This window comes from Nuphar pumila, chromosome 15 (genome assembly GCF_984573655.1).
Source record: "Nuphar pumila chromosome 15, dmNupPumi1.hap1.1, whole genome shotgun sequence".
NCBI classification, from domain to species: Eukaryota; Viridiplantae; Streptophyta; class Magnoliopsida; order Nymphaeales; family Nymphaeaceae; genus Nuphar; species Nuphar pumila.
Window position 1 is genome coordinate 89,323,358 of NC_143263.1, and position 131,151 is coordinate 89,454,508.

General features: G+C 38.4%; 2 protein-coding genes across 2 annotated transcripts; one reads left to right on the forward strand and one right to left on the reverse strand.

Annotated features, from left to right (window-relative positions):
* The first annotated feature begins 4,711 nt into the window (after window positions 1–4,711).
* On the forward strand, window positions 4,712–66,810 carry LOC149815948 (Acyl-CoA N-acyltransferases (NAT) superfamily protein). The gene is made up of 6 exons (XM_089988966.1): window positions 4,712–4,841; window positions 4,973–5,063; window positions 37,492–37,624; window positions 65,522–65,591; window positions 66,267–66,327; window positions 66,443–66,810. Exons 1-6 carry the CDS (start codon window positions 4,764–4,766, stop codon window positions 66,532–66,534), a joined length of 525 nt encoding a protein of 174 aa, XP_089845092.1. The 5' UTR covers window positions 4,712–4,763; the 3' UTR covers window positions 66,535–66,810.
* Window positions 66,811–67,731: 921 nt separating this feature from the next.
* Window positions 67,732–109,262, reverse strand: GA1 (Terpenoid cyclases/Protein prenyltransferases superfamily protein). The gene is made up of 15 exons (XM_089990656.1): window positions 109,074–109,262; window positions 107,840–107,932; window positions 105,971–106,071; window positions 103,751–104,030; window positions 100,551–100,734; window positions 99,373–99,587; window positions 98,775–98,895; window positions 97,310–97,422; window positions 93,186–93,412; window positions 90,463–90,578; window positions 88,308–88,406; window positions 87,174–87,392; window positions 74,053–74,173; window positions 69,706–69,912; window positions 67,732–68,286 (listed from the first exon to the last, which is right to left on the reverse strand). Exons 1-15 carry the CDS (start codon window positions 109,180–109,182, stop codon window positions 68,059–68,061), a joined length of 2,433 nt encoding a protein of 810 aa, XP_089846782.1. The 5' UTR covers window positions 109,183–109,262; the 3' UTR covers window positions 67,732–68,058.
* Between the last annotated feature and the right edge of the window lie 21,889 nt (window positions 109,263–131,151).

Below are 131,151 nucleotides of genomic sequence, written 5' to 3' on the forward strand. Positions count from 1 at the left end.
ACCCAGTATGGCCCATAATACTTAGACTAGAGCTTGTGATGCTCTTGCCCCAATAATGTCTTTTGGCCATGGGGCCTCTGTTTCAGCCAAACTCTGTCACTCACTTCAAAGTCACAGTCTGATCAGCTCTTATCATACAATTATTTCATCTTTTGTTGAGCCTTGGCTATGTTCAACTTTAGAACCACCATAAACTTATCACGTAATCAGAGATCATGATCTACCTCAAGAGAAGTTGCACTCTCATGCTTATATGCAATAATTGAAGGGGGATAGAAGCCATATAAGGCCTCAACAGGTGTCATCTTTATGGATGTATGGTAGCTGGTGTTATGGACATACTCTATCGAAGGATGAAACTGGAGCCAATGGTTTGGGTGGTCTCCCCCAAAACAATGAAGATAAGTTTCTATAGTCTTGTTAACAATCTTCGTTTGTCCATCCATTTGTGGGTGATGGGTTATACTGTATTTTAGTTTGGTCCCACTCAACTTGAAGTATGTGGTCCAAAATTAACTCAAGAATGTTGAATCCTTATCATTGACAATGCCTCAGGGCATTCCATGCAATTTCACTACATGGTTCAGAAACTGTTTTGCCACAAGTTCAGCAAAATACTCCCTAGGCAAGACAATGAAATGTGCTTACTTGGAGAATTGATCAACTACAATCATGGTGACCTATTTTTGCTCACAATGTGGGAGAGCTTCAACAAAATTAATGAAAATAACTTGCCAATCCCGCTCTGAAATAGGCAATGACTGCAGCAAGCCAGGCGACTACATTGCATCATACTTGTTGACCTGACAAGTTGAACACTTTCTTATATAATCATCGATATATTCCTTCATGCCTGGCCAATAAAAGAGAGATTTCACTCTATGGTAGGTCTTGGACACATCTTCATGTCCAGCACTAGTTAAATTATGTATCTCAAAAAGAAGATCCGGAATCACATCATTATTGGTAGGAAGATAGATTCGTCCCTTGTAGAATAGGATCCCACCTCTAACTATGTAGTTAGGGTAACTTCTCGGATATCTACCCAACTCACACACCACTTTTTCAATATCATCATGGCCCTTTTCGGTGTTATGAGCCTTGCTCCAAACATTATAATTCACAGTGGCGAGTGTGTGCAAAATTAATGCCTCTTCAAATCACTAAGAAAATGCATCAATAACTCGATTTTCCACCTCCTTCTTATACTGAATCTCAAAATTGTGTGCCATCAACTTGGAAACCCACCTCTACTGACTAATCGTGGTAATCCTTTACTCTAAGAGGTATTTCAAACTTTGATGAACAATCCAAAGTACAAAACAATATCCAAGAAGGTAGGAGTGCTACTTCTCTACCATAAGCACTGTAGCAAATATTTTCTTGTCATAGGTAGACAAGGCATGACTCCGGTTTGGCAAAACCTTCCTCATATGCAATATTAGGTGTCCTTCTTGGGAAAGGACAACCTCTACACCATTGTCACAAGCATCTGTTTCAACCATGAATACCTTAAAAAAATTGGGCAAGGCTAGCACAGGTGCATGACACATGACATCCTTCAACCGCTTAAAGGCACGAGTAGCTTTCTCGGTCCACTAAACTTGTCCATTTCAAGAAAGTTGTCAATGGATGAGCAATAATACTATAATCTTGAACAAACCTGTTGTAAAACCGGTCAAATCCAAGAATCCACACAGGGATATCATTGTAACAACTATAAATTTTTTGAATTTATGAATAAACTATTTTGACATAATTAATGAAATTAATTATCACTAATTGTTATTATCAAATGATTTATCAGTAATATTCTGGTACTTGTTAAAGTTATTGGATCGTTGGATCTCGAATAGTTAATAATATTTATTATTATTTGGGAAATTTTAGAGCAAAAATTGATTATTGAAGGAACTACTAAATTATTTAACTAGGGATCTAGATATTGAGTTTGGATCAAATTCAATTTGAAGTAATGGTAAAACTATATTTTTTAAAAGACTATTTTATGACTTTCAGACACATGGTTGCATATGTGTCAAAATTTTTGAAAAGAACAAAAGTGATTTCATCAAATTTGGAGTTCATATGAGCTCAAAGCATGCCAGACAATACCAAAGGCAAAAGCATAATTTTATTGATCTATTTCCAGAGTTTTAAATATTGGGTTGCATTTGTATCAAAATTGTAAGAAGAATGGTTTTGATTTCATAAAAATCAGTGTTATAACACATTCAAAGTGCTCCCGAAAAGTTTAGGGGCATAGTGATAATTTTTACCAAATTTCAGGGACAAATATGACGTGAGGGTCATAATTGTCCAACCCTTGTTGACCAAGCTAGGTCGACTATAAAATGGCTTTATTAAAAATCTCACCCTTAACTAAGATTGATTATAAAAATTAAATTAATAAAAGGTTAGTAGAAAAAGGTAACTAAACTAAAATAAAAAATTCACTAAACTAGCCTAAGCAACTAAACTAAAACCACACCAAACTAAAAACTAACCTAGTTAGGTGCTGGTTGGACCTTGGAGGACTGGACTTGAGTTTTTACCCAAAGTTTAGACCCACATAAGCACTACCATGGGACAACCATGGTTTTTGGCCGATGGTATTATGGTTGGAGCAATGCCATCGATGAAGCCTTATAAAAAAAATTACTAAAAAAAATGAGTTATAAATCATGGGTGTTGTATATTCACTTATCTAATTAGATAAAGTATTGATTAATTAAGACTCAACCTCAGCTCTTTCTATATAAGAAAGTCTAGGAGAGCTTATTTGAGTATTGAATAAGAATTGAAGTTTTCTCAACTCTCTCTAGTTGTCACCCTCTCTCTATCTCTCTCCAACGTCTCTTTCTATCTCTTCTATCTTTCTAGTTTCTCTCTCTATTCTCCCTCTTTTTTGATGACCTTTGATCCTCCCTAAAACCTACAACATATCAATCACATAAGGGCTGGACGTCTATCCACCTTCACTCGAGCTTCCCAATGCCCAAACTATGCGTTTTGCTTTTTCGATGCGCCATGTGGTCTCTTTGTATTGCAAATCACGTGTTCGAGTACTAAAACATGAAAAACTCTATCCCTACATGCTACAGACCTCTTAGGTACCTCTACAAGCTTTCCTTAGCCTTAAATTAGCTTTCGTTGGTTTCTTAGAACTTGAAACCCAAAAACCGCATCATGTCAGGTTTTTGAAATGCTCGAATTCCCTAAACTGATAACCCATAACCGTTAACAATCTTTTCCTGTATTTAGGTCATATCTCAGGCTCTCATGTACGTCCCTAGGTGTTCTTAGAACCTCTGGACCAGATCCTTTCAGTTATGGACTGAAACTACACCCGAATCACTTACAGGGTCTAAACCGCTATGGTTGTTTAACCTTGTTTTTGCTATTTTTCGCAATTCGTAACTACGAGAAACCTCAAACCTTTTCCCCACCGTGTCTAGCAGAGTTTGCACTCCCAAAATGTGTACCTAAGGTCCCACGATCTAAAAATCTCAAGTTTGATCCTCTTGAGTCTATCAGACTCAAATTGCAATAACTGTACATTAGAAATTCAGATCTGTCTTCAAGACTTTCTTTCAAACCATCAACTTTAAAAGTTTTGGAGGTTCTAATATCATGCAAGAAGCAAGGGTGTGTGGCACAACATACGCAGGAGGCTGAATATATAGCACGCAGCCACTTTTGGTGTTTGGATAAATCACTTTCTAAATGATTTTAAATTAGATATTGCAAGATATCCAATTTAAATTTAGTGTGATAACAAAGATGTTATACATTTAATTCATACAAGAACAAATAGCTTTAAGAGTAAGGATATTGAAGTTAAATAGCAATATATAGATGATTTATTTATAAAAATGAAATAGCAATTGAATATGTTGTTTTAAGTGACTTCACTAAACATGTGAGTCAAATGAGACCCAAGTATATTTAAGTGGTGAATATATAAGTCCACAAAGAATGTATGAACAAAGTACTACTCAAAACTGTATGCAAACACATAAGTCATTGAATAAAGCTTGGCAATACAAATTGTCCCTTATAGCCAAGTGACAAGTAAAATACAGATAAATATAAGCTACATCAAAATATACATTAGAGAGTGTCCAAAGGGTGCAACCCTCGGGGTGGAGGGACATTTCTCCATTGGTCATGACTCTCAGCCCCAGTCTTGACACTAAGCCCCCTTTTAGTATGATAAAATGACCTTTGAGGCCGGATTCAGCAGCAGTGTAAACTGTGAACAATGTTAAGTATTATACGAGACGCAATGTTAATTAGTGATACAGTGATATACAGAAATCTGAAAACGTTGAAAGGCTGTGATTTAAAGCCTACTGTCAGTGGCCATTTGCGCCAAAAACCCCATGTTTGCATCTTTGCATCCTCACATATTGCTTCCGCACTTACAAAATCTACATTGATCTAGACCACCCGATCCCCTGCTCTGACATCTTTTTTGTATTCTTATTTCTTCTAATTCTAAAACAATGTGTTTTTTTTATAAATAAGCTAGCTCAATCTTGACTCGTTCAACTCAGGTTAACTCCGTACAAAAAATGATCAAAGCTTGAACACTTCAAACTCGGCTCATTCACCTCGATAGACAACCCTGGTCTGGAAGGGTGCAAGCAAAAGACTATATAAATGCCCGGGCCCGAACCCCCGACGCCAAATTTTCACAAGGCAAGAGAGAGAGAGAGAGAGAGAGAGAGAGAGAGAGAGAGAGAGAGAGAGAGAGAGAGATGACGACTATTCGAAGGTTTTGCTGTGACGATCTGCTCCATTTCGCTAATGTCAATCTTGACCACCTAACCGAGACGGTGACTCTCTCTCTCTATGTATATAAGGATTAGATCCTTCCAACTTCATCCAATTTCCAGGAATTTACAGAACTCTCTCTCTCGCTTAACATTTGAAGTTCATTTGTTGCTTTTGTCGATGGCGATGGCAGTTCAATATGTCGTTCTACATGACGTACCTGGCGCGATGGCCCGATTATTTCCACGTAGCCGTCTCCCCTGCTGGCAAACTCATGGGCTACAGTAAGACACTGCTCCCTCCCCATTCATTATTATATTGTTATACGAGCTTTCATTTCTTCCTCATCGGTTCCCTATTTCTCTCCTTCAATGTTTGATGTTGTTTTTACTTGCTTGTTGAATATTGATGAAATTGGGGAAAGCAAAACCGCAAAAAATTATCGGAAATGTTCGTTTTTATGAGCTTCTAACGACTTCGATATGAATCTCACGAAGAAGGTACTACCGTTTTCAACAACCTTAGAAGCCAGATTGTGCTTCCTTGATGAGAATTCTAAGTACCCAATCAATGCCGAATAGGTCCTAGACTATGATTCCTCGTGAGGAGTCGTAGGATTGCATGCCTGCTTTTTGGGGAGGCTTCATTGTGGGTCTTTGATCTAAAATCATTCTCGGGTTTCTTGGGGACGAGACAATTCCATCTTTGTCTTAACTCTTATGTTTGTCGTGCTAAAGCCGACTACCTACTGTTTGAATGCTTGAAGGTTTTCGAATCATGGTAACCGCTTTTGAAGTTCTTCATTAGCCAAGGGGTATAGGCCCTGTGTTTAACTGTTGATGCTCAACTTTGGAAGTTTCTTAGTCTCATTCATTGAAATAGACCAACTGTTTCAGGAATCTCCGAAGTATAGTTTATGTCTTTCCTATTGTGCTTGCAATTTTAAGGTGAATGTTGGTTCATATATATATATATATATATATAGGGAAAATATATGGTGGTTCTGTAACATGATACCATAAGGTGGTACGCACTCTTGTTTGCATAGATCTAGCCACCAAATGATGAATCTAACCGTACATATGTGTTTAGCATGATTTATTTACTACATTAGAAGGTTTTATCATGTGTAATACATCATAAGATTTCATTTTTGAGACCGTAAAAATCTACAGCTCACAATTCATGAAAATAAGGGTGGTTTAAAAATAGTATAAAACATCATATTTGAGTCAACTTTAACACATGAAAGTAATAAATAGCACATGCTAAACATGATCCAATGATTAGAATTTGTGTTTGGAGCCTAGATCTATGTAAATCAAGTGTGTACCACTATAGAAGCGCCCATATATATATTTGTAATCTGAAAAGAAGTTGGTTGGGAAAAATTAGAGGCCGTAGACAACTTCATCGTCCTTTGGATTGTCATCAATATATCTACCTCCTTCCATCTTGTTTGGTTTCAATTATGGATTCATTGGTGTTCTTCCAAGGCTCATTGATTGGTTCCCAAGATTGGCCACCTCCTCTTACTAATAAGGGCTGTGTTGATTCAAAGTCCTACCATGTGGTACTGCTAGTAGGGACGCTATTTGAGTTCAAACTTGTCCTGAAACTTCGTTCACATATGCAACCTTATTTAACTGTACATGAATTTGGGTTGGGCTGGAAATTCAGATTATTGTTACCTTTTAAAATTGTACCATGCTGCAGATTTGATTGCTTTCAACCACTAGTGGGTGGTGGTAGTTGTCCCATATGATCTTTTGTGCTGGATGTAGAAGTAGGATTCAGCTAGACTTCCTATATATCGGTAGCTGGAATTATTAGAAGACCTGTTTCTTAAAATTCTGTTCACTATTTTCAATCATTAGCGGTTGTATAAGAGATACCAACACTGTTTTATGTACGTGTTCATCATTGCCATTTCTAAATTCCATCATGCTGGTTGGACTGCTTTTGACAATGGTCAGATGTAGAAGTAGGTTGCAGCTACTCATGTTACTGTAGATGCTTGTGATACTCCTTATGTTCTGGAGAGCTGGTATTATTAAAAGTTTAAAACACCTATTTCTTGAAATTGTATTCATTATTTTTCTTTCATTAATGGTGGCAGAGGAGATACCTGTGTGGTTTATTCTTGAATACATTGCTGCAATATTTGAAGAGCATTTAGATTTTTCATATTTTTTAGACCTTGCTGCTTCTCATAGCCCAAAAGTTTGAATTAGTCGAGAGATTTCCTTTGAAATACTACAATAGAGTTCTAAACCTGAGACTTTTATCTCCAACTTCCCACTTTTTCTCACCGTCTTTTACGTATGACAGAATGGAACCAAACCACACACACCCCCTTCTTGTTTCATTTTTAAGAATGGGTGAATTTGAAACCCTGAAAGTTCTGCTTCCTGATAATGTACCAATACATGGTGCAAATTTGTGTTGCATGTTAAATAATAATAAAAAGATAAGGAGATTTTGGGAGTACTGTCATGTGAATATGTATGGCAGTCCATGAGCCAGTGATGGTCATAATAGATAAGGTACTAGTGTAGATCAAGGTCTTTAGTTAGGTTGCTTCCTCAGGGAGGATCTGTATTGAAGGGAGTCTATAAAGAGCAGTGACATTGTCCACCATTTGAGATTTCATTACCAGTTCCAGAAAATCTATTCAGAATTTTGTGTTTGTTTCATTCGATCTTTTCACCAGAACTAAAATTCTTAGAATCCTTAGGATTCATAAAATTCTAATTTAATTTGGAAGTTAGGCTGCTAATATTTCTTGTTCTAAGAGGGATATGAAGAATTCTGTAATCTTGTTGAACCAGCTTCTCTTTGTTTGTATACATAATGTAGTTTTATCTTTCCAAAATCACGTGTGAAGTTGGTCAATATTCACATAGGTTAGTCATTTGCCTAGAGTACTTTTAAGAATCATAAAGTAAAGAGCTAAAGTGGGTTGTATGACTAATCTTGATGCATTTCACATTATAGGATGTGATAAAAAAATAGGCTGTGCCATGGGGATGCTCCACTTTGCTCCAATGTTGTGTCGCCTTGTGCACTATTCTTAATGGAGACTACCCAGGAATAGCATATTCCCTTGTCCTTTAGCACTTTGCACATAGCAACATAAATTTGTTGGTCATTATTTCCTTACATTTAGTACAAAACATGTGACCAAGAAAAGCAGCACCACTTTTTAGAAATCAAAGTCCTGAATTCATGATACTATCTTGACTGCATAATTAGATTGTAATTAAATTAACCATATCCAAATCTGTAGTCCTGAATTTAAAATATGATCTTATTTACCTATTTTGTATTTTTTTTAATTCTTTTTCTTTTAAAATTAGTCAATAATTATATTACATTTCAATTTCAACTTAGTTTCATTATTTGACATTCCTAATTATAATGATCTAGGATTGATGCTTTATACAGACATCTACGAGTGTCTATGGCTGTGTTCTGGTGTCCTAATTTTTGTAAGTTATCGTATCATAGGAAGCATATCCATATTCTCTCCTGTTCATCCTTCTCCATGTGACATAGATTTATGGTCAATTCTAACAATTGGGGAACTTAACCAATGAAGGAACTTGTTTCCTAATTCTTAATTAAGAAACTATGACAAATCTTACTATATACTAAATAATAAACTTCTTAATTGAGTAGCGTGACTAAAATCCAATACTTACTAAAGTAGGGTATAACTAAAATCTGACCTCCATAAAGATAGACAATGGCAATTCCGGCTTTAGTGAGTGATTCATACAGTGGTTTAGAATATGAATATATACTGAATGTCATTTCTCCATGAATCAAGAGTTGCCCCAGTCTGATGTTGGCATCAAAAGTCATATCTGTTTGAAGTTTGCCTTCTACTTTTGACCACACCTTGTCTTGGTGTTTCATGAAGACTAGGTTAATTGTTCTACACCAAAACATGAGTATGCAATGTGCAATAACTCTTGTATGGTCCCTTACTAGGATTTCTTGTTCAGGACCATGCTGGTTTCACAATTAAGTAAATGAAATCGTTGAAGGGTGGTTTTGTTTAACTTGTGGACATTGGATCTAATATACAAGGCCACCAATAATAATCCTCTATATTTGCGATGCTTTCAGATGTGTAACGCCCCAAAAATCCAGGACTTGTAACTTTTAGAATAGTTTAGAAAGCTTTGAAATCATACAATAATCAGAGTTTAAATAATACTTCAGCGGAAAATGATATTTTTAAAACCACAAGTCAATGGACCTTGAGCGCATTACAGCGTAAACTTTCCTTTGTCAAATCCCGCACAACCATTGAAATCAAATGGTTTAGAAATGGAGTTTCAATAATTGAGAATTCGTTTGTTGAAACCAAGAAGAAGCTTACTAAAACAGTTTTATTAACTCACGGTTTAATAAAAGAGAAATTTTGAAACACACTTTATACCAAATTTACCAACATGTCCTCAGGAGCGAAACGTCAGGGAAAGAGCTCTATCTTGACCTCATCACGCCATCGTGCCATCGCAGACTGTATTACCTATCCATTACCTGCCCATAAAATGGGTCAGTTTCGCTAAAAACTGGTAGGTGCACAGACATGACAATATTGAACATAATTAAGCAGAATAATTTAATATGTCAAGTAAACAGACAATTATATAGCAATTTAATTTCAACAGATTCACAGAGCAACTATCATGAGCACAATGCTAAAATTATTACAAGCATTTTACTGGCACAAGTAGGCTAACTATTACAAGCAAAGCACTGCACAAGAAAGTTAACTAGCAAAATACAATGCTTCATCAACCACACACACAATTCTATAAGTATTGAACCTGTTGTACCCTATAACTTTCATACGTGCATAATTGAACACATTGTGTGATCGGATTTAAATTATGTTTCGATATTAACTGGCCAAGCGGGTACGCACAAGGGACGACTCTAGAAACATCCTAGACTGATCCGGGGGTTTATTATGCTATGTATTTTATGATAACCTGGATAACTGATTGAGTCCACACCTAAGGGGACGGTCGGTGACCAAAAGAGAAATCCCCAAAGCAGCATAAACAATGGATGCATCCCAAACATGGAGAGCTACCACCTAGGATAATTATGGTAGTCCCATTCTCCTAACTCCGATGACTGGGGAAGCCGAGTCTTTTGCTCGTAACTGCCATTAATGGTCTGTCCATCGAAGTTTTGTACCTTCCTGTCCTCTCTCCTGTCAGGAGTCAGCGATTCGAATGAGTACATCAGGGGTAGTTAACTGAAGACCCATTCTACATACTCTGGTCTTTCGACCAACTCGAGTATCTTGCCGGTGAAGGCGAAAACATCATTTATTTAGGTGATTACAACATTTTGTTATTTGCACTCATTGAGGTTGCCACAACCTACTCATCCAATCATCACAACGTAAGAAGACGTACTTGTCAAAAAGTATGGTCGTACTTGTCAAAAGTACGACTACGATGAAAGGAAAATGGTTCCACAAAAGAAACCCCAACAGATATCATCTGCAAAAGAATTAATACAACCCAGCCTGGTAAGATAAGTCTTGAATTCACTTCAACAACATTTTTCATATTTCATGATGCAAGGTCATCTCGGATCTCTCGTCCGATCAACAAAGTACTTAACATGTTGTGCATGTCTAAAAGTACGCTATACTGAACCAGGGAGGTGTGTGGGCTTCTCAAAAGGAACACCCAACACACAACTTCATAATGATCCAAAGAATAAAGGAGTGCTCATTTGACACGATTCATCCTTAAAAGCCATAATGCCACATTAAGTCATTCACGCAAGGCACAACACTATCAATCCTGCATCCAAAATTTATCTTAGTATCGATATGTGACACTAGATTGATAAATAAAGAATGGGTCCTTCAACAGAACCCCACTCATTCATATGCTCATGCCTCTGATCGGGGTTATTCGAATTGGGTTGCAACTCGAATCGGGGTTATAAAATATTTCTCCTAAGTGTGCGGACTTGGGAGGACTCAAATGCAACTTCGAAATCCTGCGAGGATTAAAACTTAACTTTGCAAAAGCTGTGCCATTTGAAGAGCACTAGGTTCGCAGGAGGAAACCCTCTTTTAAAGAACTGCAATGCACAAGTACAACTTTTAGTGTTTTGAAAACAACTGAATCATGATAGGCACAAGACTTCATTTATGTAAGTACATATTTACCATAAATGTGAGCATATGCAGGTTATAACATGATGACAAGCAACTCTCGACTTGCGATGCCGCACATCAAGCGAAAAACACATAAGTAACACACGAGGTGCCAAACCATACCTTGACCACTTAGATAGGCAAACACATAAGGTCATAAGTAATACACGAGACACGAAGTCGTACCTCACTCAAAGGAAACGTGCAGGCAAAAATGGATGCAAGCAAACAAGGGCATATGTATTTCAAGAAATACGAAACCACACCTCAACTCATAAGCAACTATGAAAAATAATGATCGAAGAATGAAATTGTACATCGACCCATAGGAACGTACATGCAAGTATATATGCAAGCAATTAAGGGCATAAGTATTGCAAGAAGTACGAAACCACCTTCAACCACATAAGCAAATACGCAAATTAATACTCAAAGAGTAAAATCATACCTCGACTCATAAATATGCAGTCAAGAAAATATGCAATGCAGAAACAATATAAATCTAAGCATACCTAGCATAGACATCTTAATTATTTCAACTTAAATAGGTTCATTTATTGCCCTTTGTGCGACTTTACCCTACCTCGGAATGTTGTGTAGCTGCGTACGCCTATGCGTGAGGATAATACGAGGGTCCGGCCGCGGAGCACGAACGGGACCTATTGCGTAAATCTGCAAGAGTGTGAGAGTTATAATGACGTAGTTGACAAAAAGAACAGAAGGGCAATGGTAAGACCTGCCCTGTCGGCGGAATCAAAAGAGTGGTAGGGGTATCGGCCCCTGACTGACCAAACAACGCATGACAGGGGCCTCGGCCCCTGTCTGACAGGACAGCGGATGGCAGGGGCCTCAGCCCCCGCCAGACAAAGCAGTGAAAGGCAGGGGCCGAGGCCCCTGCTGGCCAAATCAACGAATGACAGGGGTCTCGACCCCTGCCAGCCAAAACAACAAACGGCAGGGGTCTCGGCCCCTGCCTGCCAAAACATCAAACAGCAGGGGTCTCGGCCCCTGCCTAGCGAAATAAATAAATGGCAGGGGCCTTGGCTTCTGCTTGACAAAACAGCCAATGGCGGGGGCCTCGGCCCCTACCACACGAAAACAACAAATGGCAGGGACTTGGGTCCCTGCTTGACAATACTGGACGACAGGGGACTCGGCCCCTGCAAAACAATGAATGGCAGGGGCTTCAGTCCCTGCCAGACAAAACAGAAACTGGCAGGGGCCTCGGCCCCTCCCTGACGAAACGAAATAATGGCCTTGACGAAACAACAACAAAACAAGGGGAAAGGTGCGGCAAGGGGGAATAAGAGGGCACGACACAGGCGGTATGTCGTATGTCGGCCACTCGGCAAGCCCTCAAGGAGAGGGAAAAAAAGAGGAGGGGGTGCCGCAGTGGTGACTGGCCCCTTGATGGCTCTCCGACAACCTCAAGAGAGTGGGGGAGACGAAAGGGAGGGACGACGATGGGGAGGTCGTCAGCTCTGGTCGCCGAAGAAACGAGAGATGGGAGAGGCGGAGGAGGAGACTGAGGAGATAGAGGGCGTACCTGGAAGGGGGGCGCCGTCGGCAGGCAGACGAGAGAAGAAGGAGCGAAGGCGAGGTGGCTGGCGGCTTTGCTCGCCGGCGACAGCAGTCGCAGGGGGGGGACGAGGGGAGACGACGGGGTTGTAGGCGAGGCTGTCGCCCATAGGGAACGAGAAGGGGGCGGGGCATCGATCCTCTCCTCCCGCAACGCTCTTAAAGAGCTCGGGGAGGGGCGACAAATGGGGAAACCCCGATGGGTTTCCCTTATCGGGTCGAAGGCACGGTGGGGTGCGGCGCACGGGAGAAAGACCTCCTGTGTCGGGTTATGAAACCCTAATGATGACGGGCCCGGGTCGGGTTCGGACCCGACCCGGCCGGGTCCGATTTTTTTTTTTAACGTGGGTTTTACAACATGACCATCATTTTGGTAAAAGCGCGTAGGGCAAAAAAGATTTTGTAAATACAACAAAAATCTATATTGCATAAGTGCCTATATCATTGCAATGACGTAGGCTGATTGCACTAAAGGACTGTGTGTAATATCATGTATTTTTTCATGATTTTTAAAATTGAAAAAATATAAATTTTGAATTATATATTTATTTAAAATTGATAAAATCGTGGGAAAATATATCAAAATATTGGTGACATCAGCTTGGTCTGGGCGTAGCCTAGAGCCCACTGACAGGACCTAGTTGAGCTAATTATAATTTGAGAATTTTGGGTTTTTAACTTTTAAATTTAAGCAAAATTTGAGCGAAAATCAAGTTAAATTCAGGCAAAATTTGAAAGCGAAAATCAAGTATGACCACCGTTAGATCCGCCTCAAAATATAGATCGCGTTGGTGACTTGTTTTTTCTGAAATCGAATTACGATTGGCCTGAAAAATGCATTTGTAAAAAATGATCGACCTCTATTTTTGACATTGGATCAAACTGGATCCACTCCGTTTGATCCAAGTTAATATGGATCTGGACCGTCTAGGATCCATATTGACTAGGTTCTGGTCCAGGTAGGATCCATGTAGATTTAGATATGGATTTGGATCTTAGATCAACATCTAGATCCGAAATCCATCCATGACTATTTTAAAACCTTAAAATCAACTTTTAAATACAATAGGATGAGGTAGAGTTCTACCTCGGGTAGAACTCTACATCATAGAGCCTTCTAGAGGGGTGCGACACCCTCTAGAATATTCTTTAGAATATTAATTAAAAATAAATAATAAAAATTAATTACAAGATAAATATCTAGAAGAGTTAGAGTTCTACTAATGTAGAACTCCACTCTCTAAGGATAGGTCTAGAGGGGGTGTCACCCCCCTTCTAGACCTATTCAAAGCATATAAAAGAGGCTAGGATCTCCCTCTCTCTAGAACTCGTGTTCTAGAGAGAGAGAGAGAAGTGTGAAACAAAAATCATGTGAGGGCTTAGAGAAAAAAAAAGAAAGGAGATAAAAGAAAGAAAAAAAGAAAGAAAGAAAGAAAGAAAAGAAGAAAAAGAAGAAAAAGAAGAAAAAGAAGAAAAAGAAGAAAAAGAAGAAAAATATTTTTTCTCGAAGCATCCATCGACTTTTCTATCTTTTTCACGCTACAAATCAAGGTATAGGTTTCTCTCTCAATTCGCACGGGACGGAACATGAATAAACTGATTTATGTATAAGTATTAGAGGGAAAAGGGGAAATCTGCCTTTAATATATATATATATATATAGGTTGATTTCTTTATGACTGTCGATTTTCCCTTCTGCATCTAAATATGAAAATATGCATGTCAAATATATATGTTGATTTTCTTGGCCCTGTATCTAAAGATATGCATATAGTTTCAAGCTTGCCGATTTTAATATCCATGCATCCGATTATGTAATGGTTGTTTTCAGATTTGTTGATTTCTAAATACTCATAAATCTGAATTCATATTTGTCGATTTTCTCATATTCATGCAAATCTGAATATATATATATATATATATTCCAGGTTTGTCAATTCTTACAAATCTGAATATGTTTTGTGATTTAGATTTGTAGATCACGTATTTGAATATTTTTTTTATGATTTAGATGTGTCGATCATGCATCTGAATATATATTATGGTTCAGATTTGTTGCATTCCTTTTTCCAGGCATATATATATATATATATATATATATATTCAGGTCTATCAACCCTTTTGATTATTGAATCTGAATATTTTGTTTGATTTAAATTTTGCCGAGTTGCATATGCATGCATCTGAATATCTTTTTACTGTTTCAGCCTTAACGAGTTTAGCATGCATGCATCTGATTATCTTTTACTATTTCAGACTTAACAAGTTTACTATACGTGCATCTGAATATTGTTTCTTTGGTTTAGATTTGCCGAGTACATGTACATATTGTTTTGGTTCAGATCTGCCGAGTATATTTACATATTGTTTTGGTTCAGATCTGCTGAGTACATATTGTCTTGGTTCAGATTTGCCGAATCACATGCTTATATTGTATTGGTTTAGATCTGCCAAATCACATGCATATACTGTTTTGGTTCATATCTGCCAAGATATATATATTTATATTATTTTGAATCAGATCTGCCGAGATGCATGCTCATGCATCTGCATACATTTTTATGTTCAGTTTTATCGAGTTTAGCACTGATATATATGCAGACCAGCATGTATAGTTGTGCACACAGGTCTGGCCAAACCATGTACATGATTACGATAATGTAGATCAGCCAGTGTGTTGTCCATGTGAGTACACAGGTCTGGCCGACCCATGTACATAATTACGATTATATACATGGATCAACTAGCATGCTGCCCACTTGGTATAGGTCTGGCCGACTCATATACATGTTTGTGAGCATGTACACGGATCAGCTAGTAAGGCTGATACATGTTTGATTGTGGTCTGGCCGACCCATATACATGGATCAGCCAACATGATTCTGATCATGTACATGAATCAACCCCAGCTATTGGTTTGATTATCGGACCAGCTGTGTATGGTTTTGTGATGACAGATACACGTATATGATTGTGATTGGATTATGTATTTTTTGAATTAATACATAAGCTTGATTTGACCAGTTTGCAATTGTGCATATCATACACATGAATATGAAATTAATTTGATGATTGCATGACCGTGATCATTTGCATGTTTGGTTGATTATGCATGAAATTAATCATGAATGGTGTGTTAGTGGTCAGATGTGAACCACTGCGGGCTATGTAGGCTAGGAATATGTGTTGCTCCAATTGTTTTTTATTTTATTTATGCATTGCAAAATTTATTTTTAAAAATTGCTGGTTTTTCAAATTTAATTGCACCCTTAATTTGTAAAGGTCAAGGCTTACAATTTGTTGGTTTTGCATGTTAATTTGCAAAATGGTTATTGTGTAAAAAACTTGAAATTTATTTGAAAATATAAAATAGACCAAATAATGTAATTAATCTCTTCTTTGATGTCCCTTTTACAGTGTGAGAATCTTGAATGGCGGTCATGGGCGACCATGAGGATAATAAAACTCCATGTGCGATTGTGCCCCTGAACCCGATATAGTGGTTCACCTTCGGACCACGGTTATAGGGAAATTCAGCCACTTTACCTGGGGGTGTTGTTGACTCGGCTGTAGTTATTGATATACCAAGGAAGTGACGTTAGTGAATGTTGATTTCCCTAATGTCCCAACATTAGATGTTGATTTCTAATATTCTGATTGATGATGTTGATTCCTGATATCAGTCGAGAAACAAGTGTGAAACTCAGTAATAAAATACAAATTGTGTGTTAAGCTATAACTGGGAACCCATCTTGAACTTCGGGAATTTGTGCCCATTTTGAGTATCTGCGAGTTTAAGAAAAACTGAATTAAATTTGTGTTCATTTAATAAGGACATACATGCAAAAACAACTCTGATAAATAACTTAATAAGTTATTCATGCATGTGCATTGAATCATGTATATTTTACTGTTCAGCATGCATTTATGCATATTTGACTTTGCATAATATTTGTTTCTGCATGACATTTGGTTGAATGCTTGAATGGTAACATGATTGTGGTAAGTTATTGTTTGTGATATTCCTTTGAAATTTATGCATGAATTTGTTTATGCTATTTTCTTACTGTTTGGGTTTTTAGAGGAATTCATACAAGGACTTCGATGCTTACCCGTTTTCTTAAGACTGTTTTACAGGCACAAATGCTCAGTGATATCTCAGACTGGCTAGCTGGAGGCTATGAGAGTTAGTGATGGCGTTCTGGGTTCTGACAGGATGACTCAAATTGAGATAGACAATTTTTGTGTCTTTGATATTTGACTTTTGATTAATTAATAAAGTTTGATTTATTACTTCGTTTGATTTAATGCACAGTATGGTTTGTGATTTGGTATATTAAATTTATGATGCTCCGAATCCTTGAGAATGTTCTCCGCAATTGTTTAAAAAAAATTCCACTATTTTCGAGGGTCATTTGGGGTCGTTACAGAGTTGGTATCAGGGCTTAGTTAGATCTGTCAGAACAATCACCTTGAAAGTCACAAACTCGTTCTCCAGAAGCGGTCTCTACATCACTGATAAAGAGCTATCTTGTAAAATTTTGTTTTTTTACTGTCTTGAAATTTGTGAATTTCTATATTTTGACTGTAGGGATGAATATATTTAAATCAATGTGATTTAAATTTCTGTGTTTGTTGTGATTGTGCTTGTTGTTCTCGATCAATTCTAAGGGGCATGTTTGATCAGGGGTACGAAATTACTAATAAATCTTGTTGAATTTGTGTTATAGATGTGTGTTCGTACCCATGCTTCTTCTTTTAGCACTCCAGTTGACTGGCAGGAGTAGAGGGACTTTCTTACAAATGCCCTCAACACGTTGTCGGCGACAGTCATTGCACATGTCCAGGTGCAAATGGCACAACTGATGACATGTGTTCACCCTACATCGATTACTGTGAACACTAGTGTGGTCACGTATGAGAAGTTCCTGAAGTTGGACCCGCCAACTTTTTTAAGAAAGGCTGACCTAGAGGCATCTGAAAGCTGGGTCGAAGAGATAGAGAGGGCATTCCGCGTCCTGCGTGTGCTCGAGGACAGGCAAATTGATTTTGGCATGTACTGGCTGAAGGGCGATGCCAAAAAGTGGTGGGATAACCCTGCTACAGGTGAAGTTTGTTAGAGTTGAGAGTATTCCCTTGGAGACATTCAGGGGAAGTTCTTGGAGGCGTATTTCTCTTCCTATGCCTAGGAGTGCATGCAACAATAGTTTCTCGAGCTCGTACAAAGGAACGTGAGTTTGGTGGACTACACCACCAAATTTCGGGGCCTAGAGCGGTACTGCCCGAACCTATTCGCAGACGACAAGGCGAGGGAAACTAAGTACGTATACAGATTGAAGGATGGTCTTCGGGTTGGCATCATGACTAGCCGACCAACCACATTCACTGATGCGATAGAGTCTTCGTCTATCTTGAACGAGGATTAGGAGAGGTTCAAGGGTGGATCGCAGAAGAAAGGAGATAACGACAATGGCAGTGCACGGAAGAACCTACTTGCGAATAACAAGGTGCGGGGCCAAGAGGCAGAAAACCCAGTAGGGTAACCGACAGGGGACCCAATAGAGGCAACAACCGGAGAATGCTCCTTCGGTTTATAAGCGGTGAAACATGAGCCATCTTTAGGGTTCTTGTTTGCTTTTCAAGGGGGTTTGCTACCAGTGCCAGGGGGTAACCCATTCGTTTATATCTTCGTCTTTTGCTGGACTGCTTGACCTTGTACTGTCTAGCCTAGATAAGACTCTTGACGTGATGTCTCCGATGGTCGTGTCTACTCGATATGGGAAGTGCCTTCCTGCAGTTTGAGTTGTTATCGAGGGGCGTGAGTTGTCGATCGACTTAGTCATACTAGATATGACTTTGTACGATGTCATTCTAGGTATGGACTAGTTGTCCAGACATAATGTGACTCTTCTGTGTCGGGGTAAGAATGTTTTGTTATAGCGCCTCGACTTGTCTCCGCTGGTGTTTCAGACGACTAGGCTTGTGAGTGAGGTGAAGATCGTCTCGGCTATGAAGATCTTGAAGTGCCACAAGCAGTGTTATGTGGTGTTCTTGGCCAGTGTGTTCGCCATGGATAGTCAGGAGACACCTTTGGAGCAGTTGGGCATGGTATACGAGTTTTCAGATGTCTTTTTAGAGGATCTACCAGGTTTGCCACCTCACAGGGAGATCGAGTTGGTGTCTGGCATGGCATCAGTGTCATGTGCACCTTATCGCATGGCACCTGCAGAGCTAGTTGAGTTGAAGAAGCAATTGCAAGAACTTCTTGACAAAGGTTTCATCAGGCCGAGTGTGTCACCCTGGGGTGCACCAGTTCTATTTGTCAAGAAGGATGGATCTATGCGACTCTGCATAGACTACCGCATGCTTAATCAGGTTACCGTGAAGAACAAGTACTCTTTGCCTAGGGTTGATGATTTGTTTGACCAATTGAGCACGACAAAGGCGTTCTCCAAGATCGATCTTCGTTCAGGGTACCATCAATTGCAGATCATGGTAGACGATATTCCGAAGACTGCGTTCAGGTCCAGATACGGGCACTATGAGTTCTTGGTCATGTCTTTTGGACTCACCAATGCCCCTACAACGTTTATGAACTTGATGAATCATGTCTTCAGGTTGTAGTTGGATCAGTTTGTCATCGTGTTCATTGATGACATCCTGATATATTCTGAGAGCGTGGAGCACCGAGAGTACTTGCGGATTTTGTTGCAGACACTAAGGGAACATAAGCTGTATGTTAAGTTCTCTGAGTATGAGTTTTGGCTCGATAGGGTAATGTTCATTGGCTACGTGATATCTGAAAAGGGCATAGAGGTGGATCCAGTCAAGGTAGAGTCAGTGTTGTCTTTGGAGCAGCCCAAGACAGTGTCAGAGGTTAGGAGTTTCTTGAGATTGGCGGGCTACTACTGTCGATTCATACATGACTTCTCGCGTATGGCTGCTCCGATGACTCGACTTTTGCAGAAGGGGGTTAAGTTTGTTTGGTCACCTCGGTGTGAGAAGAACTTTCAGGAGCTGAAGATGAGGTTAACTTCAACCCCTAGTGTTGTCTTTGCCTTCTGGGACAGGAGGGTTCGTAGTGTACAACGATGCTTCGGGGATCGACCTCCAGTGGTTGTGTTTTGATGCAGCACGAAAAGGTCATCGCTTATGCTTATCGGCAACTGAAGGTGCACGAGAAGAACTATCCCATGCATGACTTGGAGTTAACAGTTGTTGTCTTTGCACTGAAGATTTGGCGCCACTACCTGTATGGGGAGTAGTTCGAGGTTCTGTCTGACTACAAGAGCCTCAAGTATATTTTCATATAGCGGGATCTGAACTTGAGACAATGTAAGTTGTTAGAGTTTCTCAAAGACTATGAGTTCACCATCACTTACCACCTAGGTAAGGCGAATGTAGTGGCAGACACGCTTAGCAAGAAGACATCGGTCACGACATTCAGCTTGATTGGTCATGGTTGGGGCTTGCTTGAGGAGTTTGTCAAGTGGCAGCTATTTGCAGACGAAGTTGGATGCATCCTTTGTGTAGGGATGAAGGCGCAACCTGAGATTATATATCGTATTGAGGAGCTTCAGTCGGCCAATTCAGACTTCAAGGGGTTATGCGTGAATGCCTAGAAGTGTTTGAGGAACTTAGTTTTGTCGTAACCGATCACGTATTTGTTTGGATTTCTTCTACGAAGAGTGTTTTCAGGTTTGGGAAGAAGGAAAAGTTGAGCCCTCAGTTTGTTAGACTTTTTGAGATTCTTGAGTGCGTTGGTGATTCAACCTACCGTGTGACGCTTTCTCTTCAGTTTTCTTAGATTCACGTATTTCATGTGTTGATGTTGAGGAAGTATGTGCTTGACCCTTCACACGTGATTCACTATGAGGCGGTCGAGGTACAACTTGACTTGATGACAGAGGAGAGACTAGTGGAGATTGTGGATCGTCAGGAGAGGACACTTCGTAGTAGGACAATCTCATTCGTGAAGGTGCGTTGGCAACATCATGGACTAGACGAGTGCACCTGGAAGCCCGAGGCCAATATGCGTAACCACTACCAACATTTATTCGCTACATTTTTAATTTTGCAAACGAAATTCTTTTAAGGGAGTAGAGATGTAATATCGTGAAATTTTTCATGATTTTTAAATTCGAAAATTTGATTTTTAACCAAGTATTTAATAAAAATGATAAAATCGTGGAAAAATATCTTTAAATATAGGTGACATCAGCTGGGTCTAGGCGTGACCTAGAGCCCACTGACAATACCAAAATGAGACAATTAAAGTTTGAGAAAATTTTTGTTTTAACCTTTAAATTTGAGTAAAAATTGAGCAAAATTCAGGCGAAATTCAAAGGCAAAAATCAGGTATCTATACCGTTAGATGCATCTCGTAATTCTGAGCACGTTGGTGCCCTGTTTTTCTGAAATTGAGTTACGGTTGGCTCGAAAATCACATTTTTCAAAAATGACCCGCCTCTATTTTTGCCTTTCTCTACACTGGATCCACTCCATTTGATCAAAGTTAATATGGATCTGGACCCAGTCCAAGACCCATATCAACTAGGATCTAGTTCTGGTAGGATCCATATGGGTTTTGGATATGGATTTTGATCTTGAATCTGGATCCGAAATCCATATATGGCCAATTTAAAACTTTAAAATCAATTTAAAGTTTAATTTGAGTTGGTAGAGTTCTACCTGGAGTAGGACTCTACTATAGAAAAAATTAATTAAAAGAGGGATTATCTAGAGGGCTCAAGAGGGGACGTCACCTCTAGATAGACTTTCTAGATATGAAGTTAGTTAAAAACAAAAAAAATAGAGGATAACATAGCATAAAAGGGGCAGTTTTTCCCTCTAGAAACTCTTGTTTCTAGAGAGAGGGAGAGAGTTAGAGAGAGAGAGTGGAAGGAACCCCAAATTTGTTGGGGAGAGAGAGAGAAGGAAAAAAGGAAAAGAAAGAAAGGAAGAAAATGAGAAGAATAGAAAAGCGAGGAAGAAATCCAACTTTCTCACTATACTTCCCTCGTTTTTTCCGATCTTTTTGTACATTCAATTAAGGCACAAGTTTCTCTCTAGGTTCTTACGGGAAGAAATAGTTTTAAATCTGGTTCATGTATGAGTTTAGATGGGAAAGAAAAATCTGATTTAAAAATATGTATAAGAATATGTATTAAGTCACGATTTCATATATTTTTGATTTGATGTGAGCATGCTATCGATTTTTCCTTGTTTAAGCATGTGTTAACCTATGTTTAAGCTATCGATTTTTGTTTTTAGCCAAGCATGTTGAATATATACATGTATATGTATCAACCTTGATATTTGATGAATCTTGTTCATGTTTTGAAAAAAAGAATAGATATGCATTGATTGGATCAGTCTTGTTGATATGTTTTTGATGTTGAGAGCATCTTATCAAATTGCCGATGTGTTGCATGAGCAATCTGATCAGACTGCTGTCGTGCACAGGTTGTGCAATCTGATAAGATTGCCGATGTGTTTGAGCAAGCGCAATCTGATCAGATCGGCACCATATGTGGGGTGTAGTCTGATCAGACTTGCTGTGTGTGTAGTCTGATCAGACCTGCCACAAGTGATTTTGTTATGCCTATTAAGACTTGCCCATATATGTTATCTTTATGACTATTATGATATTTGAATATGTGTCATTTTAATGAGTGATATCAAATCTGATTATGTGTTATATCGATGTCTGTCATCAGATTTGATTATGTATTTTTTTGATGACTGTTATCGAATCTGATTTTATGCTATATTGTTCACTCTTATCAGATTTGAATACATGTTATTTTGTGGACTGTTATCAAATCTGATTTCCTATTACTTGATGACTGTTATTAGATTTAAATATATGTAACTATGTTGGTCGTGATAAAATCTTATTGTATGCTGTTTTGTTAGATGTGACCGATATATATATATATATATATATATATATGTGTGTGTGTGTGTGTGTGTGTGTGTTGTTTTGATGACACTTATCCAATCTGGTTATGTTGTAATTTGAGGACTGTCATTGGATTTAACAATATGCTATAGTTGCAGGTTGTTATCAGATCTGATTTTTATGCTAGTTTGTTAGCTGTTATCAAATCTGATGACACGTGGTTTTATTAACTGTTATCAGACCTGATGACACGTGATTTAATTGCCTTTTATCAGATCGGATTACATGTTATCTTGTTGGCTGGTATCTGATATGATTTCATGTTAATTTGTTGACTGTTATCGAATCTGATCGTATGTTATTTTTGTTAAAATACATGTAATCAATATATATATATATATATATATATATATATATATATATATATATATATATATATATTCAATCATACCGATAAGGGTATTCTTTTAATTCTGTCCAATAGGGACATTGTAGTCTTTTTTCATTTTTGTTTTTCTTTTCTTATTTTCCTTTTTATTTCTTTCCTTTTTCTGTTTTCTTTTTCCAAAAAATGCATTTAATGTTATTCACATTGGGGGTCCCAACTAAGAGTCGTTGGCCCCCCAACGGTCACAATTGTGACCGTTGGGAGCCGAACAACACCTTGTTGGGCCTCCCAATGTAGTCTCTCTCTCTTACTTTTCTCCCTCTCTCTCATTCCTTCTTGCTTATAAATAAGTGGGGTATCCCTCTTTGTAAAGCATTGGCTTCTTCAAGCCCTTTCTTTCATTTATAAGAATTTATGTTTGCAAGCCATTGTTGGCTTTTGTGTATGTCCTTTTTTGGACTTGTTCTTTTGCTTTTTATATGTGAATGTCCATTGTAGGGCATTGTTTTTATTTTTGCATATTTCATTACATTGGTATCAGAACCAGGTTTATGCTCTTGATTCTTGATATAGCTAGTTGACTAGTTATATTTTTCATTTTGTATTTCTCTTTCTTGGTTTGTCTTCTTGAGTTTAAAAATGGAAGGAGAACAAAATATTGATTTCTCTTTCAAACTTAATGGTTCTAACTAGATGATGTGGGCCGCCGCCATGGAAAACAACCTCAAGGGTAAAAAGCTTTGGGGATACGTCATGGGCATTATTCCGGAACCGCAACTCCAACTCACCAAGATGGATGGTAATAAAGAAAAAGCTCTTGAAGGAAATGCCCGCATGAAGGCCATTAAAGATCACCAATCTAAAGTGGAAGATTGGGAAAGCAAGCTTGCAAAAATTCTTGCTTGGTTCATGAACAACGTGGAGCTTAAAATTTGTGCCAACATTGCTAAATTTTGGATGACAAATGAAGCATGGTTCTTTATGAAAGGTATGTATACTCAAAAATATCTTGCTCGTCAATTCTTTCTCCAAGAAAAAATCTGGACTATTAAGCAAGGGGAAATGGGTGTAAGAGATTGCTTTAGCACCCTTGAACCCTTATGGGATGCTATCTCTACTAGAACTAAAGTGGGTTTCTAGTGAAAATATGGAACTAAGAAGAGAACAAATGAAAAAAGAACACTTTTTCCAATTTCTACATGGGTTTAGGCCCGAATATGAACAAGTTAGATCTTACCTACTTCATAGATCTAAGCCTCTTCCTTTTGAAGATGCCATATCCGAAATATGCCAAGAAGAAACTCGTATTGGCATGATTAAGGAAGGAGATGAAGTTTTGGCCGTGTCTAAACCCGACAATCATGTGAAAGCCTATAAGCCTCCACACTTTGAGAGGCAAAATAACTATAATGACAACTATAGAAAAGTCATTTGCCATTATTGCCAAGAACCGGGTCATATAAGACCTAATTGTCCTAAGCTAAATGAAGCACTAAAAAGTAAGGTTGCCTTCGTTGAAGAAATTACTCAAAAGAAGGAGGAGACTATCAAAGGGAAGGAGTTTTTCTCTCTTGCTCAACTATCTGAAGCACTTCAAATTCTACTCAAATCGCCATCAACTTCGGGTGCCGCCATAGCTTCTTCTTCTCTTCCAGGTATGTCTTCTTGGATTCTTGATTCTGGAGCTTCCTTTCATATGACCCCTCTTAAAAATGGGCTTTCCGATTTGTGTAATAACTCTAAAAACTCTTATGTTTCAACCGCCGATGGTACATCTTTACAAGTAAAAAGTTTTGGAACTTTAAATTTTTTCAAAGATTTCTTTGTGCCAAACGTAAGAGTGGTACCTCAACTTAATTTAAATCTCCTTTCTGTTTCTCAAATATGTGATCATGGATGTGAAATCTCCTTCTCAACTAAGGATTGCTTTATACAGGATCTCCGGTCCGGGAAGCAGATTGGGCAAGGCCATAGGAGGGGAGATCTCTATTACATGAGCAACTTGAAACTCCCCACTAAGTCTTTTTGTAACCATGTCCAAGATAAAAATATTGAAATTTGGCATCAAAGACTTGGACATCCAAGTTTCTCAAAAATGTACTCCTTTCCTTTTGGAAAGAAATTTTGTAATGAGAAACATTTTGTTTGCAATAATTGTATTTTTGAAAAAATGAAATCCACTCCTTTTCCAAATAAAACTTTTGTGTCCAAAAGACCTTTTGAGTTAGTCCATTTGGATGTTTGGGGCCCTTCTTCGGTCATATCGAAAGGAGAATACTCCTATTATGTTACTTTCATTGATGACTACACTAGATATGTGTGGATCTATTTTTTCAATTTAAAATCCGAAGTCTTTGACTTCTTTAAGAAATTTCATATGATAGTCAAAAATCAATTTTCAAGTAATATCTCTACTCTTAGATCCGATTCGGGTGGAGAGTATCTATCAAATGAATTTTAAAATTATTTGGAAACAAATGAAGTTTGTCATCAAAGATCATGTCCTAGGACTCCCCAACAAAATGGTCTAGCCGAAAGAAAACAGACACATTTTGGAAACCACTAGGACACTTCTTATTTCCAAAGAAATTTCAAAGAATTTTTGGGCCAAAGCCGCTTTAACTTCAACTTACTTGATAAATAGAATGATATCTTCATCCTTACAAAATACATCTCTATATGAAAAATTATTTGAAAGAACACCCGATTTCAATAGATTAAGAATTTTTGGGTGTAAATATTTTGTCCTTACACATAAAAGAGATAAATTATCTCCTAAAGCTATTGAATGTGTTTTCTTAGGATATGGAGAAAATCAAAAGGGTTTTAGATGCTTCGACCTTAAAAATAATAAACTATATGTGTCTAAAGATGTAACCTTTTTAGAAAATGAAAATGGTTTTGAGAAAACTAAAGATATTGACGAAAGCGAATATGCTTTCTTATTTGATCTTCTCTCTTGACTACTCAAGAAGAGGAAATCTCTAATGATTTGTTGAATGATCTAGAGGATATTCCTCTTGACAATGTTATAGATGAAAGTGATAGACCAATCCAAACCTATGTTAGGCGTGGTCAACAAACTCAAATGAGCGCCTTAGAAAAATACTCTCAAGGATCCAACATAGAAGAAATCTCTTTAAGGAGATCCGGTCGGATCTCCAATCCTCCTAATAGGTTTGTTTCCTATGAGTCTCTAACACCAAAGTATAGAGCGTGTCTAATTGCGTTACACTCTTTCCATGAACCTTCACATTGTAATGAAGCCAAAAACATTCCCCAGTGGGTTGAAGCCATGAACTTAGAACTCAGTGCCCTTGAAAAGGCAAAAACTTAGAAAATAACCTATTTACTCACTGGAAATAGATCTATTGGATGTAGGTGGGTCTTCAAAATTAAAGCTAAAAGTGATGGGTCATTAGAACGTTATAAAGCCCGGTTGGTAGCAAAAGGATACACTCAAGAATACGGTATAGACTATGAAGAAACCTTCACTCCCGTAGCTAGGATGACTAGTGTTAGGACTCTTATTGCAGTTGCGTCAGTTAAAAAATGACCTATTTATCAATTAGATGTTAAGAATGCATTCCTAAATGATGAATTAAATAAAGAGGTTTACATGGATCCTCCACCAGGAGTATGTATTGGTGAAAATAAAATTCTCAAACTTAAAAGGCATCATATGGGTTAAAGCAAGCTCCAAAGGCTTGGCATGATAGATTTAGCAATGTAATGATAGGTTTGAATTTTCACTCATGCTATACTGACACTGCCTTGTTTGTGAAAAGTGCAGTGTCTTTAGTAGTCTATGTCACAGGGATTCGGCTAGCAGGGTGCCGTACCCGCGTCGACGCAACTCGATGCGGGTGCGGGTGCTGTCAACCCGACCCTGGGTGCGTTGACCGCACCTAGGGTCATTTCGGTCCATTTTTTTGGATTTTTTTAAAATAATTTTTTGCCCTATGAAAAGGGAGGGGGTGTTGCCCAACCGCTGGAGTATTGGGGTAACCAACCCCCACTCCCCACGATCCCCCACGACCCCCATCTCCCTTCTGTTTCGCCCCTCTCTTACGCACTCTTCTAAACCCCCCATCCTCTTCCTCTCTCACTCGTTACCTGTCTCTCTCACTCGTTATCTTCCTTCCCCTACTTCTCTCCCTCTCGTTTTCCTTTCTTTCTCGCACCATTTGGTGAAAAGGCACACGGCTCACACGAGCACGATGGCGAGGGGACTCCTTTGGATTCTAGCCGAAAGAGGGATTCTACGATTCACAAGTAGGGTTTACTACGATTGTTGTGGGTGTATTTTGTTTCAAGTTTGCAATGGGTTGTAACACACCCCAAATATAATGGATTTTGAAAGAAAAAAAGAGGGGTTTTAATGGCTGCTGAAAACCTCAAATCGGCAGATTTAGGGGTTTTGATTGCTTTGAATCCCAAATCAAAAGAGGAGTTTTAAGGGCTGCCGTAAACCCCAAATCAGCAGATTTGGAGATTTCGGCTGCTATGGACCAAAAAAAAAAACTCGAAGATTGAAATCACGGACTAAGTACTGGCAACAAAACATTTTTTTTCTTCTTGTATGAAATCCATGAATAGAAATCTGCAATTTAGTTATCCTAAATTAAAATTGAAAAAATGTTTGTGATTTGCCTCAACTAATCGGTGTTCTCTTTTGTATCTCAAAGTATAGTTGTGTATGACTGCGGGTTTGCATTTTTATCCATGGTCGAAAATCTGTCTGCAACACCTGCATTACAGCAAAGGATATGTTTTATTAGTTGTTCTCACTTGCTTAGTTCTTATCCCATCATAACTGTGTAATGAATGGTGTTGTACATTTGGATGCAAGTAGGAGTTATATTGGTCGAGATAATATGAGATTTTATGCTACCTAAAATGTGATGAACATGAAATGTCGATGAGTTATCTTTTTAAGTATTAAAACATATGTTGTGATTTGCAATATAGATTGTAACTGATGACACCCCTAATTATTAGAAGGGAAATCTATGCGTGTTTATGGATATTCTATAACATAGGGAATTTGTAGGTATTTTTGGCACACGTGGGTCCATGGGTGTTGTATATTTAATCCCTGTACAACTTATTTTCTTAGATACACTATGGTACTGTGCTATGCTTTACTGGATATTGGTTTTTCCAGATGATTATACCGTGATGGTAACATTCACACCAGAAATCGTGAAATATGTTGTTTGTTCATGTACATTTTTTTTATAGAAAACTATAGTTCTAATTGAATTTGAACATATTGAGTAGTGGATTATATATATATATATATATTTTACATTTTTGCCCCTGCCGCACCCCCGGGTTTTTTGGAAGTGCCGAATCCCCGCACCCGCACCCGCACCCATGTGACATAGTCAGTAGTTATTCTACTACTTTATGTTGATGATATGATCATCACTGAAAGTGATGAGCAATGAATCAATGATATTAAGAAAGTTTTAAAAGAAAATTTTGACATGTCTGACCTTGGTTTCTTAAGATATTTTTTAGGAATTTAAGTAGCGTACTCTCCCCGAGGGTACATTCTCTCTCAGATGAAACTTGCTGTTGACATTTGTTCCAAGTCTGGCATCTCCGATGATAAGAAGACAGAAACCCCTGAAGTTATCAATCCAAAGTTAAGGTTGGAAGATGGAACACTCCTCGAGGATCCTACTCCCTACCGCCAACTTGTTGGGTCTCTGACCTACTTATCCATCACTCGGCCAGACATAGCTCATGCAGTTCACTCAATCTGTCAGTTTCAACATGTACCTATAACTGTGCACATGAGTGCAGTCTTAAGGATAGTCAGATATATCAAAAACACCATAATTAAGAGAGTTTTTATTTCCTCTTCGTCATCACTTGATTTAATTGCTTATACTGATGCTGATTGGGGAGGAAATCCCAATGATAGAGTCTCAACTACCGATTTTTGTGTTTTCTTAGTTGACTATGATTTCTTGGAGATGCAAGAAGCAACACAAAATATCATTGTCCTCAACAGAAGCGGTGTATCGTGCAATGGCTACTACAACTATGGAGCTTGTGTGGCTTAGAAGTCTTCTCAGTGATATGGGCATAATCATCTCTACTCCTTCGAAGATGTGTTGTGACAACAAAAGCGCAATCTATATCGCAAGCAATCACACCTTCCATAAGCATACTAAACACATCGAGATGGACTGCCATTACGTTTGTGATGAATACATAAGAGGAACCATAGCACTGCCTTACGTTACATCCGAGTACCAGTTGACGGACTTCTTCACTAAAGCCCTTGTTGCTCCTCGTTTTATGTTCCTTCTCAACAAGCTTTCGGTTATATCCCTGTAAAGCTTGAGGGAGGGTGTTAAAATACATGTAATCAATATATATATATATATATATATATATATATATATATATATATATATATATATATATTCAATCATACCCGATAAGGGTATTCCTGTAATTCTGTCCAATAGGGACATTATAGTCTTTTTTCATTTTTGTTTTTCTTTTCTTATTTTCCTTTTTCTTTCTTTTATTTTTCTGTTTTCTTTTTCCTAAAAATGCATTTAATGCATTCACATTGGGGGTCCCAACTAAGAGTCGTTGGGCCCCCAACGGTCACAATTGTGACCGTTGGGAGCCCAATGACACCTTGTTGGGCCTCCCAACGTGGTCTCTCTCTCTTACTTTTCTCCCTCTCTCTCGTTCCTTCTTGCCTATAAATAAGTGGGGTATCCCCCTTTGTAAAGCATTGGCTTCTTCAAGCCCTTTCTTGCATTTATAAGAATTTATGTTTGCAAGCCATTGCTGGCTTTTGTGTATGTCATTTTTTGAACTTGTTCTTTTGCTTTTTATATGTGGATGTCCATTGTATGACATTGTTTTTATTTCCGCATGTTTCATTACAATTTTGTTGACTATTATCAGTCTTGGTTACACGTTATTCTTGATGACTGTTACCAGACTTGACAAAGATGTTGTTTTGGTGCTGATTAGCAGATCTGATTGTATGTTATTTTAGAGAATTGGTTTCAGATCTGCCACTGTGCTTTGTGTGTGTAATCCGGATCAGATTTGCCACGTTTTGCTTATGTGCAGTCTGATTAGATTTGTCATGACTTTTACATGTGAAATCTGATCAGATTGGCCACTTTTTGAGCATAAGCAATCTGATTAGATTGTCGATGAACTAAGCATGTGCAATCTGATTAGACTGTCGATGGACTGAGCATGTTCTATCTGATCAGATTGCCGATTATGTTGGATGCTTGCAATCTGATTAGATTGGCAGTGTGTTGGAGGTTGAATCTGAACAGTTTTGCTATGCTCATACCCGCATTCATGTTGAATACAAGGTGATATATCTGATGTGATTTGATTGTGCATGCTTATGCATTCGAATACCATGTTACAAATGTGCATATCATAGGTATGGAATTCTGAATTTTATTTGGATGTTTGCATAGATGTGATCTATGTCATATGGGTGCGGGTGCGGGGGTGCGGCAAAAAAAAAAAAAAAATATATATATATATATATATATAGAAGGGGGTTCGGGGGTTCCCCTCGGTGCGGGTCCCGCTACGTGATCAGCGGGCGGGGGTCAGGGGGGGCCGCCCCTGGTGGGGGGTTATAGGGGGCAGTGCCCCCGCCCCCCCCCCCCCCCCCCCCCCCCCCCCCAAGATTTTTTTTTTAAATTCCGCAGCCCATTTTTGTTAAAATATATGTAATTCATATATATGTATATGTTTATATACATATATATATGTATTATCTAAAATACCCGTTGGGGGTATTTTAGTCATTTCACAAGTACCCGATAAGGGTACTGTTTTTCTTTTTTTTATTTTTTGTAATTTCTTTTTTTTCTTTTTACTTTTTATTTTTTGTATTTTTGCCCACCTAAAAGGGGCCCCACCATGGAGTCGATGGGGCCCCCACCAGTCACATATGTGACCGTTGGGGGCTCCCAACGACTCCATGGTAGCCCCTAGGTGGCTCTTCTTTTAAGGCCATAAGGCCACTCCTCCTCTCCTTCTTTTGTGTATAAATAGGGGTGAACCCCTCTTGTATTCTTCACTCTTGAGAGCTCTCTCTCTTTTCAATAAGAGACATTTATATTTTTATGTTGTGTTGTCTCTTGTGGGTTTGGGTGTTTGCCCTTTTGTTTGTTCATTAGTGGATGTTGTAAGTGCTTAATGCACTTTTTGCTTTTTCGCATATTTCATTACATGGTATCAGAGCCTTGTGTATGCTCTTCTTCTTAATATAGCTAGTTGTGTAGCTATATTTTTTTCTTGTTGTAGCTCTCTTCATTTATCCTCTTGTGAGTGATTAAAATGGAAGGAGAACAAAAGATTGATCTCTCCTTCAAGCTCAATGGCTCCAACTACATGATGTGGGCCACCGCCATGGAGAACAACCTCAAAGGTAAAAAACTTTGGGGATACGTTATGGGCACCATTCCGGAACCACAACTCCAACTAACTAAGATGGATGGTGATCAAGAAAAAGCTCTTGAAGGAAATGCCCGCATGAAGGCCATTGAAGATCACCAATCTAAAGTGGAAGATTGGGAAAGTAAGCATGCCAAGATTCTTGCTTGGTTTATGAACAATGTAGAGCTCAAGATTTGCGCCAACATTGCTAAGTTTCGGATGGCTAATGAAGCATGGTTCTTTATGAAAGACATGTTTACTCAAAAAGACCTTGCTCGTCAATTCTTTCTTCAAGAAAAAATTCGGACTATCAAGCAAGGAGAAATGAGTGTAAGGGATTACTTTAGCACTCTTGGTCCTCTATGGGATGAACTATCTTTACTAGAACCAAAATGGGTTTCTAGTGTGGATGTGGAATTAAGGAGAGAACAAATGGAAAAAGAACACTTTTTTCAATTTTTACATGGGCTTAGGCCCGAATATGAACAAGTTAGATCTTCCCTCCTACATAGATCTAAGCCTCTTCCCTTGGAAGATGTCATAGCCGAAATATGCCAAGAAGAAACTCGTCTTGGCATGATTAAAGGAGGAGATGATGTCTTGGCCGTATCAAAACCCGGCAACCATATGAAAGCTTACAAACCTCCACATTTTGGAAGGCAAAATAACTATAATGGCAACTATAGAAAAGCCATTTGCCATCATTGTCAAGAGTCGGGTCATATAAGACCTAATTGCCCTAAGTTGAATGAAGCACCTAAAAGTAAGGTTGCTTCCGTTGAAGAAGCTACTCAAAAGAAAGAGGAAACCATCAAAGGGAAGGGATCTTTTTCTCTTGCTCAACTATCGGAAGCACTACAAACTCTACTCAAGATACCATCAACCTCGGGTGCCGCCATAGCTTCTTCCTCTCCTCCAGGTATGTCTTCTTGGATCCTTGACTCTGAAGCTTCCTTTCATATGACCCCAGTTGAAAATGAGCTTTCCGATTTGTGTAATAATTATAAAAACTCCTATGTTTCAACTGCCGATGGTACATCTTTACAAGTAAAAAGTTTTGGAACTTTAAACTTTTCAAAAGATTTCTTTGTGCCAAACGTGAGAGTTGTACCTCAACTTAATTTAAACCTCCTCTCTGTTGCTCAAATATGTGATCATGGATGTGAAATCTCCTTCTCAACTAAGGATTGCTCTATACAGGATCTCCGGTCCGGGAAGCAGATTGGGCAAGGCCATAGGAGGGGAGATCTCTATTACATGAGCAACTTGAAACTCCCCACTAAGTCTTTTTGTAACCATGTCCAAGATAAAAATATTGAAATTTGGCATCAAAGACTTGGACATCCAAGTTTCTCAAAAATGTACTCCTTTCCATTTGGAAAGAAATTTTGTAATGAGAAACATTTTGTTTTCTATAATTGCATCTTTGGCAAAATGAAATCCATTCCTTTTCCAAACCGAACTTTTGTGTCCAAAAGACCTTTTGAGTTAGTCCATTCGGACATTTGGGGTCCTTCCCCGGTTATGTCTAAAGGAGGTTACTCCTATTACGTTACTTTCATTGATGACTACACTAGGTATGTATGGATCTACTTTCTCAATTTAAAATCCGAAGTCTTTGACTTCAAAAAATTTCATATGATAGTTAAAAATCAATTTTCAAGTAATATCTCTACTCTTAGATCCGATTCGGGTGGAGAATATTTATCAAATGAATTTCAAAATTATTTAGAAGTAAATGAAATTTGTCATCAAAGATCGTGTCGTAGGACTCTCCAACAAAACGGCTTAGCCGAAAGAAAGCATAGACACATCATGGAAACCACTAGGACACTTCTTATTTCCAAAGAAATTCCGAAGAGTTTTTGGGCCGAAGCGGCCTTAACCTCAACTTAATAAATAGAATGATATCTTCATCCTTACAAAATACATCTCCATATGAAAAACTATTTGAAAGAACACTCGATTTCAATAGATTAAGAATTTTTGGATGTAAATGTTTTGTCCTTACACATAAACGACACAAATTATCTTCTAAAGCTATTGAATGTGTTTTCTTGGGATATGGAGAAAATTAAAAGGGTTTTAGATGTTTTGACTTGAAAAATAACAAACTCTATGTATCCAAAGATGTAACCTTTTTGGAAAATAAAAATGGTTTTGTGAAAACTAAAGATATTGACGAAAGTGAATATGCTTTTTTATTTGATCTTCTATCTCAAGAAGATGAGACTTCTCAAGAAGAGGAAATCTCTAATGATTTGTTGAATGACCTAGAGGATATTCCTCTTGACAATGTTGTAGATGAAAGTGATAGACCAATCCAAACCTATGTTAGGCGTGGTCAACAAACTCAAATGAGCGCCTTAGAAAAATACTCTCAAGGATCCAACATAGAAGAAACCTCTTTAAGGAGATCCGGTCGGATCTCCAATCCTCCTAATAGGTTTGTTTCCTATGAGTCCCTAACTCCAAGGTATAGAGCGTGTCTAATTGCGTTGCACTCATTTCATGAACCATCACACTATAATGAGGCCAAAAACATTCCCCAATGGGTTGAAGCCATGAACTTAGAGCTTAGTGCCCTTGAGAAGGCAAAAACTTGAGAAATAACTTCGTTACCCACTGGAAAGAAATCAATTGGATGTAGATGGGTCTTCAAAATTAAAACTAAGAGTGATGGTTCATAAGAACGTTATAAAGCCCGGTTAGTTGCTAAAGGATATGCTCAAGAATATGGTATAGATTATGAAAAAACTTTCGCACCTGTTGCTAGAATGACTAGTGTTAGGACTCTTATTGCCATTGCGTCTATGAAAAAATGACCTATCTATCAACTAGATGTTAAGAGTGCATTTCTAAATGCCGAATTAAATGAAGAAGTTTACATGGATCCCCCACCAGGAGTATGTATTGGTAAAAATAAAATTATCAAACTTAAAAAGGCATTATATGGTTTAAAACAAGCCCCAAAGGCTTGGCATGATAGATTTAGTAATGTAATGACAAGTTTGAATTTTCGTTCATGTTATACTGACACTGCTTTGTTTGTGAAAAGTGCAGTGTCTTCAGTAGTTATTTTACTACTTTATGTTGATGATATGATCATCACTGGAAGTGATGAGCAAGGAATTTATGATATTAAGAAAGTTTTAAAAGAACATTTTGACATGTCTGATCTTGGTTTCTTAAGATACTTTTTAGGGATTGAAGTGGCGTACTCTCCTCGAGGGTACATTCTCTCTCAGATGAAACTGACTGCTGACATTTGTTCCAAATCTGGTATCTCCGATGATAAGAAGACAGAAACCCCTGAAGTCATCAATGCAAAATTAAGGTTGGAAGATGGAACACCTCTCGACGATCCTACTCCCTACCGGCAACTTGTTGGGTCTCTAACCTACTTATCCATTACTCGGCCAGACATAGCTCATGCTGTCCACTCTGTCAGTCAGTTTCAACATGCACCTACAACCGTGCACATGAGTGCAGTCTTAAGGATCGTCAGATATATCAAAAACACCATAACTAAGGGAGTTTTTCTTTCCTCCTCCTCATCACTTCATTTAATTGCTTATACTGTTGCTGATTGGGGAGGAAATCCCAATGACCGAGTCTCAACTACGGGATTTTGTGTTTTCTTAGGTGACTATGATTTCTTGGAGATGCAAGAAGCATCACAAAGTATCCTTGTCCTCAACGGAAGCAGAATATCGTGCTATGACCACCACAACCATGAAACTTGTATGGCTAAGAAGTCTTCTCAGTGATATGGGCATTGTCATCTCTACTCCTTCGAAGATGTGTTGTGACAACAAAAGTGTAATTTATATTGCAAACAATCACACCTTCCCTGAGCGTACTAAGCATATTGAGATGGACTGCCATTACGTACGTGATGAATACCTGAGAGGAACCATAGCACTACCTTATGTTACATCTGAGTACCAGTTGGCGGACTTCTTCACTAAGGCCCTTGCTGCTCCTCGTTTTTTGTTTCTCCTTAACAAGCTTTCGATTATATCCCCGTAAAGCTTGAGGGAGGGTGTTAAAATATATGTAATTCATATATATGTATATGTTTATATACATATATATATATATATATATGTATTATCTAAAATACCCGATAGGGGTATTTTAGTCATTTCACAAGTACCCGATAGGGGTACTTGTTTTTCTTTTCTTTATTTTTTGTAAATTCTTTTTTTTTTCTTTTTTCTTTTTATTTTTTGTATTTTTGCCCACCTAAAAGGGGCCCCACCATGGAGTCGATGGGGCCCCCAACGACTCCATGGGAGCCCCTAGGTGGCTCTTCTTTTAAGGCCATAAGGCCACTCCTCCTCTCCTTCTTTTGTGTATAAATAGGGGTGAACCCCTCTTGTATTCTTCACTCTTGAGAGCTCTCTCTCTTTTTAATAAGAGACATTTATATTTTTATGTTGTGTTGTCTCTTGTGGGTTTGGGTGTTTGCCCTTTTGTTTGTTCATTAGTGGATGTTGTAAGTGCTTAATGCACTCTTTGCTTTTCCGCATATTTCATTATAATTTTATAGGGTAAATTTAAAAAAAATAAAATCCAAAATGACCCTGGGTGCATTGACCGCACCGGGTGCCACACACGCGTCGCGTCGACGCTGGTGCGGCACCTGTCTGGCCGAATCCCTGTGACATAGGATATGATCATGTGCATATTTGGGTGTTTATGCATGAAATTGACCACAACGGGTCGTGTAGGTCTGGAGCATGTGTTGCTCTACTTGTATTGATTTTATTTATGCATTGCAAAATTTATTTATGAAAATTATTAGTTTTCTTAAATTACTTGAAATTGGTTTTGCATGTTGATTTGCAAAATAGTTCTTTTATAAAGAACCTGAAATTGTTTAAAAAGATAAAAAAGACCAAACAGTATAATTAATCTCTTCTTTGATGTCTTTTCTACAGTGTAGAAATCTTAGATGACGGTTTTGGGAAACCCGTGAGGATACTAAAACTCCGTGTGCGATTGTACTCCTGAATCAGATATGATGGTTCACCCTCCTGGTCACAGTTTTAGGGAGATTCAACCACTTTGCCTAGGGGTGTTGGTGTTGAATCAGTTGTAGTTATTGGTATACCAAGAAAGTAGCGTCACTGGATGTTGATTTCTAATGTTTCGATGGATAGTCTTGATTTTTGATATCGGTCGAGGAACGATTGTGGAACCCAGTAATAAAATATAAATTGTGTATTAAACTACAACTGAAAACTTAACTTGTACTTCTGGAATTTGTGTTCGTTTTGAGTATTCACGGGTTTAAGAAAAAGTGAAAACTAAAATTATGTATATTTAATAGGGACATGCATGCAAAAACAACTCTGATAAATAACTTGATAAGTTATTCATGTATGTGCACTGAATCATGCATTTTTACTGTTCTGCATTGTTGATGCATTCATGCTTATTCTGTTTCGCATAATGATTGTTATTGCATGATATTTGTTTAAATGCTTGAATGGTAAGTTGATTATGGTGAATTGTTATTGTGATATTCCTCTGAAATTATGCATGAATTCGGTTTATGCTATTTTCTTATTGTTTGAATTTTTAGAAAAAATCGTATAGAGGACTTTAGTTCTTACCTGTTTTCAAAAACTGTTTTACTGGTCTGGGTGCTTAGTGATGGGTTGACTTGCTAGCCGGAGACTGCGAGCCTTGTGACTCGTTCTGTGTTCCCTGATAGAGTGGCTCATTATGTCATAGACGATTTTACTGTTGCAGTTATTTGACATTATTCATTGATTAATAAAGTTGATTATTCTTAATTGTTTCATTTGTGGTTTGGTACATTAAATCTGTGAAACCCCGGATCCTTGGGTTTCTTTCCGCAATTGTTTAAAAAAAAAATCACTATTTTTAGTGATGATTAGTTGGTCATTACAGTTCACTTACATCGCTTTTCTATATTTTAGTCCGATTTTCCAATATCTATGATCAGTCAGGATGTGTTACTGACTTAAATCTGGTGATTTTAGCTGATAAGGTTTTCTGGTCAAAATGTTAATTGTTAGGATGTCATGTCATTTTCCAAATGTATCTCATGTAGCTCCTTTATTTCGTTTGCATTAAAGAAAGTTTATGTAATTGTTCCTACTTTCTATTTCTGGAAATCAAATTAACCTTTTTTGTTGTATTTATTGGCAGTTATGGGAAAGGTGGAAGGGCAGGGTGAATCATGGCATGGTCATGTTACTGCTGTAACGGTTGCCCCAGAGTTTCGGAGGCAAAAATTGGCCAAGAAACTAATGAACATGCTGGAAGATATGAGTGACAAGATGTAAGCTATAACAAATTCTAATATGTTTCTTCATGCTCCTTTTTTTTTATTCTGTAAGAAAGAAATATGTTGCTAATGTGTCACACACATGCATGTATATTGCTTGACCTTTCTGTCTTCCATGGTTCTTTTTATTATGAGTTTGATTACATGGTATTGTCAAAGAATAGGAATGGCAGAAAGTCACATGATTATATAAGACTGGAGATGCATCTGATAGGTTTTGCTGATGGATGTCATGTGCATGTCAGAATGTTGGGTATCGTGAAGCTTTTGAGATATCATTATTTGGTTCCATACTCTTTTACATTTGTATTGCTTAGTGTTTATTTAAATTTCTTAAATGTATAACGATGTGATCTATGTTTTTAAGTCTCCTACAATTTGGAAGAGGATGAGTTTATTTAAAATCCTTATATCTATATATATATCTATATATATATATATATATATATATATATATATATATATATATATATATATATATATATATTGCTCCGGTGCTCTGGGAGCACCTACTCCCGCATACTAGAAATCATAGTTGTCGGTTGCATCTTCTCAATCAGACCTTATAGATGTACTTAACATAGCTTATTTGATAAGAATCATGTTTTGGATCATATTTTTTGGACATAAAAATAGGTCTTTTTAAGTCATGAAATTTTAGTTCATTGTGAGCAGTTGATTTTTAAAGATCTTAAAAAATCTACGTGTATGCCATAATCACATGATCCAAAACTTGTTTTCCACTAAATAATGATTGTAGATCATATCTATAGGGTCTGATCAATGAAAAAAACTCAGATTTTGAAAATTTGAAGCTTCTATTAGGTGTGAGTAGGTTCTCTAGGAGCACCCTATCATTACTATATATATATATATATATATATATATATATATATATATATATATATATATGATGTGATCAATCTCTTTTAAGTCATCTTAGATTTGGAGAGGCGAGGCTGTTGCCTGGAAACAAATTTAAGTTTTTATAAGGTGGATCACATTGTCCTTGACTAGTCTCTGAAAGAGGTGATGTAAAAAAAGCTTTCATTTTTACTTATGATGCATATTTTTTCTCTTGGAGGATCTCTTCTAAAGAGATTGCGTTTTATTTGCTCTGTGCTTGTAATGACGTCACCACCCATGATTCTGATTTTTTATAGTTTGGGCACTTTTGTTCTCTCAAGTCTAGTTAAGGCTAGCTAACTTTTATCTTCTTATTCCTGTTGAATCATTTGGTATCCAAATAAGGAATCATGTTCAAGATTTTCATTGAATATTAAGATAGTGATTCTTCAAGCATATTGCTTCAGTGGGGCTGGCATAATTGTATAGATTGCATGCATGAATTAATGGAACTTAAGATTGTAAATCCATGAGGAACCAGTTATAGCCGGCTGAAAAAAGGTAGTGGCTGAGTGTGATCCATTATTCTTTCTCAGGTGAGAGGAAATGTCTGTGCTTTCATATCATTAAATATAAAACCCTAATAGGGTCCTATTGCAATAACGATACAACTAAGTTCTATACTTCTATAACATGAGGACACTACTTGACTTGGACTTAAGTTACGTCTCATTGCAACTAAGACCAAAAGAAAACAAAATACTATAGCCATGCCCAAGGGGGTCAGCACCCTATAGATGACCAACATACCCCTGCTATTGATGAGGGTGTAAAAAGACAAAAATACCCTTCTGGTCTAACAAAGATGTCATCCGCCCTTGTCTTAAAAAGATCATTTACTTCTGAATTAAGTATTGATTCCATCCTTGTCATCTTGTGTTTCCAAGGTCTTTCTGACAATGATCCACCTATATATTTGTGAAGACTATAAGAGGACGTGTGGTTGCATAGTTTGGGAGAAAGGGGCTTTGGATTTTGAAGTGAATTAGATGAAACCTAATTGGATCTTGCCCATTGTTTAACTCCTGTAAACATGCCAACTGGCATATATATGAGCTGGCAAGGACATTAAATGGCTAAATCTTTAAAAAAATGTCAGTGATGGTGCTAAAACATATAAAAAAACATGGAAAAGAAAATATTACTAATAGGAAATATAGACAACTAACTATCCTAATATGGATATAAAACATAGGTAAGATGCACCAATTTCATACTCCCTTTGAGAGTTTTGGAGAGAAACATGCCAAAATGTGGAGTGTGATGAGATTTAGTGAATAGGTTTAGGAGTTTCTTTTTCCGATGTAGAAGAGGTTTAAAAGTTGTTGCCAAGAACTTGTCTATAGCATAACGACAATTGATATCGATTTAATGAAACCTTGGATTCTTGTAATATGGGTAACACTTTCTATCATCATAATACAATGGCATATGTTTAGAAATTGTAGCCCCTGCACCAGTTGAAAACTAGAGGAGCTAAGCAATCCCTAAAGTAATTTTGCTGATGGCGTGATACTCTCTCTGTAGTAGATAGAGCTATCTGTTGTTTTTTGCTATGTCAAGAAAGAAATGGATTGCCCACAGATATGTGGACGCTGATGATAGAAGACTGACTATTAGTTGCACCACCAAAGTTTGAGTTTAGCCAAGTGCAACGTTTTAATGTAGTTAATGAAAATAACAAGGCAATTAATGATAATATCTCAAACAGAGTGAATGATTCTCAAGGCTGCCTCCATCTATGTCACATGGACACTTATCCTGTGTATCCCGTGTTGACATGGAATGAACTCGGACACTTCACGGACATGACAGCACTTCATGGACATAGTCAAACCAGCTTCGCAGACGGTCAACATTTTGTCATTAACTTTATCTATTTTCTTTTATGACCTTTTTCTTTTAAAATTTGTCATCAATTATGTCACATTTCAGTTTCAACTTAGCTTCATTATTTGATGTTCCGAATTATAGTGATGTAGAATTGTTGTTCTATACACTCTCATGCACATACATACATCAATGTGTGTATACGGTTGTCCTTGTGTTCTGATTTTTGAAAATTGTTGTACCGTACCAAGGGTATCCGAATAGTGTCCCACTCCTGCATTTGTATCCATGTAACATAGGCTGCCATGTATATTGATCTAGGAGCACCTTGTGAAACCAACTTACTAAGTGCACTGCATATGTTATTTTCAACTCTTGATATGGTTTACTACTTAAGATCTAAAAACAACCGCCTGCACATTATAGGATTAATAAGGGATTCCTATTCGGTATAAAGAAGCTTCACATTTGCATTTAAATGTGTTCATGACGAAATCCTCGTGAAGAGGTTGGTATGGTTGAGATTCCTTTTTGTTCTTTTGGTAGAAATAAACAGTTGATCATGCTGATAATTAAATAGTATTGTCATAACAGAAACATGCCTTGAATCTACAGATGATATGCCATGCCAACTAATTTGCATAGAAGGTTGAGATTGAAGTTCAACAAAAAGCAACTAAATAGAGATGGAAGTACGAACTATGATGGGGGGAGGGGAGCTTCAGTACATGCCACATATTAAGCATGCACCATAAAGTGGTACTTCAGTTTATATTTTCCATGTTTATACAGTCCACAGGACTAGGTGATGCCTGGCATTGGGCTTGAATCTGTTAAGATGACATGATATGGTTCTGGATCCACCTCTGGTCCAGATCCATATATTATGTTTTGTATTTTGCACATGCTTGTATTTTATGTTTATAATCAGGGATATTATTGTCCATAATCTTTGTAAAGTGCTATATATAAACACAGTTTTCTAGGTCACGATTGATGACCATTCTGTGCAGCCCCTTGCCTCCTCCCATCTACTTTCTGCTGGTAGTGAAGACGTGGCTGGAACTCTGAATTCAAACATGGTATCAGAGCGGGTTGAATCAATCTACGCCCATTGAAGGTTGCTCATTTTCTCTTCCTTTCTTCTATTTCTTATTCTTCCTCTCTCCTCTTCTTTTCTGTTTCACGACAGATCTGCTTTCTCTTTGGATCTGGGTCCCTTCTAATCTACCTCTCATTCTTCTCATTTTTTTTTCTTTTTTCTTTTAAAGGATAGATCTGATCACGTCATATCTGGTGCTGTTTTTCTGTCTAAAGAACAGATCTGACGTGTTGTTTTCTGTCCTAAGAACAAATCACGTCAGATCTGGTTCTGTTCCTATTATCGTCCTTATTCCTTCTAACTACAAGATCGTCTTAAAATCAGATCACGTTAAATCTGATTTGTTTTTCTTCTAAAAAATATCTGATTACCCTTGAACCAGGTCCTTTTCTATAATCATTCAATCTCTCTAATCTCGTCCCTAACTCAGCGCACAACCCGATCCTAAAAACCAATAGTCAAATCATCTTTCATCTTTTATTTCTTATTCCCTATTTCTCCCTTTATATTTCTTATCCCCATATAAACTGTTTGATTCTGCATATTATTACTGTTGACTGAAATTTTCTCTAGCTTGCATATTCTAAACTGTTTGACGTCCATTTTTTTTGTTTTGGAATCACGTCATCAATCATTCTGGTATATTGGGTCTTCATAAAGACCTGTGCTGCAGTTCTGATACATAACCAGTAACCAAATCTGATTCGCAAAAAAAAAAGGTACGCAACACAGGGTCTGAAATTAAAGACATCTGAAAGTTCCTCTTTTTCAATCCATAATTGAAAGATATGGATTCATCCTCTACTCATTCTGGTCTTTCCTCTAGCTTTCTGAGTCAACTTGTCTCTGAAAAACTCAATCATTCAAATTTCTTGACCTGGAAACGGCAAATAATTCCCTTAATACGAAGCCAAGATCTTTCTGGGCACCTAGATGGATCAACTCCAGCCCCGCTTCAATTTATCACGCAGGAAATACAGGATTAAAAAGGGGTTGTCTCATCGGATTCTTCAAAATCCTGACTTCACAGTTTGGATGAAAAGAGACCAAGCACTAGTCGCGTACATCACCTCTACTTTATCCTAGGAAATACTGATTGCAATTCCAGACGATTGTTCAGCCGCTGAATTATGGAATATGTTGGCTCAAACCTATTCTCAAATGTCGGAAGCAAAAATTTTATATCTCAAACGAGAATTTCAGTCATTAAAGAAGGGCACTATGTCTGTTATGGAAGATCTGAACAAGGTAAAATGCATCACAGATCAGTTGGCTCTTGTTGGATGTGCGATCTCAGAGAGAGATAAGGTGCAACAAGTTTTAAGCGGATTGGGAGCAAATTATCATGTTCTTGTCACGTCTCTCACATGCTTGCCTGTTTTACCCAGTTTTGAAGACTTACGGGTTAAACTTTTACATTATGAGATCAGTTTGAAGAACCTTTCTGATGGTGATAGTGAGCAACTTGACTAACAAAATGTTTTCGCTACTGGGCTGGTTTATGGACAAGGTCGTGGTGGAGGAAATAATCATTGCGGAGGTAGAGCTCGAGGACGATATGGTGGACAAAGGGGACGTGGGTTGCTTCCTACCCCAAACATGGCTCCTAATGCTCATGTAGGAAATCCAAGAAATATTCCCACATGTTTTTTCTGTAATAAAAAGGGCCACATTAAAGCTGATTGTTGGAACCAAGGTTTTAAAACCCGTGACTCGTGACTCGGCGGGTCAACTCGGTGACTCGGACCGGGTTTTGTTAACTTTTGATTTTAAAAGAAAAACAATTTATAATTTGTCTCAAACAGGGTTACCGGAAGCGCCTAGCTAAAAGGGGAAGCGCGCTTCGGAAGCGCGAAACGTCGCGCTTCCGAAGCGTGGGGGGAAGTGTCCCCCTTTTTTGGGAAGCGTGCTTCCCTTTAATGGGGGACGCGTTTCCCTTTAATGGGGGGCGCACTTTCCTTTAATGGGAAGCACGCTTCCCATCACGCTTCCCCCTCGCTTCCCCTGTTTTTTTCATTTTTTTGTATTTTTTATTTTTTATTTTTATTTTTTTCGCTTCCCCCTCGCTTCCGAGACGCTTCCTAGGTCGCTTTCGAGACGCTTCCTAGGTTGCTTCCGAGACACTTCCCGAATCGGTCATAAGTGGTCCCACGCTTCCCCGCTTCCTAAAATTTTGAAAATGCCTCGCTTCCCGCTCCCGCTTCCTGTATCGCTTCCCGCTCCCGCTTCCTCAACTGGCAACCATGGTCTCAAACCATGTTTTTCAGTAAACAAGAGATCCTTGGGTTGTGTAAAGGCATGCAATCACTGAAATTGGGAGAGAGATGTGACTCTTTCTTAGGTTGCTTTTGAGCTGATAACAATTGGCATCAACTAAATTAGCTTGGTTTTTGCTTGTATTACTTCCTGGGTTTGTCATTTTCTAGTTAAACCATTCATAGAGAGCAGTAGCATTGAAAAATGCATAGGCTGATCTCTCCCAAACTATCTCACAGGAGTATTCCCAACTTACCAGTTACCCTTGTGTCATGCCCCCTTATACAATATTCTTAATGAAAAATTGAACAACAATGGCATGCCATGTGTCCTTTTTGTTGTCCATGTGACCATATATAAATGTACATCCTTGACAAATGAACAAAGGTCATTAAAAGCAACTAATGCTGTAGCAAAAAACTCTAGGATATCCTGCTAAATAGCCTTCAAATTTCTTTTTTAGACAAAGGACTACAAAGTAAGTTGAAGAATAACTATGGTGTCAGTTGAAAAATATGAAATTAAGTGGCATGACAAAAATTCTCGAAAGAGATGCATCATATAAAATCCTGGTTGTTCACTCCCAAACAGAGCTAAAACTCTTTTCCCTATGAACACTGGCTCCTAATGTTGTTTCTTATGAATTAGCGGGATTTTTGTATTTTGATAGTTCTGTGCATTGTCAAGCAATCAAGAACTTATGTGAAGCTCTGTTGACATTTGTCTTATTGGTAGAAATTTATGAAAACGTTACGAATCCTCTCTTGAGTGACTTCTAGCTATTGGCTACCACAAGGCCAATTACTAGTTTCCAACATATACTTAGTTCCTTAATTTTATGCTTCTGATAATACATAAAGAATATTATAGTTGATTATGCTATGATAGTGATACTTAGTACCTGTTACGAAGTTAACACACACACAGGGAAGATCCAAGAGCACACATACCACAAATCCAATGAGCACATCAGTCCACCAAATCAGCCAACACAAGGACCACTAAGGACACACTCACAAGAGACCCTAAGGGTCTGTCTGATTGCTTGTCCAAGATTGGACAAACCCTTAGAACATAAAAGACAAAACATATGTTCTGTCTGTAACAACCGTACTTCGTCCCATGTTTGTTTAACTCAAATAAAAAATCAAATTTCAAACATCCCAGAACTCGCCCGAGTCAAGGCCGAGTCTTGTCAGACCGAGTTTGCCTTGCCGGGTTGACTCGTTGGAGGGCCGAGCCGAGCCGAGTCAACGAGTTGACTCGGCGAGTTTTAAAACCATGGTTGGAACAACCCTCAGAGCAAAGGCAAGAATTCCATTATTCAGTCAAACATGTAGACTGATGGGAGTAAATCTAGTGGAGATATGCAACAACTTTTATTGGCAGCCCTTTCAAAGATGACGATAGCACAAGATGATCAGGGAGTATGGTATATAGACTTTGGGGCAGCCACCCATGTCACGGGAGATGCAGGTAAACTCTTGAACTTATCTTCTTATTTCGATAACGGCAGTATTGTCACTGGAAATGAAACTCATCATTCCATTTCTCACACTGGGAATGCCATAATACCCTTCTTAAATTCATCCATAAAAGTGTTCGATGTTCTACATGCTCTTAATATAAAAAAGAACATTATTTCTGTCTCCAAACTTGTTGATGATACACATTCTTTTGTCGAATTTACTCCCTCTTTTGTGTATGTCAAGGACCTTCAAACGAGGGAGACGTTCGTTAAAGGGGAGCGATGAGGAAATATGTATATCTTCAAGGAAGATCCTTTTGTTCGTGTTTCTGCTCTGGTCGTCTTAAAGCTTTCGTTGGAGTCCGTCTTGAAGCCTTTGTTGGAGTCCGATGAATCCTCTTCTAAATGTCTTCTTAGTCTGTCTAAATGTAATAAGTCAAATATTTGGCATAGTCGACTTGGTCATTGTAGTTCCTCTTTTATTGAAAAACTTGTAAGAGATAATCTTATCTCCTCATCTAGTTTGAGTCCTACTTTTGGCAATGAGAAATGTTAAGTTGTCAATTGTGCAAGAGTCATGTTATTCCTTTCAATTCAATTAATAAAAGAGCTTCAAGACCTTTTGAGATTATCTACTCTGATGTATGGGGTCCTTCACCTACTTGTTCCCTTTCGGGTAGCTGATACTATGTTGTTTTCATTGATAGTTATTCTCGTTATACCTGGATATACTTCATGAAACATAAATCTGAAGTTCATTAATTGTTCAGAATGTTTCATGCCTTTGTCAAAACTCAATTTTCGTCAAATATTATGAATTTTCAGTGTGATGGGGGAGGTGAATACACTTCAAATGAGTTTATTGCTTTTCTTCGAAACAATGGTATAAGTCACAGAGTTTTCTGCTCGCACACACCGCAACAGAATGGTGTGGCCGAATGGAAACACCGCCACATTGTTGAGAGTACGATGAGTATGTTGCATGACAGTCATATTCCTATTGAGTTATGGACAAAAGCTTTTCACTCGGCGGTTTATATTATAAATCGTTTGTCGATGGTCATTTTAGCCAATAAATCTCCTTATTATACCCTTTTTGGGCAGCACCCAGATTATGATAATTTACGTGTTTTTGGCTGTGTTTGTTATGTGCACATTGACAAATCATTAAGAAATAAGTTTCAAGATAAAGCTCTTAAGTGCAGATTTGTGGGATATGCAGATGATTATAAGGGATATCATTGCTATGAGCCTCTGACCAAGCGTGTTAAGATCTCCAGGAATGTGGTTTTTGATGAGCAGAATTTTGAAGATGGGCATTCTTCACAAAATTCGCGTCATGGTGTTGAGGTTTATTCTCCATGGCTGAATATCGAGTTGTTTGCTAACATTGACAGAGAGTGTTCATATGATTGCAGTGGTGCTCCCATGTCTATTCTTGTTCAGGATGAAACCTCTTGCACAACTCAAATTGAGATTGACAATTCGCCGCCCTAGGAGATTGAGAAGTTTTCAGGACTAGTCTATATGGGAAGAGCAGCAAAAACTACTCCCACCGTTACTGATGTGATTGTTGATGAACCTTAAAATTATTCCTTTGTCAGGAAATCTGAAAGAATTCGACACCCAATTCAGAGATGGGTTAGTTATGATAATTTCACTATGGATTTTCAGTTATTTCTGTCACAGGTTGAAAAGCAAGATGAACCTACTACCTTTTATCAGGCAGTCAAGTCACACAAGTGGATATAAGCAATGAATGAAGAAATAAAAGTGTTACATGAATGTCAAACATGGGAAGTTGTTCTCAGACCCAATGATAGAAATATCGTAGGGTCTAAGTGGGTTTATAAGATCAAGTATAAACCTGATGAGAGCATTGAACGACACAAAGCAAGACTTGTTGCAGGTGGTTTCACTCAAGAATACGGCCAGGATTATGACGAGACTTTTAGTCCTGTGGTCAAGATGGGGACAATTCACATCATATTATCTCTAGCTGTTCACCACAAATGGACATTGAGCTAGATGGATGTAAAAAATGTTTTCCTTCATGGGGCCCTTAAGGAAAAAATTTATATGGAACAACCACCTGGATACGCGGAAGGAGATCCTAAGGCGTATGTCGACAAATTGAAGAGAGCTCTTTATGGTTTAAAACAAGCATCACGGTCCTGGTTTGATAGTTTTTCTCTTAAAGTTCAGAATCTTGGTTTCCGCAGATGCACTCTTGATCACTCACTCTTTATATTCAGGGACAAGCATACAATCACATTCTTATTGATTTACGTAGATGACATAATTATTACGGGCAACTCTTGCAGTCATATCCAGACAGTCAAGGAAGTCAGAATTTTAAAATGAAGGACCTTGGAGAACTGAGATTCTTCCTTGGAATAGAAGTTGATAGGAAAGACAATGTGTTGACCCTGGCACAACATAAATTTACTCTTGACTTGTTAAGTAGAGCGAGAATGAAAGATTGCAAGCCTTTAACTACTCCCAGCGTTTTATAACAGAAGTTAAGTTCCCACGATGGAAACTTATATGATGATCCCACCAGATACCGAAGTATAGTCGAAATGCTCCAGTATCTTACCTTCACTAGACTTGACATTGCCTATTCTGTAAATCAAGTGTCTCAATTTATGCATGAACCTCGAACTGGGCACATGGATGTAGTTAAACGGATATTGAGATACTTAAAGGGTACGGTGGGAGATGAACTTGTTTATAAGAGGAATCTTATAGATAATGGGGCTCATAAATTTTTTATTTATACTGATGCGGACTGGGCAGGAGATCCAGATGAGAGAAGGTCAGTTTCAGGCTATTGTATATTTCTTGGTAGCAACATTGTGTCTTGGAGTAGTAGAAAACAGAAGGTTGTTGCCAGATCTAGTACTGAGGCTGAATATCGTTCTATGGCAACGACCACAGCAGAAGCTACGTGGGTTAGACACTTGCTAACAGAATTGGGAGAATTTATCTCAAGATCATTATTATTGTGTGACAATCAAAGTGCGATAAATATTTCCTTTAATCCCATTCATCATAGTCACACTAAACATATCGAGATAGATCAACATTTTGTCAGACAAAAGGTTGAAGAGAAAGAAATTGAGCCATATTATGTTCGCACTGAAGATCAAGTGGCTGATATGTTTACAAAAGGGCTGACCAGATATAATTTTTGGTTCTTAAAAAACAAGTTGTCCATGATTCAAGATCATGCACAACTTGAGGGAGGCTGTTAAGATGACATGATATGGTTCTGGATCCACGTCTCGTCCAGATCCATATATTATGTTTTGTATTTTGCACATGCTTGTATTTTATGTTTATAATAAGGGATATTATTGTCCATAATCTTTGTAAAGTGCTATATATAAACACAGTTTTCTAGGTCACGATTGATGACCATTCTGCGCAGCCCCTTGCCTCCTCCCATCTACTTTCTGCTGATAGTGAAGACGTGGCTGGAACTCTGAATTCAAACAGAATCATCTAGCTCGCTATGTAACATGAGTACTTCTAGCATCACCTCATACGCTGGATACCTGCACTGGTACTTGGGTACTTCAGTTATGTGCGAACTGAGTTTTGGCTTGACTCAACCTATCTTATCCATTTAATGATCCAATAAATGTGTAGCTAACACTCAGGATCAGGAGTCTAATATTAACTGTATACTTTTTTATTACTAATTGTTAATTAATTATATGTCTTTAACATGTTTTAGACCTTTAGTTCATATTCACAGTCCACAACTTCATGTGTAATGCATTTTGTATGATATATATATATGGGTTTATATTTGGTACAATTAATTATACCTACAATCTAGTTTGAATCTTATGATGTGACTTGTTTTGACAAAGGTTGTAAGTATCGTATTGTTACCTGTATTGGTGTAAGGAAATATGTGGAAATACAAATAACAAGTGATAACACTTGAAGGTCTAATAATGGACAAGAAATCACAAGCACATAAAGTGCAAATACACAAACCCACTAAGAGAAAATCACAAGCACTTAAACTGCAATTACATAAACCTAGAGAGGGGTAATGCCAAAAGGCTAAAAAGAAACAATTTTTATTAAGAGAGTGTGAGAACTCTTGAACAAAAATAAAGGGGAACACCTTATATATACAAAAGAATAATGGACAAAGGGGGCCATTAGGGCTCCCCTATTGTAGACGTTGGGGATGTAAAGAAACGGCTTTGAATACATTAGGTTCAATAATGAACCAATACACATGCACATGGAGTGCGGATATACCCATTAAAGGGGAAAACACAAGCACATAATGTGCTAACACATAAACCCATAAAAGGGGCAAAAATGCTTATAAGGCATAAGTTAATATTATTGAAGAGAAGAAGGGTGTAACACCCATTACAATGGAGCAAAAGCTCCTCCAAGAAGTTATAAATACAAGGGGGAAAGCCCCTATTTATAAGCCTTTGAGGAGCCACATAGGGGGCTCCCAAAGGAGTCGTTGGGAGCCCCCAACGGTCACATTTGTGACCATTGGGGGCTCCCCAACGACTCTTTGGGGAATCCTCCAATGTGGCGCTAACCACAAAAAATAAATTTTAAAAAATAAAAAAAAATAAAAATAAAAGAGAAAATACAATCATATTCCAAAATGGAATATGCGTAAAATGACTAAACTACCCCTATGGCTAATATAGGAAAATATATATTTTATATATATAATTAGGAAGATACATATACATATATACCATATATGTATATGTATCATCTTTTATATATATAAAATATATCTAATTACAATAATTGATGAGTACATTTTAACACCCCCCCTCAAACTTTGAGTGGGGAAACGAAAAGATTGAAAAAAGTCGCAAGACTCCAAGAGGCTTCGGTAAGGATGCCATTGAAATTTGCAAATTCCTTCCTCCAATTGTCTTCTAATGGTGAACACATTTTCCGATCTATCCAGGGTACTTCTTTTTATCCCATCTCCAAGATCTTGTGGAATAACAACCAAGAACAAGTAAAAAATATCTTTGCACTTTACTCAAATGGAACATTCCTAGCAAGATTAATCAAAACCATATCGGATGACTCACCCACAAAATAATGGTGCAAAAATATAACTTATGCATAGAAATTTGAAGCACATGATAGGATAATTACTTTAGCATGAAAAGAAAATTTAGAAAACCAAAATTTCAAAATCATATATCATGTCAAAGAGGAAACGAATTACAAGAATGCATAATGTTTTCACAAGCTCTAAAAATGGACAAAACACAACCCCACATTGGGGAATAAAGCAATGGTCCGCCATGGGACCCCATAAGAGGCTTATAATGAAGTGCCGAACAAGAGAAACAAAGTCTTCAAGAGCAAACAAGAGAGCACGCACATACCCAAATAACCACTAATGGGCAAGAGAACAACAAAACCACAAAAGTGGCAAAACACCCAAAAGAAGAGGAAAATATATATTCCACTCAAGAAGGCTTCAAAGAAGCATATAAAGAGGTATGAATTAATGGGTGTTATTCATTTTACAATGCATAATCTATACATTTCTCTATTTTAGTAGGGAACCTTATACATTTAGGAACATCTCACTCAAATGATTGCAATTATAAAAATTCATTTTGCATATTAAATACAAAGGTGGCCAAAACCATAAGCACTTAATATGTAGATTAAATGCCAAAAAATTTTGCTTTTAAAATATGCATGTTAATGATATGATTCTCTTGTATCTTTAAAGGGCAAAATATGAACGAAATTTCACAAATTTCAACAATAGTTCATCTACTACAAGCAATTACCTCATTAGTCCTCCAAAACCCACAAATCAAGTGTATAAGTTACTAGAACAAGAACATAACCATAATGTCATTAAAGGCCAAAAGACATACACAAAGGTGTGTAAAAATACCTCTTGTCTACATATAATAATACTTGAAATGAGTGTATCAACGACAAGAACAAGAGAATACACGCCAACATGGACCAAAAGCATCTCTTGTCTACGTAAAAAGACACTAAAAAACAAGTATGTTCAGCTACTAGAACAAGAGTATCAAGCCAACCATGGGCTAAAACACAATACATCTCTTGTCTACATAAAATGACACTTGAAATGAGTGAAAAAAGTCAACCATGGGCATACATTTCAGCGATTAGAACAAGGACACAAATGCCAACATGGACTAAAATCACACACCATGGTGTGAATCAACGTGCCTTGTCTACATATAAAAACACTCATGATAAGTGTGTTCATCTACTAGACCAAGAGAACAAAGCCAATAAAGGGCTACCAACACACAAAGGTGTAATAAAAATCTTGACACTTAGATAAGAGGTATAAAAGGAGAAGACTTTTGAGGCAATAAAACTTGCAATGACAAACATATAGATAAAACCTTGAATATAACCAATCGAACAATATTTTTGAAAATAAATACGTGCACATACGCACAACAAGAACACTTGAAACACTTGTGCACAAAAAGCACAAAACACGAACTCACAAATGTGTAAATGTACTCATAAGATTCATAAACAACAAAAGTCTGGGCAATAGTCCCAAAACCCTTGATTTTAATATACCTTAAAACATTAAAGGTTTCAAACACCATATATCCATCACATTTATATATAAATAAGAGCATCCATAAGATCAATGGCCAAAAAGGGAAAACGAGTGACACACTCATAATTAGAGATCATATAACAAATCATTTTAGAGTTCCAAGGTGCCCATAACTCACCTTAACAACCATCTTTAATATGGCAAGTGGATAATCTAAAATGACATAACACAAGGTGCCCATAACTCACCTCAACAATCATCTCTAATATCACAATAACAAGGCCATATAAATGATGCATTAAATAAGAACCTGTGATGGATAAATATAAATGCCATAAAAAGACAATCAATTTCCAAATAGGTGATTTTATAAAGAGGGCCGATTTGAAAAAAAAAATCAAATCAAAGGTCCAATATAATCAATCACAACAATATGCCTTATAACAATAATTTTGCATAAACACGAAATTATGTTCAATCATGATCATTATAAAAAAGACTTAATAAACACAACATGAAATATTTAAGCAATGTTACGTGTGAGAACGAATTTGGAATAATCCAAGAATCAAATCAAGTCTTTATAAATTGCAATTATATGCATACCAAGATATAGAATAGCAATAATCTTAAATGAGCAAATTTAGGACAACATGTAACAAAATATTGCGGAAGCACTTATAACGATAAAAGAAACAATCTCACAAGTCCCCTAAGGGACAAAACAAGCCCTAAAGAAGGCAATATAAACATCTCTTTATTGAAAAGAGAGTACCATGTGAAAATGTCTACGAAGAGACAATATGCATACAAGCACAAATACTTTATAAAAGATGTGCATGAAGGCACTCTCACAACAAAAATACGCAAAAAGCGTAAAAGTAGCAAACATGCACTAAGGCATGTAATTTATAGAAAAGGGCAAATGCTTGAGTCTCTCAAGCTTTCATAAAGATGGTAATATTTAAAAAGTCTCATAAAAACCAATATTGTTATTTAAAAAGAAGCTTATAGTAATCATGAAATCTTCTCAAAGAGTATATACTCATAAGAAGATTAAAAAGGATCAAAAGGCCTCTCAAAGAGAGATCCAACACAAAAAAAAAAATCCCCAAATGAGGGTACATACGAAAGGAAGAGGGAAAACTTTATTAAAATGGAGAAAATCCCAAAAAGAATAATAGGATTGCGTTATGGCATAAATCTATAAACAAAAATTCATAATATTATATGACTTAATAGATTATAACCAACTCCTAATGTAATAAGTATGCAACATTAATGAAGACCATAAATTTTATAATAAAATATATTCTTGAAATTGAATTGAAGAATTAAGAGAATAACCATATTTCATGAGATCATTTTTAAAACTTAATTCAACCGGTATTATAAAATGCCTTCTTAATCAAATATTGCTCATATGAAAAAGAACTCATTAGGTAGGAAAATAAAAATCATTTTTCAAAGATACATGATATTATGAAAAGCCTCATATAGGACATTTTAGAGGGTAAACACATACCTTTAATACGAACCAACAATTATGATGAGAGTATGTGAGCAATGCTACATATCTCACAAACATTTTACTTCTAGCATAACTTTCTTAAAAGACTTATTTTTCAAGAAAAGACATACGAAAGAGAATAATATACGAAAAAAAAGTTCAATGGAATGTTAAGAATTCAAACTCATAATGACAAGGAAAACACATATGCAAAAACATATCTAATTCTTCATAATGCACAATACTTAAAGAAATATAATGCATACCACATAATGTGCTAACACATAAACCCATAAAAGGGGCAAAAATGCCTATAAGGCATAAGTTAATATTATTGAAGAGAAGAAGGGTGTAACACCCATTACAATGGAGCAAAAGCTCCTCCAAGAAGTTACAAATACAAGGGGGAAAACCCCTATTTATAAGCCTTTGAGGAGCCACATAGGGGGCTCCCAAAGGAGTCGTTGGGAGCCCCCAACGACTCTTTGGGGAGTCCTCCAATGTGGCGTTAACCATAAAAAATAAATTTAGAAAAAATAAAAATAAAAGAGAAAATACAATCATATTCCAAAATGGAATATGCGTAAAATGACTAAACTACCCCTACGGCTAATATAGGAAAATATATATTTTATATATAATTATGAAGATACATATACATATATACCATATATGTATATGTATCATCTTTTATATATATAAAATATATCTAATTACAATAATTGATTAGTACATTTTAACAGGGGAGCCCCAACGTCTACAATAGTGGGGTCCCCTGTTAATATATATTATTTGTGTATTTATATCAAAATACCCGATAGGGGTATTTTGGTAATTTTTCTGTACCTTTTTATTTTTTCTTAGGTTTTCCTTTTCTTATTTTTTTCGTATTCTTTTTCTTCTTTTTTTCTTTTTTATTTCCAATGTATTGAGACCATTGGGGTCCCCACCTTTATAGTCATTGGGGTCCCCAACGGTCAATAATATGACTGTTGGGGCTCCTCAACGACTATAATGGAAGCCCCAATGGCCCCCTCTTATGTGCTTCTCCCTCTTCTATAAATTGAGGTGCTCTCCCTCATGTAAATATATTTTTTTTCTCTTTTTTTCACTCATCAATAATATTCTTCTTTTCCTTTTTGGCGTTTGCTCCTTAGTGGGTTTGTGTATTGTGCACATTATGTGCTTGTGCTACTTGGCTCTTTGTTAAACTCTTTTAAGAGTTATCTTATTATTTGTATTTTCGCATTCTTCGTTACATGGTATCAGAGCCAATTGGGTTATTTGTAATCTTGAAAGTCTTTTAAAGACTTTTATAAGTTCTTTCTCATTTTTACCTTTCTTCGTCATCATGGAGCACGACACAAGAGTGGAGCTCTCCTTCAAGCTCAACGGATCAAATTATTTAATGTGGGCATCGACGATGGAGAATCACCTTCGTGGAAAGAAACTATGGGGTTTTGTGATGGGGACTACTCTTGAACCGACATTAAAGCTCACCAAGACCAAAGGTGGTGTTGAAAAGGCTCTTGATAGTGAGGATCACATTAAAGCAATTAATGGGCATCAAACTAATGTAGAAGATTGGGAAAGTAACCACGCCAAAATATTGGCGTGGTTCATGAATAATGTTGACATAAAGATTTGTGCCAGTATTGCTAAATTTAGAAGAGCCAATGAAGTTTGGTTCTTTCTTAAGGGTATTTATACCTAAAAGGATCTAGCTAGACAATTTTTTGTCAAGAAAAAATTAGATCCACTAAACAAGAGGACATGAGTGTCCGAGATTATTTTAGTGCTTTGTCTCCTCTTTGGGATGAACTTGCTCTTCTTGAGCCCAAGTGGGTAGCTTCGGAATATATTGAATTAAGAAGAGAACAAATTGAAAAAGAGCATTTCTTTCAATTTCTTCACGGTCTTAGACAAGAATTTGAGCAAGTAAGGGCATCCCTTCTTCCAAGAAGCAAGGCCTTACCTATTGAAGATGCCCTTGCCGAAGTATGCCAAGAAGAAACATGTATTGGTATGATTGATAAAGGTGATGAGATCTTGGTTGTTACTAGGCCGGGATCCAATGTTAAACCCTATAGGCCTCCCCACTTTGCCAAGAATAATGGCTTTAGAAAGGGTGTTATTTGTCACTATTATAATGAACCGGGTCATATCAAACCGGTTTGCCCCAAGCTTAAAGGAAATGTAGCCACGGTTGAAAATGTCCAAAATAAAGAAGTGAGCAACAATGGAAGAGACATTAAAGACACTCTAAATCAAATCTTGGAGTTACTTCAACATCTTCTTAAGTGTTCCTCTACTTCGGGTGCCGCCATCGCAACCTCCTCATCTCCTCTAGGTATGAGGATTTTGGACTCCGGTGCTTTTTTTTTTCACATGACACCATATAAAAATATTCTTTCTAATGTCTATTCCACCCCCATAACATTTTATGTTTCAACGGCCGATGAGACTTCTTTGAAAATTGAAAATATTGAAACTTTTGATTTAAAACATTCTAAAGATTTTTTTGTTCCAAAAGTAAGGGTGGTTCCAAAAATCAACTTAAACTTATTTTCGGTCTCTCAAATTACCGATCAAGGTTGCAAAGTATCTTTCTCACCTAAAGATTGCATCGTGCAGGATCTCCAGTTAGAGAAGCTGATTGGGCAAGGCCATAGGAGGGGCAATCTATATTTTATGGATTTTTTGACTCTACCATCCAAGTCATTTTATAATTTTATAAATGTCAAAAGTATAGAAGTTTGACATAAGAGACTTGGCTATCCGAATTTTTCAAAAATGTCTCTTTTCTCCTTTTTGGAAAATTCTTGTAATGAAAAAGTTATGACTTGTAAAAATTGCATCTTTCGTAAATTAAAAGCCACTCCATTTTCACAACAAAGTTTTGTCTCTACTCAGCCATTTGAATTGGTTCATTCCGATGTTTGGGGTTCTCCTATCATGTCTAAGGGAGGTTTCTCATATTATGTAATTTTTGTGGATGATTTTACTAGATATACATGGATCTTCTTTTTAAATCGAAAATCTGATGTGTTTTCCGTCTTTAAAGATTTTCATGCAATGATTAATAATCAATTTCTAAGTAATTTATCTATTCTAAGATCGGATTCACGAGGAGAATATATGTCAAATGAATTTCAAACTTATTTACGACAAAATGAAATTTGTCATCAAAGATCTTGTCCTAACACACTACAACAAAATGGTCTTGCGGAAATAAAACATAGGTATATTATAGAAACAACTAGAACTCTTTTAATTTCTAAAAATATTCCAAAGTCTTTTTGGGCTGAAGCCGCTTTAACTTCAACATATCTTATTAATAGAACTCCTTCATCATCTTTAAAAAATGTTTCTCCTTTTGAAAAACTTTATAAAATGTCTCCCGATTTCAAAAAGCTAAGAATTTTTTGGTGCAAATGTTATGTTCTTACTCACAAAAATGATAAGCTTTCTCCAAAGGCTATTGAATGTGTTTTCTTAGGTTATGGTGAAAAACAAAAATGATACTAATGTTTTGACTTGTCAAATAATAAACTTTATATTTCAAAAGATATTACATTTCTTGAAGAAGAAAATGGTTTTACAAATAATAAATCAAAAGAAAACATTGACTATTCTTTCTTATTTGATTTACTACCTCGTCAAGATGAATCAAATCTGATTGAGAACCTTGAATTTTCTAATGATGTTGAAAATCAAAATGAACAAACGTTTAACGATGAAAGAAATGACTCTTATGAAAATATAGATGAACATTTAACAAATAATACTTAAGTTTATACTAGAAGAAGTGAAAATACTCATCCATGTGCTTTTGACAAATTTTCTCAAAATATATTTTTAGAAGAATCATCTCAAAGAAGGTCAAATCGTATCTTTAAAGCACCAAATATATTTGTGTCTTATGAGTCTTTTTCACCACATTTTAGAGCTTGTTTATTAGTCATCCACTCATTTTATGAACCATCTCGTTAAAATGATGCTAGACAATATGCATATTGGAATGAAGCTATGGAACATGAACTTAATGCACTTAAGAAAGCTCAAACTTGGGAAATTGTTAATCCTCTCCAAGGAAAGAAACCCATATGATCTAGATGAGTTTTTAAGGTAAAAACGAAAAGGGATGGTTCTTTAGAAAGATATAAGGCTAGATTGGTAGCCAAAGGATACCCCATAAGAGTATGGGGTAGATTATGATGAGACGTTTGCCCCGGTAGCTCGAATAACAAGTGTTCGAGCTCTTATTGCTATTGCTTCTATTAAAAAAGGGCATATTTATCAACTTGATGTTAAAATTGCCTTTTAAATGAAGATCTTAGTGAAGAGGTATATATGGATCCTCCTCTTGGTATGAATTTAAATGGTAAAGTTTTAAAAGTAAAGAAAACATTATATGGTCTTAAACAAGCTCCCAAGGCTTGGTATGACAAATTTAGTAATGCATTAATTAACTTGGGTTTTGTCTATGTTATATTGACACTGCTCTCTTTGTTAAGAAAACATGTGATTCTATTGTGATTCTTGTTTTTTATGTTGATGATATGAGCATCACAGGAAGTGACAAAGAGGGAGTAAATGGCATTAAGTTTATGTTAAAGAAAACTTTTGATACGTCTGACTTGGGTTTTCTTAGATACTTTTTAGGTATTGAAGTGACCTATTCACAGAGGGGTTATATGTTAAAATTGTAATCTCATATGCAATATACCACTATCATATGTAATCTTATCCTTTTAGTTTAGTTTCATAGTTTAGTTAGTTTTTATTTTATTTTTATTTTTGGACATGTAATAGGCTTTATGCCTTTTGACTAAGTCTAAAAGCATAAAACACTAAGAGAGTCGTTGGACTCCCAACGACTCTAAATAGAGCCGTTGGGAGCCCAACAACTCCCTCTCCCTCTTCTTTATTAGCCCTATAAATATGGGGCCTCACCCCATTGTAATGTATTCTTTTGTTGTGGGTTATATCCCACTTGAATGAAATTATATTTTCTTCATTTTTTTATTTATATTCTCTTGGGTGTTGTTTGTGTATGAACCTTATTGGTTCTTGTGAGCTTTGCTTATGAACTTGTATGGTTCTTGTGGGAGATCTTTTGCGAGAATTATTTGAGGATTCAGATTATGGGTTGCATATTCTTTCATGGTATTAGAGTCATTGGTTAAGTGATCAAACTAAGTTCTTTTGGTGCATCGGGAAGCATGCCACTCAAAATTTTGAAAGGAAGTAAAGTTCCTTTGAAGTTGTGATCGTGTGAAGGCTTAAAACCTTGAAGGAATACTTGTACTCACCGTTTGTGGTAGAGTATCTTCTTCTTTTATCTCTTTTTTTGCATTTGTCCTCTTTCTTCTCCTCTTTATCTCTTCCTTCTCAAAATTATAAAATAGATGACAAGGATAATGTCACCATTAAGCCCATCAAACTCAACGATTCCAACTATGTCACGTGGGCTTCAATCATGAAACATCTTATATGGAAAAAAAGATTATGGTGATTAGTAGATGGGACCAATTTGGAACCAACCCTAATCCTTACAAAAGATGGAGAGAAAGAAATACCTCTCACAGTGGTAGAAAGAATTAAAGTCATCTCCACTTACGAAAAAAAGTGAAAAGAATGGAGAATGGGACATGCCAATATCATGTCTTGGCTCATAAAAAGCGTTGACATAAAGAAATGCTCAAGCCTTGCAAAGTTTGAGCATGCAAATGATGCATGAGATTACCTTAAGAGAATGTATTCTCTTAAAGATATTGCACATGTGTGCAATCTACAAATAAAAGTTAGAAATATGGTTTAGGGAGACAAGAGTATTAGAGAATGGTATAATGGCTTGTCAGAATTATGGGAAGAGTTGGCTCTTTTTGAACCAAAGTGGCATTGCCCACAAGATATAGAACTCCGCCAAAATTAAATAAATGCGAAACATTTTTTTCAATTTATTAGTAGATTAAAATCGGAGTTTGAATCCACCAAGTCTATTCTTCTCCATCGTGGAAAGGTGCCTTCAATAAAAGACACAATAGAAGAACTAAGTATAGAAGAAAATAGACTCAAGAGTAGAATCACCAAGTGTGATGATGACTCTGTTTTAGCCATATCAAAACCAGAAAATTATGTTAGAACTTACAAACCCCCTAACTATGGAAGGAGAAATGATGAAAGACAAGGGAATGATTTTGATAAAAGGAAAATCATTTGTTATTATTACCAGGAACCAGGACATCTGAAAACTCACTGTTTAAAAATGAAGAGACCTTATGAGAAAAAGGTTGCCTCAGTCGGACCTTAACAAAAGTCAAATGAATCTTCCATTGGAAGTATGTCCTTAGCACAATTGGTGGAAGCGCTTCAACCTCTACTCAAGGGAGCATCTTCATCTACTTAGCACTTCCGATCTAGGTAAATCTCTATGGCTTCTTGACTCAGGTGCTTCCTTTCATATGACCCCAAATATTAATGTGTTATCCGAATGTCATAACTTAAATGGGTCAAATGTTTTTACTGCTGATGGAACATCATTAGAAATCAAAGGGATAAATTTTTTTGAAAATATTTCTCAAAACTCAAAAAGATTTTATATCCCACAAATCAAGTGTATTTTCAAATTAAACCTCAATCTCTTGTCTGTTTCTCAATTATCTGACCATGGATATAACGTTTCCTTTTTCTCTCGTGGTTGTCGAGTGCAGGATCACCAGTCAGGGAAGTTGATTGGGGAAGGCCATAGAGAAGGAGGCCTATACTACATGGATTTTTTAAAATTTTTCAAGAATACTTTATGTTGTAATGTTAAAAAACTGGACTTGGATCTATGGCACAAGAGACTTGGTTATCCTAGCATATCCAAGATTCATTTTTTTTTAAATATGATTTTTTTTGTAATTCTGAGACATTTAAATGTGAAAAATGTATTCTTGAAAAAATGAAGAGATTACCCTTTTAAGAAAAAAATTGTCTCTTCTCAACCTCTTGAGTTAGTATATTCGGATGTGTGGGTCTGTTAAAATGTAAACTGTAATATATATATATATATATATATTATTTAATATTATTATATTTTCTTTTTCTATTTTTCTTTATTTTCTTTTTTAGCATCTAGTTCAATAGAAACTAGATATTTGATCCAGTCAAGTTCCTGTTGGAACTTGACTGTGCAAATAGTTGTTGGACTGTAGTCCAACAACTATAATAAATGCTGTTGGACTATAGTCCAACAACTATAATAATAAATGTTGTTGGACTGTAGTCCAGCAGCTATATTAAGAGACGTTGGAATCCAACGTCTCTTTTGGAGAGCTCAAAATGAGCTCTCCTCTCTCTTCCACTTTTTTGTATATATAGGGGTGAACCCCTTCAATGTAAATTACCATGCTTCTTAAGCATTTTGTTCATGAATAAAGTATTATTTATTTTTCAAGTGTTCTTCTTTTTATACCCTTTCAAGGGTCATGCTTGTAGTGTCTCCAATAGACACTTGTTTGTGAGTTATTTATGCATTTGTTAAAGACCACCATTTCATTACATGGTATCAAAGCTACAAAATCCTTAGATCTTGAAGTGCTTCCGCCTCGATTTCCGTGCCACATTTACAAAAGGTGTTTCATCACCTTGTTCTTGGCTCAAGAAGATTTGTTTGAAGAAAGGCGAACTTGTGCTACAAAAAATTTTGGTTTTGTATCCTCTCTTATTCTTTTGTCTACTCTTTTTCTTTTCTTTTTATTTTTCTCTCTCTCTCCTCCTATTTATTCCTCTCTTACCCTTGTAAAAGATGGATGACAATGATAAGATCGCCATCATTTCTATGAAGCTAAATGATACTAACTATGTAATGTGGGCTTCGATTATGAAGCACCACATTTGGGGAAAAGGTTTATGGGATATAGTGGATGGTTCCGATTTGGAACCTAAACTATCTCTTACCAAGAAAGAGGGTGATAAAGAGGTTCCTCTAACGGAAGAAGAGAAGAGTAAGGCGTTAGCCACTTATGAAAAGAAATGGAAAGAATGGAGGATAGGACATGCAAAAATTATGTCATGGCTCATCAATAGCATAGACATTAAAAAATGCTCTAGTCTAGCTAAGTTTGAGCATGCCGATAAGGCTTGGGAATACCTCAAAAACATGTATTCCCTTAAAGATATTGCACATGTATGCAATTTACAAGATAAAGTTCGGACAATGACTCAAAAAGATAAAACTATTCGAGAATATTATAATGAGTTGTCCGAACTTTGGGAAGAGTTGGCTCTTCTTGAGCCCAAATGGCATTGTGCCGAAGACATCGAGCTTCGCCAAAAGCAACTCGATATGGAACATTTCTATCAATTTGTGAATGGTCTAAGGCTGGAGTTTGAATCCACCAAATCGGCCCTTTTACATCGTGGAAAAAATCCTTCTATTGTTGATACTATAGAAGAGCTCACTATGGAGGAAAATAGACTTAGAAAAAGTACTCCAAAAGTTGAGTATGACAATAGTTGCACTCATTTTTCAATCGGTTTTCACTTATTATTCAAGCATCCCATTGCCATGCTAGATCATTTGATGTCATATTCCTCAAAAAAAGCTCATTAAGAAGCAAAAAATAGGGTATTTTTACCTTAATCCACTTCTTTGAGTAAAAACATGGTGAAAAATGAAAATGCACGCTTACTTGAACAAACTGCAAAAGCCCTCTCTATTACACATGGATCGGCTTCCAAATTGCTCTCGAGTCCTAGGGTGTGTGGATACCTCTCTAATGACTTCTACACAAATGAGGGAGTCGGCTCTCAAGAGGTCTTTAAAACCCAAAACTAAAAAATTATGATTCAACCCTTTTTTAAGTGCACCAACCCTGTATCATACGATACAATATGATATATACGATATGATACATACAACCTTTGTTTTGACACAATCTAACCTCATAGATGTGTTCAAAATGCTCGATTGAGTAGGAATCAACTCTTGGATCATGTTTTTTTCGACTAAAAAACATGTTTTTATGAGTAAGAAAAAATCAGTGCCTTCATAGCTGTTGGATCGCTGGAAAAAACTGTTTATAGGCTGGATTCTAGTGATCCAAAAGTTGATTCCCACTAAACAAAACCTGTAGATCACATCTATGGTGTTAGATGTGAGAAAAAGATCCAAACAAGGGGTTTCCAGACCATTTGCACATACAAACAACTGCAGCAAATCTTAACACTATATATATATATATATATATATATATATATATATATATATATATATATATATATATATATATATATATATATATATATATATATATATATATATATATATATATATGAAGGGGAATGGCCCTACCCTTTTTTTGTTATGTCCTGTTAGAACTATAAAAATTGTACTTTTAAGTATTTTTTACTTGACCAAGACTGTTAAATGTGTTTATCATTGCTTATTTACTAAGAAACTAACTTTCTTTCAAATTGATTTGATGTAAAAATGAAAATATTTTATCATCAAATTTTAGTATAATATCAACCTTTGATTTTTTTCTCTTTAAAACACACACCTGAGCATAAAAAATCTTAATCAACTACATGATCCCTATTGAGTAAACAATGATAAACACATCTAATTGTACAAATTAACAAAAAAAATACTTGAAAGTATGATTTTTGGAAGGTCCTAACCAGGGTTAGCGGAAGCTTCTTAAGTAGGTGGGAAGCGCACTTCCCTCAAACTCGCTTCGAAAGCGTGATACTCCTCTTTTCCAAAACTTCATGAGAATCTTGATTCTCCCACGCTTCTTCTATGCTTCCCACACGCATGGTTTATGTTTTTTTCATGTTTTTCATGTATTTTCTCACGCTTTCACTCACTTTCCATGTACTTTCTCTAAATTGGTAAACATTGTTAGATTTTAACAAAAAATTAACTCTTTTACTGAAAAATAATGAAATATAAGAATAATCAATTTTATTTTAGTTTTTTATTGCTTCTTATTCGATTCCTATTTAGTTACCATATTGCTTCATTTTTTATTCCTATTTCGCTTTCAAATTGATACTCGCTTCCTGCTTCCTATAAGTTTTAAAATGCCTCGCTTCTCGCTTCTTAGTTTGGCAACCTTGGTCCTAATGGAACCTAACAAAAAAAGGGGTAGGACCATCCCCCTTCTCTCTCTCTCTCTCTCTCTCTATATATATATATATATATATATATATATATATATATATATATATATATATATATATATATATATATATATATATAAACCCCATACCCGTCATTTTATAAATTCCCGTGTTGTACCCTTTGTAACCATGGTGTACCCGGTACCTGCACCTGAGCCTGTCTGACAGCTAGCTCGGTTAGGCACGCACAGGCATTTCCTGGAACTACAATTTCTGTTCAGGCATCATATAACATTCATTGATGCCAGACCTGCCCAACCCATCCTGTTTGAATCCTCAACAGCTTTAGTGGTTTTAAACTTTTGCATCCACTATCATTTAGTTATTAGTATAGTGGCTTCCTTTATGCCTAAGCAAATCAAAGTTGAACCATATGGATCAGGAATTATGTTTTGGTTCTATCACCATTCATATAAATATTAATTATTAAGTAATATGCTGCTTTTGTGCGCACTTGCATTTGTGAATCATGGGCTTGCATGTGGATGTGTGCATGCTTGTACCTGTGAAAGCTTATATACAATTCCTTGCAAATACTGGTTTTATAATCCAGAATCTTGATGCCTCAATATTAGTATAATTTATGCCTCGGATGTTCTTGTCTACCTCTTTTTTCTTAATTCTAACATGGAAATAGATCACAAAAATCTTCCTTCGTTTCTCTAAGACTGGTCTTTCTTAGGGCTTTCAGTGGGGGATCCTGATCTGAAACCCATATCCATGTGATTTGGGCAGATTTCTGGAGCCAGTAAGAAAACAGATGACTTGGTGATAAGGCTGGTAAATGAACTGAGCAGCTTGTGACTCAGCTCAGTTCGGCTTGTCACAAGCTCGTTCTTGATCGGTTCGTATAAATGACGAGCTGAGCCACTAGCAGCTCGTTCAGCTTAAACAAGTTGGCCCGAACATAGGGCCTTCAGCTCAGCTCGGTTCGGGTGAGCTCATATAGGTAAAATATGTATATATTTTATGTATAATATATATTTTTACTGTAATATATGAAGAGAAGAATGCATAGAATATAAATATAAAGAGAAAAATACATGGAAAATATATATAAAATATGAATTATTATGTGTAATATATAAAATACATATAATTGTAAGTGTAATATATAAACATTATATATATTCTATGTAATAATTATCATGGATTATTTTACACGAGCAAGCTTGTGTTTGGCTTGTCTCATTCAGGCACGAGCCGAGCTCGAACTCGGCTCGGTTAAACACGAGCACAAGCCGAGTGATGAGATCGGTCAGCTGGTAAATGAGCTGAGCTCGAACATGCCCTGTCCGGTTCATTTGCCTCGTTTACCAACCTTACCTGGTGAACGGGAGCTGAGTTGGACCAATATCTTGGTTGCACACAAACAGGATAATACTCATTTTTTCATAGTATAAAGAAACATAAATGTAGGATCTGGATTGGCCCTACACTATTTATAGGGTCTGGTTCTTCTCTTTTGAGTACACATGCAGGTCTGGGTCCAGCCAAAACATAGGTCTGGATCATCTGTGGTCTGTTCCAGTTCCAGCCTATTCACATCCTGGTCCATACGAAGTTTGAATCTTTGAAAGTGCTGCCTGCATAAAACTTGGTTGTTGCTTAGGCCTCTTTGTTCTTGGCCCACCCAATAACTTGTTCTTGACAAGTGAGAATGCAAGTGGGCCAACTTTGCTAGGGATTCAGTTTGCAAGGATCAAGTTGGTGCTACAGTCTCTAATCACTGTATACTTTTTATTTTTGCCACAGCTTTTCTTTTATGACTTTGCAGTTCATCATGTGCCCTCCCTCTTTGTTTTCTTTTGATAATAAAATGCCCTCTCTGCCACCAATAATGTACCGAGAATGGGCTGCTTAGGCCTTTTTCTTTTTCCTTTGCATTTTCAAGAAACTTTCAACATTATCTTTGTGAATCTCCATAGCCTCATTGGCCAGCCTATTCTAATCATGTTCCCATATTAGGCTTTGTTGCCTACTATTACCTGTACTATTACCTGATGGCCTACATCAGCCTGAAAAGTATCTTTTTTCTTTACCTTTTGCAGAGATAGAGCCTACTTTGTGGACCTCTTTGTGAGGGCCTCCAACATGCCTGCAATAAAGATGTATGAAAAGGTTTGTTCCTCTTTCTATGCATCGAATGATTATGATTTCCAAACTTCTGCAACTGTTAAAATCTTCTGATTGGCATCAAACTGCTAAAATTGACTGATCAGATCGCTTTACGGCCCTGGGATTATCCATCTAGTAGCAGGCTACTGGAGTTTTGGTAGATTGTGCATCAGTACCTTTTCTTTTATCTTTTCTGAACTGACAGTTTGGATGGTTGACAAGATCAACAATCACTAACCTGGGGTCAAGCTGGGGCCAAGTTTAGGTTATTTCTAGATTCACCAAGCAACCTCCCTGAGTCAGGATTTGGCAGGGTTTGTTCATCTTGGCACGGAGTTGAATAACTTGAAATGGTCGTAATTGACCATATCTTTGCCAAGCCTAATTAATAGCAAGTCTTGCATCAATATTGGTAAAGTAACCCAATGCATAGCAACTTGAGCCCAACTTCTCTGAGTTGCCATACAGCAATACTTGATTACCAAGGTCTGACCCATCCGTCAAACATTGATGCTATATGTTCCACCGGCCTTTTGCTGGACAGTTGGCACTGGTCTATATAGAAGAGGTACCTATGAGATCTCCAGTAAGGGGCTATTGACTCTGCACTTCATGGTTCCGTGCATCAGAATCTAACAAGGTTGTCTGCTGTGCTTTTTTTCTTCTTATTTGCACCAGTTGGGCTATGTCATATACAGGAGGGTGCTAAAGTACTACTCTGGAGAAGAGGATGGCTTAGGTAATGTATATCTAACCATGAAAAAGGATCTTTGTTGGGTTTTCGGATCTGTCATAATTGGGGATCACATGTTGGACTGCCTTTTTCACTGCATTCCTCTTTGTTTGCCATTCAGACATGCGGAAGGCACTATCAAGAGATGTTGACAAGAAGTCAATCATACCTCTCAAACGCCCTGTGACTCCGGATGAACTGGAATATGACTAGTGTCTATCTCTGAGATATTCTTGCCTCACCAGGCCCCTCAACTCCATATGCGCTCTCACACATGCATGCATGAATTTATGCATAAAGTTTGATGGGTATTTTCTGATAATGAACAAAAAACATAGGTATAATATGATTGGTGTTGACATTTTATCTGTCAGAAATATATCCTTGAACTGATTATTTGTCTGTGACCAACTGAATGTTTGTCTGTGAGCATATGCACTGGCTGTTTAACTGATGCAGCTTCTTATTGGAGCTAAGCAACCATGTACTGTAAAAGTTACTCCGTGGGTGTTGCTTTACGTTGTTAAGCTTTAGGTAGTTGTTTTGGTCAAGGTTGTAACTATTTTATTGTTACTCGTATCGGTAAGACCCAAATTAAGACCGTATCGTAAAATATCATAAAATTTTAATAATTTTTTTTAAATAAAAAAATTAGCAAAAAATTAAAAAAAAAAACATATCACATGAAACAATGATGAATTGCACAAAATACAACTATAAAATCACATATGAAGCATTATTGTTTCTACGAGCTGTACAAGACATCATCCAACGTCAACTATCTTACAAGAATAATGCAAAATATTAAATATCTTGCAATTAAGAACACGCAACAAGACTGATACTTTTATATTACATAAAAAAAATATTATGGTAATAGTTGCACCTAATTTTTAATCGGTTTTTACTCATTACTTGAGTTGAGTGTCTCATTTTCATGCTGGATTATCTTATGCCATCTTTATTGGAGTCTTGAGCCTGATGTAAGTCTTTAATTTTCAGACTTAACTTTGCAGTAAGTTGGCGGAAGGTTGTACGGGAGGCATCACCTCTCGAAGCAAACTTTTTTTGGAGAGTAATTTTATGATTTTACTCATAATAAAGTTTTTTTACCTTAATCCATTTTTTGATTGAAAAAATAGTGAAAATACATTTTTTTATTTTAACGCACTTCTTTGGGTGAAAACAGTGAAAATGCACATTTAATGGCCTTTAGACAAATAGAGAAGCTGGTCTTTAAAAGGTATTTAAAACCTAAAATGAAAAAAGTAACTTTCGTCCTTTTTAAAGTGCATCAAAGGTGTATCGTACCTGATACAGGTATGATACACACTGGTATCGTATCGCAAAACTCAGGTGTCTATTGATACAGTACTGGTTCTGGTTATCTCATGATCCAATCCATCTTACACTGAAATAAACTAGATCTTTATTCATTTATTTTGTCCAATAATTTTTTATATCACCAATCAACCCAACATGGAAATACAAGGTATGGTAATGGGCGTTCGTTGTTGTTGGCCTATCTTTCAGTTTTGAGTGGTGGGTTCCACCAGAAAGTTCTATAATACTGACTTCCAGAATAGATGGTGGCTTTCACTGTGCATCTAGTGCCCTGTATGGAGTTCGATGATTGCCCCAATAAGGCATCTAGATGCAGACCTGAGTCCATTTCTGAAGGCTATCCTCTCTATATGGAAGCAACTGTACGCTAATGGCCATTAAGTTAGATGACAGTCAGGCTACTCTTTCAAAGAGTACCTTGATCATATGGCGCTTCATGGTATCTGGAGGGCAGCAGGCGGTGTAATAGAAAGTCTTCGTTACATCAAGGAAAGTCTGCTTGGTGTCGTTGTCCAACCCTTCGGAGTTTTGGAGCACGCATTGGACGAGTTCTCTCATTTCAGATTCTATTTGATTGCTGATCAGCTGGCTGCTATTTCCTGCTTCATCAATGTTTTGTATCTGCAAAAGTAAAACCAATCACTGTTATATAATCTGTTAACCCAGACTTTGTTGGGGGGGAGAATATGATGATGAGATGATGATAATGAAGGCTTTTGATGGGTATCAAGATATTTATTTTTAATTTAACAGTGTTATTTTCACTTGGGTTTAAAGACTGATGAATGATTAGAAGGTCAATGAGCAATCAAGCGTGGAACTTGGCTGTGCAAGTAACAGCTTTCTTATATGTTTGGTCTGCCTGTAGAATGGATTGTTATTTTGAGAAATCACAAACTTGTTTTTCCAACTTCTAAGTATTTAGTGTGCTTATGATCTTAAAACGAAGTCGGTTGACTGGCTTGAACTGCAAATGACATGACCATCATCAGTCACAAATCTTTCCTTTGCAAAGGAAAATTTAGTGATAAATTAAAATTTTGTTTTTTTGTGAAATTCCCTTGAAAAATATCAGTATATAAAATTTTAAAATATAAGAAAAGCACTCAAATATTAAAAAAACATAAATGCTGCGGTAAAATCCAAATAAAAACATGATATTTTGAAAACATTGCATTTTTTTAGTATTATATCAGTTTTTGAAAATTTTGACAAAATAGTGAGATTTAAAAAAATACAGTGATATTTGTGATTATAGACATGACTTATCCAAGCTGAGGTCTTGTCTTTAATTCATACCAAGTCAAATAATACTTCATTACAAGGTTTAGACACTTGACTTTGGTCCAAAAACCTAAAGGGTGATCAAGTTGGAGACTTGGTCGGCTCCAAATCTTGGCCAGGTTGGCTCCATGACTCCCTGAGGCTTCGAGCTTGATTCGGTCAAGCTGATTTTCACTTGCAGAGAAGAGTAAGGGCCATCAAAGTGTCATGTCAAGTTGACATTGATTGATGGAACCAGAAACTAATTTGTGATTCGGTATTGAACCAGTGTTGCTCATAATTTGGCCAACCTGATCTTTTCTGAATCAATGTCTCATAAAGTGAGGAACAAAGTTGTCATCTAAAGTTCCCTTTCCATATTGCCAACAGGCTGTAATCAATCAATCTTCCCAAAACCTCGCCATTAGTTTTAGGTAAATTTTGATCCCAATATATGAAGGGGGGTCATTGCTTTAACTGCCTTGTATGACCCTACTTTACTCGACCAAAGTTTATCATTTTGTATGCCATTTTCCAACCATAAACAAGGGTCATGTCTCCCAATCTAGATGTTGGTTTTCAAATGAATATGAGAGAGAGTAGCATGGTTCGGACTGACGAGTCATCTTGGCCTCAGACCCATAACAAGTCCTAGCAAAGTTTAGCTCATTCAGCTTATATATATATATATATATATATATATATATATATATATATATATATATATATATATATATATATATAGAGAGAGAGAGAGAGAGAGAGAGAGAGAGAGACCTTGGGGTTAGGGATGCGACGAAGCTGGCGGCAAAGATTGTTGGTGAGCTGAGTGAGACGTGCACAGTTGGGGGGAGAGAGCATACTTTTATGAGTGGTGCAGCGACCCCCACAGAGGTTGATGGTGGTCACCAAGAGCTCCCCATCGTTGCTCTCTTCAAGGGCACTGTCCCCTGTCGAACACCACGACGCCATCCAGGACAACCACTGCCCACAAAGAGAAAACACAAGACTCGTTAAGAGTTCATCTCGTCCAAAAGCCACCAGAAAAAAGACATTCTTTTAACAGGCAAAGTAATTTTATGCTAGAACTGGTTCGGAGCCAGTGGGTATTGGTCTCGATCTGACTACATAATAATTCAACTGGCTCTGGCACCAGTCTGATTGATCACTGTGTTGTTAAGGTCGGCTCCCCATGTTGGGTAGTGCCCAAACACAGGAATGATCCAGACCCTAAGTAGGCAACTGGATCAGGGTCGCAGCGAGCTCTAAATTGAACTTGACCTGATCCAACATGATACGACTATCAGATCTACTAGGCAAGTCAGTTAGGATGCATTTGAATGCACCCAAAGATCCATGGATCTGGCATGTGGCCCACACCAGATCAGACCTTCCCTCACATGGAGGATCTCAGGATTTAAGATCCTCAAAACAACATCGATCCACAAATTTCTAGTCCTGACAAGGAGGGTGTCGGTCCAGAAATCCATGGATCTGCATTCAAAGGTACCCGTACAGTTGGAGATGCTTACACTAACGCTGACCAACCGAAATCCATACGCCCACAAGGTCTTAGGATCCGACTTGTGAATGTCACCAAGTTGATGGGATATCACAAGTTCGAAACCTTCTTTGCCACAAGGTCGAAGGGTTTTACCAACCGGAGGCCAGCCAATGTGTGGAGTGATGGAGTTTTTCTCGTCAGACTAACCAGAAAAGGAAAAAGAAAAAGTAGAACAATCCATGGAAAAACTTGGCCCGCAAATAGGGCAATCAACCATGATGGGTGGCTTTAGTTTTCAAGGGCCACTCAACCAATGTACGTGGGCACTATGATCATACAACTCATTATCCCAGAACAAAGAACACTAATGGGGTGGGGGTTCTTGATCATGCTACCAATTGTACCAAAAGACATGGTGGTGTGCCTCGTGTCAATTTCAACTCCCAAGCTACCTCACGTCTCTAAAAATGATTTTTGGACAAAACGCGTACACACATATGCAGTAATGTTTGCTACCCTCGTGGGAAAACCCCTAGTGAAAAAATATAATATTTTCATTTTTTCAGCATTTTTGCAGGTCTAACCCTCCGCATGTGATCTAGTATTAAGTTTAGTAGAAACTGACCTTTGCATCATATTTTTTGACGTATATGCCAGATTTTATGAGGGTAGAAAATCAAGGGCCTACAATGTATCAAATTTTCAAACCTAAAAAAAACATAATTTTTTTAAAGTTATGATCCAAGGGTTGATTTCTACTATTTTGACCATGTTGAACACATTCATGAGGTCAAATTTGGTCAAAGCAACTTTCCCTTCTAAGCAAGGGTTCCTTACCTACAAGCATAGTGACAAATATCGTGAGATTTATGAAAATCTTGCGATAATATCACGAGAATTTGCTTGAAAGTTTAAAACAGCAATTTCTTGCAAAATTTTCAAAATATCGTGAGATTTATGAAAAAAAACATAAATACCACGATTTAAACACGATATTTAAGTTTTAAATGGCTATTTATCATGAAAAAAATCATGTATTTTTATTTTTAAATAATTTTTATTAATATTTTCTTATAAAAAATAATTATATATTTTTTAATTAAATTTTTTATTGCCAAGATTTTACCAAAAAAAATGCAAGATTTATGGAATTTTTTAAATTTCTTGCAAGTTTTTGAAAAACAAGAAATTGCCAATAAAAATGTTTGTCACTATATATATATATATATATATATATATATATATATATATATATATATATATATAGAGAGAGAGAGAGAGAGAGAGAGAGAGAGAGGGAGAGAGAGAGAGAGAGGGAGAGAGAGAGAGAGAAGGTGGCCACTACTAATCACTTTTCTAGTTAATCATTGTGCTAACTGGATTTTTGAAGGGATTTTTCATGTTTTTATTAAATCTATCCATACAGATGAGTTCTACATGGTTGATTTTATAGGAATAGATTCTTGGTTCATCATATTCTGATATGCAGGTCGGCTTTTATAAGGTTTAAAAATCGATGTGTAAATCTTTTCTAAATATTCAAGGCTTAAAATTATTTTTTATCAAAAAAAAACATGAACCAAGTATCATTTTCTAGTAAATCGATAGTGTTGAACACATCTGTATGGTCATATTTAAGTAATATATGGGAAAAATCCTTCGAAAGCCTGGTTAGCACGGTGGTTAGCTAGAAAAGTAGTTAACATTTAAAAGGTTTTTCATGTTTTCTTTAAATCTGACCATACATATGTGCTTGATTTTATAGGAATCGACTCTTTGGTCACCTGATTCTGATAGGCAGGTAGATTTTTATATTTAAAAAATTGACAGCATAAGATTTTTAAAATATTTAAGGCTTAAAAAATCAACATGATCCAAGTGTCATTTCCTAGTAAATCAATACAGCTAGATTTAAGTAATACATGGTGGAAAACCCTTAGAAAGGTTGGCTAGCATGGTGGTTAATAGCTACCACCCTCTCTCTCTCTCTCTCTCTCTCTCTCTCTCTCTCTATATATATATATATATATATATATATATAGAGAGAGAGAGAGAGAGAGAGAGAGTAATCTTGTTAGGCCCATTCAAAAATCCTATTTTTTGTATTTTTTCTCACATCTAACACCATAGATGTGATCTATAGGCTTTGTTTAGTGGAAACTGACTTTTGTATCACAGGAATCTTACATGTATATAGGTTTTTCAGGTAATCCAAAATAAATGGCTATGAAGCATCAATTTTCCTGGCTCAAAAAAATACAATTTTTCTTCAAAAAACACATGATCCAAGAGTTGATTCATACTAAATTGAGCATGCTTAACACATCTAACGTTTCAGATTTATCATAAAACACTTCAAACTATGGGTCCTAATGGGGCAGAACAAGAAAAGAGGGCCTAATATGTTCACCTCTCTCTCTCTCTCTCTCTCTCTCTCTCTCTCTCTCTCTCTATATATATATATATATATATATATATATATATATATATATATATATATATATATATATATATATTTGCTACTAATGAAGATAAGGAACTAATGGTCTAGAAATCATAGGTGCAAGTTGTATCAACTCAGTCTAACCACATAGATGTGTTCAGTATGGCTTGTTTGATAAGAATCATGCTTTTCTGATGTAAAAATATGATAATTTGATTTATGAAATTTTGGCACATTGTGAGCCATTAATTTTTTGACCTCTTTGAAAAGTTAGTTACTTGTCATAATCATATTATTCAAAACAAGATTCCTTCTAAACAAACCATGCAGATCACAGCCTTAACATTTGATCTATAAGAAATTTTTACTCATTAGTTCCTTATCTTCATTATAGCGTTTATATATAGGGTTTATATTTGGTACTAATTAAGGTATGGAACTATAGATATGGATATCATAGGTTCAAGCTGTTTGGACTCAATTGACAGCATAGATTTGTTCAACATTGTTTGTTTTCTGGGTATCAAACCTAGATTGTGGGTTTTCAATGTAAGAATAGGATTCTTGAAGTCGTGAAATTTTGGTAAATTATAGTCCATTAAAGTTTTACACCCTTAGGGTGTGTTTGACTCCTGTCTAGGTTAGGACAACACAACTTGCCCAGGACGAACAGGATAGTGGTCCTGTCTTGGACACACTGTTCAGTCTGTCCTGGACAGGGTTATTTTTATTTTTTAAAAAGTGTACCTGATACTCACCATTCCAGGAGACTGGTACAAAAAAACAGCGTTCCATGCATCCCGCAGATGCTAGTCTGCAGTGTCTTGCAGAGATGCACAGGATGCACAATCAAACACAGTCATTAAAGAACGTGATTACATGTCACAAACACATGATTCAAAATTCATTTTTACTAAACAAACCCTGCATTCATAGGGTCCAACACACACACACACACACACACACACACACACACACACACACACACACACACACACAAAAAGACAAAATATAAACAAAAGGTGATCATTTCATAACTTGTATTAGTATCCAATATATGTGTGTGTGCAAACAACACTGTGTACCACCATATATATATATATATATATATATATATATATATATATAGAGAGAGAGAGAGAGAGAGAGAGAGAGAGAGAGAGAGAGAGAGACGTACCGCATGATATAGGTGCTGGCTGATGTCTCTGCCATACGCAACCAAGGCTTCAAGTGAGAGGATGTTAAGCGTCTCAAGCAAAATGTTGACCAAGCCTCTTCCAGGCCACCTTCCATCACACCTGCTAGCAACGCAACCCTCCAAGCTTCAGTCATCACTCATACTAAACTAATACTTTAGAGGTTCCTTTTTTTCTTAGAGAAATCTAGCTATAGGGACTTCTCAAGCACTAGTGAGATTCATTCCAAATTGAAATCACCTTGGCCCATAAAAATCGAGTTATGCATAACTGCTTAACCTTAATTAATTACTAATAATCATGACTGAACATAGTAAGAGAGGAGCTTGACCAAAACTTATTAAGGAGATCAAAATGCTAGTGCCTTTGAAGGACTCTAGTGACCTAATTTCCCTTTATAATATTGCAAAGACGCCAACAATTAATGTGGTATCATTCTTATCGCGTCATATTCAAGCCCTGTCTAATGTACGTTAATATCATCTATTTCTTATTACTCAACATCCTTTATGTAACTTTCTCAAATCTCTAGTGGCCTTACCTTTTGCCCAGCAGGTACTTTCAAAGTGATGACTCTTTTGTCAAAGTACTTCTCATTCCATTTCGTTTTGTGCTTCTGATGTCTATCTACTTTATCATACAATAAGTTTCTCTGTCATCAGCAATTTTTCTTTTACCCCAAAAGTAGACTATGCAATAAATTGCTAGAGTTATATCCAGTGAAGGTTTAGAGCCAAAGAATAATCCACAAAATGGTGCAACTAAGAAGGGATAAATCTAGAAGAGGTTACCAAAATGAATAAAAGGAAAGTCAAACGTCAGTGGACCCCTAAATCAACCATCCAAGAGATCCTCTTTCCTTGTATGTAGCCTCTAATAGAAGCATTGTAATCTAAGAGTTAAGAGGGCATCAAACCTGTCTTTCCTGTATCCTGAACTTATAAAATCATCAATGTTGAACGTCCTCAACAATGTGTTGAGAGAGGACGACCACAAATGTAGGTTCTAAAAAACCAAACTACGTTAAAATAGTAAGTTAAGTGAGCCATGTCTGTGTGTCTTATTTATGGTGTCAGAACTCAACCTGGGCAGGATGGTGTCAGTATCTTCATCAACCTCAAGTGCTCAGTGTTCATCGACTCTCTTCCTACTCTTCTTATTTTCTTGCACCCGCAACACTGCAACACTTTCTTTCCACAAAATTGTCATCAAACAATTATTTACTCTATGAATTGCAATTTTTTCCCTTGCTGATCAGTGATCACATATGACCCCCATGGGTTGATGGGTCTTACTATTGTCTTGAAAATTTTATCAAGCAAGGTGATAATCAGGTCCTTATTCTTGAGTTTATTGCTCAGCAAAGAAAGGACCGCCGTTTATTCAGCTGGATAATCTCCTCCCTTTTAGAATCTGTCCACACTCAAATGGTCAGCTTGAGAACCTTTTGAGAGGTCTGGACCTTTCTAAAAGAAACATACACAACACACGCCTAATCGAGAGTGCTACAATTGAAGGAGCAATTCCATAAGCTTAAGAAAGGAGAAAAACCTATGGAAGAATACTTTCAGAGAGCCAAATCTATTTCCCATCAACTCACGTTGGCCAGGAAACCGATTTTAGAGGAAGATTTAATTATGCACCTATTAACAGGCTTGCCCTATGATTTTTCTGACTCCATTCATGGGAATGTGGGATCCATTAGCAATTGTTACCGAATTCCTGTGGGAGTTGGTTTCCAAGTTGGCCATGTTGTTAGCAATCCTAGTCATGTGATCGGTGGCCCCAGAGTCAATCATGCATGGATTGTGAGAAACAATTGAAAGAAGGGATAGGGATTTACCTGACTTACCGTGTGCAGTATCTGTGGAAGCAGGCGAGGCAACAACTATGCCGGCGAAGCTTGGCTTAAGGATATTTTTCAAGATTTAAGTTAGCTTTTCTACAGTTAGAGGGGTCTCTTGCAAGTTGTCATTCACTGTATAAGCTGAAGATTTTCCCTTGACTTTCTGGTTCTTTGATGCTCCTGGCTTCCCTGTGAGTTTCCAACATTTTTCTATAGTGTGATCATCCTTCTTGCAATATATGCAGGTAGCTAGATTGATCGGGAAGGAATCTTTCTAGGCGTGTTTCCTCACTTTTGTCCACATTGAAGGTAGACTTGCTTGATGAGTCATCCTATTCCCCTTTGGAGTTGTTCATTGTTGGGTAAGATCGTGCGCAATAAAATAGGAGTCAGTTTTCTTTTCCTTTAAGTTCAGGTTCCTAACTGCACATATAGTGCAAAGTGTTTTGCAGCATCTTTAGAGGAAGTTAACTCCACGAAGTGTGCGTGGGTAGCTAACTGTGTTAGCATGTTAAAAATTTAGTGGTGGTAGTTTCTTTGTTTTTCTTTTGGAACCACTCCCTTACGTGGGATCGTGGGTTACGTTTCAGTTGTTGTTTTTTCATCTTTAAAATCTCATGTTGATCAATAGTAAAATGAGTGAGAAAAAAGTGCGATTAGTTCTTTTGCACATCATCCTCCTCTGCTCCATTACCTCATTTGATCCATCATCTGGTATCAGAGCCAGGTTGCTGAATGCCCAAGTACCCCCGATTCAATTTAATGACGACAGTCACCGGAGGAGAAAGCTCTCTTGACAGCAGCGACCGGAATACAATCCGGTATGTATATCCGCAGCTTACTTTGACGAACTATACCTCCTGGAAAATCCGTGTTCAAGCAATGATGGAGGATCAAGAAGTCTGGGAGGCAATCGAGCCCGCTGCCGGGGCAACCGTTGATGTCAAGAAAGACAAGAGGGCTAAATTGCATCTTATTCAGTGCTTACCGGAAGACCTTTTGCTGCAGGTGGCAAATAAAGCCACGGCAAAAGAAATGTGGAACTGCCTCAAGACAAGGTTCGTTGGCGCCGATCGTGTTAGAGATGCACGATTACAGACGTTGAAGAGTGAATTCAATGGTCTGCGCATGAAGGAGGACGAATCCGTGGATCAATACGCCGGTAAATTGTCTACCATGGCAGTAAAATTCAGCAGCTTGGGCGGGTCTCTGGATGACGCCGCACTTGTAAGGAAACTCTTCGATACTGTCCCTGAATGGTTCATTACCGTCATCGCAGGCATCGAAAAGTTCTATGACCTTTCCACTCTTGTCTTTGAGGAAGCAGTGGGCCGACTCAAGGCCTTTGAGGAACGAACGCGTCGTTCCACAATTGGGGCAACCGGACATGGGCAAGTTCTCTACACTCAGGTGGAGTGGGAGGCACGCCCGAAGAAGGCAGGCGGTGATAACTCTGGTAAGGGAAAACTACCAGAAGCGGCCTCGCGAGGAAGAGGCCGTGGCCGTGGGCGTAGCACGGGTCGAGGGCGCGGGGGGCGCTCAGGTGGCCGTTGGAATGCTACGGGGAAGGAAGCCATAGGAGGTGGCTTACGAGATTACAGCAACATTCAATGTTTTAATTGCCGTAACTTTGGACACTTCGCCAACAAGTGCAAAGAGCCGAGGAAGGAAGAAGAAGCACACCATGCCCGCACGGATATGCTAAAGCTCGCGATGTCAGAGGAGCTAACGTTGCTCGAGGAGAGGGAAGAAAAGGAGACCTTGCTGCTAGTAGAGGAAAACGTTTTTCCTAAACTATACCCGGCGAAAAAAACCATGATCTCCAAGAGCACATGGTATCTTGACAATGGGGCAAGTAACCATATGTCTGGCGATTGTGAGAAATTCCAAGAGATGGATGAAACAATCACCGGCAAAGTAAAATTCGGTGACGGGTCCACTGTGCAGATTATGGGAAAGGGCTCAATCTTGTTTGAATGTAAGAATGGAGCACAGTGGGCTCTCAACGACGTCTACTATATTCCAAGGTTGTGCAGCAACCTCATAAGCCTTGGACAAATGACCGAGATAGGGTACCAAGTAGTCTTGGACGAAGGCAAACTGGAGATGTTAGAAAAAGCAACGGGGTAGTTGCTCATGAGAGTGACTCGATCCTCAAATCGTCTATACCATGTTGAATTGACAAAAGCAAGTCCAGTTTGCTTGCTCACAAAGATGGAAGATCCAGCATGGCTATGGCATGGTCGCCTCGGTCATGTCAATTTCAATGCCTTGAAATTTCTGGTTGATAAAAACATGGTAGTAGGAGTTCCACCGATCAAGCATCCGAATCAACTATGCCACGGATGCTTGGTGGGAAAGCAAACACGAGGAGCATTCCCGCAAAAGACGCTACACCGAGCCAAGGAGTGGCTGGAGCTAGTTCATGTCGATCTATGTGGGCCAATCACTCCACCCACAAGTGGAGGAAATAAATACTTTATGTTACTCATCGATGATTATTCAAGATGGACGCAAGTGTGTTTTATGAAAAACAAGGACCAAGCATGTGCGGAGTTTGTAAAATTCAAAGCTTTGGTTGAAACACGTTGTGGACAACGTATCAAAACACTGCGGTCTGATCGCGGAGGCGAGTTCCTAAGTAAAGCATTTGAAGAGGTGTGCGAGGAAGCGGGTATACGGCGACAACTCACAGCGCCCTACACGCCACAGCAAAATGGCGTTGTAGAGCGCAAAAACAGGACCGTGGTTGGGATGGCACGATCCATGTTAAAGAGTATGAATGTTCCCAACAAACTTTGGGGAGAAGCAGTTAGGCATGCGGTTTATCTTCTAAACCGTTTACCAACAAAGGCGATGGGGGAGAGAACCCCATTTGAAGCATGGACCGGGAAGAAACCACACTTGGGACACCTGCGAGTGTTCGACTGTCTAGCACATGCGAAAGTAGCGACTTCACACTTGACAAAGCTCGACGATAGGAGCCAACAGTTGGTTTATCTCGGCGTTGAAGATGGATGCAAAGCGCATCGCCTACTCGATCCTCGTCGAGGCAAAATAATTATTAGCCGTGATGTGCTGTTTGAAGAAAACATGAAATGGCAATGGGATGATGGCACAAGTCTATGGGAGTCGGTCGAGTTCCATAAAGAAAGGGGAGATGGAGCCGCGTGGAGCGTTAGAGGCGAAATGGAGGCTGTTGGTTTTGATTCAGCAGCGCCTGTGACTGTTGGCAGCTGGAATACAACGCTTCAGCAGGAAGCGGTATCTTCAGATTCATCCGAATCTGACTCGACCGAAGCCACGACTCCAGTTCATGGCTTGGGGGTTCCCACGTTTGAATCTCCAGGTGCTCAACTTGATGCCACCATTGATCCAGGCCAACCACAAAGATATCGCAGCCTTAGTGATATCTATGATTCAACAACACCAATGGAATCTGAAAATCTTGAGGAGCTACTTCTCACGTCTGCTGAAGAACCATCAAATTTCGTGGAAGCAAGACAAGAAGAGTGGTGGAACAAGGCGATGTTGGAGGAGATGGATTCCATCATCAAAAACAACACATGGGAGATGGTGGATTTACCGGCGGGACATCGCCCAATTGGTCTTAAGTGGGTTTTCAAGGTGAAGCGAGATGAGCAGGGTACGATTGTCAAGCACAAGGCACGGTTGGTCGCAAAAGGATATGTTCAAAAACAAGGCATTGATTTTGAAGAAGTTTTTGCGCCCATGGCCCGTCTTGAGTCCGTACGACTCTTGGTTGCGATGGCAGCACATGAGGGGTGGGTTTTACATCACATGGACGTGAAGTCCGCCTTCCTCAATGGCGAACTAAAAGAAGAAGTCTATGTGGCGCAACCTCCCGGGTTCATTATCGCTGGACAGGAACACAAGGTACTTCGGTTACGGAAGGCGTTGTATGGGTTGCGGCAGGCTCCAAGAGCATGGAACACCAAGTTGGATGCAAGTTTAGTGTCCCTGGGTTTCAGAAGGAGTACAATGGAATATGGCTTATATATACGTGGGTCTGGCGAAAGAATGTTGTTGGTGGGAGTCTATGTCGACGATCTCATTATCACGGGAGCGGACAAGGATGGGATTGAAAAGTTCAAGCTTGAGATGAAGAGTTTGTTTTGCATGAGTGATCTGGGACGTCTATCTTATTACCTCAGCATTGAGGTAGTTCAAGGTGCGGACGGCATTGGTTTAAGGCAATCTGCTTATGCGAAAAAATTACTAGAAAAAATTGGTATGGCAGGGTGCAATCCATGTCATGTACCCATGGAGAATCGTCTCAAGTTGTCCAAGATCAGTGCTACACCACTCGTAGATGCCACTAAGTACCGGAGTATAGTTGGGTGCCTTCGGTACTTAACTCACACTCGCCCTGACTTGGCTTTCTCTGTTGGTTATGTGAGCCGATTCATGCAGGAACCTCACGAGGAACATTTTGTTGCAGTGAAACGAATTCTTCGTTACATTGCGGGGACGTGTTTTCTTGGATGTTTTTATGGGAGAAAGAAGGAAGAAAGCCAAGCGGTTTTAACCGGGTTTAGTGACAGTGATATGGCTGGAGATTTGGAAGACCGGAAAAGCACTACGGGGGTGTTGTTCTTCTATGGTAGTGCTCCTGTCACTTGGCAAAGTCAGAAGCAGAGAGTGGTAGCTCTTTCCTCTTGTGAGGCAGAGTATATTGCAGCTACATCAGCGGCATGTCAGGGGGTGTGGTTGTCTCGTTTACTCGGCAATTTGGTTGGAATGGAACCTGAGGCAGTCACGCTTAAAATTGACAACAAGTCCGCGATTGCTTTGTGCAAGAACCCGGTATTTCATGATAGGAGTAAGCATATCGATACAAGGTATCACTTCATCCGTGAATGCATTGAGGATGGCAAGATAGCAGTGGAGTTCGTGGCAACAGAAAATCAACTAGCAGACATCCTGACCAAAGCACTTGGTCGAGCCAAATTTTTGGAACTTCGAGATAGGATTGGGATGATTGAGATCAGGCACACGCACGAGCTTAGGGGGTGATTGTTGGGTAAGATCATGCGCAATAAAATAGGAGTCAGTTTTCTTTTCCTTTAAGTTCAGGTTCCTAACTGCACATATAGTGCAAAGTGTTTTGCAGCATCTTTGGAGGAAGTTAACTCCACGAAGTGTGCGTGGGTAGCTAACTGTGTTAGCATGTTAAAAATTTAGTGGTGGTAGTTTCTTTGTTTTTCTTTTGGAACCACTCCCTTACGTGGGATCGTGGGTTACGTTTCAGTTGTTGTTTTTTCATCTTTAAAATCTCATGTTGATCAATAGTAAAATGAGTGAGAAAAAAGTGCGATTAGTTTTTTTGCACATCATCCTCCTCTGCTCCATTACCTCATTTGATCCATCATCTGGTATCAAAGCCAGGTTGCTGAATGCCCAAGTACCCCCGATTCAATCTAATGACGACAGTCACCGGAGGCAAAAGCTCTCTTGACAGCAGCGACCAGAATACAATCTGGTATGTATATCCGCAGCTTACTTTGACGAACTATACCTCCTGGAAAATCCGTGTTCAAGCAATGATGGAGGATCAAGAAGTCTGGGAGGCAATCGAGCCTGCTGCCGGGGCAACCGTTGATGTCAAGAAAGACAAGAGGGCTAAATTGCATCTTATTCAGTGCTTACCGGAAGACCTTTTGCTGCAGGTGGCAAATAAAGCCACGGCAAAAAAAATGTGGAACTGCCTCAAGACAAGGTTCGTTGGCGCCGATCGTGTTAGAGATGCACGATTACAGACGTTGAAGAGTGAATTCAATGGTCTGCGCATGAAGGAGGACGAATCCGTGGATCAATATGCCGGTAAATTGTCTACCATGGCAGTAAAATTCAGCAGCTTGGGCGGGTCTCTGGATGACGCCGCACTTGTAAGGAAACTCTTCGATACTGTCCCTGAACGGTTCATTACCGTCATCGCAGGCATCGAACAGTTCTATGACCTTTCCACTCTTGTCTTTGAGGAAGCAGTGGGCCGACTCAAGGCCTTTGAGGAACGAACGCGTCGTTCCACAATTGGGGCAACCGGACATGGGCAAGTTCTCTACACTCAGGTGGAGTGGGAGGCACGCCCGAAGAAGGCAGGTGGTGATAACTCTGGTAAGGGAAAACTACCAGAAGCGGCCTCGCGAGAAAGAGGCCGTGGCCGTGGGCGTAGCACGGGTCGACGGCGCGGGGGGCGCTCAGGTGGCCGTTGGAATGCTACGGGGAAGGAAGCCATAGGAGGTGGCTTACGAGATTACAGCAACATTCAATGTTTTAATTGTCGTAACTTTGGACACTTCGCCAACAAGTGCAAAGAGCCGAGGAAGGAAGAAGAAGCACACCATGCCCGCACAGATATGCTAGAGCAGCCACTTCTGCTCGCGATGTCAGAGGAGCTGACGTTGCTCGAGGAGAGGGAAGAAAAGGAGACCTTGCTGCTAGTAGAGGAAAACGTTTTTCCTAAACTATACCCGGCGAAAAAAACCATGATCTCCAAGAGCACATGGTATCTTGACAATGGGGCAAGTAACCATATGTCTGGCGATCGTGAGAAATTCCAAGAGATGGATGAAACAATCACCGGCAAAGTAAAATTCGGTGACGGGTCATGATCAGGGAGCAAACAGTGTTGAGGGAGAGTTGCTCTTGCGACATCAGAATTTGACTACAGATGGATTCGTAATCCAGTCTGAGACCAGCTAACATTTTAAAGATTTTATTTTGTTCCCTCCACTTTTGAATGGTTATGACATCATATGAGGATGGTGCGTAGGAGTCCAATTCATCCCACATGGCTCTCAGTGTTCCCAAATACTCACTAAATGGCAATTCATCTTCTTCTATTCATTGATCTCTTAAGATAGTTGATATTGTCGAGCAAGGTTGTTTTGCTCTCTATAGAGCTCTTTGGCAGTGGACCAAATGACAACAACAATGATTAGGAAGAGAAAGCCCTCTGCTATGTGTGGCTCCATGAAATTGAGAAGCCATGACATTACGAGATGTTCAGAGGATTCCCATCCATCAAATGAGGAGTCAGATATTTTTGGAGCAGGTCTACGTTCATTGACGTGATCTAGTTTCCCTTTTCCACTTAAGAAGAGGGTGGCAGATTTAGACCATGATAGATAGTTGGTATCATTGAGTGACACAGTAGTGATCTTGAGAGCTAGATTAGTTTATTCATAGATGACTACCCTGGGAGTAGCTGAGTTGGGGGTTAACTGAGACATGATTTCCTCGATCGTCATGGCAAGAGGGAGAGAGAGCAATAGGCAAAACAGCCATACTCGAGAGAAGGCACAGTAGTGACCTGGTCATTCTTGCTTTGATACCATGAAGAGATGTGGAAGGTGTGATGGCGTATCGAGTAAGGCAAAAGAGAGATAGAGAGGGAGTGAGAGAGGGAAAGACAATCATTTACATGGTTGGGCCATTGAGGCCTACGTCCATGGATGGAAGCAGTCGAATCCACTATTTTATGATACAAATGCATACAAGGCAGTTGAGATAAATAGACTAAAATGAGTCGACTCTATCTCTAGATAGACTTTCACGGGTAAGCAACTATCTATTTAGATAGATATCACCAATCTCCTTAGATAGAGGCCATAGATAACCACAACCACTAGAACTAAAGTTTCACATTCAAGTGAACTGTCCAAATGGGGTTAATTGCCTTATACCGACCTTATACTGATAGTCTTATCCAAATGGGGGCTGGTGTGAGTTGTTTACCATCGTAACCATCATATACCATGAAGAGACGTTAAGAATAATTGAACCCGATTGTATAGAAAGAGTTAGTTGTACCATAGGACCACTAACAACAAATAGTTTTATCATGGAGATTGACTCTTAGAGCCAATTGTGGGACATAAAATGTTTTGCACAGGCATTCCATACACTAAGTATGATCTATTACTTCAAGAGCACTAAATTATCATGCAACACCATGTTTCTTATAGACAAAAACTTTCATAAAACTATAAAAAAAATTGTGTCCCAACATCTCTATACCCACGATTGATCATAGGAAATAAACACCCACAACGAAAGCTATAAAAGAAGAAAAGAGTGGGGAAATATTCTCCATTTAAATCTACTGCAAATATAATGCCATACTGCCTGTGAAATATGACATAAAAAATAGGTGCATGTGATCTTCCTCTTTCTTACAATACATGTAACACAAATTTAAAAAAATATTGTAAAGGGTTAAAGCCTATTTTGCATTAGCAACCTTTGTGAACAAACCAATTATGCATCCCAACATGCTCTCGGAAGAACTCCCTTTCACCATATTAACTTGTACCATACATTTCCAGGTGCATTCACTCTAATAGAGTTCCAAATCTCCTTTCGAGAGACAAAATCCCCACTCGAGCTACCCTTCTATAAAATAACATCCCAACATTTGAGGTGGAGAAGGCCTAAACACAGTTCCAGACACTTTGAAGGGAAGGAAATGGTGGAGCATTACAAAAAACAAACATCCACAGGCCTACTAACGAAAGAGTTTTAATTTTTGACAACCCAGATTTTTCATGTTGATCAAGAAAAGAAATTAGTAGTGCTATTATCCATCAGTCCAAAATCTTGAACTCGACCCATCCTTAACATTTGACGATACCAACATATGAATGTGAGGCCATCCCTAGACAATTACCTTCCAAATCCTTGAACTGCTAGGATATTTTGGCAGCCCGCATATACTATATCTTCTAAGATATTTTGTTCTTGCAAATGAGGTCCAAACCATTTTCTTGCAGCACTCATCAAGTGCAAGTTTCGCTAAACATACTGCATTAATATCCACTACGCGCCTAATCCCGACTCTGCCTTCTAATTTTGGCTTTCATAACATATCCCTATAGCCCCTTCTTGTTGAAGAAAATTATGAAACATAGACTCCAAAATACAAATGACCCTAGCAGTTTTAGGGACAATGACAAAAAAACTGAATAGAACTTAGCATGTTTTGAATCAATAGAATCTTACTTGAATATAACAAAAGCTCTGACTTCTGTGATTCAATTCTTTTTTGAACTTTAGCAATAACAGGTATACCCATATCCGACTTTAGCTTTCTGAAAAATAGGGGCAGACCCAAATATTCAATTGCAAGATCAAACATAGACCATCCTAGGACACCAACAACATTGCAAATTATAAGGGCATCAATATTAAAAGGAACAATGAAAAATTTAAAAGCATTCACCTTCATACCAGCAGAGGCCTCAAACTCTTTCAAGATGTCTTTAAGAAAAGAAAGATACCTTAAATCCAGCTTGGCGAAAACAAAAATGCAATTTACAAAGAATAAGTGAGAAACATATTATCTCGATAATCCAAAAAATGAAAGAGCTCCAATCTGATCCTCTTGAATGGCCAACGAAAATCTCTATGACAACCTCTCCATTACCACAAAAATAAGTAGGGGGATATAGGGTCTCTAAAAGAGTTTACGAGATAATCAAGAAAATGATATGTATCATCAAACGTCAAAAGTCAAGATAGACACATCAAATGTGAAGATATACATCTCCAGATTATTGGTTATACTATGAAGATAACATCGATAGCAAACAAATGTGAAGATAGACATTTCCAGATTATCGATATATATATATATATATATATATATATATACTATATCTTGTATCTACTATATCTTGCTAATATTGTAAGCCCAATGATTCAATAATATTTTTTGTATTCTTCACTTTAATTTCCTTCATGGTATCAAAGTGCTCAGGTGATGCCTCGACATGATAGATAGCAGAATTGAAAGTGCATCAAGTCAGAATCCTGAAGAGATAGAGAGCCCATTTTTCCTTTATCATTTAGACAACCCTGGTATGACGCTAGTATCATAACCATTGGCCGACAACAACTACACCAGATGGTGTCAAGCCAAGACCATGACACTATCTGCAAAAAATAAATTTGGATTCGTAGATAGATCCATCAAAAAACTGACTTCTCCCACAAAATTTGTTGCTGCCTGAGAACGATGCAACAACATTGTACTATCATGGCTACTCAACTGTCTACATCTAGATTTGTCCTCAAACGTTATCTACGCTGAAACTAGGACTGAAGTATGGACCAAAATCTGTGAGTGATTCTCTCAATCGAATGCTCCACACATATACCAAATTCAGCAATAAATCATAAACCTAAGCATATACAAACCTCTATGGTAGCCTATTACACAAAGGTAAAATGTTTTTGGGATGAGCTATCCACATACATGACCATTCTGCCATGTACATGAGGAACAACGAGGGTCATTTATAAACAACAAAACCAGGAAAAACTTATGCAGTTTCTAATGGGATTGAATGAGAGCTACAGTGCCATAAGGAGCCAACTGCTCTTGATGACACCATTACCAAATATATCTAAAGCCTTCGCACTACTTATGCAAGAAGAGAGACAACGTGATCTTAGGGTCACGACTAATCAAGAACTGGTGGCGACGACCACAAGCGAATCCAACACTCAGACCAATACAGATCAAAATAAAATTCGGCAAAATAGTGTCCACCTAAAGTGTGATCATTGCGGAAAACTCGGCCATGTAAAGGCCAAATATTTTCATCTCCACGGTTTTCCTAATCGATCTGGTACTCCCGCCAATGCCCAACAATGGAGTCAAGCGAGCGCAAATTCTGCGACTTTCGAAGGCAATAAGCTAACATCTGCCCAAAGCCCGAATGACTTACCCATAAACAACTTGATCAAATAATAGCTGCGATAAATTTAGATAATCCCAAACCAACACCTGCGGTCAACCATCCATTTCGTGGCCCATGCAACCTGACATTCCAAAAACCAGACCATGGTTTCTGAAAAGACATTTAAGCTCCCACATCTTGAATGAAACAGTCAAATACTGACCCTGAAGTTAATTTGATGGTTAAGTTTCATATGAAATATCATTTTGACCTTGCCTTGAAAAGTTTTTTTTTCTTTTTTTACCTTTTTTGTGCTTATCCTATTATATGATGCCGGTAATTTAGTAATTTGATTATATGTAAACCTGAGTTCATCACTCTGAGGTCCTTATTTGACAGTTTCACTAGAAGGATGACCCTCAAATGTCTTATTCAGAAACTTGGGGCTGTATTTGGAACATACCCACGTTCCCTTCCTGCTTGTGCTTTGAAGGATCTTGTTAGTTCATTAAGGAACATAAGTAACAAGTCGAGTTGATTAATTATTTACCTCTGAAATTCATCAAGGATACCAGATATTCGATCTTCACTGGATCTTTCTTCCCCGAGATACCTAGACACGGCTTCCATCAAAGCCACAGATCTAGCCCATGCCAGCCGTTCGGGTGCACGTTCGGGCTCAAAGATAACTGAAGCTGCCAAGAAGTAGCCCTGCAATAGCACCCTCTTGGTAACACCATAATCCTCCAATTTGCACTCCTTGTACCACCTATAAAACCAGACAAATTCTCATTAATTAGCATGTTAAGCACACTCTTATGAATGGCAATCGAATTGTTAGATTTTAACATAAGAACATATGTAAAGGGAATGCATTTCCACAATCTTTTCTGTAAGTCATTGCCCAATTATTTTCTTATAGCATGACATTCTTTTTGCTAAAAAAAGGGAAGCACAATTCTTTCGTATTGACGGCTGAAGACAAATGCGACACGGGCTCCAATATATAGTACTAGAATGTTTGGTTGAGAGAGAGCGAGAGTTTATTTTTGAGCATGTATAACGAACCAAACAGAGGGTGTTCTGTCTCGACTCATTGACTTCTAGACCCAGCTCATGACGAGCCTGAGCTAGCTCATGTAAGAAATAATACACGATGGGATTCCAACACCGGGCATCCTTTTAGCATGTCATGTGTCCTTACCATTTGTGCAGAACTGTTTTCTCTTACACACATTACACAGAGATCCTATACAATATATTTATACGAGCTCATATTATGTCAAGCAAGACAGACACCTTCTGTTTGTGCTCGACTCGTTTATGCTTAATTAACAAGCTTCATACCAACCGAACCGAGCAGAGCCACAAGCTACTCGTGCATTGACCAGCCCTATGCATAAACTAAAAAGCGAAAAGAGAGACTCATGGCATGCATTATTAAAGCAATTACAGGCAGGACTCGTGCTTTATCAAGATATTGGACAACTAAACTAGTTATTATGATTCCCACCAAACTCGAAACTGAAACTGCAACAATTTGGAATGTATCTCACATTAGAAAACCTTCTCGAATAATTCAAACAACTCATTAGAAAGATCCCATTGCATGTGAGGGAGAAAAGAAAAGGCATTTATGCAGAGTTACAAGCTCATTCAATAGCCCCTTCATGGCTTTACCTACCTTAGGATGTCCCTTAACTCCAACCGATGAACAGACTGGACACTGTTGAAATCCGATTTTGCAAGCTCCAGATAAGTCTCATTGTTCACATAGGGCATCCTGCAAAGCAAAGTATTAGATCATAGTTTACTTAGTTAATTTGCAAAGATATAATTAATTATGCCCAACGTAAAAGCAATAATCGCCCATAGAGCTTTCTCAGACGTCGCGTGTTCAACTCCCCATGTTGGTGCCCATGACAAATCCAGGTGGGGGTCCTTTGTGGGCTAGGGTCGACATCACCCATGGTTTACTCAACCCCCAAGCAGAGGAGCCCAAAAAATATCCCATACTTAGACATAGGATACACCGTTTCCTATGTTGATCCTAGCCGTCCAGCTGATGCATCTGGATGGTTAAGCTCAGTCTACATTCAGGTGAGAATATGCACCAATCCTAACCATTGGTTGCACTGCTAGGATTGAACGTAGAATATTGGAACCCATCCTATGTCAAATGATAGGATTCGTACTCGAGGACCTCACTCAAACAGATTTGACACCATGGGTTTGTTCCTCTTTTGGATAACTGGGGAAAACCAGGCTCATTGGTGAAAAAACCCTAGGTCTTGCTTGCCCATCAGAGAGTGACACAACTTTTGGCTTTGTGTCGGGTTGTGAGCTCGTGACATCTCTTCAACTTGGTGACATTTTATCGTCATAAAAAACTAAGTTGGTGACATTAATGAATGTCCCTATCAGGTAAACTGTGCCCTCCTGAGCTCCTGGACATGTTCCTTGTCATTAACCTAAAAAAACATTCATATTCTTGCCTACAATCAATTCTAATTCTTTGTGCCAAATGAGTTGTCTAATTCAAATCACAACCGGTCAAGAAGGTGGAGTCAGTCTGGATCCAAGTGGCTCTGAATCCAAGTTCGACCTAAACATACGATATATTGGGTCTGAGTCTATATCAAGCAGGATCCAGTTTAGGGGCTGCAAGGAAATGGACTACAACAAGGACGATAGATCAGGTGCAATCACATTGCACAATTTGAGTGTGTTGCTTTCCTGACAGCCTGTGAGTTGTGGGGTCCAGCAGCATATTGAGGGCAGTCAGGTATAACGGCACACTCAAATTGTGCAATGTGGAAGGTAATACCATGGAAATAAAGTCAGACCAAGTGAAAAGATCAGGTGCAATATGATTGCACAAATATTTGTACATTAAGCACCTGATTACCCTTCATCAGGCCTTGGGTCCACAACTGACAGGCCCAGTCCCCAATCATATTGCACCCGATGTCAGACCGACACCCCTTCCCCCATCCTATTTGTGTGATTGCACACTTTTGGTGTGCTGCTGCACCTGATCACCCTCCATCTGCTGTTAAGCCCCACAGCTGACAGGTTGTATCCTAAAGATAGAGGGGTAGTCAGGTTCAGCAGCACATTAAACCGGATCCAACCTCCACCTATTGTACGTGCTCAGTGAAAGACAGCAGCTTTTCTTGATTCCCCATCTGGATTGTCAATCACCAAAAGGAGGAGTCCAGATTTCGGGTGGGTCCAAATCTTATGATAACACATGGGCCACAAAAGTTACCATTGAGGAGAGTGGGGTTAGTGATCCAAGGTCTAGATCTTGTGTTGATCACACCAATCCACATGGATACAGGCTACTCATCGTGGCCACCATTAAAAGAACAGTTGTCTCCATGATTATATCCATGTCACAAAAAACAGAAATTTCTCAAGATTTTATTGCAAGAAATCCAAACAAATCTTATATGTATTTTAGTGTTATAAAATTATGTTAATATATTTCTTTTTAATGCTGATCGAGGATTTCCTCTTATTTTCACCAACAAAGCAAATTTGTCCATTTAGTGTTTTAGTGTCACAAGGTGTCAAGTGAACATGTCCCCACGCGAGTTGAGATCAAAGAAGCGGTTAAGTGACATGGCTATGTGACACTAGCCAATCACATGCCAGCATTGCATGGGGCCCACAGCTAGAGTGCAGGCCTCACATAAAATGCTGTCATGTGATTGGCTGTGTCAAATAGCCATGGTATTTAGCCGCGCTCTCTGGATCCCCTCTCCCCACGCTGAGATTACCTGTAGGCGGGGAACTTCGTCATTATAAAAAGAAAGAAAGTTAAAGAGACCAACCTGTAGAGTGTCTTCCCAATCCATACGTCCTTTTCACCACCATACTGATCCAAGTAAAGTCTCGTCTCAACTCGGGGAAGGTTTCCATACATTGGGAAATCAAGTGCATACTCCACCTGCACGTGTGGATGAGTCATTAAATTTTTATTTTATTTTTTTTGAAAAGCAAGTTGGGGTTAGGCAGACCCCTACCAGTTATACAAATGATTGGGATTAGAACTTGCAACTTCCCAACACAAGAGGTGACCTGCACTAGCTGCTCTTACCAGCAAGCGTAGGATGAGTTGTTAATTACTTATTAGCAGGCTACCAGCACTCTCTGTTTTTAGCTATCGGTACCTCTGGCAACTATGTCACATGGATCTTTTTTTTTTCTTTATGATGAGGAACTCTCGCCAAGAATAGGGATGGCAGTGGGCGGGGGTGGGGGACAAGGTCTCCAGGGCGGGGGACAAGGTCTTCACCCCCGCCCTGTCTCAAAATTTTGCCTTCCATTCTTGCAAGGGTTTTGATTTCAACCTTCATCCCTGTTTGATGTCCTCCATACCCAGTCCAAACAGGGCGGGCCCCATTTCTTCCCAATCCACTGCCATCCCTAAAGGCATTTTAGTTATTTTACTAATGGGGATCGCGGACCGGACGGGGCGGGAGAAAGCATAGGCCCATCCCCACCTCCATCCCCACACGGGTTTTAATTTTAACCTTCATCCCTGCCTCCATCCCTAATTCATGTCTTCCATCCCTGGATCCAAACGGGGCAAGGCGAGGCTCCACCCCGTTTTCCCTCAGTCCACTGCCATCCCTAGCCAACAACCAGCCACTTAATAGAGGCAAACCCCAAGTGGGAAGTGGGGTTTGAACCGGCACCTTCATCTCAATGCCTTCACAACCAGGCCACTGGCCACGCAAGAGGATGCTCCATTTTGATTACCGTTTTGTATCCCCTTATATCTATAATAGATATATTAATCATATTGGAGACTTGGCTGTCTTCTTGTATCTGTACTGTAGCCGTATCCATAACATAGGCTACCAAACAAACCGATCGAGCTGGGCTTGGACTATTCAACCTCAGCCAATTTAGGCCGACACCGAGCTCAGGCTCACCTCGGGAATGGGATCAACCTCATTAGCTTGGAGTTGACTTGTTTGCCTCTGTGCATAGGCGGAGCCTGGGGGGGGGGGGGGGGGGGGGGGGGCAGAACTGGGCTGTAGCCCAGTCCTGCCTCCCGGCCCAGTTAAAAAAAAAATTAAAAGCTCAGCCCTGATTCCATATGAAATAGATTTTTATCCATTTTGTAGCCCAGTCCTAGCCCAGCCCTGACTGCAGCAAATAGTTTGATTTGTCCATATGAAATAGACTTTTATTAATAATTGTAGCCATTTTTTATTTTATCTCAAAAAAAAAATCGGGGACGCTGCCCCCGAACCCCAGACTATCACAACAAAATTTTTTTTTTTTTGCTACCCCCCCCCCCCCCCCCCATGAATCCTAGCTACGCCCCTGCCTCTATGTGATTCATTTTAAATGAACTGGTTTGGGCTTGGCTTGCCAGTTCATATTTTGAACCAGTTCATATTTTGAGTCCGAGTGAGTTTTTTCATGAGCTAAACAAAGCGAAGCCATGAGCTGATAGGTTTGTTTCTCCAACATATCTTTAGGGCTGTCAATAGTAAGTTGGTCTGGTAGACCCAACTAATCGTAGTTGGGTGGACCCATATACTGGATTGGGTCTAAATTTCACATAAGCTGCCCTAACAACTCTATGCACATGTAACATCCATCCCATTCTGTTGAGGCACATGCACACAACTTATCTTAGATGGATGTGAGCGTGGATAGATCCAATTCATTTTCAATGGTAATCAACATTCCCAACGTGGAACCAATTATGGTACGGCTAGGAAATGAGATGAGCAGCTCATGGCTCAGCTTGTGTTCGACTGGTAAAGAGCTTATTTGAACTCAAAATAAGCTCGGCAAGCTGAATATGAAGAATGAGTATTTGGTTCGGCTCAACTTATATAGGCTCGATCGTTAACAAGTAATAAATATATTTTACATCATGTAGCACAGGTTTTAGACTTGGAAGCAGTAAGTTTAGATTTCAAAACTTATTGCTTACAACTTTGAAACAATGAACATGTTTCGTAAATGAGTCAGTTTGACCCTGACTCGGTAGTTTTAGTGTCCGATTTCTATTATTTTTTATTAACAAGCAGGCTCAAGCTCGACCGGCTTAACTCGAGCTCACCATGAGCTCGAACGTAGATCAACTTGACACAAGAATGAACAGAGATTGAACATCCTCTCTTTGGTTCGTCTGGCTCGTTTACCAGCCCTATTAAATTTACAGGGCAAGTTTCAGAACCAAAGTGGGCCTAAACCCCAATGAAGCCCAACTTTGATCTTGGTCCAGCATATAGGAGTCAGAACTCTCTCTCTCTCTCTCTCTCTCTCTCTCTCTCTCTCTCTCTCTCTCTCTCTCTCTCTCTCTCTCTTCTAATCCAGCGGATCCTGGTTGAGCTGGCTTTGTTGTTTGTTGCTAGCTGTCTGTAGTTTCTTTTTCTTTAGCTTTTGTTTTTTCTATATTTTAGTTTTGTTTTCTATTTTGTTCGGTTCATGGGTTCAACGTTTTGTTGATCTTCATGAGTATTGATGTTGATCTTCTTTGGTCTCTCTCTCTCTCTCTCTCTCTCTCGCTCGCTCGCGCGTAATTTACCTCCCCAGGCAAGTCTTTGGTCATTATCCACTTATCAAGCAACTGGTTGTTTGCCTGCTTTTGGCGAAGAAATTTGTAGGAGAACACCTTTGCATCTTCTAGAATCTTCTCACCGGGAAACATCAGCTGGGCGGCTCTATTGAGGTTGTAGATCCCAGTGATTGCCTGGTTAGATTGGCCGGAAAAACAGAAGAACTCGCCGTCTTTCTCAAAATGCCGAAATACATCTGTCAAAAAATTAACTAATTTATTACTGTTCTTAGCTAGATTACAACTAGTGGTACACAAATTCTTCAGCTCACTAAATATTGCACTCAGCATTTATGTCCACATATACCTAAATTTAAATTTTACCATTTTATATTGGATATTGATAGCAAGCATGTAATTTTGCATGAGATGGCTTGTGAAAGAATCAAACTTGCAACTTTTTCCAAAAGCAAAATGTGACGGTATATACAATTATGCTTGTATGGGCCAAGTTAATAAGGTTGTCTTTTAGGTCATGGCAGTATCAGAGAAAATTCTTGGACGTTCCAATATCTTTTGTGCTATCTATTTGTAACTGTTGTATGGCTGTTTAGCTGTGGCCATTTACTTGTCCATTATTTGATTTATTACGTTGGAATTTAGTAAATATATTTTTAGGTTTAACTAGTTTTTCTAGGGCTTATACTTTCACCTTGGGTGCACACACACACATCTATCTGTGTGGAGAAACGTTCGCTACCCTCATGGATTCCAAACACCCTAGTGAAGACTTCAATTTTTTCTTTTAAACTTTTTACACATCTGTCCCTCCAGATTCTATTTTGAATGTTTAGTTTAGGAGAAACTCACCCTTACGTCATGTTTTCCTTTGTTTATGTTGAAGTTTTGGGGTTACTAAGGGTGGATTCCTACTGTTTTTTTGCTTTCTGAACATGTCCATGGGATCTGATTTGGACAAAATGGCCTCTACTTTAGTTTCAACAAAGGGGTCTGGAACCCATAAGGGTAGCTAATATGTGTGTGTGTGTGTGTGTGTGTGTGTGTGTGTGTGTGTGTGTGTGTGTGTGTGTGCCCCTTTCATTACAATCACCCTCAAATTTTATTTTATTTTTAGAGGAAAAACAATTCATTTCAACAGAAAAACAGTACAAGCCAGACTGAGGTCGTCAAGAGATCAAATCTTTTTTTTCTCTGGCCATTTGTACCATTGGCCAAAACATGGTAGGGCATCTTGGTTCTAAAAAAAGTGATATTGGCGATCCACTCTAGGTTCAAAGTTTCGGTAAATAGTTGGCAGGATCTTAAACCAATGGGATTCCATTTCAGATCATGTCTGTTTCAGAATTCTATCATTCTTTTGGTGTCCAAATCAATCTAAAACCCTGGGTCCTAAACATAAAAAGTACATGCATCTAAAACACATATTGGTTTACTTAAGGGTCATTGTCACTATATAACATACGTACGTCCACCAGGAATAATATGCCAACATTTAATTTAATTGGGCCATAGGGTGGGTTTCCAATGCATCTAAACCTGGGTCTGGTGGGAGCCATGTCGTATGTGCATCCACCAAAGTTTTGTAGCCAAACATGAAATATCTTGAAAGTCGTGAGGGAACTCTAAATCCACTAATAGAAAATTTACTGCTTTTTTTTGGGTGAGGACAGACCTTGAGGACAATTTAACAACCCTTGGTGGGAGGTTGATATGGTGAGTCCCCACAAAATCTGGTTTCCTCACAAACCCTCTGGATATTTTTGGTTTAATTTCCACATGGAACTCCAAAGGGGGTGCAGTAGCATAAGGAAAATCTCATGGGATGGGATGAAATTTGGTTGCCCCAAATCTCTCCAATCCCTCAAATAGCTACAACCTCTATTGGTATAATATATAGTTGGCTACTCCAACGCTAGACACCCTTGTCATCTTGCTTCTCATCTCCCTTTCTCAACTGCTTTTTGGTCTACTCCCTGGCTTTGTTAGTTGTTTGGGTGCTGGTACATGGCATGCAAATGCCAACTCAGGCCGGTTGACAAATACCTGCACCCAAATAGCCATGAGATTTAGCGAATCTCAAAAGGCTCCCGAATCCTGGTTGGGATATCCAGGATTTGACATTTTGGTGCCAGTGCAGGCTCCTAAATAGGGCCTAGACCTTGTAAATGTGGCTGGGAAAAAATGTGCTCACTTTGATGCTTAAATTCTAGGGTAATTTCTTTACACAGACCACCCTTTACCTGAACCTTTCCTGAAATTCTTCATCAGTCATAGGTTTGTAAAGAAAGGCCTACCCTCACCTAGGTAACCTGAGTTAAATATTTTAAAATACCAAAGATACCTTTTCCACTTTGTTCTCAACTAGTTAATTTGAGTTAAATATTGTTAAATGCTTTAGTTAGATATATTTATCTTGGATTTGGCCCAGAGGGGCTTCTCTCATCTAGCAGGGGCAACTTTTAATGTCACCAAGTTGACCCGACGTCACAAGTTCAAAACCCATGGGTAGCATCCCTTGCCGCAAGGTTGAAGCCAGGTGTACTCCTCAGTCGACAAGGGGGGCCACAAGGATTTTACTAATCAAAGGCCGGCCAATGTGCTATTGGTTTTTTCCTTTGCATTATATATATATATATATATATATATATTGATGTTGGATCTGACCCCAAATACTGATACATGTTATCCGAAACAAAGAACATGAGTGAGATCTATTCAAGATCTAGGTTGGAACTATGACCCATTTGGTTATTCGTAAGTTGGTGACGTTTAAGGGTGGGTGGAGGGGACTTCATAACATGTAAGAAGGGGAATTATGTCTGTTTACCAGATAAGGGTAAAATAGAAATTTTAGAAAACTTAGGGTAGAGTAGAAATTTTAAAGAACTTAAAAAGATAGGTTAACTTAAAAGTCTTTATTTGACCATTGTCAGAAAGACTTATAAGAAAGTTGCCCTAACTTCTGCTTGCAATGGCCCTCCAGGCCTCTACCACAAAGTTTTCTGTGCTAACGGGAAACAAAATGATGAAAAAAGAGGTAGTGGATAACGAAAATGAAGTGTACCAAGTGAAGTACATGAAAGGGACTCTGCAAAACCATCAACTGCATTATTAACAATGGCACAAGAAGGCCAAAGAAAAAGCTGAAAAGAAAACTATTATTAACGTACTGACGGAAAGCGACACCACTCACATATCCCCCATCCTCCCATCTTAGAGAAGTTTTCATGTGGGATACTGTTGAAGAAAGGGGTACCTACATAAACAGTGACCCGTTTGGCATTATTCTGTCATAGGGTTCATGGGACCCAAATTGGCCCCCAAAAGAAAGAGTGGAGTCCATGAAAAAGGTACATGGGGTTCACTATGATGGAACGTATCATTATCATGATCTTGGATGCTTCACATTTGCTAAATAAGGTAGCTGACTATCAACCTCGGAGAACTGTCAATGTTGTAGGTTCCATCAATCAAATATCAGCTTTACTTTGCTCTGAGATGATGTAATCACCAGTTTTCTAGCCTTTTTGGCTTTTATCTTTTGGCAATTAAATAAATAAAAAAAACTCAAGAAATGACATTTAAAAACAATAAGTTTGCTTGGTTTGGTATTTAATGACGGTGTAATTAATACCACCAACTCCTGCAGGTGTTTGAGAATCCAATTTTGAGAGATTGAAGCTGGTGTTGGGAGTGGAGATGGGTCATTTTAAACTACATCCATGTTATGTTGTTGACAACTCAATTCTCATCTCCCATTTTCATCTTCACCCCTCTCATCTCCTCTCTAACACTGGCTCCCAAACACAGTGTATAGGAAGAGTAGGGAAGAATGGGCAAACTGGGTGAACCATGGCCACTAGATTCTGCCATTTTTGTATTTTTGTTAGGCCAAGGGAACCTTTGGCATTTTTATATCACTGAGGCGGCCTCCAGTTGGTATAACCTTGAGGTCTTCCCTGCCCACCCGGGAGTACAACAAGCTTCGATCTTGCGGCAAGGGATTGACTTGTGGATGTCCCATTTCAGTTGACAAATCATGGTCATCCCTAGCGAAGAAGGCGAGGCACCCTCACCGGCGATTGTACTTAGTTATTCTATAAAACACTAATTATTTGGGTAATGGTACTTACCAGCAGAGACATCATATCCATGTAGTCTAAGGAGCCTAAATCCCATAGAGGTGTCATCCACATCATGTACCTCCGAATTCCTTGCCCAACAAATCCCAGTGTCCGTCCAATACCTGTGAAAAACTCATCAGTTAAGTTTTCTTTTACTTTTTTTTTTTTGTTTTTTAAGAAAACAAGAGACCTTGTCTTTTTATTCTGCAACGTTGTGATTTTCTCCCCCCTTCTTGATATCCAAGCCGAGGATTAGCCCCTGGTGGGATTCGATCGAAAACCCAACTAAGATAAGGTTGGCTCTATCTGGTCCAGCCATATATAGTCACGTATCTCATTGCCAAGGATTCCTCGGCAAGGAAAATCTCATGAAAATTTCAAAAGAGTTTGTTAAAAAAAAGAATTAAAATAAAAAATAATCTAAAAAATAAAGAAAAATACTAAAATCCGGTCAAATGATGGATGTCATCATGATCAATTGAATTCATCACAGTTTTCACATTTCATGAATTTATCGCGTTAAATCCAAAATTATCACTGAAATTTGTGACCGTAGGTCCAACTACTACTATCTTTTTCTACGTTATGCTTTAGTAAGTTTCAGAGCCGAAAATTCTGTCAGCTGTACATGCGCTATATCATAGCAGCAACCACCTTTCAGTGCCCAGACATAGAATGAATGTGTAGGGGGGCGGTTACAGCACTGAAAGAGGCTGATTTTAGAGCAGACCACTTGAGGGCCGGCCGTCTTAATGCAACTGACAGAGGACTGTCAAAGAGTTGCTGAAACAGGCAGAGCCAAAATACAGCCCCTGCAAAGAGCCATCGAAGAAGTTGGGCCCGAACTCAGGCAAAAGTAGTTGAGGCCAATAAGGTGGGAAAACTGCCACCTATTTACTCCCTACAATTTTTTGAACCGATTGACCTAAGAGATCAAGATATCTTTCTAGAGAATAAAACCAACCACTAATTAGAGGTCTGAACAGGGTGAAGTGGACAGGTACCAGGTCATGGTTAACTCAGGTTTGGACCGACTTTTGGATCAAACCTGAAAAAAACAAGGACCAAACCTCATCACAGCTAGTTGCACTAGTTTGGGCCACTCGAAAGCCACACATGCAGGTCCACCAGTTTCAAGTTTATGGGGTCGAGGTTGGATCAGGGCCCATTTCAGTTTTTCTGGCTTAGTGGGTCACTAGGTGCATGATCCATGGACCCGGCTTTGTACCAAAAAGAAAAAGTTTCCAAGCCTTAGGACTAATGAACAGCTTGTCAGGTTAACCCCAATGCCCATTCCTATTGAGGCATGGTACCCTCATATACCTCCAAAAACAGATGGCTGAGAGAGAGAGTATAAGTTGATCCCAATCACGTCAAGCAAGCAATACACGGATCGGTCTGACCAAGCTTAAATGTTCAATAGTTATTATGTTGTGTATGATGGAATAATTAAATTAAGCTTCCCAATCACTACCTGTATACATAGTCCAGGCAGTCCTTGCTTTCTGACTCAAAATGGCGGGCAATTCCAAGTCGTTCTAGTCGATCAACCATCCAAAGATGCTCGAATAAGTCCACAGGATAAACGTTGGGCACTGCATATCAAATAGAAGCAATCAATAACCTTCACAGCCATCCGAATGACCCCCATGTTGTATTCCCCAAAATGGGCCATGAAAGTTGGGTCAGAAACAATGGTAGAAAAAGTATATAAGAAGTTGCCCACTCCATTGTGGAAAAACATTTATAATTAAAGTGTATGTTGACATAACTTTACCCCTATAAGATAATCACCAAGTTCGTGAACTCGTTTATCTTTTGTGTAAGAACCTAATGTTTTAAACTTGGAGATCATAAACTTGGTCACATATATTTCAATAACTCCCAAACGTACCCTGAAAATGACAAATTTGTTTATTCTCTTTCAAACAAAAAGGTTACCAACTCCAAAACTTTGTGTTACGTACGTACTAATATATAAAGTTTGGAGTCCATGAACTTGGTCAGCTTTTTTACTTGAGGCCCAAACGGACTCTCATCAATACCCCCATGGTGTATCCAATCATTCATACCTCCGCCGTTGAATCTTTGGACGATTTTGCTGAGATATCTCAAGCAGTTCTCATCCTTGGTTTGCATGAGAGCAAATGCTGTGGAGGAGGGAGAGAACAAGAATGATCCATCCTCACATTGGAGCTTCATGAGCTTCTCCCAATCCAAGTCTGGCATTCCCTCCAAACTATGCAATAGTGTTGTGGGTATCTTGTGCAAGACCTCCTTTGGTATCCTGTCCACATTCAAATAGCAGATTAGCATCACAGTAGTATCCATGAAGTACTGCACCAACCATGGGCCTGGGATGTTGGCAGGATTCAAAACAAGGGGTTTATCATAATAACCATTTAACATTAATTAACAAATATACATAGACTTCTTTTTCTAATGCAGCTAATTAACTATGTGTAAACCTATGAGACCCTACTTTAGCCACAAGTGGTAGTTTTGCAATCTCTTAGTCACAAATATGAGTCTGGTAATTCTACTCATCCCTTATGTCATCACCCATCTTCATACCCCTCTTAAATTTTATGATGCAAGTTGTTTTTATCAAATCTGACCTTAGAGACGGATTCAGCATTGTCGATTTAATAAGAATATCAACTCTTGGATCGTATTTTCTCAAAGAAAAAATATGATTTGACAACCACTGATTTTTTAATAGCCAAAAAAAAATGCACAAAAGTCCAATTTTGGCAATTTAAATGTTGATCTTCACTAAATAAATGACGTAGATCACATCTACTGAGTCCGATTTGGTAAAAACAACTTGCATCAATGAAATCCCAAGGAGGGGTATGAAGATAGGGATGACATAGGGGATGAGTGGAATCCATTTGCACAAATATGGTGACATTAAGCAAGAAATTCACAGTCTGTTAACATCCTGGCGGTAATATCTCAGGAAATTCAAAACATTACCTATTTCTAATATATCATTTTTAAAAAAAAATTATATCTTTGGTACATCTAGTATTGTCTATTTCTCTTTTATTTTTTAATTATAAATGTACAGGGAATTTGCTGATATTTTTCAAAAAATAGATTCTTTTTATCTATCACTAGATTATGACAATGGTTTATATTGCTTAAGCACTGAACAAAGTATTAAATGAGACATTAAGCTAGCTAATCTTCATTTCCATGGTTGCCATTAGCATGCAGTGATTTGAAAGATCTTTTGCTCTTGTACCTTTCTAACTTAAGCCGTCGTTGCTCGTATATCTTGTATAAAACTGGAGAATCATAAGGGAGGTCTATGGCCATGGCCCTAGCGATCTCCAAGAGAGAAGGGAAAGCCACTTCAAAGCCTATGGGCATGTGCTCATGTTCTTCTTCCCCAAGTTTGCACATGTTGGCTCGAAGGAATGAAATTCCTGCATGAACAAAAGAAAATTTACTTTAACTTTCTAGAAGTGAAAGAGCAATTACTACAAGATTAAGTTCTTTCCGATTAACTTAAAAGTGCCGAGGTTGTTAAAGCAGATTTAATGCATTAAAATCAGATAAACATAAATTAGGCCTTTAAAATTGTGTTTGCAATTATAACAAAAGCTTGTATACACTTGAGACATCAAGTTAAGATAATCTTACAACAAGAAGCTTGGAGCAACCATCTAATGACCCTATGTTTGTTTGGATAAATGAGCAGGAAAAGAAGTTGGTGTCCATTTCCTGTCATGCTAGGCCAATGCCAAACAATTCTTTTTGGTAATACTAGTCCCCCAAATCCTTCTAAGAACTCCTTTAGAGAGCGGCAGGAATGGCCGAATGGGGGTTGGTGTTCCTTTCCATGCTAGAGCAATGCTAAAGGTATACAAGGGTTCTAATTACTCCCCTATTTTTAAGTCAACCCTGTAGATTTTGTAGACAACAATCACTCATAGAGAGAGAGAGAGAGAGAGAGAGAGATTTTAGCCAGGCCAAAGGAAAGCTCTCCATCATCGGCCGCACATTGGCAGGCCTCTAATTGGTAAAACCCTTGAGGTTCTCTACTGACCGAGGAGTATACCCAGCTTTGACCTTGTTGTAAAGAGTACCCCTTATGGGATTGGAACTGTGGTTGTTTCATGTCGAGTGACAAACCACTGTCACCCCTAACGGTGAAGGTGGAGCCCTTGTAGGCAAGAGAATGGTTTTCTTGTCATCTACCATAACCCAATGGTAACTAAGACTTACCTCAGTTTTGCAACAAAATTCCTTTGCCACGGGAACAGAAGTGGATAGAACTGTAAGGCCTTTCTTTCCTAAGCTGCCTTGTCTAGATCCCAAAAGGCGCAGCCTTCTGAAATAGCAGCTCATGGGAAAGGACAAGCCAATGCTTCCTTGATGAGCCATTATTCTTTCATTGGAATGTGATAATAAGATAGGCGGATGGTTTCCCTCTTGTTCTTTGCAGCTGCTTATTATTGGCCACTTTACCTCTAGTGCCTAAAGGAATGGGAGTGGTAGCTTTTTCCTGTGGCCCCACCTATAACAGCATAGTAGTTCCAAAATCACAAGAATTAATAGCTCAACCGAGGGTGTGGCTAGGACATTCAAACTTCAAAGTGAGGACATGGTGGCCTTTGGTCATTAATTGACTGTTCCTCGTGTTCGTTTATTGGAGCCCACGTTTAGACAAAGTTGACCTAAAAGACATTTTGAATGGCGACAAATTGAATTATGTTTTTGCTTTCAAAAGCTTCACTCAGCCAATTTTGAGAATCAAGGGGTCGGTAGTAGGTATTGTGCAATTTACTCAAAGCAAGAGCAAATTGCTAGTTTTTAAGGAAAAAAGACTGGCTCATGCTTTGTATGTATATTACTCATATAAAATTGATACCAAATTTAAACAATTGGCTCATTGTTATCGACTATGCATTGGGAAAGAGACAGACAGCCAATGCCCTTGGGCTTGGATGGACAGTTTTCCCACAACTGCTAGAGAAAGGCATGTCTAGTCCCAACCAATTCTGTTACAATTCATGTGTTGAGGTGCTTGAACTCGGGCTAGGCGTGAGATTTCCAAGTGTAGAAAAGGTCAGAAAATGTGTAACCATTGATGGGGCAACCAAGTGGAGAGCCCTAGAACTTAGGGAGTCAGGGAGGCTTACGGAGCCAATTTTTGTCGTCAGTTTCTATGCATTTAATCCTAAACAAAATCTGCTTTTCAGGCAAAATGACAAAAATTGTGGATTCATTACCAAACGGCAAAAGCAGTCAATAAACCATCTTCTCTCTTATTCCACACGGAGAATGAAAGAACCTACCTCTAGGGGAGGGCAACGGGCCCGCCGGCTTGATGGGCCAAGCCTACCCGGCTCACCATGGGCCCGCAGGTTTGGGTCAAAGATTTAGGCTCAGACTCGTTAGCTACCAGGCCTAACCCCGGCCCATTATATATGTGTGCCGGGTCTGAGTCGCCCCGCAATCTACAGGGCCGGCCCGATGTGTCTGAGCTATTTATTAAATTTTAATAATATAAAAATTTTAAAAATTTAATTAATTGTATAGTAACTTGATAACTATTATTATTTACCTAATTAATGGAACTAATTTTATGAAAACTAAAAAAATAATTAGTTGGGTACCTAGAAACTTGTTAATTATTTATTGTTTACCTAATTAGTTGGGTTCGGGCCGGGCCGAGCTGGGCACAGCCCGCTTCACATTGGCCCATTGAGTCAATGGACCGGGTCATGGGCTGTTCTTCAAACCAGAGTCTATTAAGAACCGGGCCAAAGCCTGGCCTGTTAGTAAATGGGCCCGGCCATCTTCGAGACAGGCCACACTTAAAGCCCAGTGGGCAGGTCTGGGCCGGCCCCATGCCCACCCGTACCTAACTCGAACAGAAACGGACACTGAGAAAAGCAAAATTTCTCGTATGAACAATGCACACACTTGAGAGTATGCCTGATTAATGCACTGCACTTACCTAAGAAACAGGGATAAGGGAAAGAGATACTTCATGTTATCCCACTTGTTTAAACTAAGCGGATGCATCCAAACACCCAACCCCAAGTTGGAATATCTCATGCATTATGCTCAATCATGCAACACACCAACCCATCTCAGTTTTCTACACAAGGTGTTGTATCCAAAAGACTCCCTCCAGAGCGCCTTAATTCACTGCAGGCCTGTTTGAAACCGACCTGCTTCGAACTCACAGCACAGTATCCTCCAAAGACAAAAAGTTGGGGAGGGGGGTTTCTATACCAAGCACACATGGGCAACTGTGGCAAGTGGGCATGTGTAAAGTCCAAGCCAGAGTGGCCTAACTCTATCTACTTGTTAGTGGGTAGGCTAGGCCCATACAGTACTGCAGCCTCAATTAGTAGCAAAATCAACTGGCAAGCACATCGTCATGGAGCGGATCAGGTAACATCAGTTGAGAGAGAGAGAGAGTTTTACCCTGTTCCCATCCGTGGGAGGAGTGGCTCCACGTCTTCAATGCGATCACGCAAGCCAAAGTGTTGATGACTCTGTCGTGGGCAGAGAATATGTGGGGGTCTCCCCAGGAGCCGTCGGGCAGCTGATTCCCTGCGATCCAGTCCAGGCAGCTCGGGAATTGTGGGCGACCACCACCACCGCAGATCTCTTCCACCAGCGCCACCCATGCCGTGTCGTACGCCGACGCGTTGATCTCACCATCACCCATCCCTTTCAGCATCGATCTCACCCTCTCGATCAGCTGCACGTAAAGATGATGTCGCAAGGATGCGGCAAAAAGGACACGGGATACGTCATGATTGTGTGATTTTTCACTAAGCATATTGCACATGTAGACATGGCAATGCATGATAGTAGAATTGGAAGCCTCACTTTCACGTAGCATAAAAAAATCCTCATCGAGAACCGGATTACTTCACTGTTGCTACCAAAAACATGCATGTCGGCTGGTCAGGATATGCACAGGATCAGGTTCGGTATACACTGGATCTGGTTCTGCATTCTGTGGTGATATTATGTCCCACTTGCCCGCAAAGGTTGTGTGTGTGCGAGTACAGAATCTCAACTGACCATGCTTCCTGTGTGCACTTCATGAAGTCTCTTCCGGACTTCCTGTGACTGACCAGTTTACAGAACCTAAAAGACAAATGGGTCATACTTGGTTAAGGTACAACATTGACTGAGCTCAGCACAACAGTCATGTGTTTGTCATTTTGAATCATCCTGATTCTTTTGGTGGGTCTATATCTCAGTTTGGATTATACAATGTTGGTGATTCCAAAGTTAGAGTCCAAAGTCCAAACAATTAGGGTCGGATACAAGTCAAAATCACAAGGGCATATATGCTTAGTATCCTTTGAAAATGGAGAATTTAATTTAACTAGGTCCATGTCGCAGACAGCAGCAGCATGGGGGCTGGGTGTGGTATCAGGGTGCACTCGAACACGTCCAAATAAAATTTAGTTGGATTGGGGTGAAATTTGGGTTGTGCCAGGTCAAGAAAATGGAAGGCCAGACCTGACCCATACAATTTAAAACTACCAAGTATATATATATATATATATATATATATAGAGAGAGAGAGAGAGAGTAATGGGTCCCTGCTAAATCGATTGTGCTAAATAAAATGTGCTAAATGAGTTTTTCAGGTTTTGTTCATTTTATTTTTCATTTTTTCATCAAAAATACATGATTCAACTCTGAATTCCTCGTAAATCGACCATACCCAACACATTTATGGGGTCAGAACTGCGAAAAAAAACATCAAAGAGCAGAAAAACCCCATTTAGCATGTTTCATTTAGCATGGACCTCTCTCTCTCTCTCTCTCTCTCTCTCTCTCTCTCTCTCTCTCTCTCTCTCTCTAATATATATATATATATATATATATATATATATATATATATATATATATATATATATATATATATATATATATATCCTAATTAAATTTAAGTTCGGGTTTGGCAACATGCCCGACAAGGACCCAAATTCAGGAAAAAAATCTCAACAAAACATATGAATACATGAAAACCGAAGCAACATATACAAATACAAAGAATTAAATTCATGTTTTTTTAATTAAAAAAACCTAAAATCATTGAAAGTGTGGGCTATCACGTTAACATTACGATAAGATGTTTGTATCATAAGTTTGGACTAGGAATGGTAAAGGAGCTGAACGAACCAAACACAACCAGCTCGAGCTGGCTCATTATAAAAAAAAAAAAAAGATGATCCATAAAAACTGCATATGCTCATTGACATGAGTCAGTATGAGCCGAACGAGTAAAGCGGAACACCTATTATTCACAGCAGCAGCGCTCACAATATTGCTTGTAGATCGGCTTGCCAAGCTAGCTTAACCGGCCTGAGTGAGCTTCATGCAAGCTGAACCGAGCTCAGCGGCAGCGAGCTCGTTTCATTTACCAGCCTAAGTTTGAACTCATGGAGCCTCAGATTGAGTCCCTTATATAGCAAATAGGAACTATTAAGTAATAGTAATTAACATCGAAAACCCTGGGTGTGTGGGTGCCTTTAACTGGTGGGCTCAGTAAGGGCTGGGTGTCAGTGACCCAACCCGAGGTTTACCTCATAGTCATAGGAAGTGGGCCCATCAAATGACCCGATTCTCAGCAAAGGTTCCTCATCATAGAAAATAACATTGGAAAAAAAATCAAACCTTTTGATCCTTGGCTTCTCCTCCATCGCCCGTGCCAACTTCGGTCCTCTCCTGCGGCCAGCGGACAAGCGAAACCATGTTTTGGGTTTCGTCCTTCGACTCTGTCACGCCCATATAAAGCTGTCAACCCACTATCCTACAAGTACAAAAAAAAGAGCGTTCCTTTCTCTGCAGCCCAAGATGAGTTGCACGTTATCAACTTGGAGAATGTTCATTATTCAAAAGAAAAAAAACACATAAAAAGGGTCACTTGGCCAAAATGACCATGGCATATTTTCATCTGGACTCTTCACTGCTACAACGCTTGGAGTTATCATTAGCTTGTCCTTTTCTAACGTGTAGAGGCTGCATGGATATTTGGATCATTACGATAAGGCGTGTATTGTATGATGTCTTTTTATTAGTAGTTTTAAAATAAAGTTAAATTATTAGACCCCAACGGGGGGGGGGGCTCCGCTTGTCTTCCAGGAGCAGTTAGTGCAAGTCACCTTGTGTTGGGACGTTGCAATTTCGAATCCCAATGGCATATGGTTATATAACTGGTAGGGGTCTACCCAACCCCAGTTTTCTCTGTCAAAACAAAAAAGAAAGTTAAATTATAATTTTGAATTATTAAATTATTACACTTTATTTGGAAAAGTGCATCCACATGACCTAGTGAAATCAATGCCACCAACGACGATAGTAGCAGCTCTTTAAAGAATGGTTTGGTATAAATGATGTCATCCAAAGGCAAAAACGCCTAAGGATGTCTTTGGATGCTAAAAAAGGACTTCCTCGACGAGGATCGTGTATGACGGTATCCAGTCATCTGCGCCCACTTAACTGGGTATAGCAAATCAGGTAGCTTTTCACGTTTAATATTTTATGTTTCCAATTTTGAAATAACTAAATAATATATATATATATAAAGATTTTTGAGCGAACGGATCAGATCTGCCAAATCAACGATTCTGGGTGATTTGGCATCGTCACCGTCCTGGTGATCAACGACTCCAGTGTGAGCCGCTGTTGATGACGTCATGTGCATTTTTTATGGCGGCTTATGGCAATGAAAACCGTGGACGGCGACGATGCCAAATCACACCATCATCGATGACTTGGCAGATCATCTGATCCACATCAGCACTTGACCACCAATGAGAGAAAACTTTGTGTTCATGGGCCCGGATATACGTTTCCAATATACTCATTCTTGTTAGTATAGTTGCAAACGGGTTCGATATGGGTCTGGTCAAGATGACTTGAGTGACATTGGATCCGACTTTCAATATTGAGTCAGTTTCCAATCCAGATCTGAGTCAGAACAAGTGGTAGGTTATGGATCTGAATCTGATCTGACCCCGGATCCGTAGAAAACGGATCATGTATATTTGTTTTTAAGTGATTTAAATAAAACGGTTTGGGTCAAAACCTGGATCTGAGCCTATTTATTGATCCGATTCTAACCAGGATCCTACTAAACCTGACATTATTTGTTCCGAATCCGCTCATTTATAAGGCAGACATCATTTTATAAACCGTGTTTGCATGAAATACCTTCGGTCAGGTTGAATATCCGAACCAGATCCGACCCACTTGCACACCCAACTCTATAGTAAACTACAGAAATATCTGATTTGGTGGCGGATAGTTTGGTAATCTCGCAGCCTCACCAGATCTACTTTTAGGAAGCAAATTAAAGGGATCGTTAATCGGAGTGTGTTCGGATCAGGTGCAATCTCATTGCACAAATGCATTGTGCGCTGCACAGTTTGCTGTTGGGCTTACAACCGAAGATGGAGGGTGATCAGGTGCAGCGGGACAGACATTGCATTTGTGCAATGTGATTCCACTTGATTCTGCAGGAGGGGCTCGCGCGAGATGTACCTTGGCTGCTCGGCCTCAGGATGGCTAAGGTTCTCGTTCGGGGGAACCCGATGTCCCCTCGCTTTCCTCTCCACACGACGGGCACGCTCCGACCTGATTCAACGTCCCAAGAAGTAAGATGATTTATCAGAAAAAAATATATAGAAAAATTGTAAATAAAATTTCTGCTCGTGCCCGCTGGGCGTTAACCGCTCGCTTAAAAAAATAAAAACTTGGTAAAAACGGAGTGTGAACAGGAACCTCAACTGATACTTCGTCCACATTCAGCGATTGAACTAAGAAAAAAACATATTGATATAATTAATAAACATTATTATTATTAGAAAAAATAAGCGAGCAATACACGCATAAATGACATTTTTGTGATATTTCCTGGAGCTAATTCTAAAGGTCAAAACTTAAAAATATTAAGAAAAAAAAATCGGAAGTCATGAAAGCCAGCTGTTCAGTGGGGAAATTTTATTTTTACCTGTGAGAAAACGAAAAAAAATAGGGGCTAAGTGCGTAAACTTTTGAATCAGCTAAGATAGAGAGATTTCTCAAAAAAAAATAGGAGAAAAGATCCGAATTTACGTTGCGTTGGATCTAGAATTAAGGGTATGATTATTTAAATAAAAATTACGGGAATAAGTTAAAAAAAAATCCAATCGAGGGAAGCTTGAAGGTCGGCTTTGATATCTTGGCCTCTAGCCGTTCGATCATATTTGAAAAAGAAGAAAAATAACGCCCAGCCGTTAGATCCTCATGAGAGAGAGAGAGAGGGGAGGCAATAAGAAAGAACTTGATTTTTTTCAAGAAAAAAACAGATCTTTTCAGAAAATTTTTGCTAGAAAAAAGATCACATAAATGTATTTATCAGAGCAAAGGTGTAATATAAATTGCAGTAACTTTAACGCTTTGGTTTAATATATATATTTAGAAAATCGCTGGCTCAATATTCGTCAGATGCATAAGAAATTAGTAGTTTAGAAGAGATTCGTAAATAAATTCAAGATTAGAAGAGATTCGTAAATAAATTCAAGATCAGAAACAAACAGAAAAAAAGTTCAACAAGAAAATGACTAAATTTCAAGTAATTCATGATTTCAAAAACTAAAATTTAGTAAAAAATCTTGAAAATCTTATTTTTACGAATGGAAATCGATCGGCTCTATGATCATTTCTCGTCGAAAAAACGAAAGATTATAAATTCGGGGAGGACAAGTTGGAAAGCGGTGTTAGACGGAGGAGTTACCGGCAAAAGAGCCCGTCCGATCCTCCAAACCCCGGATTCCGGCCTTCGAAGACACTCCGGCACAGATGCATACAAGCTTCACTGCAGCAACGGACGCAGAAGCAGCCATGTCGTGGAGAGAGAGAGAGAGAGAGAGAGAGAGAGAGAGCTATTTATAGTATGGAGGAAGGGATGAGAACGCTCAAAAAAGGAAAGGGAAATCTTTTTGTCGGAGTAGAAAGAACAGCGAATTCGGGAGCGACGAGTCCAAATTCGTCAATTTGAAGATTCCTTGTTTCTCGCCCTCTCTCTCTATCTCTCTCTCCCCTTTTCTCGAGTCTCTATTTTGAGAGAGAGAGAGAGAAAGAGAGAGAGGCCTGAACGGCCGGCAGTGAAATAATTTCCGGCAACCAACCGCTCGGGCGAAGGCAAGGTGCGCCCCTCATCGAGCCACTGCAGGATGCGCTCGCTCTGTCCCCCTTTTTATATGTATGGAAAGGGAGACGATCTCCAGGAGGCCGGAGAAAGAAACAACTTTCGTTGAACCCAAAAATCAAGCCTACTGCTTTTGTGTCGCATAGAAAGAAAAGGTCATCGGCAAGCTGATCGTATTTAATTCAAAGAACAAGTGCAGGATATCACAATGCCACTTGTACAACAAAAAAGTGAGCTGCTTGTGGAAAATGGTGAAAAAACAAAGGTGAATTCCGTAAAACACTCCTTGGCATTAAACGTGGCAAAGAACCATTCCGTGACTGTTTAAGGAAATGCGCCATGCAATATTTTCAAATTATCGAGCCATTTTAGCAACGCCAACGTGATAAATCCACACTTATATTATTTCCTGTTTTGTTATGTCCGTATTTTACATAATAAAACCCAGATTTTTCAGCACCTCACACGAATTTTTTTTTTTTCTCTTATTGCGAATAAGATTTGTGACCTTGCAAGGAAATAAATTGGAAAGTAAGGACACCGGAGGAAATTTTGTCATTTCATTTTCATATACATGAGGCAACACCACAAATTTTTCAAGACGGTCAATGTGCGAAACTAAGGAACCCAGCTTGAAGTGATCAAGCTTGGTTTATTTTTATATACTAACTCTAACCCCTTGGTTGGCCATGAACTCAGGCATCATTATGGCTAGTTTTTCGATTTTATAGTGCATCTACGAGCTCTTGGGCTTCACGAGTTATATATCATGACTCTAAGCAATGCCTTGTTCACCTCTTGGAAAGTTTTTTGCTGGTCAGGGTTTCGGTTAGTGCAGAGGTTTAAGGTTATTTATGGGCTCGATCTTCATATCAGGTATGCAAAAATAATTTTTTTCAGATTTTTTAGGGTTTTTATTATGCCAAAATTAATTTATTTCTAGAGTAAGTCAAGACGTTAACAGGTTCAGTCCATTTTAGGGTTTTGACAGGTTCCAAAGATTCGATCAGATCTCAGCAATCCGAATGAAAGGCTTTAAAATTTAACATATGTGGTTAACTATGTTAAAAATATCAGGGTTTTAAGACTTAGGATCAGGCCTAGAAAAAATGTTTGAAGTTTATAAACGTTGATCCAGACGCTGAATCTGACCAGTTTTGCTAAAACAGTGATATCTACAGATCATGATCGCTTATTTTTTCGATTCATAAATTAGGTTTAGCCTAGGATGATTAGAGATAACTAGAATGAAATTTTTTGGGATTTTCAAACTGCATGAAAAATTTTTGAAAATCAAAATAGGATGTAGGCCCTAGTTGATCATTTCTAAGAACATGCATAATGAAGTTTGTCTTCTGAACGTCGGATCAGGATCACCGAAGGTCAGATTCTAATTATTTCAAATTCAAATTTGAAGTATAAGAATTGAAGAACCTGATACCTATGTGTAGATGTAGATTTGATCCCTTTAGCATGATAAAAAAGGAGATCCATGTGCAGATTGCCGCAGTTGATGCGAAGTAAACGATTGATTGTGGCTAAATCAGACATGTGGATCCAAAAAAGACTTGGGCCCTTGTTGCAAGATCGCCTTTGGAGTCCCGAGATGAACTTGCTTTGATGCGAAATGATAGCTACACTCGATGGAAAGCTACACGGGTTTTAGAGTGTGGGGTCTTAGAGATTCGAATAGAGTATAAACCCAAAGGAGGTGAGCTAGGGGTTCATGAGAGGAGAGGAAAGTGAGAGAGAGAGAGGGGCGTGTGAGGGAGAGAAGCATGAGGGAGAATCTCTGAAAAAATCTAAAGCCTTTCCTTCGAGAAAAGGAGACCTATTTTACTGAGAAAGTAGACCAATAAAAGTGAATGTAAAATCAACCACCCAGAAGATAATTACTATTCAAATAAAAATGAATTGTAGCTTACAAAAAGCTTAAATAAAAATGAAAGCACAAAATGAGGACCAAAACTAAAAGTCCTTATCTAAGAGAGATTTCCTTTCATTTTCCTTCTCATTTTTCCCATGAAATAGCATCATCCCAGAAAAAGGACTCATATGCCCGTGGAAAGACAATAAGCCTGAAAATATACCTTTTCTACCCCCTGCATCTCCTCTGAATTGCCTCTGTAGGCACTCTTATTTGCAAAAGGCTGAATCATCTCTTATCCTAACCAAAATTCTCACTTACACTCATATGGATTAGCAAACCCATTTATCTAATAAGGATATCTAGATCTAAATATTAACTTTATTTGGGTCGGGATGCTATCAACTTGGCTTTCACTTTAATGTCATTCAAGGCCCTCTAATCTACACAAAACCTTCATGTGTTGTCTTTCTTCTTTAGCAGGAGCACTAATAAGGACACTACAAGAAATATGCAGATTAGCGACAGACGTTATCCATCGATAATCCATCTCTAATCCGTTTAGCGATGGATTGACGATGACTTAGCGATGGATAACGTTCATCATAATTTTTTGGTCGCTAATTAGCGACAAAACTGATATGTTGTTACTTTCGTTGCTAATTCGCAGCAGATTAGTGAATGTCATGATCCATCGCTAAATAAGGATTGATTTGGTTTTGCGACAGATACATATATGTTGTTAAGCCGTCGGTAAAATTTCACGATGAATACATTTTCATCGCCCAATTAACGATGACGTAGCGACGGATTATATTCCGTCGTAAAACATCGACTGATTCAGTTTTTGAGACAGATGAATATCCGTCGCTACATTTGCGATGAAAAATATCGTTATACAATTTATATATTATTTGAAATAGAAATATCGAGAAAAAATTTCTCGTTATACAATTTATATAACCTGTGTATAAAAAATAAAGTACACATAAAAAAGACATACAAAGCCGGAGAAACAAATTTAGCACAAACTATAAGTGAAATAAATTTAACAACCCACTATAATCATCATCAAGTACTAATTAGTTACAAGTGAACATATACAAAGAATTTAGTTTGAAACAATAAGTACTTGCAACAAATTCAACACATGAATCTAATCATCGCCAATATTTGGAGCATCATCCTCTTCATTGTCTCGATCTGCCCCTTCATCCATGCCTGCATCAACTCCTCTACGTTGATCATCTCCAGCATCCTACAAGAGAACCAAAATGTTAGTATTAATAAACAAAATATAATGAAATAAATTATATGCAACGCACCTAATCTAAGAAAATCAAAGTAACATAGCTCAATAACACATAGACTAGCAATAAAGTGAAGAACATTAACAGAATTCAGATATATATTCTAAGGCTGACAAAAAAAAATCATAGTGATTCAATCATGCAGATATATGTTCTAAGGTTGTCAAAAAAATGTCATAGTGATTCAAGCATGCATTTATGGTTTATAAGGTTGTCAAATAAATGTGTTAATAGTGATGAAATCATGTGTTCTAAGGCAGTCAAAAAACTTTCATAGTAATTCAATCATGCATATATGTGTTATAAGGCAGTCAAAAAACTTTCATAGTAATGAAATCATGTGATGCAGAGCATCCAAAGACAGAAGCGGATTTGGATCCAAATCTAAATATTCAAACCCGTTCCGGACATTGCTACCCAAGGCGATCCACACACTTGTAGGACGTCCCTGGTCCTTGTGGATCTCTCAGTTAGCCGATGTTCGTCGTGCTCCTTTTATTGTCTTGATTCCGTTGAGGAATCGTATTTTGGACTTTGTTTTAGCAATAGTTATTTTATGTATTTTAAAAAAAAAAATTAGGAGTCGGATTTTACGGATTTGGATATTTCTGGTACCCTGTAGGATCTTTTTGTGGTACTAGAGGGTGTATGGGGTTCAAGGGTAGTTTTCATTTTTTTGCAGATTCTTTTCTCTCTTGGTGTTGGTGCAGGATCCAATTCGCAACCTATTTGGATCCGGATCTTGATCTGTCTTCATGAGGGGGGTCCTAGGTGGTGCCACTTTAGTGTGGTCCATCTTGGACCTCATTTGAATTCATGTTGACCAGTCCAAAGTCAATTTGACTGTTGGTGGAGTTATTAGTTTTTGACAAAAACAAGGCTTGCACACTCATTTTTTTGTGCAAGGCTTGGGAAAGCCCATGGTCTCCTTATTGTGGCTCTTCCCAAGCAACCTAAGCCCTTAACTAGAGAGGTAGACCAAGGGGTAAGGAGTCTTCTTCATTTTTGAAATTGGTAGTATGGTTGGTTCTAGAGTGAGAAAAATCAAGTTTTTTGTGTGGTTGGTGCTTGAGAAAAGCTTTTGAGTGTAGATGTTTGGTGGAAGGTTTCTCGGAGAAGAAGGTAAAACCTTGTATCACCTTGTGAGAGGTTACAATCATTGTAGTTGTACCAAACTTGTTCGTGGTGGTTGGTAATCCATCCCTATTATTCGTGGTTCATCTTGTGGCGTCGGTTGCTTCCCAACGACGGCCATTATCAATTTCAGCCCGGATATCAACATTGGTTCTTCGTTCTTGTCCTTTACTACTTTGATTCGCATTTGCTTGCGATTGTTCATGTTTTATCGTTGCTAAGTTGTATTGAATCATTAGAGAGTTGCAAATACATGCTTAGAGGAGTTTTATATTAAAATTTATCTTCTTTGGTCTTAAGTTCTTTCGGATTATTGTTGAGTGTGTATGAACTCGGAACCCCTTAAAAATACCAAATTTCTGTTACGAGATAACAGAGACGTCTCTGATAAAACATCCTTGTTGGTCTCATTTCTGAACAGATTTTCGTGTTCTTTAGCTTCCTCGAAAGCTGAGACAATTTTCTACAACTTTATAGTTGAGTCCTCTTTGTGATTCGTCCGTTGGACCTTTGAAATTGTCTGTCAAGTTGTCGGACTGACAGAAGTCCCCTGTTACATTTCTGCTACAGAACCAACTTAATAGTGTTCGGTATTTTCTGATTGTCTGGAGATTCCCTAAATGAAATTTCGATTTTTTTGAATCTGTGGAAAGTTATAATCTAGACCTACAACTTTCATGTTTTTGGTTTTGATTGAATCGTTGCTTAGTTGCTTCAAAAATATTGATCTTTGCTACTACTATCGAATCTTTGAATTTTATTTTCTGAAAGAATAACTCATACCATTCTCAAATTCAAAAATTTGTATAAGATTATAGAAAATTCTAAAAATTACGATCTTTAGTGTTATGGAAAGGTATGGATCTGACCTTCATTTCATCAGTTGTGAGTTTGTCCGAACTCCAATGTTTGAAGGGTCAAAATTCCCTTCAACAGTCTACCCCCGGAATTTTGATAATCTGTGTTGGACTTGTTTAGCAGTCCCGGTGTCGAGTCCGTGGAGCGGTCATTCTTGCTCCGAATCTAGTATTTTTGGATTCGTTGGAAAGCTGTGTGAATCGCACACAACTTTCATTTGGATTTCCTTTGTCGAAACAGAGTGCACAGATCCCAAAAATTAGATTTTCAGAGTTCTGTTTGAACTCTATATCATTTCAGCTTTCGCGTGCGTTTGGATCTTGGATCATGGATCGGTGTGTACCGAGTCCACCATAGCATTGCATCATTTTGGTATCAGAGTCAGGTTGTTGAATTTTTTAATCCGACATGATTCCTTGTGTTGTGGGGAGTTCAAAAAAAAAATTAGGTATCATTCACCATGGCGGGTCGAATGGGAGGTCGATGTCAAAATAATTTTAATAGGAGAAACGATGATCGTGATCATCGATATGAGGTGTGAGATCTGCAAAGACAACTGGCTAAGGCTAATTGCCGAGTTCAAGATTTAACTCGTCAAATGGCCGAGAATGTTAGATTTAACGATCGGCGTGAGGAAAGAGGTTTGCACAATTCTCGAGAAAATCAAGAAACCCAATCATATGATTCTGATGATGACTTTGAGTCACACCGACGAAGTCCAGAGTGGAGAAATAACCTTCATCTTAGGAGATCCCATTGAGATTCAGGTTTGCGATTTGATATCCCAGAATTCAAGGGGACTAGAACTCCTGAAGAATTCTTAAATTAGATTAGCGAAGTTCGCAAAATCCTTGAATTTAAGGAGGTACCCGAAGATCATCATGTGGGATTGATATCCCTCAAATTAAAGAGTCGAGTTGCAGCCTGGTGGCGACAACTCAAGCAAACGCGCAAACATTAGGATCGTGCCCCGATTGAGCGTTGGGAGCACATGGAGCAGAAACTCCGTGCTCAATTCTTACCATTGAACTATCATCGAGAACTTTATCAGAAATATCAAAGTCTGAAACAAGGAACCTGTTCGGTGGACCAATACACCAAAGATTTTCATGATCTCATTGCTCGAAATGACATTCGTGAAAGCGAAGAACCGTTAGTATCGAAATATATTGGAGGTCTGAACTTTCAATTATAGGATATGCTTAACTTCGTTGAGTGTTGGACTGTGTCTGAGGCTCATCAGAAAGTGTGTCAATGGAAAAGGTCTACTCAACGAAAGACCTTGGCGAAATATAATCAAACTACTAGACCCCCAATACGGGTTCCAGTAGTCTCAAGCGAAAAAGTTGACCCACCCTACCGACACCCCAATGCGAATAACCCATCTAGGGTCACGAGTCAGAATGCTCAGGTAGGAACCCAAGCTCGAACTTCTAGTTCCAATAATTCCATCAAATGCTATACTTGTGGGAAACCTGATCATAAGTCCACAGAGTGTCGTGGCAAGGCCCTCTTCATCGAAAGATCGCCAATTGAGGATGATTTGATATTCGATTCAGAGTCCAATCCTGTTTATGATGAAGAACCAGAAGATTTTGAGGGAGATATTGAAGAAGAGTTTGTGAAAGAGGATGTGTTGTTGCTTGATAGAGGCAAAGCACTCATTTCTAAGCGAGTTTTTTAGCCCTGAGACAAGAAACGAATGATCGATGGCTAAGAACTCACATATTTGAGTTTGCTTGTACCATCAATAGGAAAGTATGCAGATTCATCATAAATCCTCATCCGTATCAAATGTCTTGGCTCCAAAAGAGCATCGATGTTCGTGTCGACCGGCAATGCTTGGTCAAGTTTTCTATTGGAAATACCTACTTCGATCAAGTCTGGTGCGATGTGCTCCCTATGAATGTGAGCCATCTTATTCTCAGAAGACCTTGGCAATATGACTGAAATGTCATACATCATGGTAAGTCCAATGTCTATTCCTTCACTTTTGAGGGTAGAAAAATTAAGTTGCTTCCTTCAAAAGATTTGCCTCCTTTGTCTTCCACTTCGTCATCTATGGTCCAAACCACCATTCCTGTTATGGTTTCTCCATCTCATGTTGTTACCCTCATTTCGCCTCATGAGTCCCTTAAGATCGTTGCATCTCAAATCAAGGAACTCAGTGTGTTCATCGTCATGCATGAACCTTAAGATTTATTGAAATCTCATGATGTCGCAAAGGATTCCCTAGTGGATCCTTCTCTCAAAGTCGGTAGTGATCCTATCGTTGAAGTTAATGAGGAATCCATGATTGAACCCTCACCTGTATTTGAGAAAGTTTCGATGAGTGTGTTCATTTCTGATTTAGTCTTTGAAAAGTTGAGTGAAAGACCCATCCTTGTTAGAGAGTCCGATGAATTGTCCAACTGTTCTTCACTTTCTGACATAGAAGATCATGAAGAGTTGTCTCACATCATTTCTGACAACCCTTTATTCATGAAGAATACTAAAAGTGGTCCAAGCGGGTTCGAGGACAACTTCATCTTTGATAATCCACTCTATGGTGATGCTGATGAAGACATCAAAGCATTTGTGTGTCAAGATGTCATCGATGACTTCACACTTGTCATTCATAATTTCATTTGTGAGGCTGATGTCGAAATTGAAAAGCTCAATCCAAGCCTTGATGAGTTCATGAACATCCTTATCAGTGAACCCAACATTTTTGAAAACTCTCATGGTGAATTGATGGATATTACAGTTTACCCCCGCGTTGCGTCTGACATGATTATCGACATTGTTCTGACAAGTCTCATTAGTATATTCATTGTCGAGTCAACGGCCAAAAAGGTGAATTTTATTGATAAGAATCAACAAGACATGTGTGTCAATGAGCGCTTAGATGTTGAAACTCCTTTTGTGGAGTTGAATTTAGAGTCTCATTTTAGTCATGACGCAATAGGTCTAGTTGGCATAAAAACCCCAAATCTTGTTTATGACCACCAGGGTTTAATGGATAATGTTGATTTTTTCTCTTTGATAAATCCTGATAGTACATTTGGTATATTGTTACTTTATGTTGCTTGTGACTCATCATGGGATTTTCAAACCAATAGCGCAAAATTTGCAATTTTGAATCACATGCTATATAGTCAATTGATATTTGTTTCTGACCCAAATTTTGGTATTATCTGTAGAGCGCTGATGCAAGGTAAGATCATTAAATATAATGTCGTAGATGCTTTTGAGATCCAATTTTATTGTTCTGCTTTGTATTTGTCTGAATTATATTTTATAGAGCATATTGCATTGCATTGCATCAAATATTATTGTCATTCCAATATTGAATCTCTTGCCATGTTTACTTCACTTCTATTTGCCTTGAACAGTGTCTACGCTGATTATATTTTGAACTTGTGCAGGGATTATGGAGGGACGCATGAGCAGATACAGGCTCCGAGGATGAAGCCTTTCGACCCAGGGGAGAATGATGCAGAGCATCCAAAGACAGAAGCGGATTTGGATCCAAATCCAAATATCCAGACCCGTTCTGGACATCGCTACCCAAGGCGATCCACATGCTTCTAGGACGTCTCTGGTCCTTATAGATCTCTCAGTTAGCCGATGTTCGTCATGCTCCTTTTATTGTCTCGATTTTGTTGAGGAATCGTATTCTGGACTTTGTTTTAGCAATAGTTATTTTATGTATTTTTAAAAAAAAAAAAATAGGAGTCGGATTCTACGGATTTGGATAGTTCTGGTACCCTGTAGGATCTTTTTGTGGTACTAGAGGGTTTATGGGGTTCAAGGGTAGTTTTCATTTTTTCGCAGATTCTTTTCTCTCTTGGTGTTGGTGCAGGATCCGATTCGCAACCTATTTGGATCCGGATCTTGATCCGTCTTCATGAGGGGGGTCCTAGGTGGTGCCACTTTAGTGTGGTCCATCTTGGACCTCATTTGAATTCATGTTGACCAGTCCAAAGTCAATTTGACTGTTGGTGGAGTTATTAGTTTTTGACAAAAACAAGGCTTGCACACTCATTTTTTTGTGCAAGGCTTGGGAAAGCCCATGGTCTCTTTATTGTGGCTCTTCCCAAGCAACCTAAGCCCTCAACTAGAGAGGTAGACCAAGGGGTAAGGGGTCTTCTTCATTTTCGAAATTGGTAGTATGGTTGGTTCTAGAGTGAGAAAAATCAAGTTTTTTGTGTGGTTGGTGCTTGAAAAAAGCTTTTGAGTGTGGTTGTTTGGTGGAAGGTTGCTTGGAGAAGAAGGTGAAACCTTGTATCACCTTGTGAGAGGTTACAATCATTGTGGTTGTACCAAACTTGTTTGTGGTTCATCTTGTGGTGTCGGTTGCTTCCCAACGACGGCCATTATCGATTTCAGCCCGGATATCAACATTGGTTTTTCGCTCTTGTCCTTTACTACTTTGATTCGCATTTGCTTGTGATTGTTCATGTTTTATCGTTGCTAAGTTGTATTGAATCATTAGAGAGTTGCAAATACATGCTTAGAGAAGTTTTATATTAAAATTTATCTTCTTTGGTCTTAAGTTCTTTCGGATTATTGTTGGGTGTGTATGAACTCGGAACCCCTTAAAAATACCAAATTTATGTTACGAGATAACAGAGACGTCTTTGATAAAACATCCGTGTTGGACTCATTTCTGAATGAATTTTCATGTTCTTTAGCTTCCTGGAAAGCTGAGACAATTTTCTACAACTTTGTAGTTGAGACCTCTTTGTGAGTCGTCCGTTTGAACCTCTGAAATTGTCTGTCAAGTTGTCGGACTGACAGATGTCCCCTGTTACATTTCTGCTACAGAACCAACTTAATAGTGTTCAGTATTTTCTGATTATCTGGAGATTCCCTAAATGAAATTTCGATTCTTTTGATTCTGTGGAAAGTTATAATCTAAACCTATAACTTTCATGTTTTTAGTTTTGATTGAATCGTTGCTTCAAAAATATTGATCTTTGCTGCTACTGTCGAATCTTTGAATTTTATTTTCTGAAACAATAACTCATACCATTCTAAAATTCAAAAATTTGTATAAGATTATAGAAAATTTCAAAAATTGAGATCTTTAGTGTTCTGTAAAGGTCTGGATCTGACCTTCATTTCGTCAGTTGTGAGTTTGTCCAAACTTTAACGTTTGAAGGGTCAAAATTCCCTTCAAACAGTCTACCCCCGGAATTTCGATAATTTGTGTTGGACTTATTTAGCAGTCCCGGTGTCGAGTCTGTGGAGCGGTCGTTCTTGCTCCGAATCTAGTATTTTTGGATTCGTTGAAAAGCTATGTGAATCGCGCACAACTTTCATTTGGATCTCTTCTGTCGAAACAGAGTGCACAGATCCCAAAAATCAGTTTTCCAGAGTTTTATTCAGACTCTATATCATTTCAGCTTCCGCGTGCGTTTGGATCTTGGATCGTGAATCGATGTGTACCGAGTCCACCATAGCATTGCATCATCATGCTTGTATGTGTTTTAAATCAGTTAAAAAACTTTCATAGTGATGAAATGATGCTTATATGTATTCTAAGGTTGTCAAAAAACTTTCATAGTTATGAAATCATTCTTATATGTGTTTTAAGGTTGTCAAAAAACTTTTATAGTAATTCAATCATGCATATATGTGTTATAAGGCAGTCAAAAAACTTTCATAGTGATGAAATCATGCTTATATGTGTTATAAGATATTCAAAAAACTTTCATACTTTCATAGTGATGAAATCATGCTTATATGTGTTCTAAGGCAGTCAAAAACTTTTATAGTGATAAAATCATTCTTATATGTGTTCTAAAGTTGTCATAAAACTTTTATAGTAATTCAACCATGCATATATGTGTTGTAAGGCAGTCAAAAAACTTTCATAGTGATGAAATCATGCTTATATGTGTTCTAAGGTTGTCAAAAAACTTTTATAGTAATTCAATCATGCATATATGTGTTATAAGGAAGTCAAAAAACTTTTATAGTGATGAAATCATGCTTATATGTGTTGTAAGGTTGTCCAAAAATATTTTATAGTGATTTAATTGTGCATATATGTGTTATAAGGTTATCAAAAAATTTATAGTGATTCAATCAAGCATACATGTGTTCTAATGCTAGCAATAAAAATTCATAGTAATTCAATCATTCATACATGACGGGCACCAGAGCTCATGTTGAATGCAAACGAAGTTCTCCTGTCCCAAAAAAGTTGCATAACTCATTATTGACAAGGTTGAGCATGACTTCATGTAAAAAGTCACGCATTATGTCTTGAAGAAGCTGGCAGATACCATCTCAAGAAACAGCAGGGTCAATCGGACGGTGGGAGTTGATGCTGACGGGAAAACTCTAAGAGCCCTGACTGCATAAGGCAATGATTGGTGTGGTGTTAATGTTACTCCCAAACCCAAACACGCGACCCTTTTTGGGTTCACCGATTGCAGTCACCCATGCTGCAGGATCAAAAGGTGGATGCTGAGTGGAGTCATCGCCATATCGCTCTACCATCTGCTGCTCGTATGACTCCTACAAAGTAATGATTACAATAAGAATTAATAATTAATAATTATAATGTTTATGATAATGTAAATCACGGTAACTTGTATATTACAATATTTATTAATACAATAAATACATACAGTTGTCGCTCTCACCTTCTCCTATACAAACTCTCTCGTGCTCTTACGTTTATGTGTTTCAACAAATGCATCCTTGTAAGGCACAATGCTTCCTGCAAGGTTAAATGATAAAAAGATCAATTAAAAGTATGCTCAAATACTTATAAATTTGATTATATATATATTGATGAGTTACCATTTTCTTTTGGTGGCTCCCAAAAGTCCTAGAACAACCTGTGTGTAGATGGGCATCAAGCATCTTCGCTCAATTCTATACAGATTTTGCTGAGCGGTTTCGAAATTCATGGTTTGCCCACTTGTCACACATTGCATCCCAATAATATATCCTGATAGTAGAAGGGTCATGGCCCTTCCACTGCAGTGGATCATCTATCCCATCAGCAGCTTTTATTGCTGCAGTCTTCATATTGTGCAGCATGCCAGCAAATCGATTGGCAGTGACCTTCTGCCATACTATCATCGCGTCTTGCGCCTCCTTTGCGGTCGTGAAGCGATTTGAAGCCTATAAATAATTTCAGAAAATTAGTGCACATGACTATAACAAAAAATTATATATGAAACACATTAGCTATGATAAATGATTATATATCATGAATGATGACCATAATCTTTCCAACACTTCCTTCGGGTACTCTTTCTATTAAGCGAATGGTCCTGGTAGATGCAGAAGTAGTGACTTTCTAATTTCTCATATTACTTCTTATAGTTCGAACATCGCGCTGCACATGAATTAGTACACATTAACAATCGACTATCGATATACACTATTTATAAGATAAGTATTCGACAAGTGACAATGTAATACTTACGGTCGACTATCGATATACACTATTTGAATGAGTCGTGTGTCAGACTGAGAAGACCCTGCATCTGGCGTTATCTCGTGATGTGTATGAGTACCTGGTGTAGGTGGGTCATGTGCAGGCGAAACATCATCTACAAAACAATGAGTTAAAAAATCACATAATGCACATATAAACTAATCAAGTGTATATTTATTTAAATGATATACCTATTGAAGTATTACGTGAAGACGAAGGCTTATACTGGCTATCACTAAGTTGAGATCCTATAAAGATAATTAACAAGTAATAATTTTTACATCAACATATAAGAAAAAATATAATAAATTCCTATATTTAAATATAATACAAAGACATCTACCTAATGATGTCCCACAGCCTCCACTTGGTCCTCGACCACTGAGTGCTCGACCAATGTGACCTCCACGAACCATATTCTAACAAATAAAAATGTTATTTGGATTAGTTACATAACTCTTGATCTTAGCATAGACATGACATATGCATGAAATGTAAAGATTTAAAGGTCCTACATGAATCAGTTTTATAACTATGCATGCACATGCTAAGTATGCATGGAATGTAACATGATATACAATTCCATGAACATGGATACATAATCATATCAAAAATAACTTCATGCAAACATAGATACAGTCACGTCAAACATGTACCTGCAGCAAACACACTCTAATATTCCGCTAACTACAACCATGACTAGCATGGACTCTGAACTATAAAAATAAGAGCATATGTGAAACTGATGTGGTATATATTACAAGATGTACTTCACTAGCTCGAGTATGTTTCCTCATCACTTGTTTGACTTTCATATTCTTCTTCTTCCTCATCTTCCTCTTCGTCGTCGTCGTCTTCATTGGGCGCCCATCCACTTAGTATATCATTTGAATCACATTCTTCCATACGTGTGTCATCAGACAATGAAAATGTGACATGCAAACCATGTGTGATATCGTGACCATAAGAGAAGTCATACATATCATCTGATTGATAGTAATCACCCTCTTCAACGATCTTATATTCTTGTAATTGATCATACTCGGGGTATAGTTTAGACTTAACCTTGCAAACTGCCCATCATTCGTTTCTATTTGACTTCCTTGTATTCGGATATGAAGTATACTAAACTTGTTAAGCTTGCGAGGCTAATATGAATGGTCCATATCTTCTAAACCTTGATTTATGATTCACCTCCACAATAACTCGGGCTTTGTCGACTCTTGTTGTTGTGGGATCAAACCAATGACACTTGAATAAAGTTATTGTGTTATTTATGCCTAAGTAAGTCAACTCTATTATTTCTTCAATAACACCATAGTAGTCAAGTTTATTTTTACCATAACTGCTACCCTTGACACACACGCCACTATTCATCGTTGACTTTTTTACACTGTACTCTTTTGTATGGAATCGATAACCATTTATGATGTACCTGTTGTAACATTGCACAACTTTTGTGAGACTATTTTGTAAATCGCATATTCCTTGATCATTAACATCACCATGGCGAACCTATAAGCATAAACAATGACTGTAATCATGACCAATTAAGAAACATATTATTGTTTACATAAAAAGAATGCATTCTATCGTCCTTATCAACTCTTTCAACCATACCCCAAACTTATTTTCACATTCTTTCTGTACTTCTGAATCAGTGAGACGTGGAAGTTCTCTTCGCAACTCCATATTAAATCGTCTACACTTAACAAATATTTATATTACCGAACCATGTACGCACGTATAGAACTTAGTGTTATATACTAAGTATACTTACACGATGTAAGGGTTGGTGGCTGAGCAATTAAAAAGGATATAGATTTGTATTGCGTCTTGCTCTCGATCTTCCAAGAGTCGTTACCGACAATTGCCAAAGGCATGCCCAAGTGGTTAAAATATTGATAGTTTGTCAGTCAAAGTAAATTGTTCTCCATCATCATTACGAGGTGGGCAAGTATAATATGTTGAAATGTGAGGTTCAAAGTACATAGATGAGAAAATTAAAATCTCTTCTAAAGTGTACGCCTCACAAATTGAACCCTCCACTCTTGCTTTATTTCAAACCTTTTTTTTTAGGTCAAACATGCATCTGTCAAGAATATACATCTCGTAATATAATAAATTTTTAATAGCACAGACGATCAAAATATGATTGGCTCAAATTATACTCTGGCTTTAAATTCAGTAGTTGAAGAACTGCAGATGAGATAATGTGACTCTCGCAACCATTCCATATTGGCTAATCAGCATCTCTAAGTAAGTCATAAAATCTACTAGTTGCATCATTTGTTGTTTCTTCCTCTACCCCAGTTAGTACATCACTAGAACCCATAGCAGAACTCAGTTTTGGTCCTGCAACATCAAATCTCAAATCCATATATAGATTATCGTGCACCACATTCACCCATACGTCAAAATTGTTTTAAAATTATTCATCATGAAGCGTCCAATTTTGATAACCACTCACAAAACCCTTCTTGTATAGGTGATTTCTAACGTCATGAGGTTCTACAAATCGATTGTTCTTACACATCGTGCAGGGGCACCTGATCCAACCAATGGGATCCACTGTACTGACATTTGTCGTTGCAAATTCAATAAAACTGTCAACATCATCCATATATTCAAGCAATACCTCATTATCAACTATCCTACAGTACATCCATTCACGGTTTGTAGCCATTTTATCCTATAATGTTACGGATATTATCTTCACCAGTTAAAAGAGAATCATAATAATGCATCGATGAAAAAATATCAAATTTATCATGCATTATTGGATATATATATATCACAAAGATATTTAGAAAGATAAAATCGCATTCATAAACACGATACATTCAATTTAAGCATGTTTTCATAATACAATTTCACATGGAGGGCATAATTAATTTGAAAATAACTTCATGCAAGCATGGATACACGACACACACACACACACACAGACACACACACACACACACACACACACACATATATATATATATATATATAGATGAAATCACATTCATAAACACGATACATTCAATTTAAGCATGTTTTCATAATACAATTTCACATGGAGGGCATAATTAATTCAAAAATAACTTCATGCAAGCATGGATACACGATACACACACACACACACACACACACACACACACACACACATATATATATATATATATATATATATATATATATATATATATATATATATATATATATATATATATATATATATATATATATATATCACAAAGATATTTAGAAAGATGAAATCACATTTATAAACACAATACATTTAATTTAAGCATATTTTCATAATATAATTTCACATAGAGGGTATAATTAATTCAAAAATAACTTCATGCAAGCATGGATACAATCATGTCAAACATTGCAATATATTCAATCATTCATATCATAATAATGTCAAACATGTACCTGCAGCAAACACACTCAAATATCTTATTAATTACTACTATGGCTAGCATGGACTCCGAACTACAAAAATAAGATCACTTCTATTTTCATACATTCAAATCATGTTCAGCATGATCTCCGAACTCTAGCAAAGCAGTCCTAGATATCCACAACTAAGTGAGTGTATGAATAGAAAAGTATTGCATCCAATAAAGTAAATAACATGTGATGTGCTTGCATCACTTACTTACCACGGGTATTTACTCGATTTGCATTGCTTTTGCCTTTGCATTTTTTTCTTATTTCTTTTTGCAATGTATTTTTAGCCGCATGCAATGCTTAGCACTAAGCATTGCCAATTAGCTCAGCTATGTGCCTGCAAAGTACAAATATATAAAATAATATAATACCATATGATCTACTCGTCCCTCTCACAAAGAGAGAACGCTACAGTTGCACACGCACACGACGACCAACTTTTCGTCACCCGAACAGACCTTCACAATTGGCGGATACAGGTCAGAGGCTCGATGAGATGGATAGAGCTTGACCGATACACGATCGCTCGTCGCTATTCCCGCACGAAAAAGGGCATAGAAGAAAAAGAAGAAGAAAAAAACACAAAGAATGGCCAATGGGAAATCTGGTACCAGACAATGAGAACCGCGACTGTGGAGGGCCTTCGGGTCGGCACTCGTCAGGAAGACGAAGTGCATCCCGACGACAGTAGTGGTGCAGGGTGGACAAAAGAAAATAGGGGAAGAAAAGATGGGATGGGAGGCCGGCGATGGCGGCGGCAATGGTCGGTCTGCGACGGCTTGGGCGGGACTCGGGGAGGGGGAGGAAGAAGAGGAGGTCGGCACACGACAGTGGTCGGGCGACGGGCGTCGATGTCACACAGCGATGAGAGAGGAGTGAGGGAAGAAGGAGGAGGTGACCGGCGGCGGGCGATGGCACAGGGTGACGGGCGGCGGGCAATGGGCGACGGGCAGCGATGGCACACGACGACAACAGAGGAGTGAGGGAAGAAGGAGGAGGTGATGGACAGTGGCCGACAGGCGGCGATGGCACACGGCGACGAGAGAGAATGAGTGAGGGAAGAAGGAGGAGGTGATGGGCGGTGGATGACGTGCAAGGGATGAAACGGAAAGGGAAAGAAAGGGACTCATATTAGGGTTTTATGAGAAATTAGCGATGGCTTAGCAATGAAAAAAATGTCTCAAAATCTATCACCAATTAGAACGAAGTAGCGACAGAAAAATTATGTCGCGAAGTTGTGACGGGGTTTGAGCCGGATTACATTCCATCGCTAAGCCGTTGCTAATTAGCGACAAATTTTGAGACAGAATTTTATGTTACAAATTCCGCAACTAATTCTAATTTTAGGGACGACTAATTTTCTCTTGCTAATCCATCACAAAATTGCGATGGATTATTTTCATCGCAAATGTCCATTGCTAATTAACATTTTTCTTATAGTGGGAGAAGGGACTCACACTCGGGTGGATAATCCCTTGGCTCAACATCTCTCCCATGAATTTTTTAATCTCATCATTTTGTGAGTGAGAATACCGATAGGACTTCACGTTCATGGGACTCATGCCCACCATCAAGGGTATCTTATAGTCTTGAGACCGTCTAGGTGGCAGCCCATATGGCCCATCAAATATGTCAAAAGATTCATCTAATAATTTACTCGTGTCAGGGAAAACATCCATTTGATCTGGGGCATTTTTGGGCTCTACTGCTTGGGCGATAAGCAAATAGGCATATTAGGTGCCATGCAACATCTTCATAGCCTCTCTTTGTTGCACTTCTTCTATTGTTAGAGGTCAAATAGCAGCAAGCATGGCATCCCCTCTGTCTTTACGAAAAGACAACTCCATTATAAAAAAAATTCAAGCTACTTTTCTCAAAGTACGTAGTCAATGCATTCCTAGGACCACGTATACACCATGGATAGGTAGGATGTATAGGTCCACCACAAACTTAACTCCTTGGAGGTATAAACACATGTTGGAATAGACCTTCAAACACTTGAGGTTAGTCTCATTCGCAACTATCACATCAAAAGAGGGGTGCTCTTTGAATTTGCACATAATTTCTTGAACTACACTTTCGCAGATAAAGTTATGGGTACTCCTGATGTCAAAAAGAATATTTACCTCATGCATGTTTAGGCAACCGCATATCCGCATGGAATTTGGCATAGAGACGCCCAAGAGTGAATGGTAGGAGATGCCATGGCATGGTTCCTCCTCCCTTCTTCGTCCAACAGTTATCATCTGGTGGCTCATTTTCTTCGGATTCAGACTCTACCACTTAGAAGATGTTGTAGCGCTTGCACGTATGGCCCTTGAGTCATTTCTCATTATAGTCAAACTTATAAACCCTTCTTGATATGTTGCTCACGTTGCGCACGGGTGATTGGCTCAACCTTAGGGGCAGATGTGACCCCCTTGAACGAACCAGGCTTAGATGTGTGACCCAAAGAACATACTCGAGAATTGGTTGTTTGGTTTGGTGTTCATATCGCTTAGAGTCATCTTTGCTTCTCATCATGAAGCTTCACCACCTTGTAGGCATCTTTGAGACTCCTCATGGGTGTTGTACCTAAATACGACAGTCCTCACCTCGCCCCCCGACATAAGACCCAAGTAAGGTATCTTTATCCACTAGGGGCAAAAGCGTGCATAGATTTTTTAACTCTACTTGGTACTCATCCAAGTTTTCCCATTGCTTAAGATTTTTTAGCTCCACATGGTGATTGACCAGCATCATGGACTTGAATCTTTCCATGGTTTACTCTACAAAATCAACTCATGAAGGCTTGCCATGTATGGTGGCCAACCACTAATACCATCGAAGTGTGCCACCCGCTACACGAATGACCACTTCAGCAACTCGTGTCACTTATGGCACATTGTGAAAGGTGAAGAAGTGATTTAGTTTAAACACTTACTCGTGCATATTCTCACCAAAAAATAAAGAAATATTGAAATGAGGTTTCTTACTCATACCTCGTGCATATTTGTGAGGCACCTCCTTGAGGATTGAATCATTTGGGTCCTCCATGCAGCCACTGGTGAAAGTAAAGCCCTGGTTGGTAGCATGCTTTGGTGTGTTGAAAATGTCCTTGTGATCCACAAGGTCTGCTAGTGCCCTCTCAATGTGCTTTGAGCGATTGTCTTGCTCCATGCTCTTTTGTCATTGGCAAAAAAGTTTGACTAGAGTTAGCTTAAAACTTGATCGAGCTTGTTTGGCATGTCGACGAACTTCTTCATTTTTTGCAAAGCTTATTTGGCATGATGACGTACTTCTTTATTTTTTGCAATATTGGGGGGGGGGGGGGGGGGGGGTTGAGATCCATCCATAACATGTTGTTCATTCTGATACCAATCTATTATATCCTCAAAAAATTTAAGGTTTGTGCTAGTCAAACTGGAGTTGGGACCGAAACGGGACCCTGTGGAAAGATTCAGATTCGCAACTCATGAGTACGTCAAACGAAGTTCGATGAACTCAAGCGAATCAAACATGCTGGATTTAGGCCTTTGGGCCTATGAGATACGTATCCTAGGGTCTAAACCCTTGTTGACATTATGGGAAAGAGGTCAAAGATTTTTCGTTGTCACGAGTGAGAAAAATTAGGTTAAATGGCTAGCCGAGTAGGTGTGGTTTGTGTTCGAAAAAGGGTTCAGCTAAGATGGTAAGACCAAAAGTCATAGGGCCTGGTCTAGAGTGTCTTGGGAGGTCTAGGGACATGTGAAAAGGCCTAAGACAAGTTCTTGAATATGGGAGAGGCTACTAATGATCTGAGGTTGCCCAAACATGTCAATCGAGTAGGTTGGTCTAATGGTAGGGGTTGATTTCGACTTTCGAGCTTCGAAAAATAGGTGCGGGCTTGATAAGGGCTAAGATTTGAGTATGGGAGAACTTATGGATCTATAGCCGGTTGAAAAAATGCCTCACATGTTTTTTAGTGTGAAAACATGGTCTGCAATGTAGCACACTGATCAAGTGGCCGTGAAATCCAAGACTGCACGTCCTTAATGCTGAAAAAGCTTGGGTGCTTCACAGGGGGTAAAAGTCCATCTTGTATAGCTTGCTCATGTGAACCAAATAGGAAATAGAGAGTAAGAGAGAGAATTTTGAATACCAACTTGCATAAATCTCAAAAGGGGTTCTCAAGCCTTTATTTATAATGTTTGACTTGGTTTTGGGTTCAGCTTCAATCCAAAAAGTAAAATCTAACTCATTAAACTCATACATCCTCTAATTTTCAAAACAGGATCCTAACTAACACTTAGAACAAGACTATGAAAGGGGGCAATTAGATTGATTGGAGTCTCTCCTTAACTAGATCTTAATTACATCTACTCACCTTGGCCTTATTACCAAAATCAATAAATAATAAAAATAAAACATACTTAGGCTGGACCCTCAACTTCATTTTTTGAAAGTAAGAAAGAGGGAGGGACGTCCTACCCATTTTTGGAAAGTAGAGGGCGCCCCTACTTTCTTTTTCTTTTTTCTTCTTCTTTCAATTTGGCACCCCACCCTTTGGGCCTCGGTTGCCTTTCTCTCCTTCAAGTTGTGCACATGTATTCTCTGACTTTTCTTCATAAAGAGGTACCACATCAGCAGCCACATTACTTTCTTAGGCCTAACTTTGACTTGTAAAGCCCCTTTGATTTGATGAGGTGGCAATTGAATCTTAGAGCAATTGATTAAACATATTCTCTGGATCATGAACCGTAATCTGGTTATAGTTGACAAAAGTTTTACTAATTAAACATCAATTAGGTGTCAATGGGTGGGTCGAACCCCCACTAAAATGAGTATGTCCAAATCCGAATTTGACTAAGTAGGTCTAAATTCAGGTTCAACCAGATTTTTCATAAGAAAAACTATATATGTTCCATTTAATAATCTAACCTCATGGGTTTAACCTGGATAGTTAATTAGACACCGTTATTCCGTTATTTGTAACCAAACCCTAACCCTATCGCATCCTGTATGGGCTGGGATTGGGTTATACCCCGTTATTCCATTTTTTTTAATGATGATGACGACGTTCCGGCCTGAAGCAAGTAATCTCCAGGTGGGTTTACCGACACACAGGCTCTTATAGAACCCACCGCTGAAGCGGGTAATCTTCAGGTGGGATCACCGACACACAGGCCTTTATAGAACCCGCCGCTGAAGCGGGTAATCTCCAGGTGGGTCACCAACACACAGGCCCTTATAGACCCGCTAGCGAAAGGCACAGGCACACTCGGTGGGAGTCAAACCTGGGACGAAGGGATCAACACCATCTCTCAAGGCCTGCTACCACCCAGTCAGAAATGCTAAAATATTTAGGGACGTGAAGGAACTCTACTCCGGATCAATCTTGCTATGCAAGGTGATATCTTCCACACTGCCCGTTCGGGTTGGCCAAATGTCTGTATCAGCTGGCTGGATACACCAAGGTAGTGTCAATATTACAATCGTTCGTTTCGTAACAGGGTGACACCGTCACTCTATTCTTATAATTGATAGTTTTTTCCTCTTCAAAAAAAAAACTTATTTAAAAATAAAACATCTCTATCTTTTACAGCCTCCCACTAAATAAATTTCAAACTAGAGCTGCAAACGGAA

Excerpts from the sequence above, each read along its gene's own strand:
- LOC149815948 (XM_089988966.1), top strand. The coding sequence starts at position 4,764 with ATGACGACTATTCGAAGGTTTTGCTGTGACGATCTGCTCCATTTCGCT. Across the intron at positions 37,625-65,521 it reads GAAGATATGAGTGACAAGAT|AGATAGAGCCTACTTTGTGG; the intron begins GTAAGCTATAAC and ends TACCTTTTGCAG. Across the intron at positions 66,328-66,442 it reads TGGAGAAGAGGATGGCTTAG|ACATGCGGAAGGCACTATCA; the intron begins GTAATGTATATC and ends TTTGCCATTCAG.
- GA1 (XM_089990656.1), bottom strand. The coding sequence starts at position 109,182 with ATGGCTGCTTCTGCGTCCGTTGCTGCAGTGAAGCTTGTATGCATCTGT. Across the intron at positions 104,031-105,970 it reads GAGAAGCCAAGGATCAAAAG|CTGATCGAGAGGGTGAGATC; the intron begins GTTTGATTTTTT and ends CTTTACGTGCAG. Across the intron at positions 99,588-100,550 it reads CGACGGCTTAAGTTAGAAAG|GATACCAAAGGAGGTCTTGC; the intron begins GTACAAGAGCAA and ends GAATGTGGACAG.